This window comes from Culex pipiens, chromosome 2 (genome assembly GCF_016801865.2).
Source record: "Culex pipiens pallens isolate TS chromosome 2, TS_CPP_V2, whole genome shotgun sequence".
In the NCBI taxonomy this organism is placed as follows: Eukaryota; Metazoa; Arthropoda; class Insecta; order Diptera; family Culicidae; genus Culex; species Culex pipiens.
The window spans coordinates 96,624,663-96,747,708 of record NC_068938.1 but is presented as its reverse complement, the minus strand read 5'-3'; the positions used below and the strand labels follow the sequence as shown (position 1 = coordinate 96,747,708).

General features: G+C 36.7%; 1 protein-coding gene across 1 annotated transcript; it reads right to left on the bottom strand.

Annotated features, from left to right (window-relative positions):
- Positions 1 to 7,186: 7,186 nt before the first annotated feature.
- LOC120416612 (ras-GEF domain-containing family member 1B) lies at positions 7,187 to 94,406 on the bottom strand. The gene is made up of 12 exons (XM_039578411.2): positions 93,676 to 94,406; positions 76,668 to 76,836; positions 73,956 to 74,199; positions 71,561 to 71,668; positions 66,740 to 66,859; positions 66,320 to 66,516; positions 59,306 to 59,429; positions 58,869 to 59,147; positions 58,463 to 58,606; positions 39,702 to 39,976; positions 28,898 to 29,061; positions 7,187 to 9,143 (listed from the first exon to the last, which is right to left on the bottom strand). The coding sequence occupies exons 3-12, from the start codon at positions 74,118 to 74,120 to the stop codon at positions 9,073 to 9,075; spliced, it is 1,647 nt and encodes a 548-aa protein (XP_039434345.1). The 5' UTR covers positions 74,121 to 74,199; positions 76,668 to 76,836; positions 93,676 to 94,406; the 3' UTR covers positions 7,187 to 9,072.
- Between the last annotated feature and the right edge of the window lie 28,640 nt (positions 94,407 to 123,046).

The following is a 123,046-nucleotide window of genomic DNA, read 5'->3' as shown; positions in this document are numbered from 1 at the left end:
GAACATCCCCGGGGCCTGCGGCCACTCCATGTGGTGGCCACTACTGCCAAAATGTCAAATTTCATGTCCAGTATCAAAATCCCTAAAGGTTGATACCCGTATTGCCCCAACTCTTATGGTTTCGCAAATGTCCCCTTATTGGAACATCCCCGGGGCCTGCGGCCACTCCATGTGGTGGCCACTACTGCCAAAATGTCAAATTTCATGTCCAGTATCAAAATCCCTAAAGTTTGATACCCATATTGCCCCAACTCTTACGGTTCCGCAAATGTCCCCTTATCGGAACATCCCCGGGGCCTGCGGCCACTCCAGGTGGTGGCCACTACTGCCAAAATGTCAAATTTCATGTCCAGTATCAAAATCCCTAAAGGTTGATACCCGTATTGCCCCAACTCTTATGGTTTCGCAAATGTCCCCTTATCGGAACATCCCCGGGGCCTGCGGCCACTCCAGGTGGTGGCCACTACTGCCCCGGGGCCTGCGGCCACTCCATGTGGTGGCCACTACTGCCAAAATGTCAAATTTCATGTCCAGTATCAAAATCCCTAAAGGTTGATACCCGTATTGCCCCAACTCTTATGGTTTCGCAAATGTCCCCTTATCGGAACATCCCCGGGGCCTGCGGCCACTCCAGGTGGTGGCCACTACTGCCAAAATGTCAAATTTCATGTCCAGTATCAAAATCCCTAAAGGTTGATACCCGTATTGCCCCAACTCTTATGGTTTCGCAAATGTCCCCTTATCGGAACATCCCCGGGGCCTGCGGCCACTCCAGGTGGTGGCCACTACTGCCAAAATGTCAAATTTCATGTCCAGTATCAAAATCCCTAAAGGTTGATACCCGTATTGCCCCAACTCTTATGGTTTCGCAAATGTCCCCTTATCGGAACATCCCCGGGGCCTGCGGCCACTCCATGTGGTGGCCACTACTGCCAAAATGTCAAATTTCATGTCCAGTATCAAAATCCCTAAAGGTTGATACCCGTATTGCCCCAACTCTTATGGTTTCGCAAATGTCCCCTTATCGGAACATCCCCGGGGCCTGCGGCCACTCCAGGTGGTGGCCACTACTGCCAAAATGTCAAATTTCATGTCCAGTATCAAAATCCCTAAAGGTTGATACCCGTATTGCCCCAACTCTTATGGTTTCGCAAATGTCCCCTTATCGGAACATCCCCGGGGCCTGCGGCCACTCCAGGTGGTGGCCACTACTGCCAAAATGTCAAATTTCATGTCCAGTATCAAAATCCCTAAAGGTTGATACCCGTATTGCCCCAACTCTTATGGTTTCGCAAATGTCCCCTTATCGGAACATCCCCGGGGCCTGCGGCCACTCCAGGTGGTGGCCACTACTGCCAAAATGTCAAATTTCATGTCCAGTATCAAAATCCCTAAAGGTTGATACCCGTATTGCCCCAACTCTTATGGTTTCGCAAATGTCCCCTTATCGGAACATCCCCGGGGCCTGCGGCCACTCCAGGTGGTGGCCACTACTGCCCCGGGGCCTGCGGCCACTCCATGTGGTGGCCACTACTGCCAAAATGTCAAATTTCATGTCCAGTATCAAAATCCCTAAAGGTTGATACCCGTATTGCCCCAACTCTTATGGTTTCGCAAATGTCCCCTTATCGGAACATCCCCGGGGCCTGCGGCCACTCCAGGTGGTGGCCACTACTGCCAAAATGTCAAATTTCATGTCCAGTATCAAAATCCCTAAAGGTTGATACCCGTATTGCCCCAACTCTTATGGTTTCGCAAATGTCCCCTTATCGGAACATCCCCGGGGCCTGCGGCCACTCCAGGTGGTGGCCACTACTGCCAAAATGTCAAATTTCATGTCCAGTATCAAAATCCCTAAAGGTTGATACCCGTATTGCCCCAACTCTTATGGTTTCGCAAATGTCCCCTTATCGGAACATCCCCGGGGCCTGCGGCCACTCCATGTGGTGGCCACTACTGCCAAAATGTCAAATTTCATGTCCAGTATCAAAATCCCTAAAGGTTGATACCCGTATTGCCCCAACTCTTATGGTTTCGCAAATGTCCCCTTATTGGAACATCCCCGGGGCCTGCGGCCACTCCATGTGGTGGCCACTACTGCCAAAATGTCAAATTTCATGTCCAGTATCAAAATCCCTAAAGTTTGATACCCATATTGCCCCAACTCTTACGGTTCCGCAAATGTCCCCTTATCGGAACATCCCCGGGGCCTGCGGCCACTCCAGGTGGTGGCCACTACTGCCAAAATGTCAAATTTCATGTCCAGTATCAAAATCCCTAAAGGTTGATACCCGTATTGCCCCAACTCTTATGGTTTCGCAAATGTCCCCTTATCGGAACATCCCCGGGGCCTGCGGCCACTCCAGGTGGTGGCCACTACTGCCCCGGGGCCTGCGGCCACTCCATGTGGTGGCCACTACTGCCAAAATGTCAAATTTCATGTCCAGTATCAAAATCCCTAAAGGTTGATACCCGTATTGCCCCAACTCTTATGGTTTCGCAAATGTCCCCTTATCGGAACATCCCCGGGGCCTGCGGCCACTCCAGGTGGTGGCCACTACTGCCAAAATGTCAAATTTCATGTCCAGTATCAAAATCCCTAAAGGTTGATACCCGTATTGCCCCAACTCTTATGGTTTCGCAAATGTCCCCTTATCGGAACATCCCCGGGGCCTGCGGCCACTCCAGGTGGTGGCCACTACTGCCAAAATGTCAAATTTCATGTCCAGTATCAAAATCCCTAAAGGTTGATACCCGTATTGCCCCAACTCTTATGGTTTCGCAAATGTCCCCTTATCGGAACATCCCCGGGGCCTGCGGCCACTCCATGTGGTGGCCACTACTGCCAAAATGTCAAATTTCATGTCCAGTATCAAAATCCCTAAAGGTTGATACCCGTATTGCCCCAACTCTTATGGTTTCGCAAATGTCCCCTTATCGGAACATCCCCGGGGCCTGCGGCCACTCCAGGTGGTGGCCACTACTGCCAAAATGTCAAATTTCATGTCCAGTATCAAAATCCCTAAAGGTTGATACCCGTATTGCCCCAACTCTTATGGTTTCGCAAATGTCCCCTTATCGGAACATCCCCGGGGCCTGCGGCCACTCCAGGTGGTGGCCACTACTGCCAAAATGTCAAATTTCATGTCCAGTATCAAAATCCCTAAAGGTTGATACCCGTATTGCCCCAACTCTTATGGTTTCGCAAATGTCCCCTTATCGGAACATCCCCGGGGCCTGCGGCCACTCCAGGTGGTGGCCACTACTGCCAAAATGTCAAATTTCATGTCCAGTATCAAAATCCTTAAAGGTTGATACCCGTATTGCCCCAACTCTTATGGTTTCGCAAATGTCCCCTTATCGGAACATCCCCGGGGCCTGCGGCCACTCCAGGTGGTGGCCACTACTGCCAAAATGTCAAATTTTATGTCCAGTATCAAAATCCCTAAAGTTTGATATCCATATTGCCCCAACTCTTACGGTTCCGCAAATGTCCCCTTATCGGAACATCCCCGGGGCCTGCGGCCACTCCAGGTGGTGGCCACTACTGCCAAAATGTCAAATTTCATGTTCAGTATCAAAATCCCTAAAGTTTGATACCCATATTGCCCCAACTCTTATGGTTTCGCAAATGTCCCCTTATCGGAACATCCCCGGGGCCTGCGGCCACTCCAGGTGGTGGCCACTACTGCCAAAATGTCAAATTTCATGTCCAGTATCAAAATCCCTAAAGTTTGATACCCATTTTGCCCCAACTCTTATGGTTTCGCAAATGTCCCCTTATCGGAACATCCCCGGGGCCTGCGGCCACTCCAGGTGGTGGCCACTACTGCCAAAATGTCAAATTTCATGTCCAGTATCAAAATCCCTAAAGTTTGATACCCATATTGCTCCAACTCTTATGGTTCCGCAAATGTCCCCTTATCGGAACATCCCCGGGGCCTCCGGCCACTCCAGGTGGTGGCCACTACTGCCGAAATGTCAAATTTGTCAAAGAGAGAGCGAAGGGGTGAAAGCAGCTTTCTGCGTAGCTGTGGATTCCTTCACCCCTCGCGTCCTTCCTTGGTTCCGTCCCGCAAAATCTCTAGGCAACACGATGCACGGAATCTGGCCGCTTCCTCAACCCGGATGGGAAGGACAGGATGGATAGAGGATCACTAATGGAAGAATTTGCCGGGTGAGAGCAGCTACTTCGAGCTGTGAAATCCGTCACCGGTTTGGTGGAGCAGGGTGAAGGCAGCTCGCCGAGCTGTGAAATCCGTCACCCCGCGCGTCCTTCCTTGGTCCCGTCCCGCAAAATCTCCATGGCAACGTCGTCCGATCGTGGATTCCTCGTGGCTGGTTTCCTCCTCGGTACCGCATCAGCAACAACAGGAGCTCCTTCCAGGTCGGCGTCCAAAATTGATTTGACTTGATTTTGGAACGGCACCTCTTTTTATATCAAATCGTTTTGGCGTTTGGCGAAGCAGCAGCACAAAAGGAAAAAATCGCCAAATTGTGTCAAGGCCAAACGCAGACAAGGCTTTGGGGGCGGAGTCAAGAGAGAGAGTGTGCGCGTGTGTGTGTTGTGTGCATGCTTGCTTGCTGTGTGGAAGCAGTTTTATTAATTTAAACTCAGTTTTTAAGTGCTTCAACTAAATTTCATGGCCATTAATTAGGTATATTAAGAAAGCTTGAAATCTCCCCTTTCGTTTGGTGGGTACCACTTTTACGTGTGTTGAACAGGAGTTGAGATATTATTGTTGCAAATCTTGCAGTCGCGTTTAATTTCTTTTCGTTACATTTCGCTCCGCGAAATTTTGGATTGCTACCCTGTATAGAGCCCTAAGACGAAGTTCTTCGTCAAAAAACATGATTAAAAATGGATGTGATATTTACTTGCAAAAGTTACACCAAACCAAGAAACAAAAACTTTTACAACTATCTTTTAATCCCCCATTGCTGGTTCGTTTGCTTTGGTTCAATTTCTCCGTCAAATCTTCCGATTACATTGCTGTGTGCTTCGATTGGTTGTTGTTGCTTACTTTTCCTCATTTATAATTATTTGGTTACTTGTTATTCATACAGTTATGGTCTCAAATGTTTTAGTCCTTTCTTTATCGAATGGAAACCCAAAATAATAAACCCATCTTGTTGAGTCGGGATCAACATGTTCAAATAAGTTAAAATTTGCGTAAATTTACTGCTTTCTACGGATTTAGTTTCTATAAGGAACGGAAGTTCTTGAGCAGTTTTCAACGAAATTTGCAATGTTAGATATGTAACAGCGAATTTAATTAAACATTGTTTTTTTTTCTCTAGATTTAGGCCGCTGCAAATATTTGTTCCAGTCAACTCTAGTCTAGAACGAACAGGAAGCGGAGATAAGATTTTTTTTTGAAAAATATTTAATTTAAAAAAATCGAAAATATTTTAAAACAAAATTTTAACAACTCAAGATGCAAAATTAGGAATCTAAAACGACCAAACTTAAGAATTTAGAAAAGCTTAGAAAATTTCTCACAATTTTCATTCATGGCTATGTCGATTGGATTGCTTGTTGCTGAGATACAGTTTCTTCGAAATTATTTGAAATTGCAATATACCTACTTAATTTTTTTCGAAAAATGCCTTAAAATGCTTTCAACTTCAACAGTGCGCCTTATCAAAAAATGTGTAAAGTCACATTCGATTGCAAATTTAATTTTTCACATAAAAATGATTTTTGAAATTTAGTTTTACAATTTGTTTTTTCAAATAAAAGTAAACAGATTATTTGAACTTTTTTACCATTTTCATCTTACCACTTAAAGTTTAATTTTAACTGAAAATCTCCCTTTTTCGACCTTGTTTTTCAATAGTGTCCATTCCAATTTTTTTAAAGTAAAAATAGTATTTAATTTTTTTTCCATGCCCCATGGGATTCGAAAAGTAAAAAAAAGAGACTTTGAAGATTGGTTGCTGAAATACAAATAAACGAAAAAGAAGCAAGAAAATTGAAGTTTTTAAGTCTCAAATTTGTTAGTAATTTTCTAACGTAATTTGTGAAATGTTGTGATCTCTGCGAAAAAAAATTTGATAATGTTGGAATCAAGACTAATATTTCAAAAGGGTCAGTTATTCAATTCGGTAACTTGAATTCTTGATTTCAAAATTTCCAAAATATATTTTTCAAAAAGAACATAAAATTTCACAAATGTTTCATTTTTCAACATTGAAAATAGGATCATTTGTTGCTGAGATATTTTACAGCGTGACGTCACGAGCGCACACGCACACACATTTTCGCTGAGACACACGTGCAAAAAATGTAAACAGTACAGCCAAGCTGTCAAATTTCTAACCTAAAAATCGGGTCGGCGTAAAACCTAATAGCTTGTGAGATCTCTTCTTGTGTCTCGTGATTCCCAGCGATGTCATTCCCTCTCTCTCTATCACTCCTCCTTAATTTGAGGCATGAATACTCAGGCGGGATAATTGTAGTTGCTGAGAGCTGATATTTTGATATTTTAACAACCCTGGTTGTGAACAATAATATCGTTAATTTAAGCTTAAAAAATATAAAAATTTAAATTACAAGCCATGGTCTCAACATTTGAATGAAAAATTTGTTTTAAAATGCATTTTACACTTGTCCAGTTATTTTGCAACCATTAGTTTTCAAAATAAGCAAGTCTGGAGCAACATTTGAAAAGGGCGCATAAGCATTTTGACAGCTAGAACTATTTTGCAAATTCCGAGACAACAGATAACTTTTTAACAAAACCCGCAACGTTAGAAGGTAGCTGGGAAGGCCAGCTATTGTTTAACACATCGAGTTTTGTGAAAAATTTACCTGTTGGCTCGGAATTTGCGAAATAGTTCCAGCTGTCAAAATGCTTATGCGCCCTTTTCAAATGTTGCTCCTGAAGTATTGAATAGATTTTTTTTTTCGGCAAAAAAAAAACTTTTTGCGGTGCTGTTCATTGATCGATCCCAGACATGCTAATTATGATTTTAAATGCAGGAAAATGCATTTCTAATTGTTTTGAGTTGGTTAGACTTCTATTTCCCTTGAAATTCTGAAGATTTTTGAAAAAAAAAAATTTGCCCCCTGATTTTTCGGACCGATTTTGAAGGGGGGGGGGGGGGGTTGAAGGGGGAGGCGACATAAACTTTGAAAAATATTTACAACGGCCATATTGGAAAATATAACTTTCAAGGTCAATTCAATGGAAACTTTATATTGATTGTGTTCTGTTGGATCACTTTAATTGCAACATTTGAAAAAAAAAAAAACTGTCGCCTGATTTCTTGAAGCATTTTTAAAAAGGAGACGATGCTTAAAAAATATTTTAATCGGTCAAATAGGGTAAATAAAACCATTTTGAAAAAAAAAAACAGTTTTCACTTGTAAAAATCATACATTTAAATAATTTAAAAATGTTTTAGGGACTTTATTTACAAGGACCTAATTCCACAATGTATGATGTTGATGAACCTTACAAAAAATAAAAAATAAATCATATCACAACCTAGTCCAATGGTACCGTAAAACGGGGTGACTTTGATAGGTTTGCGATTTTTCCGCAAAATGAAGAGTACAATTAAATTACGTAATGAATGGTTAAGAAACAAACTGACCGTGTTAGAGAAGTGTTCAAAGTACCTCAAGCAGAACTTTTCATAAAATTTTGACAAGTTTAAAAAGTTAGTTAACTGTAGTTAAGAAAATGCTTTATCAATGAACATGATTTTTAATCGGAAAACGGAAGTATTTTCGGATTCTTTGGACAATTTTCCACTAGGAGAAGGTTAAAAAGTTTGTAAATAATAAATAATATGTGTTTTTGAAACACAATTAAAAAATTCTCCAAATTTATAGGCAATTTCAGTTTAACAAATTTCATGTAAAATGTGAAAACTTGTGATTCGTGCTTTGAAATCAGTATAAAATGCAATATCAATCGATAATTTTACAAACAAAACTAGTTTTAACAAATTTCAGGCAAAATTCCGACTTTTTAACAATTTTACCTAAAATTTATATGCATTTTGCTAAAAAGCTTATACACTTAGTTAACTAAATATAAACACTGATTTTTTCTTAAAAACTATATCAGCTTCTTTAGTGATGGTACATTTAGCGTACAAATAAAGTTTGAACATCTCAAATATGATTTTAACAAGAAAAACTATGACTATCAAAGTCACCCCGGAATTAAAACTAAGAATTTTTAACGTAACTATTTTTCTAAACATTATTGAAAAAACTTTTTTTCCGAAATAGTGCATGGACTTTGTGTAGTCTACCCCAGTACATATTTTAAAAATAACAATCTTGAGAAAAACCTTACCTGTTGGAAAATATTCTAAAAACAAATTGAAATCCTATCAAAGTCACCCCGGTTTACGGTATTTGAGCTTTGACAGAGTTTTTACTCCAATAAAACTAAAATTGCAAATTTCGTTGAAAATTGCTCAGCTTTAAGGAGCACGCTACCTGCTACACCCTTAAGTTACCAACAATCTGCCCATTTATTGTTATAAGCTAATCACATGAAAGTTGTTTTTTTGCATAGAATTCAAATTCCGAATAAAATTGTCCTAGTTTCGATTCAATTATGTTCGTTTCCTCCCCCACTTTCTACCCGAATTTGTCATCGTGCATCTCTGCCTTCAGGGGAAAATTCTTTTTTTTTTTCATTTCTCCCTCACCCTCCCTCGAGCACCATTTTTCTTGTGTTGTGCTGTTGATATTAAAATATTGACATATTAAAATTGTTCCTCGAATCAATTCAGCTGCCGGACTGTTGCTGGCCTCTGCTGGGAAGTTGTCCTTTTCCATGCTTCACCAGCTGGTGCTGCTGCTGTTGTGACCATAACGACGACCACCACCGACTTTTCGGAATGTGCCATCAGGAGCAGAACCAGAAGGAGCAGCAGCAGCATTATTGGCATCATCTCCGCCTGCCGATGGTGCAGGGTCGTATGCAAATAGAAGCAGCAGAAGTGGTCGTTGTCCATGGTGGTGATCTGCTCCAACTGGCTACAGCAGCAGCAGCAGGGCTGAATATTGTGGTGATAACTGCGATGATGTCGATGCTGATGCTGCTATGTAACGTCGTACAGCTCCTTCTCGGCGACGGTCGCACCCTCGCATTCGAACGATGCCAGCATGAGCTCTGTGAAGGGAGGGAGAGGAGAAAGAAATAGAGAGTAAAATATGGAAGGTTTTAGGAAAAAATATATTGGAAATCTCCTAAAATATAGGGTAAGAAAGGGCTTTCTTGTTTTGATTTTTAAATTAGAATATATTTATAAAAAGACTCATACAAATTTATAATACCTTGAAATACAAATATTAAATCTGAGTTCTACGATAGTCTTCTGAATAACTATTTTTGCAGTCATTATTTAATATGCTTTTTATAATAGTTTTCATAGGTCATCTATAAGTGATGATTGCCTAAATATAAAAAAAAACATCTTATTTCAATGCCAAAGATGAATGAAATTATTTCATCTTTTTCTCCTATGGCGTACAATACTACTGAAGTATAATTCGTTTCCTTCTAATTCGTCACAGTTGTGTGATTTTAGAGGAGACGCATTATATTTTACGTATAAACACTCGGTCGGACCATATTTTTTTCCTGTGAAAATTGGATTTTTTTAAATTATTTTCACACTTTTTGCGAAATTTCAGAGACAAGATTGTTTGAAAATTAAAGATTAAATGGAGAAATAATGCTTAGCTGAAAAGTCTTGCCCAAAAACCCGGAAATGTTGGGAATATATTGAAAATTAAAATGATTTTTTCCGTCTAATAATTTCCCGGGCAGACGGTAATAACAAAATCCATACCATTTCAATAACAAATACTGTTGAAATAACAGAAAGCACCAAACTCTCTTCGGGAAAGTTGTAGAGCACCTTCCAGAGCATCTGAATATGAATCTGGTTTTGATATCGCGTAAAACGTGATTTTTTTAAATATCATAATTCATAAAAAAGGTTTTTCCCATACAAATTTATATGGGAAATTTAATCGCTTTGCGCAAAGTGAGGACTAAACCAATCGTTCCCAAACTTTGGGGAGTTATTTAGGACTCCAAAAGGAACTGAAAAATTGCTGTGCTGGAAAATCGATTTTGTTATTACACCCTAATGACCCCTAAACTACTCTAAAGTGATTTATATTTTTTAAATCCATGTAGCTGCATTCATTCAAATTTGGCTAAAATGGGGTCGCAGATCTCGAATTTCATGTTAAAAGCAAGAAAATGAAAAAATGCGAAAAAATTGTTTTGTTCGTGATTCGATTATCCGAAGTCCCATACAAACCTTTGGATAATCGAGGCTTCGGATAATCGAGAAAAAGAAAAATGCATTTTAGATTGTTTTTAGTTGATTAGACTTCTATTTTCATTAAAAAAAAAATCAAAATATGTTTCATAGTTTATGGCACCCTTCATTCAAAACTGCTCCGAAAAATCATGGGGGAAAAAAATATGTTTCCATAAAACATGAAAATTCCAACGGAAATAGAAGTCTAATCAACTGAAAATAATCCAAAATGCCTTTTTCTGCATTGATAATCATATTTAGCATGTTTGGGCCTGTTTAAAAATATTGAGAACTTTTATGAAATTACAATGTACAGCAGCGCAAAAACTTTTTTTTCTCAATAAGCAGAAATTATAGAAACTTATGATTTCAAAATAAATGGACTGGTGTAAAATGCATTTTAAAACGCTTTTTTTCATTCAAATGTTGAAACCGTGGCCTGCAATTTCATTTTTTTGAACTTTTTGATTCCAAAAATACCATCAGAACAGCTTTTAAATTATTATATTATGCATAAAAAATGCAAAAAAAAGTTGCTAGGCAGGTATAACTTTAGTAAATCGGCTGTTTCCCTACGATTTTTCATAAAAATCAAATGCTTAATTTTTTTTTTTTTTTTTTTTTTTTTTTTTTTTTTTTTTTTTTTTTTTTGTTTTTTTTTTTTTTTTTTTTTTTTTTTTTTTTGGAGGGTGATCCAGTCCTGTCACGTCCGTCAGTAGTCTTGTCATACATTACAACTAGAATCAGATCTGCCAATGAATTAGTACACTTCGACCAAATAAACACTGACGCTGTATGGATCTGACTCTAGAATAAATGCACAGTTGTGTGTTATTCATAAGTCCAAAATGTTCAATTACACAGTCCAACAAGATTTTGTCTCTGAGACGAGTATATGGGTTCCTAGTAGAATTTTGCCTGCTGAATCCGAATCTGGGTCCAGAATTGCTCCAAATGGTCCCAATTTTGAGATACACCCGTTTAAAATGTTAGTTTAGGCCAAAATTAGCTACTTTGTTGACTATTTTACAAAAGAACTATTGAATAAACAACTAAACCAATACATGTACCTTAAAGTTCACGTTTTCCCCTTTCTGAAACACCCCTGGTTTTTAAAATTTGATTGTTTCTACGCATATTTATAGCCATTTTAAAATTTTATTTTCAGTTGGTTCTCATTCAAGTTTTTCCAACTTGCATGCAAGTCAAATTCTAATTTTAAAATGGCTATAAATATGCGTAGAAACAATCGAATTTTAAAAACCAGGGGTGTTTTAGAAAGGGGAAAACGTGAACTTTAAGATACATGTATTGGTTTAGTTGTTTATTCAATAGTTCTTTTGTAAAATAGTCGACAAAGTAGCTAATTTTGGCCTAAACTAACATTTCAAACGAGTGTATCTCAAAATTGGGACCACTTGGAGCAATTCTGGACCCGGATTCGGATTCAGCATGCAAAAATCTACTAGGAACACATATTCTCGTCTCAGAGACAAGAAACATTTGATTTTTTGTTGAACTGTGTTATTCATATAAGTCCAAATATTCATTTGTGGATAACTACCTAGCTTGAATTGAATACAAGATTTAAAGTAACCTATCCGAAAGCTACTCTTATCTCAAATCCCCGACATTTTAATTAATAGCCAAAAAAACGTTTCTAGTAAACCCTGTCTTGCTTCTTTTAAAAAAAGAAAAAAAAAATGAATAACAGTTCATATTTTACAAGTCGTGAATTGAAATAGAGACGACCATTTGATCGTCAGAATTCCAGTAGATCCTCGATTCGCAACAATGGTCGATACAATCATAATCCGATAACCGTTGGTTCAACAGATCAACGAACTTAGTCCGATATCATTTCACTATTGATTGATCGAGACTATACGGAAATTTTGACAAATCATAATTGTTTTTATGCTACTTGAATGAAAATCACCGATTCTGATAGAATTACTAAAATCACTGTTACTAATTTTGTCCCTAAATAACTAAAGGCAAAGTATTAACAGTTGATATTTATAGTTAAAATCCTAAATTCTACAAAAACTAAATTTTTAAAAACCCTCATCCTAACCTGACACCCACATTAAGATAGGGAAAAATCACATATGTAGCGGTTCATTGTACAAATGTGATATTTCCACTATCGGAGAACCTCCTTGTCTCGATGACAGCTTACCGGCCATCGATTAAGCCCTGAGACTGCGCCAAAGTGGGTTCTCGCAGCATGAAGTGGTGTCCATGTGTAAAAATGGAAGCTTCAGCAATATACTGAACACTTCGATTTTAATTCCACATCGAATCAAATCATACTCTTTGCCAAACAAGCATCAAACCTATGACACTCATTATGACAAAGCCCAGGGAAAAAAAAATCAAATGCTTAGTTAAAAAAAAACAATATCCTTGATTTTATTTATTGCTGTAAAATACTGGCTCACACACATTTCTAAATATAACAATAATTAATACCGTCATCAGGGGTGACATTGGGTCCGGGGGTGTGATTGGGTATTCAAAAATCCTGTAATTTGTATGACCCAATCTCACCCTCCAGATCCAAAATTTCAAAAAACCTAACAAATTGCTTATGTGTCCTTTTCTTTTGTTGCTCTTCTGTTACTCTCTTTTAATCACGTCTCGATCAAAAATTATAAACTCTCAAATAGGTTTATGCAAATAGTTTATGTCCCTTGACACTGTATTGAAAAATTGTGAAGTTTTGGAGCTTTAGTGTTGTTGAGAAGGATTTGTTGCCGCCAATTAAGCATAAACACCGCAGTTTTGTGGTTATCAGCTAAAAGCTACAAACATTTATTAGCATGTATTTTAAGTATAAATTAATGATCTTACAATCGGTTGTCCTGGTCCGACAATATCCCACCAAAATCGTCAAATTGCCAGATTGTGTTCCTTCATGTACTAGTTGTTTCCTTATGAACGGTACGCGCGAAAATAGCAAGCAAATTTAATAAAATAAAAGCGTTTGTTGCGGGTTTCCCTCTAATTCGTTTTGTCGCACAGAACAACAACCGTCAAGAACATACAATTGTAAAGTAAATCACGGACAATAACCTCACACACACGAGGGGTGTTTTTCGCACATCTTCGCAAAGTGGAATCGGCGCTTCTCGTCGCAACAAGTGTCTCCAGAAGAGTTGTTGCAAATAAGAAGAGGCAACTTTAGACTTGGTTGAAAATTAAGATGATTCACGATTGGTGTGTTTTATAAAATCAAACCTTTCAGTAATATTTTTGTTGGGCATGTCAATCCAAACAACTTTGACAAATTTTCGCTTTTTAGAGCAACAAAAGTGCTCAAAACATCTATATTTTTTATAAAGCCTAATCTTGAATTGAACTGTTTTTTGAGGGTTTGCACTGTAAATCGAATTTCCACTTGGTTTTTCGATCTGGAACACTGTACGAGGGGGTGTGAGAGGGCCAAACATCACGAAAAATGCAGTTTTTATAAAATATTTTTTTATTATTTAGCGGAAACATACCTTTCTGCGTTTCTCTTGAGGATTTTTGTAACATCCTAGGTTTTTTTTTCACAAAAATTTTGAACTAAAAAAACTCCTGGCATAACCTTTAAATCAAAAAGTTTCATAGAGGTGACGTGTTTTTTCTTCCAGTGCCCGTCAAATTTCCAACAATCTGTCTTTGACCACGCTTTGATACGACGCAACGGCTTCGAGATACAGGGAAAGCAAAATTAATTATAAAATACAACAATATTCAACAACAACTTCCCAAATATCATTCAAAAATGGCTTATAAATATAAGCGTAGGATAACATGTCTACAAAGTTTCATTGAAATTGGATAGGGTCGAATATAAAAGTACCTTAAAAATCTTGTTTTGGGCTGGAATTAAAAAAAATGAAGATGAGACTTGCGATAAGACTTCCCAACCTCCTTCGATTTTGACCAGAGCCAAGGGAAAAAAACTTTAAATACAATTTGTTTTAACCTAAAAAAACGTTTCGCGTTTTTATATTGAACTTAATTTTGATGTTTAAAACCAAGCTTAAATGTTTAAGTAAACTATTTTAACACCGAATTCAAAACCTTCACTCGATAAGAACGGTAAACAAATATGCACAAACCCAGCCCGGAAGAGGAAATATGAAAATTACGGTCGGGCAAAATGCCTCCGGAACGAACTGCCGGACCCTTTCGCCCTTTCCTGACCTCCATCGATGGCCATTGAAGAAAGAACTCGGGGGCGGCGTGCATTTAATATTTCATTCTTTGGTCGGGCCATTATGGACGCAGAAACGGCCGCTCGGTCAGTTGGCTGGGCAACGTAACCAGAATGGTATTTTTATTAACTTCCTACTTTGGGTGGAATTGTGTGGAAGTGTGAGAGGGTGTCGAAAAGATTATTGTGGGTGGTCAAGGAGTTGGGTCCAGAGATGTCTTAAGGGTTGGATTTTTGAACACTTTTGATAAAAATAAATGTTCTACCTGGTCACTGAAAGAGCCAGAATATTATATAATTCACTCAATAAATTGCAATTTTCTGAAAACTATTTTTTAGATCCTTGCTACTTCACTGAACCTAGAAACCGGCATCTTCCTAAGAATTTGGTTTCTGCTTGGGAAGACCACCTAGTCTTTAGTATTCACAATATATTTTTTCCCCCACAAATGGTCATGCTATCAGGAAATTGGACGGCACATAGCTGCTTCTACTTTCGCTCGGATTTATTGTATTGCATTTTGATTGGAAAAATAAGAGCTGAACGTGCGCACTCGTGCTAACTTTTGGAAAAGATCAGTACAATTTCCTGGAGTGCCTAAATTGGAATTCGACATGCTTCGGTGAATGAGAACACTCACTATAGGCCAACTATAAGCTGTATTTTCACGTGAGTGCATCGATCGGTATTTTATGCAAAGCTGTTTTTAACATAAATGCTACAATCAATTAGAATTTTTTCATTTCCTCCTCTGCTCCACGAAATCAAATGAATAAAACATGATATATACGATGCAGGGGAATGCAACAATAGTCAGCGAGCAGAGTGCAATGTTTAATTTAGTATGATAGGAAATTTTATTTATCTGATAGATGCTGAACGATCGATATCGGTAATATATACGTTTGGAATAAGGTTATTTATATGCTTTTAAGCCTGTTTTTACTGAATTGACACCATGACAAATGTATTACTGAAACGACCAAATTCACCCTTCATCCTTTCGATTTGAAACCTGTTGGGTGTGTTGGGCTGTCAAAACCACAAAAATTATGCAATTATTTGCATTTTCGACTTCCCACCAACAAGCACCAACACATAGCACATTCGAAAGGCAATAGCCATAACTAAGTCAGATCCAGAATGGAGAACCATTTCAGCTGTGAAACGAGGTCAGGTTTGGGCTTACTGACTCGAATGCACATTTGGCAACCTACTGCCAATACCAGCTGCAGAGTGTGACCACATGGGGTGAGCTGAACTCTACAGGTGCCTTGTAAAGTAAGGTTAGAGCATGTATCGCTGGGTGAAATTTTAATTAAAGTTCAATTTTGAAGAAAACCAACTGGTCTCCATTTTTCTTGAAATTCTTCACAAATGCCAAATACTTCCTTCTTCACAGTGCAGTAGCCAAATGGACCGAGCCTCAATAAAGTCCCCAATAAAGTCCAATCGAGTCGCAGTAGTGTTGGTTTAGTGCTTTTTGTCGTCCGTGCTCCGTGTGTTTACCTTAATGCTAGTGTTCAAACAGTTTTCTCGTTCCCAGCTTGGGTCCGTTCGGGTGTAGATCTTTGGAGAATCGCAGGTTATTAATATTGATATCAAAATAGTAGTTGATGTAACAAGTTGCAAAATGATGTTTTTTTCAGCACGAATCGAGTTTTGTTTGTTCAAAAAAATAAACGTACGTTTTCTCGGTTTAATTTGGCGTCCGTGCGAATGATCAGCTCAAAAATTAAAACGGTGACGAAAAAAATACTTTGCAATTCCTTTTTTTTAGACACTGAATACACCAAAATGGATAAAATTTTATAATTTTAATGGCTGACAGATATCAATCTACATATAGTATTGCAGGTTGAATCAGGTTACAAAATGGCCTTCCCAAGTAACATTTTAGGCTTTATCAAAGCTGTCACAACCGCTATAAAACCTATCAGCCAAAACCAACATTAAAACCCCTTAGTCGTAACACACTCCCCAGAACCTTGATAAACCCCACTTAAAACCCAAAAGGACCTCCGCAAAAGGTTGTTACGGCCTATTTATAAAACCTACATAGGAGTTCAAGGCTTTACAACTGAATCCTAACAACATCCGCAGGGCCTTGATAAAACCTTTTGTTAAAACCTAGTCAGGAGTTATGGAAAAATGATATTTCATACGTCTTCAAACGTCTTATGCCAAATAGGTTTTATTTTGGCAAAAAATAAGTCTTCGTCTTGCCAAATGAAATTACGGAGATGGTTGTCAAAAATGGCGATGATAAATAATAGATATTAGAGGTAATCCAAATAATTTGAAAGCTTATTTCTCACAATTGATGGCTCAAATTCAGCTGCGGTTGAAATTTTATTGATAAATGTCGGGGAGATAGAGCCAAAAAATTCAACTCGCTTCATCAAAAATCAATATTTTGTAATCATAGTGTTAAATGTTAAAAAATATTTTATTGCAATTCTTTGAAAAAAATGTTCAAAATATTTTTAAACATCTATCGCTATTTAAATCTTACCAGAAATTCAGCATAAATGTGTGTTTTCATCAAATTTAAATCAAATTTTTCAGTTTTCTATTTTTTCAATCAAGATGGCGGTCAATCATATTCAATCAGAGCACGCGTCTAGCGCCATATTTATGCACTGCTATTTGGCCGCGATAAATGCTCTTTAAGGAGCTTATGGTTTTAAGTGAGCTTTTTACATGCCTAATGGCACTTGACAGCTACAACACCCTAGGTTTTAACAAAGCATGCGATAAAACCGTTTGGCATGGCTTTGCCATCTGGTTTTCAAGCCTCTGTTAAAACTTTCATAAAACCTTATTGAAAGCCATTCGGCTTTTATTTCCACCCGGTTTTATGTCCGAGGCATAAAACCCTGTTAGAACCTATTAATTAGCTCTTGCTTGTTGGTTGCGGTGAATGCCCAAATAAAACTATTAGGCAATCAAGATGCTACAATAAACCCTTAATAAAACTTGGTGGCGGCTAGTTGGTTTAAAAATGTTACTTGGGTTGTCTTCGATATATTTCATTTTGAAGTTAAAAATGGGTGATGCTCTGAAGTAACCATTGGCGTTTGATGAATGCTAGAAAACCAGGAAATTTGATTTTTGGAAACTATTTGTTGGTGTTCAGATATTGAAAAATTATGGCATTGAATAGACCAATTATAAATTTTGAGATAGCGTGATTTTTTAACTTTGTAAGGTTATTTTCAGTGTAGAGACAACTCTTTAAAAAAATTAAAACTGTTTATTCAAAAACATATTTTTTTCAAAATAAGCATTCGCAATTTGACATTTCATAGCATTTTTTTTATTTGGAAGATACTTTGGAAGTCTCGATACAAATTTGAGAGCTATCTAGAGCGTCCAATTTCCCGTCCCGGGAAAAAAATTCCCGGGAATTCCCGGGATTTCCCGAAAAAATATATTTCCCGTTTCCCGGGAAATTTGTAAATTTCCCGGGAATTCCCGAACTTCAAGCGGAAGTATACATTTTCTTAAATTTTTGGAACTGTCTTTTGAAAATGCTCTGAAAAAATAATAAATGAACAAACTAAACATGATTTTGTTGAATTAAATGTATTGTTTGGTTTATATATAATTTATCATATTATCAGAAATTATGAGATCACAATTATTTCTGATAATATTAATTTTTGAAGCAACTGGGAAAAGATCTATTGCTTAATGAGTATTAAATTATTACAATCGGGTAAGCATTTAACAGATTGATGTTATTTCATCAAAACAATATTAACTCCTTACCTCCAAATTTAAATTGAGTTTTTTTTTACGTTTTTGTTTAACATGATCAAATGGAATTGGTTCAATTGGTTGAATACCTAATACTTAATAAATTACAATTTGAAGTAAAAGAATTTGGAACACTGGTTCAACTACAGGTGTAAGAGGGTTAAAGGTGAAAAAATAGTAGACTTTTTGTGGAATGATGTTAATTTATCGTATAATTTAAACCATGTTGCATAATAATACAAAAAAAATGATTGAAAAATTACTTTCTATTGTTTGTTCTCAAAAAATGCAAAAATATATTCAAAGCTTGCTTCAAATATTTTAAAACATTGGATTGTTTGGAGTAAAACTAACACTCTAAAGCTTTACCATTTGTTCAAGAGCTGAAACCAGTATTTGTCATGAAAAACATAATTTCTGCATGTTTTTTCTCATTTCAATAAACTAGTCACAGAGGCAAGTTTAAAATTTCTCATCAAAAAATATCAAAATACATTTTCTTGTAGTTGAATGATTTTTTTACATTCAGTCAAGCTGTTAATTGATCGTAACACTTATTTAAACCATTAATGTTGATGTCCTATACAATTCTGTTGCATAATATTAATTAAAACCAAGATCATAACAATTTTCAATAAATTTAAAATTTCCCGGGAATTCCCGGGATTTCCCGGGAAATTGGCTGAAAATTTCCTGTTTCCCGGGAAATTTGTAACCCCGGGAAATTGGACGCTCTAGAGCTATCCATAGAAAAGTGCTATGTAAATATTGAAAAATCTAAAGGGATTTTCTGATTGATTTGGTGTCTTCGGCAAAGTTGAAGTAATTTTTTTTAAATAACTTTTTATCACAAAAAATCGATGTAGGCAAACATTACCGCCTTCGATTTTTTTCATTTAATTGCATGTTTAAGTGAACAAAAAGAGTCAATTTTTAAACTATAAGGTTTGATTTCTAGTTTTTGGCCAAGTTATGAATATCAGAAGAGGATCAGCAAAACAAGAAGAAAGAACCACCAGCAGCAGAAGGAGGAAATTCGTACAAAGCCGCACCACCAAGCGGATCGGGGGAAGTCGCCATGATGTGGCGATTTTCATGAAAAATGGCCATTTCGACAGTGGTGGCCACAACTTGGAGTGGCCGGTGCTCTCAAAGCAGGTTCCCCAGGGCAAGGGGGGAATTTTACAGAATCATACGAGTTGTGGCAATATGGGTATCAAAATTCGAGGTTTCTGATACTGAACATGAAAATGGCCATTTTGACAGTAGTGGACAACCTGGAATGGCCGATGCCCTCAAGGCAGGTTCCCCAGGGCAAGGGGGGAACATTAACCGAAACATACGAGTTGTGGCAATATGGGTATCAAAATTCATAGTTTTGATATTGAACCTGCTAATGGCCATTTCGACAGTATTGGACACATCCTGGAGTTGCCGGTGCCCTCATGGAAAGTTCCTCTTGGGGAACATTTATGACAATTTTGCCGACAAATCTATAAAACAAAAAAATATTCTAAATTTCACTAGCAATCCAAAAACATCAACAATCTCATTAAAATTGTTTGGTCTATGTCTTTCAGTTATGTCTCTGACATACCATCTTGAACTTATTTTTATATTTTTTTTAATTCAAATTGCTTAACTCAAAAACGGTGCATTTTACTAAAAAATATGAAAAAGAATTTTTGATTATAATTAAATTTTCGATATTTTCCAAAACTACTTTTTTTTAATCAACATGGACATGAAGCTAAAGAATCGTTGTACACAGTCTTAATAAACAATAAGTAAAAATAATAAAATTCCGAAAAATATGATCAACGATTTATCTTTTTTATTATTAAAAAGGTACATAACGAAGTTGACTTTATAGCTGTCGGCCACCATTGCTAGTACCAACCACTAGTGTCTTCCTTTTTATGTACAAGGACTTCGCCGCCCTGGGCTCCTTAGTGTATGTAAGTATGGCACGGAGCGACGGCGCCGAATACCCATATTTACACAAATAATTTTAGAGCGCCCGCCACGGGATTCGAACCGGCGACCTCTGGATTGGAGTCCAGTGCGCGGTCCGATTGATCCACACGGGTGGCATTCATACATTTGTTAAATCATTTCCCAACCATTTTTTAGATCTTTTTTGATTAATGCACGAGCCCTAAATAATGCCTCATTTTATATCAAGTAAATTGTTTTTTTCGCAGACATTTTTGAAAGACTTCATCAATCTTTATGTTTTATAAGGGTCGTTCTCTGCCGACTTACACAAAATGGAAAAAGTTGCCCCGACTCCTCAAAGGTTTGCGTAAAAACATTGTACTTAGGGGTAATTCACGGGCTAATTACGAATCCGAGGTCCATTTAGCAATATCTTGTGAAGGAGGGGCGGTACGACCCCTTTCATTTTAGTTAATTCGAAAAAGACGTGTTTTTCGATAATTTGTTGCCTGAAATTGTGATGATTTGGAAATTTGGTGTCAATTTTGTCAAATTTTGTTCGAAATGAGAAAATGATTCTGCTCGGTTATTTCAGTTTTGAAAAGTACATTTAATTCCCATAAAATGACATGAGCCTTTTTTTTTACAGTTGAGTAACGAAAAATCGCAAAATATTTGAAACCATTTTTGTATTTTTTTTTCGATGAAAAATACGTTTTTCAGAATTTTGAGTACGCCATCAAATTTGGCATCCAATTTTACAAAAAAGTTCCTCTTATCATCACCAGTTAAGACTGAACATAATTCAAAAACGTGTCTTAGTAAAAATCCAGATAAATGAAAGGGGTTGTACCGTCCAACCGTTACGAGATATCGAAAAATGGACTTCGGTTTCGTGATTAGCGACCTTAAAACCCCTAAGGACAAAGTTTCACGTGAATCGAAGAGGGGCCGGGGCAACTGCTGTGTGAGTTGGCGGAGAATGACCCGTATGGATTTATTATGGGACCTCAAACCGGAACAAATGGAACAAACCTGGCAAAATTACGTTATCTACAGAGATTGGCTCAGAAATTGATTCTGATTTGTATATGCTTATGGCCTATTTAAAAAGTTCATATTTGGAGAGATTTTATACACAGTAAATAAAATCATGATAATATTACATCTAGTGATTATGACAGATTTGTTGTCAGAAAAAATGGCAATTTTTAGAAGAAAAAAAACCAAGCATTACAATGAATTGACAACGAAAGTCCAGAGAACTGCTCCCGTTCATTTTATCTGGGTTTTCAAGAACCGTAGCCTGTGCTGTTGTGTCAACTCGATGTCCGTCGAAGTTCCAAAAAGTAGTTGCAGCACACTGCCCTGGCCTACTACTCTGAGGCATCTCTGCTGGGAGGTTGTGTGTTGTGTGTCGGACCATTGTTTTGCCCGTCCTGATATTCGGGCACAAAATTGTGCACACACACACAAACAAACTATGTGCGATGCAGTTCGTGCGCAAACAGTGCAAATGAATGTTTTAAGAACAATAGCAAACATTTTGCAGTGCAGAGTGGGTGGAGGTCCTTTCCGCACACGGTGTATGAACGGTCGTGGTCCTGAAATCCGATTCTTGCGGATATTTCACGTGGTGAGTGGTGTGTGCGTGTAGGAGGCAGACCAATTGTTTACGCAAAGGATGAGCTGGAAGCATACCTGGAGTGGTTCAAAATTGACATTATTTCGTTGCCGCAGCAGAACTGAATCGTTAAAAATTGTACTTGACCAGAGATATCGATACATTTTAATTGAGTAAATCCGTTCAATTCCCTGCAATCGAAGACAACAAGTCAAATTTGAACCGCTCCAATACATGCTGTTTCCCGAGTGGAAAATTTGCGAAGTGTGTTTCTACTTGGAGATAATGTTTGGGGAGTTAGTGACACTAAGGTAGACCCTTATTTGGCCACAAATATTGAATTTATATTTTTAAAAGCTACTAATAATACCTCTCTTAAACTATTAAATTTACATTTTTTTTTAATTAAAAAGGAACAAGAGTTAAAAACCAAGATATGAGCACCAACCCCTAAACCAAATCATCGCAGCGTATCATCAGTCATCAGTTTGTGCTCCGTTCTCGGAATGACTAATTTTCTTCTAACGTCACACGGTGTCGCAGAGTCTTTGCCGTGTTGGATTTTGAGAGTGCACGTTGATGAATGATACAGGAGCCTCTTGTTAATTCAGCAAATGAGTTGAATTTCAATGAAAAAGCGTGAAAAGGGGTGACTGATTCGGGCGTGGCTCTGATTAGAAGGACACGTTAAACTGTGAACTTCGCTTTGCTTAAATAGAGCTGAATCAAAATTTCAACTCTGTTCTCGCCACAACTCGAACACTTTTATTTTAATGTTTGCTTCAATGTTTACCCGATGCCATGCAAAAATAAAGCATACATTATCTCTTCGAAAAAAAAAAACTCCACCCAAAAAGCACCACTCACGTGAGTAAATATTATTTTTACTTCGAACAACATAAACATCCACCGCCGATGAAGCTGTAAAATAAGCCCAAACAGTCGATATTTTCATGAAAATGCGGTTGCCGGAGGTCTTTAGGGTCGGCGTTGGATATAAAACATCGATTACAGAAACACAGAGTCGGGTTGCATTGTTGGCTTCAGTCAGTCGAGGTAAAATTCCCCCTCGTAACAGATGTGTGTATGTTTTCAGATTCTGTGGCAATTTTATATCCCCATGAAAAAATAAAATTTAAATGGGGAATTAGTTGAATTCAATGCATTTAATGCCGCAATTTTCGATGCAGGTATCTTCAACTGGTGGAAACGAGACACATTAATAAGGGAATTAATGTGATTATTTGAAGCTTTCCATCTCTGGAGTTTTTTTTAAAAGGTCCAATAAACCAAATTTTCCTTATTTTCAAAATATGTCTTTTTCGTAAAGATCATAAAATTTCACAAATGTTTTTTTGCCATTGAACCATTAGTTGCTGAGAAATGGGCATTAAAAATGTGGGAATGTTTGGATGACTTAAATTTTCTTGTTTCCTTTTCTTTTATTCACTGTATTTCAGGAACAAGAAGTCCAATCTTCAATGACTCTTATGCAATTTAGAGGAAATTTTCTGAACTTTTCGAAAAATATATTTTCAGGAATGGACAATCATGGGCATTATTAAAAAAATCGACTTTTATTTTTTTTTTTAGTTTGAATTCAACTTTAAGTGGCTATCTCTTGAAAACGGTGTTCTTTATCAAAAAATCTATAAAGTATTTTTCGATTGTCAAAAAACAAAAAGATCGTTTTTTTTCCTGATCCATTTTTTCTGAATAGTCCTCATCAATACCTACAACTTTGCCCATTACACCGAATCGATCAGCAAATTCCTTCAAAAGCTACAAGATTTTCAAATATATTTTTGTACCATTTGTGTATGGACAGCTGATGAAATTGTATGGAGCCTTGTATGGGTAAACCAATGACACAAAATGGCTTCTTTGATTGAAAATACGACGAGTGCTGAAAAATTCTATTTTTACAACGGGCAATTCTGAAAACCTCTTACGAATGGGATTTTTAGTCAAATCTCGGGTGAGTTTTCAAAAAGCCGTAAGAGCCATTGGTAAACAAAGCCCTTTTTGCATCGGTATTCGACCTACTTACGATAAACCAATTTCAAAAATGCTTGAGATTGTTCATTTACACGTCCTTCAAGTGCCCTAAACTAAAAACAAATGAAATATTGTTTCAATTTGAAGAAAAACGAAAATTAGTGTCGGAGGTCGTGGTGGCTCTTACGGATTTTTGAAAACTCACCCGAGAAATGTACATTAGCCTGTGATCAAAACATATGATCGAATTTGTAGCTGATATTACATTCCAAATGGGCGTCTTCACTGTTTTCGTGAAATTAGATTCCAGATTCGGATTAAGCGACCCAAATTACTGTAAGAAAGTAATGCTGGCCTTTTAGACATATCCTTGCAACGTCGTGTAATTAGTAGGCCTGTGAATTCTGGAATGTTTTGAAAATTGGCACTTTTTTTCTCACAAAAACTTAAATATCTTGTCTCTGGAGTATCAAAATTGCATTTTCTCTGAGAGAAAAATGTTCGAGAGCAACTCTCTACGAAATTAGCCGATTTCGACCATTTTAATAATTCGTATTATTTTATCTGTCTCAAACAATGTGGGGGACATTTTATGTAATTGGTTCACCCATACAAGTCTCCATACGATTTTGGCAGTTGTTCATACAAAAATGGTACGTAATATATTCGAAAATCTGTAACTTTTGAAGGATTTTTTTTATTGATTTGGCTCCAGCAAAGTAGTTGCAAGTTAAGAACTATTTGGAAAAAAGGGGTCACAACAAATTTTGCCGGATCTTAAATTAATTTTTTTTCCAATAAAATTCAATTCTCAAAAGTTATTTTTTTGCTGGAAAAATGAGTTTTTGGAAAAATTATAAATGTTTGATTGGCAAATCCATTGTTAGAATATCCAATTACATCAAAATGAACTATAGTACAAATCATAGTTGAAAGGTACCCCAAAACTCTATTAGGTTATAAAAATTACGATATTGTGAATTGATTATTTAGTAATAAAAACTAATTAAATTGAATTGAATAAATGTTTGTCAAAATTAGTTGACTTCAGTTTTAACGAAAAAATTAAATTTGCCATCGATTTTTTGATAAAATACACCGTTTTCAAAAGATAGATAATGTTTTATTTCAACTGAAAAAAATCCCGTTTTTGGATTTTTTTAAATAGTTTTCATAACTGTCCAATACTCAAAATATATTTTTTGAAAATTCAGGAAATTTCCAATAAAATTGCCTAAGCGACGTCTGATTCCTGAAACACATCGAAAAAAAGAAAAAGAAGTAGGATGATTGAAGTTTTCTAAGTCCAAAAATCCTTTTATTTTCATTTCCTATTAAATTATAAAAATTGTTCCTATTTTCAAAGATAAGGGTTTTATTGTATTCACAACTAACATTTGATGAGGGTCGTTTTTATTAAACGTGTGACGAATACGATATATTAGCAAAAGAAATTAATGACCTGTAACCTTTCCTTGGTACTAAAAAAAATCACACATTAGGTATCGGGGTCCTTTTCGACCCCAAACTTCAAAAAATCGCCAAATATCCGGTCCGGTCCAAATTCGGTTCTCTTGGTCTCAACTGAAAGCTTTGGATTTCCCCTTTTCGAAACCGACCTGGAAAACCGGATTTGGTCACTGTGGCAACCGGGAATCTGCGACAACCGAAAAAAGACTATGGAACAATTCATGGAACTTAGAAAACCCAATGTCTTGCGATAAAATAGAAAATAAATACTGATCCAACGATTTGAATGGCAAATGGAAGGAAAATATTTTAAGAAATAAATTATCAACTGTAGCACCAACGGGGTCAAAACTTACACGAAGCACCAAGGGAGATGCGCTGGAACTTTATTCGGTCCTGGGCTGGTAGTTCCAAATGTTTCATCAGAATTCCCACACTTCAGAATTTTGTAAGCTCTTCCAAATGTAAGTCATGAACTTGAAATTTTGAAATTTTTATTTTGAAAAGATCGGAAAATTTTACGAATGTTTAATTTTTTAATATTGAAAATAAGACCATAGATATTAACTTAAATTTCTATTTTTCTATTGAGCATGAGCATGAGAGACCACCCATGGTTGTCCTTCTCCGTTGCTGAACAGGACCGTAATAACAACAGGAACGTAATAACTAAAATTTCTATTTTTCTATTTTCCAAAAAAAAACAAATTTCAAAAATCCAAAAATACGGATTTTGGGAAATTATATTTACCAAAATCCGTACAACTTTGCCGAAGACACCAAATCGATCAGAAAATTCCTTCAAAAGTTACAGATTTTGGAATATTTTCGTACGATTTTTGTATGGACAAATGGCTTCCATGCAACCGGATAATTAAAACGTCGGGTAATCGAAACTTCAGATAATCCAAGCTTCTAATAATCTAGTAATACATTAAAAATCATACTGTGTGTTTCCAGAATGGAGCATTTCCATTCGAGCAGTTTTTGCTTTTTCTACAATGTATTTCTTATGGAGCGAACTGTCAAAAACTGCTCGACTGCGGGTGCTCCATTACAAAAAAAAAAATGTATAACTGGTTGCAACTAGAGAACCTTCAAAGAGAAATGACATGGCACTCAAACACAACAAAACTCGCTCTCCCGTCTCTTTCCCGCTCATGTGCTTCTAAACGAAGGAACTCAATTTTGACAAGTAATTCAAGCGCTGCACTGAGTGACGACGCTTCTCTCTCAGGTTCTCTAGTTGCAACCAATGCTTGAAAAGGGACTGCTCGATATTCGATAGAACTTTCTGTCAGCGATCATTTCTCAAAACGATATTTGATCGCTGACACACAACGCCTATCATGACCGTCATTGCTTGGCAACGGTCGAAGAACGTAAACACGAAGACGAAACGAACGAAAAATGCGCACCACTCAAGCTAGAGAACGTGAGTCATGACAGTCATTGCTTGGCGACGGTCGATGAACGTAAACACGAAGACGAAACGAATGAAAAATGAGCATCACTCAAGCAGCCGCCCGAACGAGACAACGTGCTCTTTCTCTTTCTCTCGTTTTTGTTTCTCTCTTCCTAGTGTATGCTGCGTGGTGACAGAAATCATATGATTGCTATCATTGGAGAGATGATCTGAATCTCGGTAGAATGTCAAACGACCGCTCTCTCTTCGATTTTTCTCCTGGAGGGAAGTCAATGATTGTGTGAGTGACTTTGCGAAGCACTCATTCCTTTGTGTGTGAAACGAACGGAAGTAGAATATAAAAATCAGGTTGTCGTGGTGAAGACGATTGGAGTGTTCTATCAGTTATCACAAACAAAGTCGAAATTTCGCAAGCCCTGGTTGCAACTGATATTAAGTTTCAAATTCCGATTCAAAAGCATGGTTCTCAATGGCACAAAAATGTATTTTTTTCGTCTCCTCTAGCATAATAATGGGCAAAAAAGCATGGGATGTTGAGAATTTAAATATTTCAATGAACAGTTAAGATGCAGACTTCAAATTAAATTTGAAGCACTGGCGGTACCAGGGTAGTAGGAAGACCTGAAAACCTCAATAACTTCACAGCATTTTCCTCAGAATGTGTGAAATTACTTATTGTTCTTTGGCACATTATTTAGAGAACATGCACTAATACTAATGGATGTTTGCCATCAGTCATTTCAAAGTACACTTTACTCCAGGGGATTAAATTTACGCGGCCCTTCGGCGCAACACTTTTAGTACTGCACTCGGCAGAAACAGCGCAAAGCCTCGTGTGGGCTCGGCAAACTCTATTATTTCCCATAATCGATTTTTGCGAAATTATAATCGGCTCGCGGTTCCTCGCGCGGACTGCGTGACCATTACCACCACCACCCTTAAAAGCTTTTCATTCACTCGCCATTTTGATGCATATTGCATGTCGTCGTGTCGTATTCCCCAAAGGGATGAAAGCTCGTATGCGTTGACTGCAATAAGCTCACATTTTGCAGCTGCACCTGGACTCTTTGAGCTACGACTGATGGTGGTGTGCTATCTAAGCACAATTTCGAAATGTTTTAAATTTAAACAGAGCAACCTTTTTTGATTAAATGGAAATAGTGGCAAGATTGCAAAACTTCGACGCAATGGCCGCTGTCTGGCGTGGCGTGGGCGTGATGCCACGATTCCGCAGGCCATTTATTCAAGTTTAAAATGCAATTAAAATTTCATTAAAATCCCTCTGCCTGCTTTTTACTGGCAAAAGCCCGCAACCACGACTCTCCCCTATACGGGAAAGGGGAGAGGAGCGTGGCTTTCGCGGTAAACTAACAGCATAATTTATGAGTGAGAATTATGAGGTAAAAAATATTTCCGCCATGTCCGGGCCCTGGAGTCACGTGGCGGGATTTATGATGCATCCCCCGGGGGAGAGGGAAACGTGAATTTTCCGTGTGATGTATGCAGAATAACAGATGTATGCACTTTGCATCACTCGCTGATGATTACGGTTCGACAGACACTGGAGAGCTCCGATGTGCACGGGAACATGCGAGCCCCGGTCTCAGGAGGTCATGCTGGCCGAAGGACGTGATCGAAGTGAGAATTATTGCGAACCTTTATGACTGTCCTGTACCTGGGTAAAAGACTACTTCCAAATTTGTTCTGATAAAACTGACCTCTTTAGGGTGACTCAATTTGAGAAAGAAAGAAATCATTCCAGTAGTACTTTTTAAAATCAATCTACTAAAAGTAGTCAAAAAAAATCAAAATCAAAGAAAAATTATTTGGAATCACTATAAATTACTATCAATAAAATTTACCTTTTCTTATCACTAAAAGAATAGAAACCCTACCAAAGTTCATCCCCACACAGAAAAAAAAAATGATGGTAATATTCATCAGGAAATGGTGACAGACTTTGTGGCAAAAAAATGATAAATTTTACCCCAGAAAATGATGAATTTTCATCAGGTTCACATTTTTACACATTTTTAATGTAATATTACTCAAAAAAAGAGGTAATATTCAACCTACCAAATTTTCAACATTCCAAAATTCAACTTTTTTTTTTCTGTGCATACCACACCCAAAACGTGAGTTCCCCGCCCCCAGTCTTACCTGTTTCGTTGAGCAGTCGGCAGGACTGCATGTGGTGACACAGGTGCCCGTACGCCCCGACGTCCGGCAGCGTCTGATTGACCTGGGACATGTGCCTGGTGAACGCGCCGACGACCGCGGCCAACCGGTCAAATGCGGACATATTTATGTGCCCGTTCGGGAGTCTGTGGAAGAAGGTGGGCGGGGGAGAGAGAGAGATATGTCAGAGGTTGAGTTGAAAAATGTCAAAAGTACATTCATCGGAAATGAATAATAATGTAATCAATGGATTGATTATCTCGCTGGAAGGGTGATGTTGTTGTTGCATGTGAGTGTTTACTGTTGGGGCAAAGGTTGGTGGACAATAATTACCTTTTTTTAATGTACCCAGGAAAACACAAGGTAAACAATATTTTGCTGAATTCTTTATTTATTGTGTTATTAATTTAATCGAAAGAGAATTTATCTCATTTTTCAATTGAATGCGCACTCAAAATTGCTCCAATTATCAAAATTGGCTGTTTCTCAACAACTAAAGCTCCAATATTCATCGTTTCTAAGGACAATTGCATAAGGAATTTTGTGAACCTTTCGATTTTTTTAGAAGTGGAAACTCTTGAAATTTGGTAGGGGAGAGTGGGGAGACTTGATCCCCGGGGAGACTTGATCCCAAGCCTGTATCTCGTCAGCATGTGGGTAAAACAATTAGCTTTGTTCTAGAAAGTTGTGCGAAATTGACTAAAACTCATTGTAGAAAACAAAGAAAAAAAATAAAAAAATGTTTAGATTGAGTTACATACATTTTTCGAAGAAGTGCTGCAAAAAACTTCCAAGAGATCTTTTTTCTTTGTTTTGATAAGTATAGAAAACACTCAAAAATTATTCAAAAAAATATTTGTTATACATAAATTGTTTGATAAACATATCAACTCCAAAACCCTTACGCATTTGACGTTAAATTTATCGTCATACTATTTTTACAATCAATTGTTTAAAAAATTGCGTTTAGGGAGACTTGATCCCTGCATTTTTACAGTCACTGGAATCAGCCTCAAGATTAAATAATTTGGCTGGGTTTTCGTACATAGTTTCCTTTAGTATAGTTGTACATAACTTACTGCAGTTTGAACCATTTTTCAAAAGTTTTGTAAACAAAAATTACCAGCCTTTGTAAACATGCTCAATTTTGGTTCAAAAAAAAAAAATTTAAGTTTTTAAATATTTTACATGCTAAACTTGTTATATTTTGAGCACAAACGTACAGGTTTAATGTGAAATTGCTGTAACTTATAGAAAATTAAAAGTTTGGATGAATAAGAAACATTTTGCTTAAGATTTCTTCAAAATGTTGAAAGGGGGATCAAATTACCCCCAACATTTTGAAAATGCCGGTTTAAAATATTTTTTTAAAACGCTTGGCATTATTCTAAGAGTTTATCTGATGAAATACCCTTATCAGCCAAACATAGTTGAATGTTTAAGCTTTCAATTCATGCAAAAAGATCATAGTTTTGTGAGAAGTTGACAGAGTTAGGTGCGATACAAAAAAAGGGGATCAAGTCTCCCCACTCTCCCCTACCCAAACATGTATAGGTCATCGCTTAAATTTTAAAGTTATCGCAGTTTTAGTAAAAAAAGTCGTTTTTTACCATTTTCGTCATTGTCCCGTTTTTGCGCGCGGCGTGTCTAAAAACACGGTTTTTATTTTCAAAAAATCGTATTCCGGAATATTCACCATTTTTTATATGTTTTGTAATTTTTTTTGAGGAATCCGATAAAAATATTTTCAGACATAGGCTGTTTGGTCCCGAGACCTTCAAAACAGCATTTTAAATTTTCATTCGACTTTTTCAAATGTTAGGATAGATATTTGAAACATCTAACTATTTTTCCTTAAAAGCCTATCTAATAACCTTTCGGTTGAAATGGTGCAAAAATATGATTTTTTGAAAAATGTTGTTTTTTGCGTAATTTTTTTTGAATCATGCTGTTTTTGTGGGGAATTGCTGTATATAGACGATTTTTTTTTGCGAAAATAAAGGTTTTGCGATGCAGTACATTGAAATTTCATAAAGATTCAAAATATTTTTAAACGTGCCCAAACATTCTAAATATGATCATTAATGCAGAAAATGCATTTTAGATGGTTTTCAGTGGATTAGACTTCTATTTCCATTCATTTTTTAAGGGGGTTGCGACATAAATTTTGAAAAATATTTGCAAGGGTCTAATTTTCACAAAACGTAGACTTTTCTAGAAAATACGTAGTTATGTGAAAGTTTAGAACATTTCAAAAACATATTATTACCCAAGTAACATCTTAGGCTTTATCAAAGCTGTCACAACCGCTATAAAACCTATCAGCCAAAACCAACATTAAAACCCTTAGTCGTAACAAACTCCCCAAAACCCCGATAAACCTTACTTAAAACCCAAAAGGACCTCCGCCGAAGGTTGTCACGGCCTTTTTATAAAACCTACATAGGAGTTCAAGGCTTTACAACTGAATCCTAACAACATCCTCAAAGCATTGATAAGACCTTTGTTAAAACCTAGTCAGGAGTTAAGGAAAAATGACATTTCATACGTCTTCAAACGTCTTATGCCAAAAAGGTTTTATTTTAGGAAAAAATAAGTATTTGTCTTGCCAAATGATAAAATGGCGATGATAAATAATAGATATTGGAGGTAATCAAAATAATTTGAAAGCTTATTTGTCGCAATTGGTGGCTCAAATTCAGCTGCGGTTGAAATTTTATTAATAACTGTAGGGGAGATAGAGCCAAAAAAATCAACTCGCTTCATAAAAAAACATTATTTTGTAATCATTGTTTTTAATGTTTAAAAATATTTGTTTGCAATTCTTTGAAAAAAATGTTGAAATTGTTTTTAAACATCCATCGCAATATTAATTATATCAGAAATTCAGCATAAATGAGTGTTTTCGTCAAATTTAAATCAAATTTCTCAGTTCTCTATTTTTTCAACCAAGATGGCGGTCAATCACATTCAATCAGAACACGCGTTTAGCGCCATATTTATGCACTGCTAATTGGCCGCGTTAAAAGCTTTTTCAGGAGCTTGTGGTTTTAAGTAAGCTTTTCGCATGCCTAATGGCACTTGACAGCTAAAACACCCTTGGTTTTAAAGAAGCATGCGATAAAACCGTTTGGCATGACATTGCCATTGGGTTTTCAAGACTCTCTTAAAACTTTCATAAAACCTTATTGAAAGCCATTTAGCTTTTATTGTCACTGCCTATTTATTTTTACGCAATGTCATTGTTATTGAAAAATTCTGGATCAAGATTTGAATGTTTTTTCTAAAACAAACAAGACCGGCCGATCGGGAATGATGCCTTTCAGAGCCTTAATCAAGATTTCAGTCAGAATGGATTCTACAGTGTGTAGAAATTTCATTTAAAATTGAAATTGATGTGGGCCATTCTCAGAAAATTCACACAGCAGTTGCCCCGACCGATCTTGAATTTCCGTGAAACTTTGCTCTAAGGGGTATATTTGGTTCCTGATCACGTGACGGTGGGCGTTACGTCCCTTTTCAATTTTCTAAATATTTTTTTTTAAACTACTCCATAAAATGTTCTAAAATTATCGTTCAATAAACTACTTTTGGACATGTCCTTAAAATTGAATAAATACTAGTTCAAATCAACACAGATTATAGCTTTTAAAATAAAAAAAAAGTCGACTTTACTTTTATTTTTACAGTTTCCAAGGCTCTCAATTTTACAGCACTGTTACTATCAACCCACACCTTCATCATATGAAGTGTACAAAATGCAATTTGCAGCGAGACGCAAGCTTGCACAAAATGCCAGCTGCAAACATTTCCCCAGAACATTCATGACTCTAAAAAACTAAAACTACTATGGGGGAAAAAAAAACTCCGGAAAATATAACGTACCCAACAACTAGTGTGATCCCTACAAACAATGAAGGCTGCGAAGGCGTCAGGTGGAAACTGTTCGGGCTGTTGTTTCAACTTTTGGCCTCCGGAAAATGCAGCACAGAGGATTACTGCCGGACCAGGTCCAAGGGACGCGCGCCAACACCCTCGGCAACACGACCCAGTAATTGCATCTGTGTGCGTGTGACTGTTTGTGTGCTGCGCAACCATCCGTTTTCGGCTATTTCGTCCACGTTGCATTTCCCCAAGGGCACCGGGCCACACCTGGGCTGATGGAGGCAACCCATGGTTGGTTGGCGGGTCATTCATGAACTATGAGTGCAGTTGATCTGAACCACTCTTAAAAAATATTCCAGTGTTGTTTATGGATGACCCCCAAGCACAAATCTCAAATGCAAACGCTGATGCAGCGACGTGTGTTCAATACAAAGCATGATGCCTGAAACCGTGGAAAGCCGTACGGTTCAACTGACGAAACCGCCCTCGGGATCCAGCAATCCTAATGAGTAACTTCCGTTCGACCAAAACCTCGGTGCGTTCAATCCAATCAGCACGAATTCGACGAAGTTAGGAGCAGCTGCTGCAGTGGCTTTTGATCAATGTTCAAAATTCAAATTAAAAAACGGCGAGATAAAGTTGATGAAGTTTCGTTAAACAGATTATTTGCAATTTGCAACACCTGCAGCTAACGAAATAATCAAGTTTTCAACACTAACGAAACATAAGTTTGGGGTCGTCGTCTTCACGCGTGCATTTCGGACGCCGTTTCGTGCAACTTTTTGAGATACCTTCAACAAAAACCATAAAAACCCCTGCAATGTTGCCACTCGTTATATATTTTAAACATTGTTTCGATCAAAATTTGCTACTTTGAAATAGTTTTAACCTGGGTGCAGAATAGTTGTCCGCAAAGCGGCCTCAATTTAGAACTGTCAAAGCGGAACCAATTTACTGTTCGCATAATTAAACCAAGAAGTGGCAAGTATTGTGATCGATCTATAATTTATTTAGTCAGGAATAAAAAAAAAAATCGACGGCTATTGAGGTATTCGAAGTCAAAACATCTTAATAAGAGGGTTGAAATCGAGATTGGCATAATTCGTCGCTAAAATTTTATAATCGCTATGTCTCACGAAAAACCTATGTTTATGACGCTCTTTTAAATGTTAGCGACGAATTATCAATAACTATGAATAGTACTTTCCAAATAATATTGGATAATCTTACTCCGATATTATCACTACACATAATCTCGGAACTCCCATTCGGTTGCTCTTCTGATTCACGAAATTCCACCCACTTTTGACACAATTTTTCATCACGTGGAAAACAAAAAAAGGCCTCTTTTGGCCGCCCATCGTTTAGTCTACGAAGAAAAAAGTGCGAAGCACTTAATTTTTCTACTATGGGGGAAAAAAAAACTCCGGTAAATATAACGCGCCCAACAACTAGTGTGATCCCTACAAACAATGAAGGCTGCGAAGGCGTCAGGTGGAAACTGTTCGGGCTGTTGTTTCAACTTTTGGCCTCCGGAAAATGCAGCACAGAGGATTACTGCCGGACCAGGTCCAAGGGACGCGCGCGCAAACACCCTCGGCAACACGACCCAGTAATTGCATCTGTGTGCGTGTGACTGTTTGTGTGCTGCGCAACCATCCGTTTTCGGCTATTTCGTCCACGTTGCATTTCCCCAAGGGCAACGGGCCACACCTGGGCTGATGAAGCAACCCATGGTTGGTTGGCGGGTCATTCATGAACTATGAGTGCAGTTGATCTGAACCCTCTTCAAAAATATTCTAGAGTGGTTTACGGATGACCCCAAAGCTCAAATCTCAAATGCAAACGCTGATGCAGCGACGTGTGTTCAATACAAAGCATGATGCCTGAAACCGTGGAAAGCCGTACGGTTCAACTGACGAAACCGCCCTCGGGATCCAGCAATCCTAATGAGTAACTTCCGTTCGACCAAAACCTCGGTGCGTTCAATCCAATCAGCACGAATTCGACGAAGTTAGGAGCAGCTGCTGCAGTGGCATTTGATCAATGATCAAAATTCAAATTAAAAATGGCGAGGAAAAGTTGATTAAGTTTCGTTAAACAGATTATTTGCAATTTGCAGCACTTGCAGTTAACGAAATAATCAAATTGTCAACACTGACGAAACATAAGTTTGGGGTCGTCGTTTTCGTGCGTGCATTTTGGACGCCGTTTCGTGCAACTATTTGAGATACCTTCAACAAAAACCATAAAAAATCGCTGCAATGTTGCCACTCGTTATATATTTTAAACATTGTTTCGATCAAAATTTGCTACTTTGAAATAGTTTTAACCTGGGTGCAGAATAGTTGTCCGCAAAGCGGCCTCAATTTAGAACTGTCAAAGCGGAACCAATTTACTGTTCGCATAATTAAACCAAGAAGTGGCAAGTATTGTGATCGATCTATAATTTATTTAGTCAGGAATAAAAAAAAAAATCGACGGCTATTGAGGTATTCGAAGTCAAAACATCTTAATAAGAGGGTTGAAATCGAGATTGGCATAATTCGTCGCTAAAATTTTATAATCGCTATGTCTCACGAAAAACCTATGTTTATGACGCTCTTTTAAATGTTAGCGACGAATTATCAATAACTATGAATAGTACTTTCCAAATAATATTGGATAATCTTACTCCGATATTATCACTACACATAATCTCGGAACTCCCATTCGGTTGCTCTTCTGATTCACGAAATTCCACCCACTTTTGACACAATTTTTCATCACGTGGAAAACAAAAAAAGGCCTCTTTTGGCCGCCCATCGTTTAGTCTACGAAGAAAAAAGTGCGAAGCACTTAATTTTTCATCGAAAACATCAACATCAACAGATCCAAAATGTTTTATAATAATTCACTTCAGCAGCAAAAAATATGTCACGCTTGAGCTTGAACATAGCCTTCTACTTTGTTTATGTTTACAGCTGTAGTGCAGTTGTATTAGTGGGGAGCAGTGGGGAGCTTTCGAAAATCACGTTACGCATTCTGTCTTTTCAGCACCCAGGTTTTAACTTTTTTACAAGAAAGGCATAGGATTTGCTTTTGAAAAAATATCTACGCAAAATTTAAAAGAAATCCGGTCTCGGGCTACACAAAACCTAGAACAAAACTCCAAGTAGGGGAATTATACCCTTTCTAATCAAACACCTACCTTCGTCATATGGAGAGTTTGATGCTCGATTAAAGCTCCAAAAGTACTATTTAGGCTGTAAACTTACCAGAAACAGCACCGCCTCGAGTAAGCACGCAAATGTATGCCACTTACTGGCCAAAAAGATCAAATTTAATGCATTTTTGATCATAATTTCTATTTTGTGAGACCATTTCTCATCATTTTGGTGGCACACACATCCACACGCAAGATCAGAGGTTAACTGCTTAACGAAAGTCGCCATCAATATCTTTTCACTTGCACTAACGATTTCAAAGCGCTTAAGATATAAAATTGCTTCCAACTACCGGCAACATGTTCTTTTGACCGTTACTTAGTCACTCACTTGAAAAAAAAAATCCCGAAACATGTAAATAATTAGCAAGCGCCATCAAAAAAACAAACGCGCTAAGTCTTTTGACGTTTCAATTTTGACCATCCATTCCAATCGAAGGCCGAAGAAAACCGATCGAGAAGCGAAGGCAAATAAAGAACAAAGGGTGGCCACCAACACCACCAGCAGCGTCTATTGGAGTGAGCCAGTGATGCCAGGAAACTTTCTCTATAAATGCTACTTTTCGTGAGTGTTCGCTCAAAATTTCATCAATTTTGGCAGCACGAAGCAGACCCAAACGAGCGTTGGAAGAAAAAAAGAACTAAGCTGAAAATAGAAAAATGGGCGTGGCCCAATGCACACGACTGATTAGAATGCGTTTTGAAATATTTTTTTAAAATGCTTGTAAAAGGAATAGCATAACTTTTAATAAAAGTGAAAATAAACAGAAATGTTCACAAAAAGTTGCTCTACTCGTTGGTGTACTTGGTTTTACTGAATTTCAAGGAACACTCCAGATTATCCAGCATCATTCAAACAAGACCGCTTATTAGGCTTAAAATGGGTTTATTTCCCCTACATTTCGACGTCGTCGTGCTATCTTGCCGCACCCGCCATTTCGACGTTCTGAGAAAAATGCGTTTTAATGTTTGACCTTGAATAAACAATAACGAAACACGTTTTGTTTGGCTGACCATTATGTGCATTGTCCCGAAGTTTGGTTGAAGTTGGTTGCTGGAGTCCCGAGTTATAATTACAAATGTTTACGGTAGTCTAACTTGTACGTGCGTCAAACGCGTTCTGACCTGAAATCCCTTTGGCCAGTTGTCGCACTTACATCAATTTTCAGAGAGTGACAAGATAGCACGACAAGATTGAAACTACTTTCATACGAAAAGTGACAAAAAATTTCAGAGATTTCTTGGTTTTCATTGAATATCTCAGAATTGAAATCGAATTTTGGGGATCTGTGAAGGTCAAAAGATGAGGCATTGTGAGCTGCACAAAATGGCGTTCTTAACTCAATTTGGCCCAAAATGCACGTACGACAAGTTAGCACGACGGCGACGATTTTGTAGATTTTGATGAGTTCTAAATAGGGAAACAACATGCAATTCCATATTTTTTTTTTATTTGGCTCAAACTTTAAGCGATCTTGCCAATGAAAGAAGCCATTTTGTGTCATTGGTTCACCCATACGAGACTCCCTACAATTTTGGCAGCTGTCCTTTTTTTCCTTGCCTATTTAATTACCAAATTTATTTTCTCAATATTTCATCACAGCCTATTTTTGGCCATTATGACCACCATCATGGATTTAAATAGCCTATATCACTTGAAAGCAGCTAATGATAACGTCTGATTACAGCTGGGTAGAGGTGGGCAAAACCGCTCTTTTTTAGGAGCCGCTCATTTTCGTTCGCTCATTAAAAAGAGCCACTCTTTTGAACGGCTCTTTCGCTCTTTTAAAAAAATTGGATGAAAAGTTTTTTTTTAAGAATCGTGTGATTTTAGAAGTTATTTTAAACTGGACTTTTATAAATTATTTGATAAAAAAGTTAAAACTGAAAACGAGAAGATGCCCTTGAAAACCATAGGTCTTGGTGGTCTCTATGTCAAGATTTCTACTCGAACCTAAACATCTAAACATCCTAAACATCATCTAGGATGTTGGACAAATTGATATAAATTTTAAAATTGCGTTTATTTCTGCAAGAATGGAACTAATGCTGATATTTATTTGGAGAAAATATTATGTGAACTCTTTTCTAAACTCTGATTTAATCGATAAAGTCTATAACGCTAAAGTTTAATCGGACAAAAGGATTTTTTTTCCATAATCTCTAAACTATTCAGTAGATTTTTGGTAATATTTTACAAATTATGCAATTTGAAATGCTCAAATTTGTATTCTGGTGTATTCCTTTTGGGATTAATTTTTATAAGGATTGAAATATTTTAAACAGCATTTTCAATTTCCAAAAACAAATTCAATACTACATGTTTTTTTTTTGTAAATTCATTAAATTATATTTATAAGAAAAATCATGACATCTTGAAACGGTTCTTTCAAAAGTCCAGAGTTTCGAAAAGAACCGCGTTTCTTTTTTTGTGAGCCACGGTTCGTTCGCTCTTTTTAGTGAACCGGCTCTTTGAGCGGCTCGCTCTTTTTTTGCCCACCTCTACAGCTGGGTAATTCTCCACTAACACACACAGCAGTAGGCCCGACCCCTCTTCGATTTGCGTGAAACTTTGTCCTAAGGGGTAACTTTTGTCCCTGATCACGAATCCGAGGTCCGTTTTTCGATATCGCGTGACGTATGGGCGGTACGACCCCTATCATTTTTGAACATGCGAAAAAAGAGGTGTTTTTCAATAATTTGCAGCCTGAAACGGCGATGAGATAGAAATTTGGTGTCAAAGGGACTTTTATGTAAAATTAGACGCCCGATTTGATGGTGTACTCAAAATTCCGAAGAAAAACGTATTTTCATCGAGAAAAACATAAAAAAAAAATAAAAACTCTGCCAGTTTCCGTTACTCAACTATAAAAACTTTTGAAACAAGTCATTTTAAGGTAAATTTAATGTACTTTTCGAATCTACATTGATCCAGAAGGGTCATTTTTTCATTTTGAATCATAATTTTTCATTTTAAAATTTCGTGTTTTTTCTCACCTGGCAGGGTTATTTTTTAGAGTGCAACAATGTTCTACAAAACTGTAGAGCAGACAGTTACAAAAATTTTGATATATAAACTTAAGGGGTTTGCTTGTAACCATCACGACTTATCGTGATTATACGAAAAAAAGTTTTGAAAAAGTTAGTCGGCGTCGATCATGGCCGTTCATCGTCACACGCGACAGACACGGACGAACAATGTTACACTCTAAAAAATAACCCTGCAAAGTTAGAAAAAAAACACGAAATTTTAAAATGAAAATTTTTGTTCTAAATGAAAAAATGACCCTTTTGGGTTAATGTAGATTCGAAAAGTACATTAAATTTCCCTTAAAATGACATGTTCCAAAATTGTGTACAGTTGAGTAACAGAAAATGGCAGAGTTTTTAAAACTTTAATTTTATCTAAAACAAATGTGAAAATTCCAATTTACAACCCTGGGAACCCACGTCAACTTAAGTGGTCCGTGTCCCAATGCTACATATTTTACTTCGGCCATGAACTTTTGGAAAGTTCACTTTTCCACGTACAGTAGGAAACTTTCCCACACGATGACGTTACTGCACACATCAGACCAACCGTCCGGAAAACCCCCCAGGAGAAGCAGCAGGATGCGGACAATATCGGTGCAACCCATGTCCCTCGGGGGGAGGTTTACTATAGATTCCACACTTCCACGCTCCACGCTCACTTACCGTACACAGCAGTCCTCCCGTGATTTAAGCGCCAGCTTGACGATGTCCACAAAAACCGGCACGACAACCCACTCGTTCGGCTTGGCCGACTTGGGCCCGGTGGCCAGCGATACCGTGGAAGATCCCGTTGACGATGGCTGTTGTTTCCGCTTCTTGTCCAACGTGGTCGAGCCGGGCCCGGTTGCCGTCTGTTTGCTCCACAAATTGCCACATCCTTCCGCGTGACGTTGCATACAATCCAATTGTTGGCTGGTCGTCGACGAAAGTTTGCTCCACTGGGGAAAAAAGGAAGAGTTGGGAGTCAAAAGCTTTTCGAGGACATTGGAACAGTTCTTTAGAAAATTATGGATATTTTCAAATATAATTATCAACTTTTTAATTCAATTTCCCTTACATTGTAAAATTATTCAACATATTTTTAGAAAGTGATGAACTACGAATGAAACTTTCAAAGAATGCAATTTCGCAGAGAATAGCTCAATTACATCCTGTCGGAGTTGAGTCCCGGCTTTGTCTTCGGTGCTCGCTCCGCTTGCTGGATGCATCAGTAAAGATAAAATTAATTAACGCTGGTGCCAGTTGCACCAAGAGCTGTTGTACAGCAAGTCCCATTCTCCATTATCCCGGGCTCAACGGTAATGAATTTACAAAACTTTTCCCAGGAAACAGAGCTGAAGCGTCCCCTTGACAGCTGATCCCGAGGCCCCAGGTGAAGTGGCCAAGCCCTCGTCAGAGCTTCAACTGTAGAGAGAAAGAGAGAGTCGAGCAGCAATTGAAATCAACCAATCAAATCGGATAAGTGGCCGGGTCGTTCATCGGTTCCGGCAGATTTCATGCCCGTTGGATGTTTGTTAGGAGAGCACTCCGGTTTTGAAGAGCGGAAAAAAAAGTTTCGCCCGGAAATCATATTTCATCCAATCGTTTCCGAGGATGCCAAGTGGGGGGCGCCACCATGCGGTGATGGAATGCAATAAATTTTCATTTCAGCACCCACTTGGAGTGTTACATCAATTCACGACGGAAGAGGGCGCTTGAAGTTTCAATTCAATAACTCAATAAAAAAAAGTAGGTTTATTTTGATTTTTTATCTCAAGTCTGTATTTATAATAACAAAAAAAAATGGTGAAGGAGCAATCGACCGCTGATTCAATTAAAATAAATCCTACACCTAAATGGTACAAATTCTTTAATTTTTACATCTGTTTGCAGTACTCGCCCATCAATTACTTGATGCTTGAAAAGTTTACCTTCTTTATTGCAACATCATCCCCCTATCAAAACATTTGTGTTTTCATCTATTTTTGTGTTGAATTTTCGTTTTAGTTTTGTTTCGCTCAACGTTTATGGGGTGTTATTAAGCTTAGTTTAAAACAGGGGTGCCCAACCTTTTGGCCCTGCGGGTCAGATCTTATTTTTCTGAGGCAGTGGCGGGCTGGAAAAAATATTTGATAAAAGTTAAAAAAGTAAACTAATTTTTTTGATTTTTTTTCATGATTGTCTTTTAAAGTAAATAAATAAAAGAACTAGTGTTGCAAATAAGATTCATATATCTTGATTTTAAGAATGAAAAAAAAAGATAACTTTCAACAATGTGTTCATTTGACTTATTTTAATTTTTGTTTGTTTAAAATTGTATAGTTATTGTTTTTGACGATTGCAATTAAATACCTTGATATAATTTTTTATAAAAAAAAACATTAAAATTTCAATGGTCGTTGCAATTTTTTTAAGTTTAATTTCCTCAACACTACAATATAAAAAAAATCAATGAGACATGATAAAATTTATTCAAACGAAATTTGGATTCGAATATCCTTTACAAAAAAAAAAACATTTTGTGTTGCTGTGCATCTTTATTCAATTATTTCATAATGATTTACAGTAAAAAAATTAAAAAGTGTGAAAAAAAAACTAATTTTTAATTAATTTTTCTTCGAAATTCAAAGTTTATGAAAAACTATATATTTTGCTCCCTAATTTCTTGACTCATTTTGAGACATTCTTTAATATTTTAAAAATATTTCCCGAGCAGACGGATATAACGAGTTAAAAACATTTTTTGATATTTGAAAATACTGGGCCAATATCATTGTATATTATTTATAACATGTTTTGTTATTCGTCGTTATGATTTTTTTGTTATTGAATTGTTATTGTAATAACAGAATAATAACATTTTGAGTTATTCTTCGAACAAATCTTAGTTTTTTTTTTGTAATTTTAACAACTAATCCGATCATCCCAAAAACAGTTGGAGTTATTTTTCCATTACAAAAATTGTTATTCCCAAGTTGTTTTGGCTTCCAACTAATATCAGACCAATAACAAATTTTGATGTGATAACATAAACTGTTATTAAACTCTTATGCAAAAATTGATTTTGGAAGAATTTTTCATAACACTTTTTGTTATTTTAACAGTATTTGTTATTGAAATGGCATGAATTTTGTTATTACCGTCTGCCCGGGTTGCGGCGATCTTTTTCAGTATGAATAATTTGCTTTTTAAGCTTTTTTTAATCTTTATCACTGAAAAGCTGTTTTGGAAAAATACATTAGTTTATGATTACTTAGGCCGTTGCAAATATTTTTTGAAGTTTATGTTCCTCGACTCTGACCAAAGTTGAGGGGAGGGGGAGGGGGGCAAGCGTAAACATGGTAAATATGATTATCAATGCAGAAAAATGCATTTTAGATTGTTTTCAGTTGATTAGACTTCTATTTTCATGGAAATTTAGAAGTTTTTTGGAAAAATATTTTTTTGCCCCTTGATTTTTCAGACCATAAACTTTGAAAAATATTTGCAACGGCCTTATTTATTTAAAAAATAGAAAAAAAGCAATTTGAAGTAAACACTGTTAAAACAGAAAGAAATTTTAATTTAGTGCCTTTTTATACATTTTTAAACAAAAATCCAAGTTTTTCATAAATCCCAATATATTACGAAATGGGTTATTTTGTTTTTCTGGCACCATTTTTCAGTTTAAAAATATCAATATAGAAATTATAAGAATCAAATTCAAACATGAGGAATGTTTGATTTGATGTGATAACCAACAGGGCCACAAGGTTGCCTAGAATTACAGTGGCTCAGACTTAAAGGAAGCATCTTCAAATTACTGCCGTATGAAGGGCCAAAAGGGGGTGGTTGGACGCGAACAAGCAAACTCACTCACGGTGAGAATCTCCTTCCGACAGAATTTTTCATTTTAAAATTCTGTTTTTCAAAAAATAACTTTTTTATTTTGACATTTTTTTAAGAATCGCCATAACGATTTGTTCATATATTACGTCCAGAGATTTCGGGATTTCAGACCCCCTTCCCCTCTGTCACGCACTTTTCCTATACCTTTAACATGGGCTGTCAAAAACCAAAGAACCCCCCAAAGTCATTTACCTGTATGGCCATTTTACCGAATTGACAGATTCCCGAATGGTTATTTACCAGATAATTCCATTTTCCCGAATGAAATTTACCTAAAGATATTAACTAAATTGTTTTTATGGTAAATATAAAGGCCTATTTTCACAAAAGTCAGATATAAATATTAAATTCTGCTAACGTGCGTTTATGTATGAAAAAAAAAAAACACACACAAAAATAACAGCAGAAGGCCATTTATTAACCACGCGGACATTTGAAGAGGGAGAGGAATTGAGATCATCCACGTTCCATACAAAAATTGTATGAACAGTTGTCGGCAAATGAAAAAAAAAATCCAACCCGGTATCCATCGGTAAGGATTGCACAGCAACGATATCTTTATGTGACGACCAGCGATGAAATAATCATCATCAAAAGAAAATCTTTGGATGTTCATCAAGAGAAAAAATCCGAAGGGAGCATGGCTCTCCTCTCTCGCGCACGAAAGATCGGTAAAAAGAATCTAAAAAAATCATCATCTTGATTATTCGGCGGAACATCTTTTTCACTACTACACATGAGCAGTTCTCTAGGATTTCGGTCATTCGATTTTTTTTTGTATTTTTTAATCCGACTGAAACTTTTTTGGTGCCTTCGGTATGCCCAAAGAAGCCATTTTGCATCATTAGTTTGTCCATATAATTTTCCATACAAATTTGGCAGCTGTCGATACAAAAATGATGTATGAAAACTCAAAAATCTGTATGTTTTGAAGGAATTTTTTGATCGATTTGGTGTCTTCGGCAAAGTTGTAGGTATGGATACGGACTACACTGGAAAAAAATAATACACGGTAAAAAAAATTTGGTGATTTTTTTATTTAACTTTTTAACACTAAAACTTGATTTGCAAAAAAACACTATTTTTATTTTATTTTTTTTTTGATATGTTTTAGAGGACATAAAATGCCAACTTTTCAGAAATTTCCAGGTTGTGCAAAAAATCATTGACCGAGTTATGAATTTTTTAATCAATACTGATTTTTTCAAAAAATCGAAATTTTGGTCGCAAAAATTTTTCAACTTCATTTTTCGATGTAAAATCAAATTTGCAATCAAAAAGTACTTTATTGAAATTTTGATAAAGTGCACCGTTTTCAAGTTATAGCTATTTTTATGTAACTTTTTTTCAAAATAGTCGCAGTTTTTCATTTTTTAAAATTAGTGCACATGTTTGCACACTTTTGAAAAAAAATATGTTTGAAAAGCTGAGAAAATTCTCTATATTTTGCTTCATCGGACTTTTTTGATACGACCTTTAGTTGCTGAGATATTGCCATGCAATGGTTTAAAAACAGGAAAATTGATGTTTTCTAAGTCTCACCCAAACAGCCCACCATTTTTCAATGTCGATATCTCAGCAACTAATGGTCCGATTTTCAATGTTAAAATATGAAACATTTGTGAAATTTTCCGATCTTTTCGAAAACAATATTTTCAAAATTCAAATCAAGACTAACATTTCAAAAAGGCCAAACATTGAATATTACGCCCTTTTAAAATTAAAAAGTTAAATAAAAAAATCACCAAATTTTTTTTACCGTGTATTATTTTTTTCCAGTGTAGTCCGTATCCATACCTACAACTTTGCCGAAGACACCTATGCGATCAAAAAATTCCTTCAAAAGATACAGATTTTTTAATTTTTATACATCATTTTTGTATGGACAGCTGCCAAATTTGTATGGAAAATTATATGGACAAACTAATGATGCAAAATGGCTTCTTTGGGCATACCGAAGGCACCAAAAAAGTTTCAGTCGGATTAAAAAATACAAATATTAAAATTGAAGAAAAAAGACCGATTTCGTAGAGAATTGCTCTACTACACTTGCAAGTGTAACGTCACACGTCGAAAAATAACCTGTCAAATTTTGTAGATGGGCAATGTGTGTAAACAGAGTTAAATAAATATTTTTGAGTGGTGCTGACAAGAAATTCACAAAAAATCATCAGCAGATTGATTTTCTTGGAGAATTTCGGGAGCGATTTTCTTTTGCGTGATTTGCTTCCTCTCTCTTCCGCGGGTGAAGAAAGTTTGCAAGAGAAAATGTTTTTTCGCGATTATTCCATCCCTGATTCCGTCACTGACGACTGAATGCAGGATTCAGTTTGCTGTAGAATTTGTTGAACTGAAAATAAGGTCTTTATCAATTAATTTTGATTTTATACTGTAAACTACCTTCTTTGCCATTAAATAAATTCGAATACTTTATCCGGCAAATTTGGTTTTCAAATAATTTTCCAGAGAAAATCTCTTTTTGAATTCCACTGACAAGTAGCCGGGACCTGGTCAGCTCCCCAACAACCTCCAGAGTGTATTAACGAAGATCATTCAAGTTTTATGATGTAGGACATATTTTTTCTGGAATGTGGGTTTCGGGAAAATGTCATAGATTTGTTTAGTTCAGGTGAACTATTAAATAATACATCAAATTACAACTTTATTGATTATTGTTAGGCTTAGTGATTTTTCACGCTCGAAAATAGGAAATTTCACGGGGACCTCAATTTCAAAACATCAAATTTCACGCAAATTTCGCGGAACGAGAAAAATGTTAAAATAACTCTGGAAATCTTTTGTTTAAATCACAGAAACTACTTATTATTTTTCAATAAAATAATCTTCACTAAATTTGAACGTGACACAAAAAAAATCTCATAATTTTCAAAAAAGTTTCCACCTGGTTTATGGACGAGCTCTATTTATATTTAAAAAAAAACAAAATGTAGGGCATGCGTATTATCATTTATTGAACTATTTTTTTTCATTTTTCGACTAATAAAGCAAAAAAGTTTTCGATGATTTGCTTCTGTTTTATCAGTTAACATTTTATTGAATTTCATATCAAAGCAAGATTCAACAATCTTGTCCAGCAAAAATGAGTAAAATGGATTGAATTTTCTGCGACATTCAGCCCATTCAATATATTATTTAAGGATTCATCCCTATTTTCAAAAACTAAAATAGGCAAAAATAATATAATTTGCAACGAAATCGAAATTTTTATTCAAAATCAGAACAGAAAACAATAAAAGATGGAAAATAAATCTGAAATGTTTTTAAATGGTGATTTCAGAGATAAAATAACAAAGCTTATTTCTTTTAATTTCTTTTGAAATTTTACATTTCAAATAAAATAGTAGTAAAATTTTTACTAAAGCGAAAAAAAATATTACTAAATTTTGTTAGTTCCTAAAAAACTGAAAAATCTAAACAATTCTTCAAATGGTTCATATCAAGCTTTTCAATTAAAATCTTATAAAATTTACTTAAATAGTGTTTATGGTTAAAATATTGATGTTATTTAAAGAAAAAAATTATAAATTTCAAAAATTCACACCTAGAGCGTCCAATTTCCCGGGGTTACAAATTTCCCGGGAAACGGGAAATTTTAAACCAATTTCCCGGGAAATCCCGGGAATTCCCGGGAAATTTAAATTTATTGAAAATTGTTTTGATCTTGGTTCTGCTGCAACTAAGTTGTTTAGAACAGCGTCTAAAAGGCTAAAACAAGTGTGAAGATCAATTAACAGCTTAACCGCATATAAAAAATTATAAAACTGCAAGAAAATTTTATTTTTTTCTTATTTTATAAGCTCCAATAGTACAATAAATCAAAAAATTATGTCATTTATTTTTTTATCAAGGTAATTGATAGTGAGTAGTGGAACAGCGTCTAATTTCGTTGTACCTCTTATGTTGGCAGGTCAGTACTTTGACGTTCAATTACAATTCATTGAAGGCGATTTCAACTGAAATAGAGTGATAAATAGCCCAATAAGAAGTGAGCAAGCAAGTTACTTTTAAAAGAATTGCAAAATTAGTTGTTTAAATAGGAAAAAAAAGCAAATTGGATGGAGTTAGGAGCGAGTTTTTAACCTGCAAAACCTACGAGAATTTCCCCTAAAATGAATCCATACTCCACAATCATACAAATTATTTTCTTACCTCTGTGACCAGTAAAAGAGAGCGTGGTTTAATACAAAAAGTTGGAAAAAAAACATGCAGAAATTATGTTTTTCATGACAAATAACTTTTCTAAAAAAAGTCATAATGGTTTCAGTTCTTGGACAAAATGGCAAAGCAAAAATCAAACTTCTCTTGTTTGTTTTACTTCAAACAACTCAATGTTTTCAAATATTTGGAATTAACATCATGTCACAATCAGTCTTACATTTTTTGATATTTAAGCTTCTAACACCCATTGTTACACCAGTGCTCCATTTTTCTTTTACTACGTATTGTAATTTCTTGTATTAATCTTCTCATTGAAAAGTGCCGGCGACAAAATTGGGCGAAAAGTTCACCGCCCGGAGATCGCGAGTTGGCGCGAGCGAATGAACACCGCGAAAAAAGATTCGGGGGTGCATTGGGGTTAAATGATCATTTCGTCATTCGGTTTAATTAAAAAATAATTATGTTTTCGTAAATATCGCTACTTTGATGCGATGTTATTCATTTTTACAGTAAATTAGGCATTGTTACATCAAATTTGACCTTTCAAACGCCCTAGAATGGCCAAATTTTAAAACATCAATGTTTGCCAATTTGACCGTTTTACCCCCAATTCCCCTTGTAGAACAAAAGAAAAGTTCATCCGCGGTCTGTCAGCAGCGCGCTGTTTTGTTTGCTGGATCAACATTTGGAAATGTCGAACGTTGAAGGAAATCGCTCAAAAAATGGAAATTAACCGATTTCAAATGTTATGGCCGCAAATGAAAGGTAAGGGTGGCTAATTTTTTATTCCGATCTGTAAAACTAGTTCTGGCGAGGGTTCTGGGCACTACGGCAATAGATTTTACCGGCGGGTTGCTTCCGGTTGAATTTGATTTGAGGAGAAGGTTTTTCAATCCACCAGGGGCTTATTCGGGGGCAACAGTTTCGGTAATCCGGAACTTCCGGTAAGTTTCATATTTGCAGTGTTTAGCATGAAAAACAAACTAAGACCAATCTTTCAAGTGTGCGCTCTTTTTGAGGAGGGGCGCAAACCGAAGAAGAGTGCAACTCGGGGGAGCGTTATTTCGGGGTTTGAGCGCAAATCGAAGGAGCGTTATTCCGGGGTTTTGGCGTAAAATGGGATTTTCTTTTTTAATTTTATTTACAATTAAACGAATCATTTATATAAGGGGTCATCCACAAAACACTGATAATGGGCCATCCTAAAATCTGGGTATCCAAGAACTCCCGGATGTCATGGCCTAGATAGCTACCTGATCAACGGAGGTCTATATAGGTGAATTAACCATCGGTGTAGCTTCAGATAGCTTTAGTGAACCACGATGGATACCCTTCGCCATGTTGGATTATTATGGGTCCTCCAGGAACTCCCGGGATTTATGACCTGATGATTTACCTGACTTCCGGGAGTTCCAACAATCCAGCATGGTGCAAAGTGTCCCTCCTGGTCCACTGAAGCTTCTTGAAGCGATACCGATGGTTGATATACCCATATAGTTTCGCGTTGATCAGGTAGATCATCAGGTCATCACTTCCTGGAATTCTTGGATGATCGATAACAACGTACCCCAGAGTATCTATCGTTGTTCACTACCTGAAGCCACACCGATGATCAATTCACCCATATAGACAATAGGGTCCTAAAGCCCTGAGTCAATTGTTATGTTCAACGGTAAAAAACAGATTAAAACCCATTTTTGATCATTTTTTTTATTTAAATGCAAAAAATAGGACAGGACAACATTTTTTTTGATGAATCAACTAAGGTCCGCTTAGAACGAGCTGTGATTTTTTTTTAAATTGATTTAAAATCGATTTTAAATCCTTCTCGGTCGTACAAAGTGTCATTGTACTCAGAAAAATAAGCTTTATCGTTGTGAACAATAATATCACAAATGTAAGCTTCACCTTTGGGCCCAATTGAAACAGAAACATATCAAACGAAATATTTGAAACCAAACCTGCACAACAACAAACAAACAGAAAAATGAGGCGTTAATTTGGATTCAACAAAGTATTTAATTCCTTTCGTTATTGCAAATCGACTTTTGATTGCATTTTCAGATTTGTATGAAACCTTGTCCATTGATGTTTTTTATGACCAAAATAGTTATTGTGCACTATTGCCTCATATTCTTCATACAAAATGGTGTCTGTCTATACAAGTTTTCGCAAATCTGTATCTTGAGATAAGATTTTCTGAATACCAACCATTGGCAAAGTTTTAAGTTATGACCAGGTTTGAATAAAAAACTTTTTTTAGTCTAAAAAAGCTTATAGTTACAAAGGTTAATACACCCATATAGACCCCCGTTGATTAGGTAGATCATCAGCATGGCTTTCTACCTAAGGTACTCGCGAGTGTGTAGTAGTGCGGTTGTCAAAATCGTTATCTCTGACTCTCTCACTCCACTGCCACTGACATTGTTTATGTTTTACTTTTCCTGGCACGGTCCATTGTTCGTTTGTTATTGTTTTGGTTTTAGTGGCACGGAGTCATGCACTCACACTAATGCAAAGCAGGATCGTGAGTACCTATGATATACAGCCTTGGATCATCAGGTCATAACTCCCGGGAGTTCCTGGAGGACCCATAATAATCCAACATGGCGAAGGGTATCCATCGTGGTTCACTGAAGCAAAATGAAGCTATACCGATGGTTAATTCACCCATATAGACCTCCGTTGATCTGGTTGATATCCAGGTCATAACATCAAGGAGTTCTTAGAAGACTTATAACAATCCAACGTACCCCAGTGTGTCCATCGTTGTTCACTGAAGCTACGCTCAAACCCCGATGGTTTGACACCAACTGTTGTCAGACGAACGGGGTCACTTTTTAGTTTGACACCCCTTTTACACGGAGTTCACGCACACTACCAAACGTGTGTTTTGATAGTGTGCGTGAGCGCCGTGTAAAAAGTGACAGTTCGTCACTTTTTAGTTAGACTTTGACCAACCAACGGGGTACAAACTAAAAAAGTGTCAAACGAAAAAGTGACCAACCATCGGGGGTTGAGTGTATACCGATGGTTAATTCACCCATATAGACCTCCGTTGATCAGGTAGCTATCTAGGCCATGACATCCGGGAGTTCTTGGATACCCAGATTTGAGGATGGCCCATTATCAGTGTTTTGTGGATGACCCCTTATATAAATGATTCATTTAATTGTAAATAAAATTAAAAAAGAAAATCCCATTTTACGCCAAAACCCCGGAATAACGCTCCTTCGATTTGCGCTCAAACCCCGAAATAACGCTCCCCCGAGTTGCACTCTTCTTCGGTTTGCGCCCCTCCTCAAAAAGAGCGCACACTTGAAAGATTGGTCTAAGTTTGTTTTTCATGCTAAACACTGCAAATATGAAACTTACCGGAAGTTCCGGATTACCGAAACTGTTGCCCCCGAATAAGCCCCTGGTGGATTGAAAAACCTTCTCCTCAAATCAAATTCAACCGGAAGCAACCCGCCGGTAAAATCTATTGCCGTAGTGCCCAGAACCCTCGCCAGAACTAGTTTTACAGATCGGAATAAAAAATTAGCCACCCTTACCTTTCATTTGCGGCCATAACATTTGAAATCGGTTAATTTCCATTTTTTGAGCGATTTCCTTCAACGTTCGACATTTCCAAATGTTGATCCAGCAAACAAAACAGCGCGCTGCTGACAGACCGCGGATGAACTTTTCTTTTGTTCTACAAGGGGAATTGGGGGTAACACGGTCAAATTGGCAAACATTGATGTTTTAAAATTTGGCCCTTCTAGTGCGTTTGAAAGGTCAAATTTGATGTAACAATGCCTAATTAACTGTAAAAATGAATTACATCGCATCAAAGTAGCGATATTTACGAAAACATAATTATTTTTAGATTAAACCGAATGACGAAATGATCATTTAACCCCAATGCACCCCCGAATCTTTTTTCGCGGTGTTCATTCGCTCGCGCCAACTCGCGATCTCCGGGCGGTGAACTTTTCGCCCAATTTTGTCGCCGGTACTTTTCAATGAGAAGATTAATATACCAAGTATTTAACGAATTGAAATAAATCTTCTTGCACAAAACTATTTAAAAAATGTTAAGATACCAATTTGATTTTCAACTCATTAGATCATGGTAAACAAAAACGTAAAAATTCTCAATTTAATATATTTTTTATGAAATAACTCCAAATATTCTTTAAGAAGCTAACTTAATTTTCCCATAGCTTCAAAAATTAATATTATCAAATATCAAAGTGTCTGATAATCTGATTAATTGTATATGAGCTATAAAATAAATTTAATTGAACAAAATCATCATCATTTATTTTTCTCTGAGCGTCTAAAAAAATGGTTCCAAAAAGTATAGAAAATGTGTACTTTTGCTTAAATTTCGGGAATTCCCGGGAAATTTACAAATTTCCCGGGAAACGGGAAATATGTTTTTTCGGGAAATCCCGGGAATTCCCGGGATTTTTTTTCCCGGGACGGGAAATTGGACGCTCTATTCACACCGTCTGTGAAATTATCAAAATTCACCAAACCTACATTAGTAATTGAACAAGGGTACTCACTCGCTTAATTCTACGGTAGTTCATTAAATTATTTTTATTCCTATTTGAGTTTGATAAAATATTTTGAAAAAAAAATCGTTACAGTTTCGCACAAACATAAAATTTCACGGGATTTCGCGGAAAAAGACAAATTTCGCGGATTTCACGCTGTCCGCGAAATCGTGAAATTTCACTAACCCTAATTATTGTGTTGTCAATCCTTTTTGATACGTTTTTTTGCTGTTTTTGTGAAAGATTTTTTTTTTAATTTTCTTCTGCGTTTTTATGTTGGTTCAAGCCATATTTTTTAACAAATCTTTTATTTTTACAAAAAACAAAGTGATCAACCTTTTGAAAATTTAATCGAGAGTTGATATCTGGATGGAACACTTTTAAATTCTAATAACTTCCTTTGGATTTTACCAATTGGGATGCTTCACCCTTCATTTTGTTGCATTTTTTAGCCCTTTCAGGTGATTTTTGAATTTAGGAATTTTATAGAAATTTGCCTTAAGAGCGAGTTTTTCACCAATGTGTAACAGGTCGTATAGAGGTGCTCTGATTTGGATGAAACTTTCTGCGTTTGTTTGTCTATACATGAGATTAGTGCGTCCATCCCGGGAATTCCCGGGACAAAATTCCCGGGATTTTTCCAAAACCGGGAATTCCCGAATCCCGGGATTTTTGATACAAAATTCCCGGGATTTTTTCTAAAACCGGGAATTTCCGAAGTTGAAAAAAATTAACAAATTTTGTTCTGGAAATGATGCAGTTTAGTTTACTGATCCGCAAAATGCTTTAGATATTTTCTTTGTTACCTAATAAATTTTAAATAAGACTGGATATTAAATTTACGTATATATTAATTTTTTTAAAGCTGAAAAAAAATTCTTCTTTTTTTTCAATTTTCAAACACATTTTAATGCTTTTCTGGTTATATCATAGAAATAAATAAATAAATTTAAAAAATGTATTTATAAGTAAGGCTACTAACTCTTGCTGAGCACAAATCCGTACACTTTGCCGATATGACCCCATGGTATAACAAAAACTGTTTAGGCATTGGAATTTGGGACTTAAAAATATAAAACGGTGTCGTATTTACAGCTTACAATTTTAACTTTGCAATCATAGTGCTTATGACTTGAACATTTAAAAACATACACAATGTAAACCGTGATTTGCTGATTCAAATCTTTATGTTTCTTCAATTTGTTTTCTTGAACATTTCTGAAGTTTAAAGTTGTAAGGATTAAGAAGCTTTTAAAGATGTTCTGAGTGTTTTCACAAAAATATTCGTTAATTCAAATTTACACAGTAGTAAAAAGAAGTAAATCTTTCCCAGTTCCTGAGGGGAACACCCTTGAAGAGTATCGGGGCCGGCATTTACAAAGCGGATTCAGTGGCAGTTTCATTCTCAACTTAATGTTAACATGTTAAGGTTAATGTTAACATTCCATAGGTCGCCTCCCTAAGGTGTCGTGATAAGGTCCAGTTTGTGACGATACACTACCTTCCCTTTACTAAGCAATCGAATCCAGAAGAGAAAAGATCACCAGTTGTGTTGGTCCGAGCCGGGATTTGAACCCCGATCTACCGCTTACTAGGCGGAAGCGTTACCACTAGGCTACGTGGCTCGGTCTACACAGTACACCATATTCTTTTTTTAAGTCACCTTTTTTTAAACGATTCTCGATTTACGCAACTTTTTTTAAGTCATGGCTTAAAATGAGAATGTCCATGACTTAAATTGAGAATATGACTTAAATTAAGAATCTTTGGGATTTCGTAATTTGTCGGAGAATTTTCATCATGTATCAATTGTATTTGGTTTAGTTATGTTATTAAAACATTTTATCATGGTTTTGGAACACCTGGGATGTTCTAGTCCATCCGAAACTTCCGGAAATTTTGTGCAGCAGGCTAACCGAAGAAACAAGTTGAAACTTCAAAATTTTGACAACGGATCCTACCCAGACTGCTTCAGTGAGTGCGGTAGGCTACAGTGCATTGTTGTAACGACTTATTGGGATGATCTGGGACATCCAAGGACTCCCTGGAGTTAAGATCTGAGGGTCTACCGCCGTAACAAGCAAGAGGTTGACGGTTTTTGACCTCGGGACATATCCGCATGGCTTCAGTGAGTACTTTGCTGATGTGTTGGGATGTCCTGGGTCATCCAAGGACTCCCTGGAGTTAAGATCTGTGGGTCTACCACCGTAACTAGCAAGAGGTCGACGGATTTTGACCCCGGAATATACCCGCATAGCTTCAGTGAGCATTATATACTACTTTACTGATGTTCTAGGATGTTCTAGGTCATCCACGGACTCCCTGATGTTAAGATCTGAGGGTCTACCGCCGTAACAAGCAAGAGGTCGACGGAGTTTGACCCCGAAATATACCCGCATAGCTTCAGTGAGCATTATATACTACTTTACTGATGTTCTAGGATGTTCTAGGTCATCCAAGGACTCCCTGATGTTAAGATCTGAGGGTCTACCGCCGTAACAAGCAAGAGGTTGACGGTTTTTGACCTCGGAACATATCCGCATGGCTTCAGTGAGTACGGTAGACTACTTTGCTGATGTGTTGGGATGTCCTGGGTCATCCAAGGACTCCCTGGAGTTAAGATCTGTGGGTCTACCACCGTAACTAGCAAGAGGTCGACGGATTTTGACCCCGGAATATACACGTATAGCTTCAGTGGGTATGGTAGACTACTTTGCTGATGTGTCGGGCTGACTTGAGTCATCCAAGGACTCCCTGGAGTTAAGATCTGAGGGTCTACCGCCGTTATGAGCCAGAGGTCGATGGGTTTTGACCCCGGGACTCACTCGCATAGCTTCAGTGATTATGATAGACTAATTTGCTGATGTGTTGAGATGTTCTGGGTCATCCAAGGACTCCCTGGATTTATGATAGACAACCAGATCTTAACTCCAGGGAGTCCTTGGATGACCCAAGTCAGCCTGACACATCAACAAAGTAGTCTGCCATACTCTCTGAAGCTATGCGGGTATGTCCCGAGGTCAAAATCCGTCGACCTCTTGCTTGTTACGGCGGTAGTCCCACAGATCTTAACACCAGGGAGTCCTTGGACGACCTAGAACATCCTAAAACATCAGTAAAGTAGTCTACCATACTCACTGAAGCTATGCGGGTATATTCCGGGGTCAAACTCCGTCGACCTCTGGCTTGTTACGGTGGTAGACCCACAGATCTTAACTCCAGGGAGTCCTTGGATAACTCAAGATAGCCCAGCAGATCAGCAAAGTAGTCTACAATGCTCACTGAAGCTATGCGGGTATATTCCGGGGTCAAAATCCGTCAACCTCCTGCTTGTTACGGTGGTAGACCCACAGATCTTAACTCCAGGGAGTCCTTGGATGACCCAGGACATCCCAACACATCAGCAAAGTAGTCTACCATACTCACTGAAGCTATGCGGATATGTTCCGGGGTCAAAATCCGTCGACCTCTTGCTTGTTACGGCGGTAGACCCACAGATCTTAACTCCAGGGAGTCCTTGGATGTCCCAGATCATCCCAATAAGTCGTTACAACAATGCACTGTAGCCTACCGCACTCACTGAAGCAGTCTGGGTAGGATCCGTTGTCAAAATTTTGAAGTTTCAACTTGTTTCTTCGGTTAGCCTGCTGCACAAAATTTCCGGAAGTTTCGGATGGACTAGAACATCCCAGGTGTTCCAAAACCATGCTAAAATGTTTTAATAACATAACTAAACCAAATACAATTGATACATGATGAAAATTCTCCGACAAATTACGAAATCCCAAAGATTCTTAATTTAAGTCATATTCTCAATTTAAGTCATGGACATTCTTTTTTTAAACGATTCTCGAATTAAACACCCCCATTTCGTTGTGTAAATTAAGAATATGGTGTACACAGTAGGCCGTCCCAAAAAAAATGAAAAGTTGTCATATCTTCGGTGCTCACCCCTAGAATGATAGATTAGGATGTCAGGAACAATGTTTTCATACAACAAAAAATTCCCAAAAATGGTTTACAATTCGCGCGCGGAGCTTGAATGAAAAAAGTGCATTTTTCGAGTATTTTTCAGAAATGCGCGTAACAATCATACTAAAGTCATTCAAATTTGGTCGCCTTGGGCTTCAAGTTATAGTTTAATGTCCCCTGAACAAATTCCTGTACAGACATAGTCCATAAAAGCTTGTGTTTGGGCATGGCAGGGCGTTTTAGGGAGAAAAATTTGTATTTTTTAGCCAAAAAATTTCAAAAATCACTCCCCAAAACGAACCAAAAAATTTTGCAGCCAAAACTAATGCATTCAGCTTATAGGAAATTTTACGGAGATCATTTTGCTTTTTTTAACATTCAATTTATGTCCACGCAAAGCCGAGATATTTGCATTTTAGTGAACAAAAAGTGACGAATTTTCAAAATTCTTGGCATATAAGCGTTTTTAGCATAAAACATTGGCTACTCTGATTACAAACGGGAAGGCATATATTTTTGGGACGGCCTATTACACAGGTTTTCACTAGCTTTAGATATCCTTTGGTTCTTTTATTGAATAAATATGTTTTGAAAGGAATATGAAAATAACAATTATGGAGTTTTTTAAAGGACAATTAACTTATTTTTATTTTTTGAAAATTATTCTTTTAAGATCAAACTGACTGAACTCGCGAAAAAAAAGAAAAAAAATCCGTTAAGTTAGTAGTAGTGCGTCCATCCCGGGAATTCCCGGGACAAAAATCCCGGGATTTTTTCAAAACCGGGAATTCCCGAATCCCGGGATTTTTCATAATTTGTCCCGGGAATTCCCGAAATTTAAAAAAAAAAACAAATTTTGGTCTGGAAATTCAGATTTGGTTGTGTAAATAGATGAACAGTTGATTACCTCATAATCGATAGTAATTTTAAAGCATTATAATTTGTATTCGACATATCGTCGCTTGTGTGCTATCTTGTGACACGTCATATCTTTTTACAGCAGACGTGTCACAAGATAACACACTAGTGACGATATATCAGCATTAATTTGGTTTACTAGGGAAAACCGTTAAAATTTTAGCTTACCGATCTGCAAAATGCCTAGCGCTTTAAATATTTCCTATTTGATTTTATATATTTTTAAAAGATTGAAATATCTACGTATCTTTATGATTTAAAATTTGGAAAAAAAATCAAATCAAATTATTTTTCATCAAACACCGGCATGTGGGGTAAATCAGGACAAATGGAACGAATAAAGACTACTATTTAGCCATTTTTATTGCATGATGTTTTGAATGACTTTGGTTTAAACAGGAATTTCCAAATTTATTGCTCTAAAATCTCCTTACCTATTCAGACTATATTCCTGTTTTTTCCTACATGGCGGAAGTAACTTAAAGATAATTTGTAAAATATGTCGAATTTTTAGATTGCTTTTCAAAACAACCAATGCGCCAAGAGTTTTCTATGTACATAGGTTCAAAGAAATGTTTCATGCTTTTCTGGTAATGTCATATAAAAAAGAAATATATTTATATAAGACTTATTAAAATTGAATCACATTGTAGTTCATTTAAAATCCAAAAGACAACAAAGAACAAAAAAAATCAATTGCATTTAAGCTATTTAAAAAGTGTCGTCCTTGTTTAGATTGAAGTGTAGTTTATCACCAATTAATATGATTAAGCTTATTCTATGATTTTGAGCTTGAAAAACATAACAAATATAATGAAAAAATAGATTTTATGACTGTTCAAAAAATTTCCCGGGATCCCGGGAATTCCCGGGATTTCAAAAATATTTTTCCCGTTTCCCGGGAAATTCAAAACCCGGGAAATTTGGACGCCCTTCATGAGATGAACTCATGCCAAATATGAGCCCTCTACGACAAAGGAAAGTGAACTAAAACGGGCATTGGAGTATGAGGTCCAAAAAACATGAAAAATCATAGAATTGCTCGCATTTCCGTAAAACTTGATCAATTCCAACTCTGTTAGCTGCATTCGAAAGGTCTTTTGAAGCACTTCAAAATGCGCCATAGACATCCAGGTTTGGTTAAACTTTTTCTCATAGCTTTTGCAAATAACTGTTAAAAATTGATTTTTTTAAACCTTAATAACTTTTTGCAACAGCCTACAATGATGAAGTTTTACGGAAATGCGAGCAATTTTAAGATTTTTTATGTTTTTTGGACCTCGAACTACGAAGCCAGCTTCACCCCACTTCCCTTAGTCGTAGAGGGCTCATATTTGTCGTGAGTTCATCTCATGTATAGACAAACAAACGCTGAAAGTTTCATCCAAATCGGAGCTCCTCGATACGACCTCTAGAACAAACCGAGCTAAATGTACAAATACTGCCTCTTAAGGTACAGACGTTTTTAAATCTTTAAACTTTGTGTTTCGATTCGCCCCACTTATCATTAACGATTTTGCCTTTTTCAAAAACCTCATGAGCTCATAGTTTGTGTTCCAGGGAACAAATTTTCCGAGGAGTGCGAAATGATACTACAGGAATGTTACAGAATGTATAACATCGCCGCTTAAAGTTTCAACTTTATCTTCAAGCTTCTATCAGCACTTGCCTCTACTGCAGAAAATAATGAGGTTTCTACATTTACATGATGCACTATGGTGCTAAATCTCGTGTTTTCAACTGAATGAAATACTGATTTTGATTTTGCAGTGTAAACCATCATCATCCATAAACAGCTTTCCAGGACATCTCATTTTCTTCCCCCGTCATTTGCGTCACAAGAGCTTTTTGTACCGCGGAAATGCACCACTCAACTTTACACTTCTCCCATTAATTTATTTTTATAACCCCCGGGGGGGGTAAGTCACTCTATATATTTACCGTGATTTGTAATCTCGCAATCGGTGGAATATCCAGCGACTCCAGGATGGTCGTTGCACTGTTGTAGTTCCCCACCAGCAGGCAGTACTGGGCGGCCCCACTCCAGAGCTCCACCGCCTCGTTCCGGTCCTGGATGTTTTGGCACTGAGGCGTGGGTGGGAAAGCGAGTAAAAATAATGAACGCATGAAAATTGCACGAGTAGACGCGTGTTGAGGTTTTGTCGTGGCCTAGGGCTTCGGTTTCCAGAGCAGGAAAATGGTTCAAAATTTATGGCGCATTGTGGTTTAATTAGTTGGTTCGGTCATTTTGAAATTTAATGCGTCAAAATGTGGGTTCGGCAGCGTGTGGTGAGTTGTGGGGATTTGATGCATGTTGCAACATTAGCTGAATTTCATTCATTCTCACCTTCAAAATCTCATTTGCCACCAGCAACCGTAACCGGGCGGACCACTCCAGGTAGCTTTCCAGGTTGCAGGTCTTCTTGCCGTCCAGGGTGGTGCCTCCAGTGGGACCGGGTCCCGAGCCCGGGGCTTTCGGCGTAAAGTCCTCTCGATTTGGGTCCTTCAGCAGGTTGGCATTGCACTGCACAAACTCTTCCGGTCCCACGTGTTTGGCCAGGTTCCGTTCGATGCGGCACAAAAGTTGCGCCAACTGGGACGCATTTGGCCATTTTATTGATTCAGTCTGAGTGCGAGGTTTTTTTTTGGGAGGGTATCAGAAAATGAAATATAAACACAAACAAGAGTCCATTAGATGAAGCGATCCGGGCTGTCGAGTGTATTGACATAGGGCCCGACCGGGTTCATTATTCGGCGCGTTTCCGAAACATGATTGATACGAACCTTATTGTCAACAGTTGATTGATAGCTTTTGAGTTCTTCCTCGTGTTTCTCAAGTTCGGTTAGACGAGCTAACAAGGCACACAGTAGTTCAGATACCACATCGGCTAATTTAGTATCTGCGCATCTGTAAGGATAAGTAGAGAGATAGAGTTTGGATTAGGGTCGAAAGGTAGCACCTTTCTGATTTCAGGGGAACATGGAACGATGATATGATCTCAGCGTGTTAGAATAGACTTAGGGTGCCTGCCAAGGTGTCTGCAATCCCTTTTTTCGTCAGCAAAAAATATTTTATTTGGACCTGGAGAAAATTTTATGTACACAAAAAAGAATTAATTTGAAACGTTTCCTATCAAACATCATGCGCCTCCATGAAATAATTCCAATGGATTTCATTGGAGGGAGCAGCTGCTCATTTCAGCAGCATGTTAATTTATTGATGACAATACAAGAGCTAAAACAATAGCTGTGAAAACTTCAAAATTACATTTCTTTAGTATAATATATGTTTAATTTAAAGTGATGTGTCATTAGTTCACCCATACAAGGCTCCATACAATTTCGGTAGCTGTCCATACAAAAATGTGTCTTCGGCGAAGTTGTGTTGTTTTCTGCCAATTTTTAATTTAATTTTTTTTTTCAAAAAAAAAAAAACAATTTCCCAAAATCCGCATGCTTTAATTTTTGGGTTTTTGTGTTGTAGGGGAAAAATTTGGAAAATAGAAATTTTATTCGAAAATTGTTATTAAGGCGTCATCCATAAAGTATGTCACGCTCTAGGGGGGGAGGGGGGGTCTGAGCAAGTGTGACATTGCGTGTTATAAGTATAGGAAAAGTGTGACAAAGGGGGGGAGGGGGGTAAATTTTGGCTGATTTTAGCGTGACGTACTTTATGGATGAAGCCTAACTTCAGTAAAATCCAATTAGCAGTCGAAAAGTACTTTATTGATTGAATATTTGACCGATTTGAAATGTTATTCTTGTTTACAAAATGTTATAATTAATATATGTAATTAAATTAATATAGAGCAATTCCAGCTCAAATCAGGATTTGTTTGGTACTTTTGTACCTGACCCTTTCCGATTTCAATGAAACTTTGTAGACATGTTATCCTAGGCCTATATAATCCTTTTTTGTGTATATTCAGTCACTTGTACTTGAAAATGACATCTGAGACGGGCGTAAGTTATTTAAATATTATTGTATTTTGTAATTTAAAAATCACTGCATCTCGAAGCCGTTGCATCGTATCAAAAAGTGGTCCAAGAAGAACTTGTAGGAAATTGGAGCTTTCTGAAGAAAATACACTGTAAGAAAAATACACGGCACTTTTATGAGATTTTTCAATTTTTAATTAAATTTTAAAGTGATGTCACGATTTTTTTTCGTTCAATTTTTTTTTAGGAAATTGCCGAAGATGATACAAAAGATTCACGAAAAATGCAGGATAGTATGTCTCTCGTAAGAAAAATTCAAAAACCATTTACTAAAACTGTTTTTTGAAAAGTGGTCTAAACGTGTTTTTTTTAACCAATGGTGGAACTCGATTCTTCAGACATTTTTTTCATAAAATTCTCTATATTGACCATTGTCCTTTGTCCAATCCTTGTCATAATATAGCGGTTTTAAAAATAAAAATGTTTAGAAATAGTTTTTTTTTGTGTTTTTTGCCAATTTCTGTATGACAGACTTGCTTTTTCAGTCTCGTAAATTTTTTTACCGGAAAGCTCGTCCAATTTCCCATCAGTTTGCCTTTGACAGCATTTCAATTGGATGTATGGGCTTACAAATATAAGCTTAATTATATTACTCATAACTGCTAATAGAATATTTTTTTTCAGTGTGGTAGAAACCTGGATAGTAAATAAGCTTACGTAAATATTAAAACGAGTCAAATTTAAAAGCTTTGTTTTATAATTAAAAATACAAATTTGAGGGAATTGATTTTTGGCAAAAAAAAGTTAATGAAACAATCGGTTATTTTTCCGTGTACCAATTATTATTTTGATAAGTCCTCATCAATACCTACAACATATCTGAAAAATATTATTTTGGAAATGTTTTAGATGACAAAAAATGCATCTTTCGAGCTATGGCACAAGTTGGTCACAATTTATAAGGCAGTGCTGCCAATTTTCTAAGAATAAATTATTAAAAAAAAACGTGAAAAAGTAAAAAAATCTTGGTTTTTTCAGATTTTTTTTTTGCTGTCAATCTTTAAAAAAAACATAATTTTTGAAATTCGTAAAAAGTCGAATAATTTCATGCTTTTTTTAATGTATGGTTAATAGTTTCAAAACTATAATTGATGAAGTCAAACTTTTTGAAGCAATCTATTCGTATACTATCGCTAAACAACGACCCAAATTTCAAGTAAATTGGTTACACCACCCAAGTTACCACAAGCACTTAATAGAAGTATTAATTCAGCACTAAATCAGCACTGGAATGTTTTGAAGTAGTAAATAAGCTTTGCGAATGCCTCAAAGTACCAAAACTTTGCAGCATTACAACTGGCATTAAATCACCATTTACGACCTTGAAAATGTGCTTCAAAGCATTTGATGTTTATCAACAAAGTAACCCATCGATACGGGAAACATTTCAGCCTGGCACGCTCTTATTGACTTTTATCCTTCTCCCGTCATACCGTTCCAGTAAGCGTGCGGGCTAAGGCGCAATTCCCCGAGTGTGCATCAGTTTTTTTTTTCGTGAACTGGGTTCAATTCCCGCTGATTGACGTCGATAAAGCAGTTTATTTTTGTTCGAGCTATCGGTGAAGTATTTAATTAGCATCACTGTGCGCCACTTGAAATATTTCTCAAGGGAAAAGTGCTGATTAAATGTTTTGAAGCATTATTTGCTGGTATTAAATGCCAATATAATGCTGATTTAATGCCGCTATTTAGTGCCTCGCGGTTACTTGGGCAGTTAAGAGATAAAATAGATAATGTAGACAAAATCTGAAAAGCACGTGCCACAAGTGTGTTTTGAAATTGAAAAATGCACTACGGGTCAAAAGTGTGCACAAAATTCCCATACAAACTAAAATATGCTAAAATCAATTGTTTAACCGACTTAATCAGTATATTTTCAAAAACATAAGATGGAATTGGTTTAAAAAAAATGTGTGGAAAACAATTTTTTTCCGCTTTTCCCAACAATTTGTATGACGTGTAACAAGATAGCACGTATAACGAAACGTCATCACTAAATCATTTTCGATCAAAGTAGTCGTTGTCACAACATAGCATACAATCGATGAAACTGCAAAATAGTAGGTTATGCAAAAAGTTGCAAAAATACGAGTCCTACACTTCTCATAGTTTACCGTTAAAAACTTTTCATTACAAGTGCTGAAATGTTCAATTGTATAATACGCTTTTGAGGATTGTGTCACGTTCTCCAGAAAACCATTCCCCAGAATTTACTGTTCCAGATACCTTGGTTAAAAAAAATCCAAAATTTCTAAATTTTTCGACGTTTTTAAATTTTTATTCCCTTTTTTGAATTTTGATTTTTTAAATTATTGATTGTTTTTTGAATTTTTAAATTCATATCAAAAATAGCATTTACGGCAAAAAATAAATAAATAAAAAGAAACTGCAATTTATTCGACATTTTTAGAATTTAACATGATTGAAAAAAGGGAACATTTCTTAGAATAATAGAACGATTTTCCATTTTCTATTATTTTATAAAGATTTGATGACAAAAAAAGAAAGAAGGAAAAATTTCTGGGCAAGGATAAAATAAATTTATCCAATTTTGAATTTTGCAAGATATTCTGAAAAAAATAACCGTTCTTTGAATTTACTTAGTGACTCAATTTCTAATATTTTTCGTGGAAGAAACTTTTCTGTGGAATGGTTTTCTGGGAAATGGTACATTCTGGGGAACGTGACACAATCGCTTTTGAATGCTGAAAAGTATTACATTCCTATTCTTTTATTTGGCCGTCTTGTCATTCGAGAATAACAAGAAAATTAAGTAGTTTTACAATGGAAACCAAAAGCTCGTTTTTAATGCATTCAATAACAACCTCCAAATATTTGCAGTGCCGGAAATTAGTTCAAAACATAAAAGTATCTCCGATAAAAATGTGCAATTTATCTTTGAAGTATTTTCAGATGGGGTCTCTAGCATGAATAATTAATAGGGGCAGGGGGGGCAGAATGGTCCGCCTAAGTAAAATGCACCAAAAACCATAGAAAAACATATAAATTTATGAATTCATATAGTGGGCTTATGCTTTGGGATGTTCCCTTCAATGTTGTATACTTGGTTGATGAAATTTTTTAGCTTAGAACTATTTTTGAGCCACTTTAAAAAAAAAAGTTTTTTCGACTGCTTTTCCAGGGTGCGGGGCAGAATGGACCACCCTGCGGGGCAGAATGGGCCACCTTAGAAAACAAGCCATTTTGTCTAATACAATGTTGAAGGGAGATAAGAAATGACTTAAGGGACCTTTCTAACATAGTTTCCATGAAGTTGGACAACTTTTATAAAAATAGTCACTTACTAAAACAAACATTTTTGAAAATAGTGTTCAAATGTTGAAATAAGACACTATTTTTACAAATAAGCATCAAAACAAGTAAAAAATCAACTAATGTTGTATTAAACGTGATTTGTGAAGCTACAAGGAGTGAAATAATCCATTTAGCTCAAATTTCGTAACTTTTGACGTAGACTTACGTCTTTGTCGAAGGTACTGCGGTGCCATTCCAAAAAACCCGGGCCGAAGGCCCTGGAATATTGCGTCAATCGCTTATATCTTCCTTCCCTCAAATCGAATCGGCACGATTTTGGTTCCGTTCGATTCGAAAATAATTCAGCAATTTGCTATTAAATTTTCAATGTTGGTAAAATAGTTTTACTATTGTAACAACTCAATGTTTTAAAAAATTTTCAAAATGCAGAGATTTTGCAAGCTAAATGAACGCTTCCCACTCACGGACGGGAAGGTCAAGTACCTATTTTGAGGGGAAAATCACACAAGCAGCGCGACCGGTACCGGTCGCGAAAAAGGAGGGGAAGTAGCGGGCCGAAAACATATATAAGAAACTGCGCCAGATTTCAGACCATCATTCACGTCTCAGACGTTTGACCGGCAGCAGCAGCAGGAAAGCTCAGCCCAGAGCAGCAGCAGCAGGAGAGAGGGACCAGAACTGCAAATGAAGCGCGCATTGCCTTCTCGTCGTCACCGTCAGCCAGTTGCCTCTCGATGGCCGGACCGTTTGGATCTTTCGTGGTAGGGGGTGAGGATTTCCCAACTCTTCGGAGTTGCCTCACTCCCCGTCCCTCGTCCCACCCGGGACGAGGCAGCAACAAGATGAGGCGCGCGCCTGCTGCCTTCTCGCCGAACAGTTGCCTCTCGTGGGTCGTTGTTGTGAAACAATCAGGAAGGGGGTGAGGACTTCCCAACTCTTCGGAGTTGCCTCACCCCCCGTCCCTCGTCCCACCCGTGATGAGTCGGTGAAATGCCTTTCAGGAACTAGTGTTGGTCTTCGGGGGTGACGGATTGCACAGCTTTCTGAGGCTGCTCCCCCCCAACCCCTCTCTCTCCCCCACATTATGCTACCAAACTTTCATTCGGTTCGCAAAAAAAATCGTTTTTCGTTCTTCTCTCCTCCATTCGATGTTTCCATTGTTTAAATAAGGCTTTCTAGTCAAAGATTTACCAACACATTCAAAGTATGGTTACATGGCAGTTGCGGTCTTGTTGGGGGGTCCATCTCCCATTTACGATCTTATTCCGTTAATGTATTTCAAGTATCTAGCTAATTCTTCAAAATTAAGATATGGAAAACTCTATGTCCACATCTCAAAACTTTACGTAGTCTACGCCATTCCGGTTATGTCTGTGACATAACTACTTTGACTTTTGATTGTTTTTATAAGGCAGGAAAAGGGTGGTCCATTCTGCCCCCAAGTGGAATTTAATTTAACACTTCCATCACCAAGCCTCCAAATGATTTGAAGGTTCCGTTGTTGTTTGTTTACCTTGGTAGTAAACTCTAGTAACATTATAAGCAGTGTTGCAAATGAGTGATAAAAAAGCTATCAATAGATTATCTCTGCACCAAAAATATCCGAGAGTATAGCGACCGTCACTATAGCTTGTGAGATTTCTTCTTGTGTCTCGTGATTCCCAGCGATGTCATTCTCTCTCTATCACTCCTCCCCTTTTCCTCGACTATGCGCTCTCACCGCTGAGTCTCTCAATACCTCCGAAAACTGCAATGAGAGAACGCGAGATGGTGATTAGGAGTCGACCACGCATGACGTCCCGTTAAACTGCGTTTGCGAAATTGGTTTTGTGGCGGCTTTTGTGGTTAAACGCTATTGCGATAGGATGATCGTGGAAGCGGGAATGAGAGAGAAAAGGAAAATGTCAATCGCGAGTAGGTAAACACGAAAAAGTGTTCGGCTATGTTCGGCGCTGAGAGTTACAATGAAGAGAGAAGAGCCGTTGTGTTTGAGGCATGAATATTCAGGTGGGATAATTGTAGTTGCTGAGAGCTGATATTTTGATATTTTAACAACCCTGATTATAAGCATTGAACAAACTTTTTCAAACAATCATACTTATCAGAAAGCTTATTTAGAAACCTCGAAATAAACAACATTTGCGTGGTTTTGTCAATTATTTACATTTTTGCTCATTATTCGAAAAATACAATGAATTCAAACGTCGTTTTCGGTATGGTGATGTTATTTGACGTCCTTTATAAGACCCTTGCCTTACAGTTGGTCTAAATCCATTCTAAAGCCCAAAACCAAGGGTGGCCCATTCTGCCCCCCTGGTCCATTCTGCCCCCCTGCCCTTAATATATTATCAGTATAAAAGTCTATGCCTCTAACATAACTTTCAGCTCATTTGGTATGGTTAGTGGAATACTTAAAAGGAAAAACGGTCATGTCGACCACTCGAAGATTAAACACAACCACAAAAATTTAATTTCAAGCCACCCTATCGGCCTTCCCCAAAAAGGCTCCCTTTTTCATCTTACCTAGCTACGATATGTTTAACGTGGTTCATCATCCGTTCGTCGCGAAAGTCGTACGGGAACTTTTTGGTCCAGACGGCCAGCAGCGGCACCAACCGACCGAGTGGTTCCGGCTCGGGCAGGGTCTCGAGCAGCTTTCCCAGCAGCTCGTGGGTGCGGATGAAAAACCTACACGACAGCAGGAACGAGAAAACGTACTCCTGCAGGAGGGGGTGGTAGAGCAGAGCAGACAAGAAGGACATAATTTAATTTCCGTTTGATGTTTCACAGCATAGTCACAGACAGTGGGACGTGGCATTTTGGAGTTGAGAAATTTATTAAAGTGCAAACAAAGAAATGATAACAATAAAAAAGGAACAAAAATAATAGATTTAATTAGAAAATATGTAGCAAAAAACAAGTTTAATTTTCTGTGAATCTTACCTGGTCTAGATCATCGGCGTTGGCCGGCATCAGCAGGTCGATGAGGGACTCGAGAGGTCCGGACACGATGTTGCCATTTCCGTACATAACCCCGCCCGTTCCGAGGGCCGTCGTCGGGTGCTGGAAAACGGCCGGAAAGCCGGAAAACAAGGACAAATATTGTAGACTGAGAGAGATAGAGCGTCGGACATAATTGGAGTGATGCAGAATCAAGTGGCTTATCTAGCATCGTCTAGGGAAGGCAGCATCACGGCTGTTAATTGAAATTTGATTTCCGCAAATGATACGATATGATTAGTTGACGTGTCGAGGGTGTGATACTCGCCAATGAGCTATGTTCATATTGGTTGTATGTCGAGTACGTCATATGGTAAAACAATGGTTAACTTAACTTTATTTAAAGCAAAAAATGTCATTAAAGTTCTACTTTCTGAAATTAACAATCATAGTGAACGAGTTTCTATCTACTTTGGATAACCTCAAATAAGTACTTTTTTAATTAGTGGTTCATCAGAATCAGTACCAACTATGAACCGAAACGACCAGAATTTCTTGTTAGAAACAAAAAGGCTTCAACGTAATCACTGCCTTCGAATCAAGTTTCAAACGATGCCTCTCTTCAGGAAATTGCAGTTTCAATTGTCAGCTACGCTTAAGCTGAACAAAAAGTCCGATGAACATTCTGGGAAGAAATGACGTGATTTAAGATAGAATGGTTCGAGTTTTTTTTTAACTGAAGCTAAATTTTGTTCATTCTTGGGAGAATTGCTCTGGATGCCATTTGTTGTTTCCGTTATTGAAAACGCTTTTCTTCCTTTACTTTGAAATGCCTTTAATGCTACCCACTTCCGAATCGTCGATGGATGGATTTCTTTTTTCTCAACCTCTCTCTCTGGCTAGAAAAATAATGTTTCTGGAAATGCTTTCGTTCGAGCCTCCAGATAATACCCGATGCTTACTCGTTTTATTGTGAAACTTTCGGAAAGGAATTTCTTTTGATCCGTTTTGGATCGATCATTTTTTCCTATTCTCTTTTATTATTTGAAATGCGACTCCAGATGTGATTGTACAGTATCGTTCCGAGAATAACTCAACATCAATACTGTTGAGATATGGATGGTTAGGGATGATGGAAATTTGACTCAAAAATCAATAATGTAGCTTCCCTGTGGGGATCAACTTCTAGCTATCAAGTTGCAACGTGTGCATAATTTGAATGACATTTTTTCGAATGGCACCTTAAACGAGTCCTTCATGAGAAAATTTCATCTAACTTAGTTTGACATTGACTTAAAATTTGTAATCCTTAAAGTTTCAGACCATAGTTGAAAAGTTCTGCATATCGTCAATTCTTCGTGTTTTTTTTTGTAATTAACATTAAACTTTGTCCATGCTTTCTTTTGTCAAATGAGCAATTCTCTACGAAATCGGTATTTTTTTCTTAATTTAAATTTTCGTATTTTTTAATCTGGCTGAAACTTTGTTGGTGCCTTCGGTATGCCCAAAGAAGCCATTTTGCATCATTAGTTTGTCTATATCCATACAAATTTGGCTGCTGTTCATACAAAAATGTTATATGAAAATTCAAAAATCTTTATCTTTTGAAGGATTTTGGTCGATTTGGTGTCTTCGGCAAAGTTGTTGGTATGGATAAGGACTACAGTGAAAAAAAAAAAAACTACACGGCAAAAAACTCTGGTGATTTTTAATTTTTTTTGTGATTTTTAATTTCACTTTTTGCCACTTTAACTCGATTTGGGACCATCCATAAACCACGTGGACACCTTAGGGGAGAGGGGGGGGGGGGGGGGTATGGCGATTGTCCACGCTCCATACAAAAAAGTTTATTTTTGTACGGACAATTGTCCACGAAGTAGGGGTGGGGGGATTGTTGATATTTCCAAAAAAGTGTCCACGTGGTTTATGGATGGTCCCTTTGCAAAAAAAACACTATTGAGCAGTTCCAGCCCAAAACAGGAATTTTTTAGGTGCTTTTTTCTCGACCCTCTCCGATTTCGATGAATGTTTGTAGACATGTTATCCTAGGCATATATAAGCCATTTTTTGTGTATATGGAACCAGTTACCACTCGATAATGACATTTGAGAAGGGCGTAAGTGTTTTAAATATTTTTGGTTTTCGTAATTTAAATATTGCTGTATCTCGAAGCCGTTGCATCGTATTCGGGCGTCCAATTTTCCCGGGTTTTGAATTTCCCGGGAAACGGGAAAAATATTTTATAAATCCCGGGAATTCCCGGGATCCCGGGAAATTTTTAAAACAGTCATAAAATCTATGTTATCGTTATATTTGTGATGTTTTCAATCTTAAAATCATAGAATTAGCTCAATACTATTAATTGGTGATAATCTACACTTCAATCGTAATAATGATAGCATTTTTTTTATGAAAGATTTAAAGAGATTTTTTGGTTCTTTTTTGTGCATTTTATTTTAAATGCACCAAAATGTCTAACCCATTGTGATTCAAATTAAATAAGTCCCTTATATTTTTTTTATTTTTTGATATAAAATTACTTGAAAAGCTTAAAAAATCTTTTAAATTGTCTAAATCAACAAAAAAAGACAACAAATAAAATGATAACAGTCAATTTAAAATTTTTAATAATTTTAGACTTTCATGTTTAATATAAAAAATATTTTACAAATTATCTTTAAGTCACTACCGCCAACTGGGTAAAATCGAGACTACAGTCTGAATAGGTACAGGAGATTTTAGAGCAATAAATTTGGAAATCGGTGTACTAATTGTTTTGTTCTGTTCCTATTTTAACTGGAATCAATAAAAAAATCAAAACATTATGCATATAAAAAATACTAAAAAGCTGTCCGATAAATTTATCCTGATTTGCCAAGATTTTGGTGAAAAATAATTTAAATTTTAAATATAAGTAGTCTTTTAAAAATATATATATAGTTAAATAGAAAATATTTAAAGCGCTTGGCATTTTGCGGATCTGTACACCCAGAACTGGGCATCGGCATACGCGAGGATAAAGAGCACGATTCGGTAGTAAAATGGTACTGTGTGCGGACGGAGAGGATAAATCCTGAAATTACGAAATTACCGAGAGTACTTTACTCATGGGTTCATCTTAAAAAAAAGTTCATCTATCAAAAAAAAGTACCGGTACCGAGATTAGAACCCAAGACTTTCGGCATATTGAACCGTGCCTTCGCCGTATAGGCCACCATGGTTCGGTGACTAAGTGGCGGTCATTTGTCCATATAAGCCACTCAATAGGATGAACTGTTCCAATGAACGAATGAACATGCGAGAGGACTTTACTCTCGCAAAATAGCACTTTCCATACGTTTCTTTTCGTGAGGACTATCCCCTCGTTCTTTAACTTTGGGTGTGAACTAAAATTTCAACAATTTTCCCTTTTAAGCGAAATGAATGCTGATATATGCTGAATAGTTTTTTTTTCGATTCCTAATTATTTAACAGTTTATCTATTTCATCAACAAAATTTGAATTTCCAGACCAAAGTCTGTTTTTTCCAATTTCGGAAAATCCCGGGACAAAATATAAAAAATCCCGGGATTCGGAGTTCCCGGTTTTGGTAAAATCCCGGGATTTTTGTCCCGGGATGGACGCACTACATCGTATCAAAAAGTGGTCAAAGACAAACTTGAAGGACATTTGACGGGCTTTCAAAAAAAAAAAATACACTGAATGAAAAAAACACTTCACTTTTATGAGATTTTTTGATTTTTAAGTTTGAAAGTCAAATTTGAAAGTGAGCCCACGATTTTTCGTTCGCTCAATTTTTTTTTGAAAATAACACTAATGGTCCCATTTCCAATTTCAGATTTTTTCGAAAAAAATACTTTTGATTTTTTTGAATCAAGACTAACATTTCAAAAGGGCGTAATATTGAATGTTTGTGCCTTTTAAAGTGTTAGTCGTGATTCAAAAAATTTGAAAACTTTTTTTCCGAAAAGATCAGAAATTTTCACGAATGTTTCATATTTTAACATTGAAAATCGGACCATTAGTTGCTGAGATATCAACATTAGAAAATGGTGGGTTGTTTGGGTTAGACTAAGAAAACATCAATTTTGCTGTTTTTAAATCTTTGCATGACAATATCTCAGCAACTAAGGGTCGTATTAACAAAGTTTAAAAAAGCAAAATACAGAGAATTTTCGATTTCGATTTTTTGAAAAAATCAGTATTGATTCAAAAATTCATAACTCAGCCAAAGATTTTTTTGCCCATTCTGGAAATTTCTGAAAATTGGCATTTGAATGTCCCCTAAAACATATCAGACAAATAAAATTAAAAAAAGTGTGTTTTTAAAAATCATATTTTAGTGACAAAAAGTAAAATAAAAAATCATAAAAAAAAATTTTACGTGTATGAACGTGTATGACAACTTTGCCGAAGACACCAAATCGATAAAAAAAATCCTTCAAGAGATACAGATTTTTGAATTTTTATATACCATTTTTGTATGGACAGCTGCCAAATTTGTATGGAAAAGTATATGGACAAACTAATTATGCAAAATGGCTTCTTTGGGCATACCAAAGGCACCAAAAAAGTTTAAGCCGGTTTAAAAAATACAAAAATTAAAATTAATAAAAAAAGACCGATTTCGTAGAGAATTGCTCAGAAATAAAAAACTAAAAAAAGCAAAATTGAAGAGTTAATAAAAAAACACTGTATGAAATTTTAAACAAATTCAAATATTTGTCGAACCAGCCTAAGCCCAAGATTTACAGCAAACCAAACGGCTCAGAGCAAAAACTGGGTCATTACTGGGCGATCAGATTAATGGGCGCAAATGCTTACCGTCAGCGTGGGCGTACTTTCGCAGCACACTTCCGGCTGTTCGGACGTTTTCAGCGATATCACGATAGTGTCGTCGGTGGTTTCGCACAGCAACGACGCTGATAGGGTCTGTGGGAAAATGAGAAGAGAGAGAAAAAAAAGACGTCAGTCATGATGGTTGGGTTCTGGTGGAAATGGTAAATGTTCAACGGTGCAGCTTTAATTCAGTCGCTGCTCTCTGTGAATGTAGTTTGCAGCTTCAGGAAAAGTTACAGTTAGTTACAGACACTGAAAAGTAGAGCAGTTCTCTAGGATTTCGGTCATTCGATTTTTTTTGTATTTTTTAATCCGACTGAAACTTTTTTGGTGGCTTCGGTATGCCCAAAGAAGCCATTTTGCATCATTAGTTTGTCCATATAATTTTCCATACAAATTTGGCAGCTATCCATACAAAAATGATGTTTGAAAATTCAAAAATCTGTATCTTTTGAAGGAATTTTTTGATCGATTTGGTGTCTTCGGCAAAGTTGTAGGTATGGATACGGACTACACTGGAAAAAAATGATGCACGGTAAAAAAATTTGGTGATTTTTTTATTTAACTTTTTATCACTAAAACTTGATTTGCAAAAAAACACTATTTTTATTTTTTTTTATTTTTTGGTATGTTTTAGAGGACATAAAATGCAAATAAAGACATAAATGAAAATAAAAAAAATTAAAAACAGTGTGTTTTTGCAAATTAAGTTTTAGTGATAAAAAGTTAAATAAAAAAATCACCAATTTTTTTTTACCGTGTATCATTTTTTTCCAGTGTAGTCCGTATCCATACCTACAACTTTGCCGAAGACACCAAATCGATAAAAAAATTCTTTCAAAAGATATAGATTTTTGAATTTTCAAACATCATTTTTGTATGGATAGCTGCCAAATTTGTATGGAAAATTATATGGACAAACTAATGATGCAAAATGGCTTCTTTGGGCATACCGAAGCCACCAAAAAAGTTTCAGTCGGATTAAAAAATACAAAAATTAAAATTGAAGAAAAAAGACCGATTTCGTAGAGAATTGCTCAGTAGCAACTTTATCTGGTGGAAATGAAGTTTCTCGGATTTGGGATGTTTTCGTCTGGTTGGCGGTAAAAAGTTTGCCTTGCTTATGAACAATTGTGCAAATAAGACATTTTCAGACTGAAATGAGTTTTCAACTATAGTTTGGGTCATGATATGCGTGTAGTTTCATGTAAAAGGTTGTTAGAATTTTTTACTTATCAAATATTCATCTCTGGAAAGAATATAAATAAGTTTGTAAAATTTTTGCATGCGTGTTTGTTCTTATATATTTTTTTAAATGTTAATTATGTACTAAAATTTTATAAGCAATCGTTTAATATTTGTGTTTTGGACATATCGAAACGTCGCAGGAAGTTATGCTAATGTTACAATTAATGTTATACAGTAAATGCATGCATTAGGGTAATTCTCCGCCAATTCACACAGCAGTTGCCCCGACCCCTCTTCGATTTGCGTAAAACTTTGTCCTAAGGGGTAACTTTTGTCCCTGATCACGAATCCGAGGTCCGTTTTTTGATATCTCGTGACGGAGGGGCGGTACGACCCCTTCCATTTTTGAACATGCGAAAAAAGAGGTGTTTTTCAATAATTTGCATCCTGAAATGGTGATGAGATAGAAATTTGTTGTCAAAGGGACTTTTATGTAAAATTAGACGCCCGATTTGATGGCGTACTCAGAATTCCGAAAAAACGTATTTTTCATCGAAAAAAACACTAAAAAAAATTTAAAAATTCTCCCATTTTCCGTTACTCGACTGTAAAATTTTTTGGAACATGTCATTTTATGGGAAATTTAATGTACTTTACGAATCTACATTGACCCAGAAGGGTCATTTTTTCATTTAGAACAAAATTTTTCATTTTAAAATTTCGTTTTTTTTCTAACTTTGCAGGGTTATTTTTTAGAGTGTAACAATGTTCTACAAAGTTGTAGAGCAGACAATAACAAAAATTTTGATATATAGACATAAGGAGTTTGCTTATAAACATCACGAGTTATCACGATTTTACGAAAAAAAGTTTTGAAAAAGTTGGTCGTCATCGATCATGGCCGTTCATGGTCACCCGCGACAGACACGGACGACCAAACAAAGAGAAACGCAAAAAGTAACTTTTTCAAAACTTTTTTTCGTAAAATTGCGATAACTCGTGATGTTTATAAGCAAACCCCTTATGTCTATATATCAAAATTTTTGTAAGAGATTTTTGTAGAGATGTGCGTCCAACTTGCACAGATTCCCCTCCAGAACTTCAAGCCCTGAGATCATCTCTCTGCGATAAGTCATATGAATTATTCATATGCGTGTGTATCTAGCTGGCAGCATCCCCTCCTCAGAATTACCTTTTTATCTTTGCCATTATCGTCGGACTCGTCGTCGTCGTCGGCCTTTTTGGCCTGGTTCCGGGCCTGGCTGTTACGAATGCGTTGCCTCCGGCTTAATCCTTGGCGGCACCGGGTGCCACATGCGACTGCTGATAATTTGCTTGCATAGTAGTACATAGCCATGCGTCAAGACGGTGGTGATGAAGCACATCCATAGGCAACTACAACAGTAAAAACAACGATGACACAGTCGCGGAACAGTAGTGTGGTTCAGGGCCCCTTGGAAATGCAAAAATGTCAGCTAGACCGTTGCATTGTTGATAAAATCATTGTTCTATGTCTCCTGAAGCTCCCCTGAAATTTTCAGCAAATTTGGTTCAGGTTTCGTCACAGCTCTTTAGCATTTAAGTTTGCATGGTATTTGCATGGGAAATCTTCAAGTTTTTAATTTTCTAAATGCAAAAAATCTTCTACCGAGCCAAAAGTTCTGAAACTTCAGATATATATCAAAAATACTATAGGGAACAATTTTGTAGAACACTTCAACTTAATCTGAGCAGAACTGACTTAGTTATAAGTGGATTAAGTGAAGGTGTGGAAGTTGTGTTTTGCAAAGGGCCTCTTTCGCCAAATTTTCACCTGATGGCTCACTTTGATCGATGGCAAATCGTTTGACAACTTGTTTGTTGTTGATGTCAGAAGAAAAAAAAAGGAACGGCGGTTTCAACTTCAGTGGAACAAATTAATCCGTTTTCTTCGTCTTTTCAGGTTAAATTTGAAGATAAGCTTTTGGCCAGCGAAGTTCCTGACTTGGACCTGATCTCTAGGAGAAGACGGATTCAAGGATTTTTTTCAGCAACTTATTCAGGGCTTCTATTTAGTGTGGGAGTTGATGTGTTCCGTGGTGGTTTATTGAGGTGCTGACCGACGTTCGCGCTCCGGCGATGTACGTGGGGCCAGCTCTACTCTGCCGTTTCCCCATTACTAGGAGGGGGAAAGCTGGGGGAGGTCTATTGGTTGATTGGTGGCTTGTAGTTGCACTTGCAATCTTCGTCACCGGTGCAGCGTTTCTTCCACATGAGGGATGCATTCTTTAGTGCCGCATATTCTAAGGGAAAGCCGACAATCGTTACATCTTTTTCTAAACCGGGCATGCCGAGAAGGGGGGCCTCATTAGCGATGGAGCCAGCAGACTGAGGGTTGTCATCCTTAATGGCTATGGCGCGGAGGATGCCGCACAGGACTTACACTGACTACGCTGACCAAACCGGATGCACGCACACTAACTTAATCACCTGGTCCCGCACTTCCATGTGTAACGAGCGTGAACTGTCCACTCGGACCCCTGGATAGTAAAGATTGACTAGATTTAGGATAGATTTGTGGGTAATCGTGTGCGGGGACCGGTGGTGCGATGATAAGCCTCTTGGCCTGGATTAAGTCCTAGTCGACCCAGATGGTATTTTTCGAGACGAGATTTGTCTGATCACGCCTTCTGTCGGGTGGGAAAAAAATGTCGGTCCTGGCCAAACCCAGAATTTAGGTCGTAAGCTCAGTCCAGGTGAGGAGTCCTTGGGAAACAAATCTGCCTGGATAGCGTCGTATTTGGCAGTTGGACTCGCAATCCAAAGGTCGTCAGTTCGAATCTCGGGGTGGATGGGCGCGAAATTTCAAAAGATGTTTGCCCTTATAAGTGGTAATGATGGTCTCTTATAAGTGGTCAGCGTAGTCAGTGTAAGTCCTGTGCGGCATTCTCCGCGCCATAGCCATTAAGGATGACAACCCTCAGTCTGCTGGCTCCATCGCTAATGAGGCCCCCTTCTTGGCATGCCCGGTTTAGAAAAAGATGTAACGATTGTCGGCTTTCCCTTAGAATATGCGGCACTAAAGAATGCATCCCTCATGTGGAAGAAACGCTGCACCGGTGACGAAGATTGCAAGTGCAACTACAAGCCACCAATCAACCAATAGACCTCCCCCTGCTTTCCCCCTCCTAGTAAGGGGGAAACGGCAGAGTAGAGCTGGCCCCACGTACATCGCCGGAGCGCGAACGTCGGTCAGCACCTCAATAAACCACCACGGAACACATCAACTCCCACACTAAATAGAAGCCCTGAATAAGTTGCTGAAAAAAATCCTTGAATCCGTCTTCTCCTAGAGATCAGGTCCAAGTCAGGAACTTCGCTGGCCAAAAGCTTATCTTCAAATTTAACCTGAAAAGACGAAGAAAACGGATTAATTTGTTCCACTGAAGTTGAAACCGCCGTTCCTTTTTTTTTCTTCTGACATCAACAACAAACAAGTTGTCAAACGATTTGCCATCGATCAAAGTGAGCCATCAGGTGAAAATTTGGCGAAAGAGGCCCTTTGCAAAACACAACTTCCACACCTTCACTTAATCCACTTATAACTAAGTCAGTTCTGCTCAGATTAAGTTGAAGTGTTCTACAAAATTGTTCCCTATAGTATTTTTGATATATATCTGAAGTTTCAGAACTTTTGGCTCGGTAGAAGATTTTTTGCATTTAGAAAATTAAAAACTTGAAGATTTCCCATGCAAATACCATGCAAACTTAAATGCTAAAGAGCTGTGACGAAACCTGAACCAAATTTGCTGAAAATTTCAGGGGAGCTTCAGGAGACATAGAGCAATGATTTTATCAACAATGCAACGGTCTAGCTGACATTTTTGCATTTCCAAGGGGCCCTGAACCACACTAGCGGAACAGTCGGCCAGGACCGTGCGGCATCGGCGGCACTGAATCAGGCAGCACTCTCCGGATTCAGACCCGGCATCTTCTCCTATCCTCAAGGGGCCTCGAGCCATGTGCGTGATGTCGTACACGTCGTGGAACAAGGAGACCTCGGGGCTTCTGCTGCATACCAGAACACCAGATTCCTGGGAAAAGGAAAATGAATGAATATATTATTAGATTTTTACTGGAATTTTCATCTTCGTGTACGTGTTATTACAGTTTCATGTGGTTATGTGTGTTGGATTTCTTGGTAAAAGGAGTCAATTACTGTGCTCACGTGCGAATAAGAATGATTTCAGAGAATCTGAATGAATAAAACATAGGATTTGAACATAATTGAGTTTCACCTTTTTGTGTGCATTCTGTACCACTGAAATTCGATTTGATTCCCGGAGTCACAAATATCAACATACAACCAGTTGAATCAATTTTTGAGCATTCGAAAAAAGACGTGTTTTACAATAATTTGCAGCCTGAAATGGTGATGGTTCGGCAATTTGGTGTCAAAGGGCCTTTTTATGTAAAGTTGGATGCCCAATTTTATAGCGTACAGTCATCCCTCATATGCGGAACAGTTTACAGATCGGCCAATGTTCAAAAATTCATAGCAAATCGATAATTATACTTAGTGATTCGCTTTTACCTTCATTTGAAAGTTTTTCTTGCGATCTTTCGAATGCTGTATCGAACAACTGCAAATTTTAACTTTTACATCAAGTTTTTGAAGAAAAACTTTGACCCTTGAAATCCACAAATTCGGAACACTTTTTTCTTACGGATGTAAACAAACTTTGGATCTTTCCAGGAGTACATATTTGTAACAAAATAATGACTTCACACACTGCAACCAGTGAAACTCAAGCTTAGTGATGTTTTATCCATGGTCTGATAACTTTTTTTTGTGAAAATATCAGTTAAATTCAGGTGTTCCAAAATTGTCAGACGCACAATTAAGTCCTACAATTATCGATCAGGCAATTTGGAGGCAGTATTTTGCTGCTCTAGTTAAAATTGTATTGAGCTGCAGTTTTTTGTTTAAAAAGTACTACTTTTACTAGTGAAATAGCAAGAAAATGTCCAAATAAAGGTCTTAAAAATAGTAGGGTCGAGAGAAAAGCTGCATTTGGCATGCTATTGACAAATTATCACGAAAGTGTTCCGAATTTGTGGGTTTTCCGAATATGTGGGATGACTTTACTCAGAATTCCGAAAAAAAACTATTTTTCATCGAAAAAAATACATAGATAGTTTCAAAAATTCTGCCATTTTCGTTACTTGAATGTAAAATGTTTTAGACATGGGTAATTCTCTACCAACTCACACGAAATCGGGAAAAGTTGCCCCGACCCCTCTTCGATTTGCGTGAAACTTCGTCCTAAGAGGTTACTTTTGTCCCTGATCAAAATCCGAAGGTCCGTTTTTTGATATCTCGTGACGGAGGGGCGGTACGACCCCTTTCATTTTTGAACATGCGAAAAAAGAGGTGTTTTTCAATAATTTGCAGCGTGAAACGGTGATGAGATAGAAATTTGGTGCCAAAGGGACTTTTATATAAAATTGTACGCCTGATTTGATGGCGTACTCAGAATTCCGAAAAAACGTATATTTCATCGAAAAAACACTAAAAAAGTTTTAAAAATTCTCCCTTTTTCCGTTACTCAACTGTAATTTTTTTTGGAACATGGGTCATTCCATCTCAACTGTGCACGAAAAAGTGCAAATTTGAAAATTACCCTCTCCGATCCTGCTCAAATTTGGCAGGGCTGTTGATACTATCGAAACATGCAAGAATCCCGAATTTCATCCAAATCGGACCACCCCCTCCATTTTTGTACCTCCCCAAAACATCGACTTTTTGGCGATTTTTGAGCAAAACCCCTATTTTCAAACGGCGATAGCTCAGGAACCACAAATCTTAGAAGGTAGGTCTTAGACTCAATTTTGAAGGAAATTGGACGTAGAATCCATTTCCGTGATCAAAATTTTGATTAATTTATTTTTTCTACCTGCATTGCGCAATTGAAAACTTTAAACGGCCGTATCTCAAAACACCCCATCTTATTTTTTTGATTTGGCCTCACCATCGTATTCCCCGTCCAATTTTTCATAAGAATCACTTATCGACAGAAATGAATATGTTTCGTTCCAGAGATATCGAATTTAAAAGTTTTGAGTAGTTGAGATTACCTACATCAGCTTCATTCGCCGCATCTGCTGGAAGCACACAGGCGGGCTGATCAATAACTGCTACCTGATCATTTATTGAAATAATAATTCATCATAAATAATCTATATCACTTTGAGCAAAAATTAACTGTATAACTGTAGGAAACAGGAGTTTAATCGCAAATGTTTATCTGCTCAAAAAAAATTAAGTGAATTTCTGTGCTAACTCACAGGACAGAGCAATAACGACACACAGTAAAGGATTACGACGGAGCGTGCAGGAAAATGCAATTGATCTTGTAAGTAACACTGAACAATAAGTGCACGATACATTATTGAGTAAAAAAATATGAATTAAAATTAATAAAATTTGTTGATACGTTGTATTCTAGTGAAGGACGATCACAAGGAGTAGGAAAAGGATTTCTGGAAAGTATAAAAATGAAAAATGTTAGAAAATTACAAAGTTTGATCTGCTGCGAAGCGGCTAATTCCGCAAATAAAGTTGCGATGATTTCGACACCGTCAGAACAACAATGTTTTTTTTTTCTTCTATCATTCTTGGATTCTTGGAACACAATACGGCTGCTGTCCACACGTATAAATATTTTGTTAATTAAATGTACCGTGACCAAAATCATCTTTTAATCAAATGGAGCTGGCTCACAATATAAAAATCGATTTAATATGATCAAACTTTTAAATCAGATTTTGGGTTTTTTGCTAAATCGTCAGTTGTGTGCTATCTTGTGACAACGACCATTTAGTACTATTCGAGAAAATCGATTTAAAAGTTTGACGATAAATATTTTCAAAATTATGAATGATAGAGTCAAACTTTTTGTAGCAATCGGTTCGTATACTATCGCTAAACAATCGCTCCAAGTTTGGTTAAACCAGTTAAAAGATACAATACATTATGTAAACAAAAATCTGAAAAGCAGTGTGCATACAAACTAAAATAAGCTTAAATCAATAGTTTAACCGACTTAATCAGTATGTTTTCAAAAACAAAACATTGCATTGCCTTTAGATGTGTATCAACATAAATTTGTGAAAAACAAGAGAAATTTTCCACATTTTCCAACAACATGTATGACGTGTCACAAGTGTGCACGATCATTTTGATGATAAATTGGTCTATGTCACAAGTGTGCATTACGATATCCGGGAAACGGAAGCGAGTTCCCAAAATCGGGTTAAAGCATCTTGTAGTGTTTGTTAAGTATAGCAAAACGTCTTCATTAACTCAGTTTCGACCAAAATGGCCTATGTCACAAGATAGCACACAGCTGACGAAATAGCACTATTTTGCTACCGCCCATGACAAAGGCCCTAGTCATGGCCTCGGGAGTACTCTAAAACGGTTAGCAACACGTAAAAAACGGTGCATTCAAAATAACCCAATAAATATTCCTTACACAAAAAAGATTGATCAAGGTATTAATATTTGCGTAAAATTATAAAAATAAAATTAATCATCTCTCAGAACACCAGGTAGCAGTTTTTAATCAGCCCGCCTGTGTGCTTCTAGCAGATGCGGCGAATGAAGCTGATGTAGGTAATCTCAACTACTCAAAACTTTTAAATTCGATATCTCTGGAACGAAACATATTCATTTCTGTCGATAAGTGATTCTTATGTAAAATTGGACGGGGAATACGATGGTGAGGTCAAATCAAAAAAATAGGATGGGGTGTTTTGAGATACGGCCGTTTAAAGTTTTCAATTGCGCAATACAGGTAGAAAAAATAAATTAATCAAAATTTTGATCACGGAAATGGATTCTACGTCCAATTTCCTTCAAAATTGAGTCTAAGACCGACCCTCTAAGATTTGTGGTTCCTGAGTTATCGTCGTTTGAAGATAGGGGTTTCGCTCAAAAATCGCCAAAAAGTCGATGTTTTGGGGAGGTACAAAAATGGAGGGGGTGGTCCGATTTGGATGAAATTCGGGATTCTTGCATGTTTTGATAGTATCAACAGCCCTGCCAAATTTGAGCAGGATCGGAGAGGGTAATTTTCAAATGCTGTTCCGCTTCAGATGGAATGACCCACATGTGATTTTATGGGAAATTTAATGTTGTTTTCGAATCTACATTGACCCAGAAGGGTCATTTTTTCACTAACAGTCCAATTGGACCATTAGTTGCTGAGATATCGACATTAGAAAACGGTGGGTTGTGTTGGTGAGACTTAAAAAACTTCAATTTTCGTGTTTTTTTCTTGAAGTGGCTGTATCTCAGCAACCTGAGGTCCAATCTTCTATGTCTCTCAGACAATTATATAGTAAATTTTCTGAACTTACCATGGGTGACCATTTCTAAAAAAAATATTTTTAGAAATGGTCACCCATGGTAACTATTTTTAAAAATCGAAAAACTGCAAATATTTCACTAAAATCAAACTTTCGGTGGCTATATCTTGAAAACAGAGCCCTTTATCAAAAAATCTGTAAAGTACTTATCGACCGGAAATTCAATTTTACATTAAAAAATTTCGTCAAATTTGTTTTTGCATGAAATTTCGATTTTTTCCAAAAATCACTATTTTTTAAAAATTCATAACTAGGCGGCAGATTTTTTGACCATGTTTCTCTATGGCTCAAAAGTTGTGGGTTTTCGTCCCCAAAAAACATTTCAAAAAGTCAAAGTAGTTATGTCACAGACATAACCGGAATGGCGTAGACTACGTAAAGTTTTGAGATGTGGACATAGAGTTTTCCATATATTAACTTTGAAGAATTAGCTAGATACTTGAAATACATTAACGGAATAAGATCGTAAATGGGAGATGGACCCCCCAACAAGACAGAACTTACACACTCCAGTCAACTCAATCGGACCGCGACTGCCATGTAACCATACTTTGAGTGTGTTGGTTAATCTTTGACTAGAAATTATTTAAATTATTTAAACAATGGAAACATCGAATGTAGAGGAGAAGAACGAAAAACGTTTTTTTCGCGAACCGAATGAAAGTTTGGTAGCATAATGTGGGGGAGAGAGAGGGGTTGGGGGGGAGCAGCCTCAGAAAGCTGTGCAATCCGTCACCCCCGAAGACCAACACTAGTTCCTGAAAGGTATTTCACCGACTCATCACGGGTGGGACGAGAGCACTAGCGTGCACAGGGTGGGGCAACTGCCCCACCATCCACATAAATTTGTTCTAAATTTGGTCAGGGGGTGTCCACAAATGACGTATTTTTCAAAACGTCCATATTATTGCCCCACCTTCCTCAAAGAGCTGGGCACGCTAGTGGACGAGAGACGGGGAGTGAGGCAACTCCGAAGAGTTGAGAAGTCTTCACCCCCTTTCTGATTGTTTCACAACAACGACCCACGAGAGGCAACTGTTCGGCGAGACGGCAGCAGGCGGCAGCTGCCTCGTCCCGGGTGGAACGAGGGACGGGGAGTGAGGCAACTCCGAAGAGTTGGGAAATGCTCACCCCCTACCACGAAAGATCCATCCGGCCATCGAGAGGCAACTGGCTGACGGTGACGGCGAGAAGGCGATGCGCGCTTCTTTTGCAGTTCTGGTCCCTCTCTCTCCTGCTGCTGCTGCTCTGGTCTCTCTCCTGCTGCTGCTGCTCTGGGCTGAGCTTTCCTGCTGCTGCTCCCGTTCCGACGTAAAAAAAAAAAAACGAAACTATTGGCACTACGCCCCCCGGGGCATGGCCTTCCTCTAACGTGGGATTTCTGCTCCAGCGCCTCTGACGAGACAGGAGAAACCGGGACCGACGTTTTACTTCACCATCCGATAGAAGCTCAGTGGATAAGGCGGGAATCGAACCCGCGTCTCATAGCATCATCGGGATCGGCAGCCGAAGCCGCTACCCCTGCGCCACGAGACCCGTTCCGACGTCTGAGACGTGAATGATGGTCTGAAATCTGGCGCAGTTTCTTATATATGTTTTCGGCCCGCTACTTCCCCTCCTTTTTCGCGACCGGTACCGGTCGCGCTGCTTGTGTGATTTTCCCCTCAAAATAGGTACTTGACCTTCCCGTCCGTGAGTGGGAAGCGCTCATTTTGCTTGCAAAATCTCTGCATTTTGAAAACATTTTAAAACATTGAGTTGTTACAATAGTAAAACTATTTTGCCAACATTGAAAATTTAATAGCAAATTGCTGAATAATTTTCGAATCGAATGGAACCAAAATCATGCCGATTCGATTTGAGGGAAGGAAGATATAAGCGATTGACGGATGACGCAATATTCCAGGGCCTTCGGCCCGGGTTTTTTGAAATGGCACCCCAGTACCTTCGACAAAGACGTAAGTCTACGTCAAAAATCTCGAAAATCAAAAAATACTTATTTTGGGAAATTGAGTTTTTGTGAAAAAAAGTTGATTAAAAAATCTACAATTTTTTTTCCATGTACCAATTTTTTTCTCAATAGTCCTCAACAATACATACAACTAGAGAGCCTAGAGCTTATTAGATAACGGCCATCTCAAAACAAAAGTACCAATCGAAGCACAAGAACTGTCAAACGGAGGTACCAATCGAGCAGAAGAAATTTCAGTTGGCGTTCAATCGATGGGAAGTATTGTAATTTTGGTGATTTATATTTTATTCGAAAAAGTGCAAAACACTAATTGAAAACAAAACAATTAAAATTTTCTTTTTCAATTAAAATTTTGATTTGATTCGTAAACTCATTATGTTGTTGCGTGTTAATGCCGCTCAAAAATGGTCAGTTTCGGGCGCTAATAACTTCTTGGGGAATTTTTTGTTGGAAATTTTTGCAAACGCAGCATCTTATTTTAGATTTACACCAACCATAAACTATGTTTAAACTCAGTTTGTTTTGGTTCAATTGACTGATCAAAAGAAAATCTGAAAAGAGTCACGCAGGTGCTTTGACAATTGCAGTGCTGCAAGCTATGTGCATGTAGTGGTGCCAGTTTCAGTATTTAAAGATGTCCGTTCTCTAATAAGCTCCAGGCTCTCTACCTACAACTTTGCCGAAGATGATCAGAAAATTCACTTAAAAGTTACAGCTGTTTGGATATTTACGTACCATTTTTGTATGGACAGCAGCCAACATTGTATGGAGACTTGTATGGGTGAACCAATGACACAAAATAGCTTATTTGGTCATAGGGAAGGCCCCCACAAAGTTTGAGCCAAATCAAGGAAAATTTAATGTACCTTTCGAATCTGCAATTACCCAAAAGGGTCATTTTTTAGAATTACCCCTTTTAAAAAAACATTACAATAATTTTACCATACTGCTAGTTGACTACTGAACAGCATTACTGTTTTCCTCTCTTGTTTGCTTGTATTGAATCATGCGAGTATTTATTGTGTGATGGGTACATTGTAACAGTTTTATGGTTTTATATTTGCTGCTTTCCTTTTTTGTTGCTTTTTCAAGTTGCCAAGCAATCAATCTGTCGGGGCCAAAAATATCATGTTCAAATGTGCGTTTTTTTCCTGTAACGAGTTTGAATTAATTTTGCCATTGCCTTTCCCTCCCCCACATTTACACCAGTCGTGATGACATTTTGCTCCCACGGTAATGTTAAACGGGAGTGTATTGGAGAGTTGTAAAATTGTGGGTGAGTTTTTTGCTAGAGTTTTATTTTCATTTCCACTTATGTGCTATGTAAAAAGTAAACAGATAGAACCGTTTGAAAATCTAGAAAACGAAGTTGACTGTATAGCTGTCGGCCACCATTGCTAGTACCAACCACTAGTGTCTTCCTTTTTTTATCTACAAGGACTTCACCGCCCTGGGCTCCTAAGTGTATGAAAGTATGGCACGGAGCGACGGCGCCGAATACCCATATTTACACAAAGAATTTTAGAGCGCCCGTCGTTGGATTCGAACCGGCGACCTCTGGATGGTGAGTCCAGTGCGCGGTCCGATTGATCCACACGGGCGGGACAAAAATCTAGGCTGGATTCATTAATCGAATTGCACACCATTATGCAATATCAAATAATTTATCCTTTTGGAACTTTTTGGTAACGGTTGAATGGGGTTGGAATTTGTAATTTATTTTCACATTAAAACATCTTGGATTGGAAATACAGTTTTCATGGTGTTAGCTATCATAATCTGTTCCTTTACTGAATTACACAGTACAGAAAACAAAACCTCACAAGCTTTAATCTAAATGAGGTTTTTGAGAAAAACAAAATGTACAATGAAAGTGTGTGTGCTATACATTGATAGAAAATAAATTACAAGAAGTTTATGTTCCTCCCACAAAAATGAAATTCATTGAATTAACTCCCAATTTTACCAAATATAAATTATATGAGGATTTACTAAATCATATTTTGAATCATATTACATTAATTTTAGCAATTTAATTATAATTTCGTAGTTAAAAAAAAGAAAAGTTCACTCTTAAAGCAAGTGCTCGTTTTTTCTGTTGATGTTTGTTATGTCGCACCTATGGAAAAATTACCTGAAAAGCAAATCATTAGATTATTTTATTGATTGTGAATAGACAGAGGTTAATGATTCCTGCCATCTATTTATGAGACTTTTTCCAAGCTTTCGCGAGTCCACTGTTGATGGAGAAAACTAGTACCCTTTCAAAGTTAGCATATATGTTCGAATGCGCGTTTTTTATCATTCTGACATATTTTGACATTGCTCGTAATGTTATTTACACGCACATATGCAAATAAGACATTTTGCTCCCGTGGCAATAAAACGGGGTTGGGTTGGAGGCTTAAAAAATTGGGTACGTTATTATCAATTTTTACACCATTCCATACTGAGATGTGTTATGAATTAATATGTTTTCGCTCGGAAATTTCCATCAACGGTTGAATGAGTGTGAAATTCGTTCATTACACACGCATGAATCATTTTGATTGGAAATAACTTTTATCGGTAACGGTAGCTGTGCTCGTTGTTATTGAGTTATTGCAGCATTACTCGACAAGAAATAAAAAAAATCCACAATCGGTTTCATCTGAATGAGGTTTTCCGAGTAACCAAAGTAGCTGGTAAATTGTTGTTCCAACAATCATTGATTAACTTATTTGCGGTTTATACATAAATCGTTGATGGGTAATAATTGGCTTCCCCAGAATGATAAGCTTGATCGTTTTTGGGTTTGCGTGGTTTTTCAAAAGGTTCACAGTTCACGTCGTCGTGCTATCTTGTCGCACCCGCCTTTTCGACGTTCCGAGAAAAACGCGTTTTAATGTTTGACCATGAATAAACACAAACGAAAGCACGCAATGTAAACAATAACAAACACGTTTTGTTTGGCTGACCATTCTGTGCATTGTCTCGAAGTTTGGTTGAAGTTGATTGCTGGAGTCCCGAGTTATAATTGAAAATGTTTACGGTAGTCTAACATGTACGTGCGTCAAACGCGTTCTGACCTGAAATCCCTTTGGCCAATTGTCGCACTTACATCAATTTTCAGGGAGTGACAAGATAGCACGACAAGATTTCAATCTATTTTCATATGTAAAGTGACAATAATGCACGGAGTTTTTTCGGTTTTTATTGAATATCTCAGGATTGAAATCGTATTTTGGGGATCTGTAAAGGTCAAAAGGTGAGGCATTGTGAGCTGCACAAAATGGCGTTCTTAACTCAATTTGGTCCAAAATGCACGTGCGACTAGCTAGCACGACGGCGACGATATGTTTGATTGAAGTTGTATGGTTTATTGGAAAAATTACCTCTGAATGATTATATTCTACCAAATATTCTGAGTAATTCTCGCTGAAAGTGGACCACTATTTACACAAGGTGCTCAAAAATCAAATGCAATGTACTTTTCCAATAGCCCCCACCAAGTTATGAAAGAAACCATGTTTGGTTGGTTGAATTTGTCCTCACCTCGGCGCCACGAAGCTAAAACATTTTTTTAAATTGGTAATTTTTTGACTTAGGCGCGCCTACAAAATTGCTAATAACTTTGCAAAACTTCAACGAACCCTTGATGTTTAGGGGTGTTTTGGAAAGGAAATAAGCAGAGCTTTCGAATGCACTTATCAGAAAAATACCGTTCCATACATTTTTTAGCCACAAAACACCAATGAATTTTTGAAAGTCATTTTTGAAGGCCGGCGCCCCGCTTTATCGAAAAACTGACAAATCCATTCGAAAGCTGAGACGATTTCACATAAAGGACCAATAAATCTAAGGTGTATGTTCCTCCTATCTTTTTTAATCTTATTTTGATTCTGCGAGCGCAGCGCTCCGTTCGCATTTCGGGCGCCCAAAATGTTGCAATTTGCTTGCCCCATTTTAAGGTTTTGTCAAAAAATATAGGTGCTCACTTTTTAAATGATAGTTTATTGTCCAAGGATCAAAATGCACTTTCGATAATTGACCAATATTTATGTTTTTGGGTTCTTCCAGGCAATTTAATGTCGAAAAATTGTTTTTTTTACTTTTTTTTGTAAAATGCTCACTTACAATTGGGTGGAATTTTTTTTCAGTAGAACTAATGAATGTAGCGTGTAGGAAATTTCACCACTAACATTTTTCTCTAAAAGAAAACGTAATTTCGATACTCCAGTGCCAAGATATTTAAGTTTTAGTGAAAAAAAAGTGCAACATTTACACATTTCTTAGAATTAACAAGCACGGCCTATTATTTACATGCGGCATATGTTTTAGAAGTCAGAGTATCGTTTCTTATAGTTATTTTGGTCGCTGAATTCGGATCTGGAATCAAATTTCAGATAAACAGTGAACAGTGATATTTTAGTCACGCTCAAATATTATTTGCGTGTATTCCCCATAGCCACTTAGGGATCGGCAGCCGAAGCCGCTAACCACCGCGCCACGAGGCCTCTCAAAACAATCAGAAGTTGAAAAAAAAACATTCTCCATAGAAAAATCCGTGAGTAAAATATCAATGAAAGGTGAGCGAAAGATGAAATATGACCGAATTCACTAGCGATTAAAATTACCGCAAATAACTTTTGGGCGTGGCTCCAAATTTAACTGTTTATCTGAAATTTGATTCCAGATCCGAATCCAGCGACCAAAATAACTATAAGCAACCATACTCTGGCCTCCAAAACATATGCCGCATGTTAATAACAGGCCGTGCTTGTTAATTCTGAGAAATTTGTAAAATTTGCATTTTTTTCTCACTAAAACTTAAATATCTTGGCACTGGAGTATCGAAATTACGTTTTCTTTTAGAGAAAAATGTTAGTGATGAAATTTTCTACACGCTACATTCATTAGTTCTGCTGAAAAAAAAATTCCACCCAATTGTAAGTAAGCATTTTACAAAAAAAAAAGTAAAAAAAAACATTTTTTCGACATTAAATTGCCTGGAAGAACCCAAAAACATAAATATTGGTCAATTATCGAAAGTGCATTTTGATCCTTGGACAATAAACTATCATTTAAAAAGTGAGCACCTATATTTTTTGACAAAACCTTAAAATGAGGCAAGCAAATTGCAACATTTTGGGTGCCCGAAATGCGAACGGAGCGCTGCGCTCGCAGAATCAAAATAAGATTAAAAAAGATAGGAGGAACATACACCTTAGATTTATTGGTTCTTTATGTGAAATCGTCTCAGCTTTCGAATGGATTTGTCAGTTTTTCGATAAAGCGGGGCGCCGGCTTTCAAAAATGACTTTTAAAAATTCATTGGTGTTTTGTGGCTAAAAAATGTATGGAACGGTATTTTTCTGACAAGTGCATTCGAAAGCTCTGCTTATTTCCTTTCCAAAACACCCCTAAACATCAAGGGTTCGTTGAAGTTTTGCAAAGTTATTAGCAATTTTGTAGGCGCGCCTAAGTCAAAAAATTACCAATTTAAAAAAATGTTTTAGCTTCGTGGCGCCGAGGTGAGGACAAATTCAACCAACCAAACATGGTTTCTTTCATAACTTGGTGGGGGCTATTGGAAAAGTACATTGCTTTTGATTTTTGAGCACCTTGTGTAAATAGTGGTCCACTTTCAGCGAGAATTACTCATATTTTAAATATAAGAATCTAAGAATCGAGATGCATGGGGCGAATTGGGACAGTGGATTTAATCATTTGTAGTTCTAGAACTAAAAAAGTGTAAATCAATTTCTATTTCAATTAATAGTGGAAAAGGGATATAATATATTAGGCACAAAGATTTGTACATAATTTGTGTGAGTTTGATCCGATAAAATAAATTGGTCAAATCAAATGGTCGGATCTAATAATCATTAATAATATTTTTATTTTAGACTATATTATTAACCCTCTATAACCCAACTCCGCCTTTAGGCGGACTTCTATAAAAAAAATCACCAAAAATCTATTTTTCAACCAATTTTTGATCTTTAAAAAGTATTGGAAAGAAGAACTCTTTAAATTTTAGACAAAAAATGGGTTGGAAGTTTGACTAATGTTGACTATGTTTAAAAAAAAAAAAATTGGGGTTAACTGTTTTTATGTGTTGCCGGGAACCGTGGTGTAGGGGTAAGCGTGATTGCCTCTCACCCAGTCGGCCTGGGTTCGATCCTAGACGGTCCCGGTGGCATTTTTCGAGACGAGATTTGTCTGATCACGCCTTCCGTCGGACGGGAAGTAAATGTTGGCCCCGGACTAACCTAGAGGTTAGATTGTTAGCTCAGTCCAGGTGTAGGAGTCGTCTCCCTGGGTCCTGTCTCGGTGGAGTCTCTGGTAGGCTGTTGGACTAACAATCCAAAGGTCGTCAGTTTAAATCCCGGGGTGGATGGAAGCTCAGGTGTAAAAAGAGGTTTGCAATTGCCTCAACAATCAAGCCTTCGGACACCTAGTTTCGAGTAGGAATCTCGCAATCGAGAACGCCAAGGCAATGCTGTAGAGCGAATAATTTGATTTTTTGATTTAGATTTTGTTTTTATGTGTTGTGTTTTTACTAACATTCCTATATTTTGAGTTTTCAAAAGAAGAAGCAAAATGTAATGCATAAACATAAGAGGTTTGCTTGTAACCATAGCGAGTTATCATGATTCTTAAAAAAAGTTTTTTTTTTAAAGTTACTTTTTACATTTCTCTTTGTTTAGGTCAACTTTTTCAAAACTATTTCTCTGCAACTCTTCTTCTTTGTAGAACATTGTTACAATCTAAAAAATAACCCCTGCAAAATTACAAAAAACACGAAATTAGAGCAACACATGTCTCATGGTGAGAAACATTGGAAAGTGATAAACATTGAATAAAGAAGTTGATTAGCGAAAAAATTGTGCACTGTATTCCGCCGGGGAATTGAACCCCGTTCTATCTCATACCGTGAGAACGCATCACCGATCTGCCAACGGAACCAAACCACCGTGCTGAGAGGCGACCTCTTAGAACGTGATCTGTTTCTACTGGGTAATCGTATGACATTTGTTCCATGTCTCCGACGCAACCATAACACCAATTCTTTCGCTCTTCTATTATGTCAATTTCTCTCTCTTTCCAGTGGCTCTCCGAGATCCTTGTGGATCAAGTATATTTTTAGAAGCATTTGTGTCGTTGTTCATTAGGGTCATTGGGTGAATACTGAACACCTCGACCCAAATGCGACGTATAAACGCGGTTGCCTACTTGAACAATGACAACATTTGAGTGGATTAAAGCCACCGGCTTATTTTCGCAGTAATTTTGAGTTTTGACCCAGAAGGAGTCGAAATTCTTAAATGAAAAAATGGGGGCAAAAAACGGAGGGTAAAAGAAACTTGACTTGAATTTACATTTTCTTTGCAAAACTTGTTAAAAAACTTGTAAACTATTCAGAATATATGCGTATTGCTTAAAGGGTTACATTCATATAGAAAATCACAAATTTTCATATTACAGAAAATTCCTTAAATCCTAAATAAATAGCACTGACGATATAGAAAATATGAAAAACATAAAAATATCTTTAACTTTTTTTAAAATCAACTTTTTGAAAATCGGCCTTCGTCATGCACACACCGGTTAAATGAGTATTCACCAAAATGTTAAGCCGATTTGGTCAAAGCAGGGTTGGTATATCGTGGCACCCGTTTTTTGAAACTGCTTTCTTCAAATAGCTATATCTTGGCAATGATTCAACCAAATGTATTCAAATTTGTGAAAACAAAGAGACGAGTTCTTTGTATTCACAGTAATGCATTCTGCTAAAACGCTCAATCAAACCATAAGTATTCAAATTTGTTTTGTTAATAGATGAAAATGTATATTTTAATGCCCTGCAAAAAGATTTAAAAAAAATTAATGGGTTCTCATACCAACCTATGACATTTTTGACGATTTACATGTGTGTAACCCCTTAACGGTGCACATCAACCAGAGCTTTTTGCACCAAGATTTTTGTTACACACATTTTGAGAACGAGAACTATCGATTTTTTATTCATTTCCTTAAATACTGTCACAAAGTTATTTACATCACAGTTTGACTATTCTTATTAGATTCAGATCAGATTTTTGCATTATTGGGTCCGTAAGTTTTACCAATTTGGTATAAAAAGAAAGCAACTTCATTGATTTTAATTAAACAAGCTGCTCACCCCCTCCCACCCCCCTTCAAAGTTGGCCCGAAAAATCGAGGGGCAAAAAATTTTTTTTTTCAAAAAACTTTAAAATTTCAATAGAAATTTAAGTGCAATCAGCTGAAATCAATTAAAAATCCCCTTCGTTTAGTATGATTTTTGGCATGTTTGGGTTGATTAAAAAATCACCTGAATTTTTCAAAATTTTCGATGTTTAGTATCGTAAAAAGTCTTTTTTCGTAAAAAATTTTGTTTTCGTGAAAACTTACATTTTTTGAAAACTATTGATTGCATAATCGGCCTAAAGCAGGGGTGACCAAAGTATGGCCCGTGGGCCAAACGTGGCCCGCAAGGTGATTTTTAGTGGCCCGCGGACTTATTTTGAAATATCATGTAAAATGGTCCTTCGACAACCTAAAGTGATTTGAAAAAAATAAAATTTATGTCATGTTTTGATTCTGAATATTTTGTTGAAAAATCCATCTTATTGAAAATTTAATGTGAAATAATTTAATTTCTTCAAAATTTTCATCAATCATTTTTAGAAATAAGTTATAAAACGTTCAAATTTGGCTAAAGTATAAAATTGAAAAAAATGGCGAAAATATATGTATCTCATACTTATTTAAAAGTTAGAATTCACTATTTTCATACAGGCTGTTGAGGTCCATGCATGATGATTATGATGCACTTAGAAACCTTCCCCATCGGGATTCGAACTCATGACATTTGGATTATGAATCTAATTGACAAACATTTGATTTAGGCAGACCAAAATGTATAAAAATTTTATTGAACTTGGCTGAATGATTATTGAAAAATCCTTTTTAACAATTTTTCAAAGTTTGTTTCACCGCTTTTGAAATATGTTTTGCAAATAATAAATAGAATTTAAATGAAAATACAAGTGCATTAAAATGAATACCATTTAATTTCATTATATTTGTGAAATCACGATTGTCTTCAGCCAAAAAAATGTTCAACCACCTCTCGACTTTGACCAAACAATGGTATCGTAAACCGGGGTTGCATTGATAAGATATCAATTTATTTTTGGAATATTTTCCAAGTGTTTTTCTCAAGGTTATTATTTTTAAAACATGTACTACGGTGGCCACACAAGGACCATATTTTTGAAAAAAAGTCTTTTCAATAGTACTTTATAAATAGCTGCATTGAAATTTGTATTTTATATTCCGGGGAGAACATAGTTTTAATTTTTAAAATCAGATTTATGGTGTAAAATTTTTATTTTTCCGTGAAATTTACCATCGCTAAGGTTGCTTATATCATTTTTAAGAAAAAAAAAACAATGTTTATAGTTAGTTAACTTTGTTTATAAGCTTTTTAATTTAACACATAGAAATTTTAGGTATTATTGTTAAAAAGTCACTTATTTTACCAAAGAATCCGAAAATGCATTCTGTTTTCAGATTCGAAGTCACGTTCATTGAGAAAATCATGGCACTTTGAGAATATTCAAATAATGCTATTCATCGACCTTCATCAACTATTTAAACTTTTCAAAATTTTATGAAAACTTCTTCTTGAAATACTTTGAACACTTCTCTATCATGGTCAGTATGATTCCATAGCATTCCGTACGTATTTAATTTGTACTCTTCATGTTGCGGAAAAATCTCAAACATATCAAATTAACACCCGGCTTTCAAAGTCACCCCGTTTTACGGTATATGAACTTGTTACTAAAATATAAACAGCGGTCTAACCTAATTTCAATGTTTTTTGAGACATGCAAATTGCAATAAAAACCGTATGGATAAAATTTATTGAAAGATTTTGGTTTGGCCCGCAAGCTCATGAGAGCTTCAAATTTGGCCTGCCACTCAAAAACTTTGAGCACCCCTGGCCTAAAGACTACATAAATAGAAAAAACATCCAAGCCATGGTATCAAAATTGCAATACAAAAAGTATTGAAACCATAAGTATTAAAACAATCAAAGTGAAATCGATTCTTTTATAAGAAAGGACACATTTCCAGATTGTAACAACAATATGGGCAGTTTAGATCATATGTTTTCATGATGTAATGTAATTCTGCATATGAAAAGAAAAAGTAATTTATTTGGACATCAGTTTTGACTTACTTAAGGTTCAGTTTATTCCATTCAATGCGCCAACAGTCAATAACTCGAGCTACATTGAAACATTCTAACAAAACTTGCAATTTTAATAAGTATTCAATTCTAGCACTAATCCAGAGCCATATACGGCATACATCATCTGGATGGTCATTTGCATACGATCTCACCACCCATCTCACTGCACGTGTCAGCACAATGTGGCTCACATGTGTAACTGTGTTTGTGTACGTGTGTGTGTGTAATTACGAGTCATAAATTAAATTTTCTCATTACCGCAAATTATATATCCTTAACGGGTGCTGCTTCTATGCTGTCCGGTGAATAATCCTCTGGCATTTTCCTCTCACGGGTTTTCACGCTTATTTACGTTCTCTTTTCTACCTTGTAGGTTATGTTTTCCAAAAGATTATCACATACATACGCCCTCACATGAGCACACCGGTTTGCTTCCTTTTTTCTATAAGCTAACTTGCGTTGAAACCATTCAAAAACGTGGCAGCATCGTCGCTCTTCGTCAAACGCTAATGAACAAATTTTCCTCTTCTCACACTGCGAATTTTCCTCGCGTTTCCGCCTGCATAAACTAGTTTTCCAACTCACTGGGTTTGTATCCACATCATTTCCTCGCACGCGGCACCACCCCCAAATTGGCCACGTTTAATGATTGATCACGTTGCATTCGTGGCTCGGCACTCCAGCGATGCACAAACAGATTCATCATCATTTTTGACACTCGGCCACTCACACTCGAATGAGCTCTTAATCCAGTGCAAACAAGCTGCCACAACTGCTAATCCTAGAGAGAGAGAGGGGTATCCAACTTAATCCTTGTGTTAATCCTCAACCGCCAAAATCCTGAAACTGCAGCGAGAGCGCTATTTCCCGGAAGTCACGATTGTCCGATAGTCCGGGGGAGTGTCCCACCACCAACTCTCAAACGGTTAAAATCACACTACGATTGACGACGGGCTTCGACCACATCCGTCCTGATTGACCGTTCGCGAGCAACTAACCGTTGGAGGGCGGTGGAATGTTTATGAGGCATTCTACAAATGAAGAAGGACGATACACCGTAACTGGTTCATTAGGGATATCATGAATGAAACTGCTCGAATTTCAATACTTTTGAGAGAACAAGGGTGTTCATATGTAACATTACAATTCATTTTGTAGAGATACAAATGAACTGTCTGGTACTCTTAGATATATTGAAATTCGAGCAGTTTCATTCAAAAACCTCGCAGTGAACTCTTCACGGTATATCATTCATCGTCCTTGCGCTGTGGCGTAATTCATCGGTCCATGAGAGTGAACGTTAGAAAAGTCTCTCCTCTCTGGTAAATGGTACAGCCAATTGTTGCATCTCTTCTCTTTGGGAAATTGTGTAGAGTTTCTCGACTATCCCACCACCTTTATAAGTTGACGTGATATTGTCGTATGTTTTGATGATTGACCTTGAATAAACTAAAATTAGAGTACACAATGTAAACAACTACAAGCTCCTTTTGTTTGGCTGACCATTCTGTGCATTGTTCTAAAGTATGGTGGAATTAGGTTGCCCGGAGTTCAGAATTTTAATCAAAAATGTTTGCAGTAGACGTTCATTCAAGAGTGACAAAACGGCCTGTGACTTAAATTACCTTTGTAATTTTTGAAAAAATCTCTTTTTACGGGTTAAATCCCATTTTAAATTCAACTGCAAAGCACCAGCTCCTGTTACGTCGAATCAAGCTCATATTTAAGATTTAGGCTCAGTATGCCCACCGGAACAAACCCCTGAATGCTCGCCAAAAAATCTTTTTTGTTACATCCTAATATACAGCCTTGTCACGTCAAACAGGAAGTCTCCCAATCAAAAGTGCTCCGATTAGGCTCAAATTTGGCATGGGAGTTCGTTGGTCAAAATAATAAGACCCGTATTTTTTTGTTTGGCGATTAGGGTGCTCGTATCCGAAATAGGGTGGTCCAAAAAATAGCATTTTTCGTCGATTGTCGCAAAAAGCATGTTTTTAACTTGGTTTTATGACGCACCGCGCGCAAAAATGGGAAAATGACAAAAACGGTTAAAAAATAACTTCTTTCACTAAAACTGCGAAAACATGAAATTTTCGGCGATGACCTGACATGTTAGGGTTCCAAATTTTTCGTAATTGAAAGATGCAAATTAATTAGATGCTGTTCCCCTATAATTCGTTTTTTTTGTTTATTTCAGCAACCTTTGTGCATGCATTCCTTATGTCAATTGAAGCCATGTTCACGGAAAAAAAGTGTGCGAGAAATCGTGAATTTCGATTCATGAATTCGTGAATAATTTTGTGCATGATTTCGTGATACCTTTCATGATTTCATGAATTTTATTCATGAAATCGTGCATAAAAATGCACGAATTTATGAATTTAATTCATGGCAAAAATATTTTTACGAATATTCATGAATTTTCCTTCATGAAATCATGCATATCACTATTCATGATTTCATGACTGATTTTCATGAAGTCATGACTAAACTTCATGAATTCATGAAAAATATTCATGATTTTACGATTATTTATGCATGCGTAAATTTTACGTCGTAAAATTTTATTCGCGAATTTATGAATCATGTTTTTCATGATTTCATGAAAGTTTACATGTTTTCATGAATAAAATGCATGAATTCGTGCATAACATTCATGGGTTTATGAATTTTTATCCATGTTTATGACGAGTGATCTTGATCAATCAAGAACAGTTTCGTTCGAACTGTCATGTTTGTTATTCGCTTGCCAGTTCAGCCGCGTGTTTATTTGCCACGAAGTCAATCGCGTTGTGACTTGTCGCGTCCTGTTGTGTTTGCCGGTGAAAGTGACCGTGATTTGCGGACCCGGGATTTGGAGGTGCTGTCCACCGGAACCGGGAAAAGATCTACGGCCGTTCCGTTGGAAATGGCAACGGAGCCAAGGGCTAGCAGGAAGAGGACCGAGCTGCAGTAGGAGGACCGAGTGGCAGTAGGAGAATCGAGCGCGGGAGGAGGACCAGGCGGCAGGAGGAGGACCGAGCGGCAAGAGTAGGACCGATTGGCAGGAGGAGGAACGAGCGCGGGAGGAGGACCAGGCGGCAGGAGGAGGGCCGAGCGGCAGGAGGAGTAACAAGGTAAGAGATAGAACAGTTCCCGGTTTGTTTCGATTGTCGAATCAAGGGGAACATGGTCCATAAGACAGTTCCCGTGTTTTATCTCCGCGTGTGACAGTTTCTTGGTCGTGGACTCGTAGGGATCTCGGTTTTCTGTCAATTGCCGGAGCATTCTACACGTGTGACAGACAGTTTGTTTTGGTTTTGGAAACGAAAAAATCCCGTTTTTTATCGGTTCTCGTGGATGCGCTGAGTGACATTTCGGTGCTTTGTTTTGAGCTAGGAATGGGGACATAGGTAAAGTATGTTAATAATTTTAATGATTTTAATATTGTAAGCATATTATTTTAAAGTATTTAACATATTTAAAGTATTTGAAGATAATAACGTATTTTAATAATTTTCAGCATTTCAATTTTCTTAGGTACTTTAATTTTGTAAAGACTTTTAAGTTTTTTGAAATATTATTATTTTTAGGTATGTTAAGTATGCTAATGAATTTAGGAATTTTTATTTTAACAGGTATGTTAATATTGTGACTTTTAAAAGTATCTAGGTATTTCAAGTATTTTAAATATTTCAAGTGTTTAGAGTTTGTTGAGTGTTGAAATAATTTTAAGCATTTAATTTTTTCCAGGTATTTTAATATTGTAGGTATTAAAAATATTTTAAGTATTTGAAATATTTATTTTTTAAGTATATTCATTTGTTCAGGTATTTTAATATTAAATGTTTTTAAAGTTTTCACGTATTTCAAGTATTTGAAATAATTGAAGTGTTTAAAGTTTGTTAAGCTTTTAAATAATTTTAAGCAATTATTTTTTTATATGTATTTTAATATTTCAAGAACTTGAATTATTTAAAGTATTTTTAAGTTTTTAACATATTTAAAGTATTTAAAGAATTTTAATAATTTTAAGTATTTTCAGTATTTAAAGTATTTTAAGTATTTTAAGTATTTTAAGTATTTTAAGTATTTTAAGTATTTTAAGTATTTTAAGTATTTTAAGAATTTTAAGTATTTTAAGCATGAGCATGAGCATGAGCATGAGCATGAGAGACCACCCATGGTTGTCCTTCTCCGTTGCTGAACAGGACCATAATATTCTATCATCACAACCGGTCATACGCTTCAACGATGATGATATTTCCCTTATCAACAGCATGCATGAATGCGCTGAAAAGATAAAACATCACGATCATCAAAACTAGAGCCGTTGCCAATAGGAAACAGTTGTTGGCCACCAACGGCGCCCGCCATGTCAGTTTGTAGATCTCGAGGGGAGGGGACGGGAATGTTAGTTAGCACAGGCTGCTACCAAGGGTGGGTTCTATACGATATCCACATCCCCGCGTGTGCCGGAACACTACTTCTACTTGGAGTTTTGTTAGTGGGAAAGGGTAATAGCCAGGATTCATCATAGAGGATGATGATGTGGCCCAATAATCAATGAATTTCGTTTAATAGAGTGATGTATTATGTATTCTCAAGGCAAACAATCGGATGATGCGGATGAGACTGTTCCCGGTTATTTGGTGTTGAGTTTAGCATAAAAGATTCAATCTTAGACAGCCGGCTGCGGAAAGATAGAATCCAAATTTTGTGTAATTAAAAGGTGAAATATTATACTCAGCGTAACATATTTACGTAGAGTTGACCATAGACTATTAATACTTTTAATTTTTATAAGATGAACGACCAATTAATGATTACTGATGACTGATAAGTTATGATGTTATCTGAAGGGCTTGAACAATCGCGTTGAAACAAGATTTGTCACCGTGCTGTACGAGCTAAAATGGTAAAAGATAATTTCGCGGGAAACAAATGATCGAATATAATTTATATTTTGCAAACGCAAATTAGAACGAATCGTACCATGAAACAATTGCATATCATAGAGCAATGAAACACGACTATGACGTGTATCAAAAACATGACTAACGAGAAAGACGATCGCGATTTTCGAACTTTACATTGAATTTATACTGATACATATTTTATTTTAAAAATAAAAACAAGCGATCGGCTGTTTGGGGATGCACCTCGCCTAGTTATCAATTGATTTATTTTTCGTGGAATGCGAAATGTGATTTAATAGAAGAAAGAATTTTAAACTCAAACAGCCGACCGAACAAAAAATCTACCATTTATCTATCAATATATTTTGAAGGATATAACAGCTAAATTAAAAAAGCAAACTGGAGTTCATACAGCAAAAAAACTAAATAAAACCTATCATTTAAATCTCGTTACGACGCGCTCTCGTGCTGAACTGGCTGGAATCTTCTCATTCTTTTCACTTTCCCCCCTCTTTTCCTTCGCGCCGAAACGAAACCAAAGCAACCAGCCAAAAAGCTGAACTCGTTGCGACGCGCTCTCGTGCTGAACTGGCTTGAACCTTCTAATTTTTCACTTTCCCCCCTCTTTTCCTTCGCACCGAAACGAAACCAAAGCAACCAGCCAAAAAGCTGAACTCGTTGCGACGCGCTCTCGTGCTGAACTGGCTGGAATCTTCTCATTCTTTTCACTTTCCCCCCTCTTTTCCTTCGCGCCGAAACGAAACCAAAGCAACCAGCCAAAAAGCTGAACTCGTTGCGACGCGCTCTCGTGCTGAACTGGCTTGAATCTTCTCATTCTTTTCACTTTCCCCCCCTCTTTTCCTTCGCGCCGAAACGAAACCAAAGCAACCAGCCAAAAAGCTGAACTCGTTGCGACGCGCTCTCGTGCTGAACTGGCTTGAACCTTCTAATTTTTCACTTTCCCCCCTCTTTTCCTTCGCACCGAAACGAAACCAAAGCAACCAGCCAAAAAGCTGAACTCGTTGCGACGCGCTCTCGTGCTGAACTGGCTGGAATCTTCTCATTCTTTTCACTTTCCCCCCTCTTTTCCTTCGCGCCGAAACGAAACCAAAGCAACCAGCCAAAAAGCTGAACTCGTTGCGACGCGCTCTCGTGCTGAACTCATTTTAAGAATTTTAAGTATTTTAAGTATTTTAAGTATTTTAAGTATTTTAAGTATTTTAAGTATTTTATGTATTTTAAGTATTTTAAGTACTTTAAGTATTTTAAGTATTTTAAGTATTTTAAGTATTTTAAGTATTTTAAGTATTTTAAGTATTTTAAGTATTTTAAGTATTTTAAGTATTTCAAGTATTTAAAGTATTTAAAGTATTTAAAGTATTTTAAGTATTTAAAGTATTTAAAGTATTTAAAGTATTTAAAGTATTTAAAGTATTTAAAGTATTTAAAGTATTTAAAGTATTTAAAGTATTAAAAGTATTAAAAGTATTTAAAGTATTTAAAGTATTTAAAGTATTTAAAGTATTTAAAGTATTTAAAGTATTTAAAGTATTTAAAGTATTTAAAGTATTTAAAGTATTTAAAGTATTTAAAGTATTTAAAGCATTTAAAGTATTTAAAGTATTTAAAGTATTTAAAGTATTTAAAGTATTTAAAGTATTTAAAGTATTTAAAGTATTTAAAGTATTAAAAGTATTTAAAGTATTAAAAGTATTTAAAGTATTAAAAGTATTTAAAGTATTTAAAGTATTTAAAGTATTTAAAGTATTTAAAGTATTTAAAGTATTTAAAGTATTTAAAGTATTTAAAGTATTTAAAGTATTTAAAGTATTTAAAGTATATAAAGTATTTAAAGTATTTAAAGTATTTAAAGTATTTAAAGTATTTAAAGTATTTAAAGTTTTTAATGTATTTAAAGTATTTAAAGTATTTAAAGTATTTAAAGTATTTAAAGTATTTAAAGTATTTAAAGTATTTAAAGTATTTAAAGTATTTAAAGTATTTAAAGTATTTAAAGTATTTAAAGTATTTAAAGTATTTAAAGTATTAAAAGTATTTAAAGTATTTAAAGTATTTAAAGTATTTAAAGTATTTAAAGTATTTAAAGTATTTAAAGTATAAAAAGTATTTAAAGTATTTAAAGTATTTAAAGTATTTAAAGTATTGAAAGTGTTTTAAGTATTTTAAGTATTTTAAGTATTTTAAGTATTTAAAGTATTTAAAGTATTTTAAGTATTTTAAGTATTTTAAGTATTTTAAGTATTTTAAGTATTTTAAGTATTTTAATTATTTGAAGTATTTGAAGTATTTAAAGTATTTAAAGTATTTAAAGTATTTAAAGTATTTAAAGTATTTAAAGTATTTAAAGTATTTAAAGTATTTAAAGTATTAAAAGTATTTAAAGTATTTAAAGTATTTAAAGTATTTAAAGTATTGAAAGTATTTAAAGTATTTAAAGTATTTAAAGTATTTAAAGTATTTAAAGTATTTAAAGTATTTAAAGTATTTAAAGTATTAAAAGTATTTAAAGTATTTAAAGTATTTAAAGTATTAAAAGTATTTAAAGTATTTAAAGTATTTAAAGTATTTAAATTATTTAAAGTTTTTTATATATTTCAAGTGTTTTAAGTATTTCAAGTAATTTAAGTATTTTAAGTTTTTAAGTATATTAAGTATTTTTAAGTATTTTCAGTATTTTAAGTATTTTAAGTATTTTAAGTATTTTAAGTATTTTAAGTATTTTAAGTATTTTAAGTATTTTAAGTATTTTAAGTATTTTAAGTATTTTAATTTTTTTAAGTATTTTAAGTATTTTAAGTATTTTAAGTATTTTATGTATTTTAAGTATTTTAAGTATTTTAAGTATTTTAAGTTTTTTAAGTTTTTTAAGTATTTTAAGTATTTTAAGTATTTTAAGTATTTGAAGTATTTGAAGTATTTGAAGTATTTGAAGTATTTTAAGTATTTTAAGTATTTTAAGTATTTTAAGTATTTTAAGTATTTTAAGTATTTTAAGTATTTTAAGTATTTTAAGTATTTTAATTTTTTTAAGTATTTGAGGTATTTGAAGTTTTTTAAGTATTTTAAGTATTTTAATTTTTTTAAGTATTTTAAGTATTTTAAGTATTTTAAGCATTTTAATTTTTTATGTTTTTTAAGAATTTTAAGTATTTTAAGTATTTTAAGCTTCTTAAGTATTTTAAGTGTTTTAAGTATTTGAAGTATTTGAAGTTTTTTTAAGTATTTTAAGTATTTTATGTATTTTAAGAATTTTAAGTATTTTAAGTATTTTAAGTTTCTTAAGTATTTTATGTATTTTAGGTATTTGAAGTATTTTAAGTATTTTCAGTATTTGAAGTATTTGAAATATTTGAAGTATTTGAAGTATTTTAAGTATTCTAAGTATTTTAAGTATTTTAAGAATTTGAAGTATTTGAAGTATTTGAAGTATTTTAAGTTTTTTAAGTATTTTAAATATTTTAAGTATTTTAAGTATTTTAAGTTTTTTAAGTATTTTAAGTATTTTAAGTATTTCAAGTATTTTAGGTGTTTGAAGTATTTTAGGTATTTTAATTATTTTAAGTATTTGAGTAGTATTTTAAGTATTCTAAGTATTTTAATTACTTTAAGTAAAGAGTTTAAAACTCTATAATAAAGTATGCAAAAAAAGTATTTTAGGTATTTCAAGTATTTTAAGTTTTATGAGCATTTTAATTATTTTATGTGTTTTGCGTTTTTCAAATATTTTGAGTTTGTGAAGTATTTAATTTATTTTGCGTATTTTAAATAGTTTGAGTTTTTGAAGTTTTTTAAGATTTTTAATTTGTTGAGTATTTTAAGAATTTCGGTGTTGTTTTTAATTTTCAATTCAACTCTCTATGACTCTATTTGCGTCAAATTAAAGTGTTTGATCATCTGCATTTACAAAAATAAATCCTTTTATTGTAATTAATCACTTTATTGTAATTGGAGTTATTAATGAGACAAAAAAATTATGGCTTTATTATACGAATTATCGATTATTCTATTTTAGTACATCAGACAATCGAGTCTGGACTAGGAAGTGTGTGAGCCTCCGCCGCGTTCGGTTCGGTGTCCCCCGCGTCCGTTTTGTTTTGTAAATTTTGAAGGGATTTTTCGGTGTTTTGATAAGTGTTTTAGTTTTGTCGGTTCTGTTTCTCACGGGGAGCCGGAAGATCTATCGGTTCAGGGTGGCCTCCGCCGTAAAAACCCGGATTTTTCGGTTCCGTTGGTGCAATTTGATCGGCGTCGTTGGTGCAATAGTGTTGGTGTTGGCAGGAAAAGTGCCGCAGTTTTCAGTGTGTGTGAACGCGGTTGGATGATGATTGTCGGCACAAGCAAAGCCGGTTGGCTGAGTGTCTGCGCGCGGAGGGCAGGAGAGCGAGAGAGTGAGCGACGACTTTGCTCTTCTGTGTGTTGTCCCTCAGATCAGGGCTTTGGTCGCGGATGACCTGTGTACGTGTGCGTGCCTGTGTGACCACGCGGCCGGAGTTTTCGCGTGAAGGTTTGGAGGGAGAGAGAGGTGCCATTGATGCTGCTGTGTGCATCGTCGTCATCATCATCATCATCATCAGCACAAACAGCGCGTGTAGGCTGTCGGTGTGTTGGTGCTGCTTGCTGTTGGAGTGCGCGGTGAGTTCGCTCCATGTTGAGCACACAGTATAGAAAGAGAGAAGATTATGGGAGTGTTCTTATATTACGTAACGCAATTAGGGGAGAGGGGGTCTGAGTTCCTGTTACGCTCCATACAACGATTTTGGTTTGCGTTACGTAATAAAAGAACGCTCCATATGCTGCATGTTCGACTCACAATAGAGGAGAAAATCGTGACGTCAGAAATGAACTCAAATCACTCAAAGTTCATTTTGTGAGTGACTTTAACATTTTGGAATAGTTTGACAGCTACCTCGTTCCCAGGTTTTCTGTGGGAGAGAAAAGGAGGCGAATACTTTATGAAAATCATACCTGTCAAAATTCCTAGCCTCAAAATTTTGTCGCGAGTTGCTTTTCTCCTCTATAGGAACGGAAACATGAACTTTTTAGGTTTATTTTATTTATTTTATTGTTGATTGGATATTTTTGACGTAACATAGTTTGGTTTATTTATTTTATTAGTTTAGTTTGGTATCAAATGACAGAAATTAGCCTGACTTAACGCGAATTTTGAAGTTAAAATGAGACCAACCAAAATTATTTTCACACAAGTTTCAATTATGTTTCACTCTTTCCACAGCCGGCTGTCTAAGACTGAATCGAATCAACAATATTTTAATACCTTGATAGAAACTTTCCCAACTGTTACAGTTTACACTAGCCGATTCTCACAGATGCCGACGCTTAAAACTTAGGGACGACTTTCCATTGTTATTGTATTCATTTGAAAATATTAAATATGCTGATTAATCCCATGACACAAAATAAATTTAATGTTAACTAAGTATGCTTTTTCAATCGGTCGTTTTAATTTTACTTCTAACTCTTACATTTAAATAAAACAAATAAATAAATAATTAAGATCTACTCCGCATCGCTGTAAGAGTTTAAAATCAAGATTCAAATGATGCGATAAATCATTTTTAACCTCGTATTTCGCTTAAACACATAAAAATTTAAAAGAAAATATAAACTTCTCTTTACTCTTACAGTTGGTAGCTTGAGTTTAACAGCAGACAAGTTAAAACTGTGTTTAATCAGCATTGCTTTCACCAGAGAAAATTGTTGGTTTTGTAATACTACAGTCAATTTAATCATGCACGGCTTCGTCGCGTTGCTTCTGCCGTGGTTTTAAATATGAAAAATATAAATCATGCATCTTTTACACTATACAGTCACAAGTATACGTTTAATACAAAAAAAACTAACTCTATTTGATTCACCCGCAATACCTTTCGGGGTATATCCTAGGGTTCTACCTCTCCTACTAACATTGAGTCCAAAACCTCCCTACAAACATCTATACCACTAAGGTGACGTAGGGGTCCCTGCGCACTTTAGATAGGTGTTTACTAACATTCCTTCATTTCCCCGAGGATAGCTTGGACCCGGCGTGGACCCCCTTATGCCCTGGGCTGTATTACACACTCATCAAAAGATGAAGACATGGTATCTCCCGTGTTGGATTATTGTTCCGGATGAGGGTCTAACACAACCAGACCAAACAGTGGGATAAGCGTTGTGGAGCCTTCCGGTGGTGGGGCGTCCTCCAAATGCTAATGCTAATGCTAATGCTAATCAGACAATCGAGTCTGGACTATACAAGAAATCTCTTTGGTCTTTTTGTATTTAATTTAAGTTTTCGTTGTATTTTTGTATAGTAACGATCGGTACCCAATTAACGTTTCCGAAATGCTCATGTCAAGTTTTTGAATGTTGGTTTTACTAAATTTATGATTGTATTTTTAATTTATTTAAAGCATTTTTGAACATCACATAATTGGGACCTTTGTAAATTCAGAATTCTTCCGCAGTGACCGGTAATCGGTTCCAAGGTGGCCAGATGGAGCCAGAGTACATTGGCATCACATAAAATGGCCAAAGATTTGAATTTCATGAATTTTGATATGTCACAAGACAGGGTTCCTTGCACATTCCGAAATGTCCCCAGTGACCACCGGTAACCGGTGACCGGTTCCAAAGTGGCCAAGTGGGGCCAGAGTGCATTGGCATCACATACAATGGCCACAGTTTTAAATTTCATGAATTTTGATATGTCACAAGACAGGGTTCCTTGCACATTCCGAAATGTCCCCAGTGACCACCGGTAACCGGTGACCGGTTCCAAAGTGGCCAGGTGGGGCCAGATTACATTGGCATCACATAAAATGGCCACAGTTTTAAATTTCATGAATTTTGATATGTCACAAGACAGGGTTCCTTGCACATTCCGAAATGTCCCCAGTGACCACCAGTAATCGGTGACCGGTTCCAAAGTGGCCAGGTGGGGCTAGATTACATTGGCATCACATAAAATGGCCAAAGATTTGAATTTCATGAATTTTGATATGTCACAAGACAGGGTTCCTTGCACATTCCGAAATGTCCCCAGTGACCACCGGTAATCGGTGACCGGTTCCAAAGTGGCCAGGTGGGGCCAGATTACATTGGCATCACATAAAATGGCCACAGTTTTAAATTTCATGAATTTTGATATGTCACAAGACAGGGTTCCTTGCACATTCCGAAATGTCCCCAGTGACCACCGGTAATCGGTGACCGGTTCCAAAGTGGCCAGGTGGGGCCAGATTACATTGGCATCACATAAAATGGCCAAAGATTTGAATTTCATGAATTTTGATATGTCACAAGACAGGGTTCCTTGCACATTCCGAAATGTCCCCAGTAACCACCGGTAACCGGTGACCGGTTCCAAAGTGGCCAAGTGGGGCCAGAGTGCATTGGCATCACATACAATGGGCACAGTTTTAAATTTAATGAATTTTGATATGTCACAAGACAGGGTTCCTTGCACATTCCGAAATGTCCCCAGTGACCACCGGTAACCGGTGACCGGTTCCAAAGTGGCCAGGTGGGGCCAGATTACATTGGCATCACATAAAATGGCCAAAGATTTGAATTTCATGAATTTTGATATGTCACAAGACAGGGTTCCTTGCACATTCCGAAATGTCCCCAGTGACCACCGGTAATCGGTGACCGGTTCCAAAGTGGCCAGGTGGGGCCAGATTACATTGGCATCACATAAAATGGCCACAGTTTTAAATTTCATGAATTTTTATATGTCACAAGACAGGGTTCCTTGCACATTCCGAAATGTCCCCAGTGACCACCGGTAATCGGTGACCGGTTCCAAAGTGGCCAGGTGGGGCCAGATTACATTGGCATCACATAAAATGGCCAAAGATTTGAATTTCATGAATTTTGATATGTCACAAGACAGGGTTCCTTGCACATTCCGAAATGTCCCCAGTGACCACCGGTAATCGGTGACCGGTTCCAAAGTGGCCAGGTGGGGCCAGATTACATTGGCATCACATAAAATGGCCACAGTTTTAAATTTCATGAATTTTGATATGTCACAAGACAGGGTTCCTTGCACATTCCGAAATGTCCCCAGTGACCACCGGTAACCGGTGACCGGTTCCAAAGTGGCCAGGTGGGGCCAGAGTACATTGGCATCACATAAAATGTCCTCCGTTTTTTTTTTTTAACAAAACAGGCTCCCTTGTCAATTCCGATATGTGCCCCCAGTGGCACGATATGGTAAATGTACAGAAAAAGTAATCCGGAAATTGTGAAAATCGTACCATGAAATCGTGAATATTACGAGTTTTACTTTACGATTATTTGAACTATGCATATAGGGCACGAATAAACCAGGAGCCGTGAATAAATATGCATGATTAGACATGCCCGAATGCACTCGTAAACGTGAATTAAATTCATGATTTCATAAAAAAAAATCACGAATTCATGAAATTTATGCATGATTTCATGAAGTTTATACATGATATCACGAATTTTATTTACGCCTGCCAAAAATAATCATAAAACATATTCCAGAACTCATGAATTTTGTGCACGAATTCATGCATAAAAATTTATGATTTCATGAATTTTATGCATGAAATCATGACTTTTTATTCACGAGGTATATTTTTTTGACCGTAATCATGCATTTTTAATCATGAAATCGTGAATATTTTTCACGACTGCATGCATCTATTTCATGAAATCATGAACATTATTCACGTTTACGAGTGAAATCGGTCATGGAAAGTCATGCATATTTATTCACGATTCCTGGATAATTCGTGCCCATTATGCATAGTTCAAAAATTCGTAAAGCAAAAATCGCGATATTCACGATTTCATGGTACGATTTGCATGATTTCCGGAACACTTTTTTTTCCGTGTTGCATCATTAGTTTTTCCATTCCATAGGCTTCATACAATTTTGCGGGCTGGTCATACAAAATGGGCATGTGAATATTCAAAAATCTCGATCGATTAGGTGTCTTGGGCGAAGTTGTAGGTTAGGATTTATCGACATAAACTGTGAAAAATATTTGCAACGGCCTTATGGTTTTTGGAAAGTATCGAAAAAAAAAATCCAAAAATCCTTTTTAGATGTATTGCATTTGGTACAAAAAGTGTTTTGTGTAAATTTTAGATAATATGCACTGATTTCGAGTTGTAAACATGAATAAATTTTCAGAAATAATGTCTTTCATATTTTTTTAAAAATGTGTCCATCCTCGTAAAATAAAAAAAAATGTTTGAAAAGCTAAAATAATTTTCTACACTTTTATTGTTTAGAAATTTTTGATCAGACATTTTGTTACAGGGACATGGCCTTATTAAAAATTGAAAACCGTGTGAAATATTTTCAACCCCTTGAAAAAATATTTTAGATATTTATAATCACAATTTACATTTCAAAAAGGCTTAAATAGAATTATTTCGTGCTTTTGAAATGTAAGTCATGATTCTTATAAACTCAAAATATTTTTTTTAGAAGGTTAAGAAAAGTTTACCTCATACACCTCCGTGTACGCACGAGAGCAAGCAGCAGTCAAGTGCTCAGTGCTCCATCGTTTTTTCGATTTTTTTCGCCGTAGTTTACCGTGATTAGCCGCAAGTTTGCTCCACCAGCATGCCAAGGGCCGGCCGTGGCCGTGGCAGTTCGAGTGCGGCCTCGAAAAACCCGCGAAGTTCGTCTACCGACCGTGTGCAAAAAGGTAAACAAAACAACGCCGTGTCACCATCGCGCAGAGGAGAGTGAGCGCAGAAGTAATCGACAAAAAGTTACTTCATCCCGGATATGTTCCAAGATCACCTGTGCGGACCCGTTCAGGTACTTCCGGTGCCACGACCAGTGGCACATCGACATCCGCCAACATTCCCATCAGGAACGAGTTCCAGATGCTGAGCGACGACGAAGAAAACAACAACAACAACACCGACGGTAGCAGCACTACCGACGACGACGACGACGATGATGGTCGTGCACGGAAAAAAGTGCCGACGTCAAAAAAGAACAATTCTCCAACGGAACGAAGACCACCTCCAATTTTTGTTTTGGACACGTTGGCGGACGATGTTGACGAGTTGCTGGAAGGCCTCGGATATTGTCTGAAAATCGGTAAGTCGGCAGTGCAAGTGATCACACTGAACAGAAAAGATTTCGACCTGGTGCTTGAAGAACTGAAGCGTAGCAACTTCAACTTCTACACATACGACCCAGAGAAGCCCCCTGTTAAGGTCGTCTTGCAGGGTTACCAAGACCGTCCGATCGCCGACCTGAAGCGACACCTCTCGAACGCCGGAATAAAGCCACGGGAGATAAAAGTGCTCTCGCGAAAGACAACAGTCACGGGTACTGCATACCCTGTACCTGTTGTACTTCGACCGCGGCACCGTCAAGATCCAAGATCTGCGGCGGACTAAGACGTTGGACGGTTTTTGGGTAAACTGGCGGTTTTACACCAAGAACCCGACGGACGTAGCGCAATTCGGGCACGGCTCGCGGAACTGCAACCTCCGGCCCCGCTGCGTGAAGTGCGGTGAGTCACACCTCTCGGAGGCGTGCGCACTGCCACGAAAGGCGGACTTGGGGGAAAACGCAGAACAAACTAAGCCGCGCGTAAAGTGCGCGAACTGTGACGGCAACCATACCGATAACTACCGCGGATGCGTCGCGCGCAAGGCCTACCTCGAGGAGCAGGAAGAGAGGAAGAAGAAAGCAGCAGCGTCCCACTCTCCTCAGCAAAGTACGAGCGCAGCCGTTCCTGCAGTTGGGCAGCGTACGGTTCCAGCGGACAACCAAGCGATTCCTCCTGGATGGGGGCGTTCGTTTGCCAGCGTGGTCGCTGCCGGTAGCGGCGATGTGGACCAGCAAGGAGTCACCGGGGAAGATTTCTTTACCCTGCCGGAGTTCTTTGCTCTCGCGGGGGAGATGATGACACGGTTTCGGAGCTGCCGTAACAAGGTGGAGAACGCCAAGGCAATGCTGTAAAGCGAATAATTTGATTTGATTTTTGATAAAAGTGCTACTTTGCATATCAAATTATTCAAGTGTATTACAGTTTCATTCCATACAACTTATTGTTCATAAGTATGAGCACTTTCTTCTTTAATTAGCAAATTTCCACAACGGTTGCGCTGCACAAATAATTATGCATGAGGAAAGTTACACAAGAGATTATAATGACAAATATTCAACAGCAATGTTTCACGGTTCACGGTGGGTAACGTTTCACAACAACCAGTGTATACTCAACAGCACACAGGATTCATTGATGTATGAAATATGCGCCATCGTCTTCACCGAGCCACTTGCAGAACTAGCAGCAACTTAAATTTGTTGGGCGCCTGCTAGTACATGTTTAGAGTCTGAAACTGGAAAGATTGTAGAACTGTCTTCAGAAATCAAGGTTCTTTGCTTACTCGATGTGTGTTTTCTTTTTATTTTTTAAAGCTATGGCCGTAGCTTAGGGACACCAATGCTTCTAGTACTCTTCAAGGAAAACAGGCAATCACATATTTAAATATTCATTATTTGCATATCGCAAAGATAAAGCACTAGAAGCAAGCAAAAGAAATTTAATAGCAGTTGGCCACCATTGCTAGTACCTACCAACCACTAGTGTCTTCCTTTTTTATCTACAAGGACTTCGCCGCCCTGGGCACCCAAGTGTATGAAAGTATGACACGGAGCGACGGCGCCGAAAACCCATATTTACACAAAGAAGTTGGATACATCCAACTCAAACGAATACACTTTCCTCCGATCCATTTCAAATTCCGCGGGGACAATAAAACGCCACCGTCATCAAACCAATATCTGCCTCGTCACACTTGCACGTCCGGAATGATCGGAGCCGCTGTCCGGCGGGGCAAAAAGATGGACAACACAGGCAGCAGGAGCGCATATCCGCGTTAATTGTCCGTCGTCGGTTTATTGGCGGTCGGTTCCGATGTCACGGATTCCCAAAAGGGGGATTTCATGACGATTGAGGCTCCGGGACTTTGGTCGTTTGAAATTGGTGCTAGCTGGGGTATGATACGACAATTTGCACAATCTGAGCAGTTTGTAGATGTTGGAAATGATGGACGGAAAATGTTTTTTTTTATAATTTCTTTTTTTTCTACAAAAGCAGCAAGTTCTCAAAATTTAGCTTGAAAAGTAAGCAAAATAAAAAACATCACGCAAAAACGCAGCTTAACTTCCAATTCATTGAAGGTTGTAGATAAAATCTATCGTCTCTAGCTTGAGTGCCGCTTTTTGTCTATATACTCAAAGCTCGTTTCAATCATGGAGGGTGTTTCGTGGAAATTGTCACGAGCCAGCTTGCAAACGTAGGATTATGAAGGGATCAATCCATTTATTGGAAAAAATACTGAGCTCTGCTCAAGATGATGGTGCTAGTCCACATGCGGTACCAGCTTTTGATTATGACGTTGCTGGAGGGAGCGAATGAGATTGATTTGGGAAGTCCTACTACGAAGGAGGGCCGCTGCTTGAAATATTTGATGGTTCTTCGTGGGTTTATTTTCTGATCAATTTGGTTTTGGTGGAAATTCTTCTGCGTTTCCGATTTTATGAAGACAACACAAAAAATGCATATTTTTGTATTATTGTCTTTTGAAATTATGCTGCAAAGGTTTTTTAAGAGTCTGTTTTATTGCAATTAGGTAAACTTGACTATCATATGACAAAAAAAAAAAAAAAAAAACCGGAATTATTAATTGCTACCGTATTATTAAACCTGTTGTTTCATTTGCACAGTGATCCGTTTGCTGAACCGAGTTTTTAATTACTAATGGTCACCAATAATTGGATTGCGGGGGAAAGTATTGATTGCAGAAACGTAGCCATGAACGCAGATGCTTTCAAATTAGCTGGCTAGTTTTATTATTATTTTTTAAATTGTGCCAAATTAATGTTAACATTAATTTTTCCCCCCAAGCTAGTAATTGACCCCAACAATTTTACGGACATCACATCGCTTATTGAAAACGAATCGTATTTCATTCGCTATCATACGCTAATAAATTATGATCGGGCGGGAAGGGGCCGGACCACGCGTTTATGATTGATGAATAAATTATCACCTGGATTAATTTGAATTTCCTGCCGCCGTTTATTTTGTTTGCGTAACGATTTAATTACACTCATAATTATAATTCCACACCCGGCCTGGAAAATTGCGTCAATAGAGTTAATCTGGTGGAAAAAAATCCCACCTTTTCAACTTAATAGTGTTGGATTGTTGATATGTATGCGAAGTAGTGATTAGGGTAATTATTTAACTAAGCTAATAAAAAGTTTCAATTTCTAAATGGTCACAATTGATACTGTGCAGAAATACACAAAAAGCTAAGTTTTTGCTAAACATGATATTTTTAAGCTTAAAAATTGTGCAAACCAAGCATAACCATAATTTGAATGACAAGAAAAAATCAAACCAAGTTCAAAGCTCATCTCCTGCTACCTAAACCGCTTCTTGTCCTATCGCTCACGCGGTCAATCTGATGGAAATCATCCTGCCATGGCGGGACCATTTCCGGCCATCCGTACACGCTCGGTTGATAATCCACCATGAAAAGAGCAGAAAAGCAAATTTAATCTCGTTTGGTGGCTTGATTCAGGCTTTTGTGTGGTCTGAAAGCCGCCCAGTGGGAGGCATCCCTTGGATCGGATCAGACCGTTATCGAACCAGACCACCAGAGGATGCTGGCAACCTTATTATAATGTAAAGCCCTCTTTTTCGCGTCATGTCAAAAGTAACCGTGAATTGTGGGCTCCTTGAGGTGGGTACCAGTTCCACTTTGGTGGCATCACTCAACGACGTCACTGTCAATCAAGTGGATAGGACGGCTGAAAGAGGTTGCGTTGTCTTGGAAAATTGTTTTCACGCATCGCTTTCATTGTAAATCGACATTAGTGGCTTTCGAGAAAGCACTTTTTTCACACTCAATTGAAAAATCCTTAAATTACTCACTCGGGAAGTCTATGAAAGTCGTTTTAAAAATAAAATCAAACACAATATGATGAAACAGAATTAAGTCCAAATATGCCCTTTTTCACTGAGTAGACAGAAACACGACAGAGACACAGCCGGATGGTTAGCATTCTAATAGCAAAAGAGAAGTGCAAATTCCCTGAGGTAGGATGAGGATCGTCACCTTTGTGCTTTTTCTTCACTGCAAATGGAAAAATCTGTCGGGGTTGAAAGTTGTCAAACGTGTCACAGGATGACAGAACCGAGGAGTTTTTCGTAGGGTGGTTCTAACTTAATCGTTGAATAAATTGACAAATTACCGAAAATCAGTTGTAAAAAATCAAACAATACAATATACCCATTTGAAATAGTTTTTTTTTTCGGTAAGTTGTGCCTGAGTTCTTTGGGTTTCCCTTTGTGATTGGGGTAAAAACTCAAAATTTATTGGGGAAAGTTTTTTTTATAAACAATGTATACTTACTACTTCCTGCTAATTTGACATGCAATTGTTCTAAACATTTCCTCTAGGGAGACTCGATCCCTTCATTTTTACAATCATTAACCACTCTCAAGTTTAATTGCTCGTTTCATTTTTTCGTTACGGATTCTTTTATCATTGTTAAAGATGAATTACCATTTTAATTTTTTTTGTATATAAAAATAGTCAGCGTTTGTAAACATACTCAAATTTGAGCTAAATATTAATATTTTGAGATTTAAAAAAATCCCATGTTAAAATGGATAAATTTAGAACACCATCGTTCAGGTTATATGTGAAATTGCTTTTACTACAGGGGTGCATTTTTACTATTAATATCCCCACGCTCAGTTAGATCTGTTAGGAATATTTAAAAAGCTATTTTTTGTGATTTTATAGCGAATTTAACTTCAGTGAGGAGGCAAAAACAATTTAAAATAAAAAAAATAAATAATTGATTGATACTTCAGTAGTTGATAGTAAATTGAACATTGTTGCAAAAATATTGCGAACGGAATGCCTGAAACATTCGACAGGAAAATTAATTGAATTTGAAAGCAGGAAACAACCAATCACCGCATGAAAACGATCAGAATACACATTTTGTCAACGTTGACAGCATCCGAGATTTAATTCATTAAAAAAACAGACGGTTTGCAATACTAGACACAATTCTATTTCTCAAAACTCTTTGTTTCCCAACTGCGTTGGAGTACTGAGTTTGATGAATTAATGAGAAAAAAATAACAATGTATCATTAACCGGGGTGACATTGATAGTATGATTTTTTTTTGCAAAATGAAAATCACGAATTAGAAACAAACTGAATGGTATGGTACGAAACTGAGCTCGGAAGAAAAGTGTTCAATGTACTGAAAAGTTTTTAAAGTTAGTTTATTTTAATTATAAAAATATTCGGATTTGAAATCGAACTGCATTTTCGGAATCTTCGGGCAAATTTACACTAAGAACAGTTTAAATTAGTTGTTGCTTTACAAGTGATATTGAAACAGAATTAAAAAAAATATATTTATACTTTTTTTATTCTTGCCACAATGTTTGTTTCGATTGCAATTTTTTTGATGTTTTATGAAAAATAATGATTCCAATGAATTTCAAACTTTATACACATTTTTTGAAAAGTAAATATTTTTTTTTCGTGAATTCTTCAAGCGAAACACTAAAAGTAATCTTACTAATGGGGTCATTCTCCGCCAGGTCACACGAAATCGGAAAAAGTTACTCAACCCCTCTTAGATTTTCATGAAACTTTGCTCTAAGGGGTAGTGTTGGTCCTTGATCACGAATCCGATCTCCATTATTCGATATCTCGTGACGGTGGGGTGTTGCGACTCCTTAAATTTTTCTGAATATTTACTAAGACACGTTTTTCAAAGATTTGTAGCTCAAAATCTTGATGAAATAGAAATTTAGTGTCAAAGGTTCGATTTGATGGTGTACTTAACATAAAAAAAATCGTATCCTTCTTCTAAAACCATTTTGAAAAAGTGATGATTATGACAGTTTTTTACTACACAGCTAAAAAGTAGTAATCCAGCTGCGTGTAAATGGCCTGGGTGTAAAAATAATATTGCATTATTTTATGAAAAATTTTGTGATTTTACACCCTGAAATATTTAGCCCATCAGTATGGGAAACCTATTTGACCGAAATGTCAAGCTCATATATGCGTTTATCCTTACAGCTTTTCATCGGTCTGATGGCCGAGTGGGCTAAGGGACCATCCATAAACCACGTGGACACTTTTTTGGTATTCTCAACCCCCCCCCCCCCCTTCGTGGACAATTGTTCATACAAAAAAAATCTTTTTTGTATGGAGCGTGGACAATCGCCAAACCCCCCCTCCCCCCCTAAATTGTCCACGTGGTTTATGGATGGTCCCTAAGGCGCCAGTCCATACTGTTGGTATGAATCCCGTAGGTTGCAACTTTTGTTTTTGTTTGCAACAAATGTACATGCAGTGTGTAATATTTAGTGTTTTTTTTGACGAAGGTGATGTGCATGCCATGCATGCGATTTTACCATCGGATTTTTTTGCTGTGTAGTTTTTCAATGTTTCAAGACTTGAAACTCAAACGTGTGCTTGTAAAAGTATTTTTTAGAAAAGTTCCGCAAATTTTGCATAAGAATGACTCCTCTAACGCTTTTGTGGCTCTTGAATTGCAAGAATGAGAGTGTCTTAGTAAAAATCCGGGAAAATGGAAGGAGTCGTGTCACCCTACCCTCACGATATATCGAAAAATGGAGCTCGGATTCGTGTTCAGTCAAAAGTTTGTTTAACTTTAATCCAAAGCTAGATATTAAAGCTCATTTTTATTTTCATCCACAAAGCACAAAGATCAACATAATCTGCCATATGAAGCCCCAACATTATTCGTGCCAAATAAATGGTCCAGGTCAAGTGTGTTGGAAACGTCTTGATAAATAATTCAACAAACACACACAGGTCAGTAAGCCTGCTGCTGCTGGTTATCTGGTCAACCAAACACCTTTGCTGTAACATGAATAAGCCGGTTTCTTAGTTTGAAGTAGCTTCTCATGGTTGTTGAGAAATTCTTGGACACGTTGCTTAGAGTACACTGCAAACGCCTTCATTCCGCAAGACTGACTGAATGTGGGTCAGAAGATTTCATAAGTTGCTAGTAGTTTTGTCCTCAATTTGTACCGGTTTGTGGTTAGCCATTCCTGGCGTTCCAACTGTGCTATGTGTGAGATAAGTGCCCTTTGAGAATCATTTGTCGTGAGTGGCAATAAAATTTCCTTTTGTTAAAATCATCCCTTTCATTCTCCTTGTTCAGAAAAGCAGATAAAACCACGATGTAAGAGTGCAATCCCCTGGACCACTTCTCTGAACAGAAGGAGAAAGCTTAGCTGCCGCAACAAAGCTGAAAACGTCGAGCAAATCCCAAATAAAAGAGCTAACTCAATACAAAGTGTGGGAAAACTTTGCCATTGCTCAATTCAATACCATTAGCAAACGCGCGCGTACCCCGTTTTGTGCAAGTTTCGGAGCCAAACTGCAGTTTTGCTTGTACCAAGTTGCGATGGAGAACATAAATTTTATTTCGCCACTTTTGTTAAGTTTGACACGAAACGAATTTGGTGCAGTTAGGGTTAGTTAGCTATTTATGGAGTTTCACTTATCACATTTTTTGTTTTAAAAATCCAGATAATTAACAGTTTAATTTTCATTAAAATTATATATTTTAGCTATTATATAAAAAAAAACTTTTATTGAACCACTTTTTCCACTTTGCCACTTTAAAAGCTACCTTAACCTTTTTGCTTTTTGCTTTTTGCTTTTTGCTTTTTGCTTTTTGCTTTTTGCTTTTTGCTTTTTGCTTTTTGCTTTTTGCTTTTTGCTTTTTGCTTTTTGCTTTTTGCTTTTTGCTTTTTTCGAGATCTTCACAATTCATAGAGATTTCTGAGGAATGGCCTTCATGGAAATGGTCTATTCTGGGGAATGGAATTCTCGAAAATGTGAGAATATTGAAGTGAAAAGCTGTTTGAAAGCAGTAGTTTTAAATAAATGTTTCCAATTTTCTTAGAATCCGTTTGGGATAAAAAAATATTTTTTTTTAATTCAAGACAACTGAAGCCTTATTCAGCTAGAGTTATTTTTTATGTGCTCACTTCACCAAGCAAGGTAAAATTACTTTTGACAAAGCGGGTAAAAGTTTTCACGGAGAAACCATTAAGCCGGGGGCGATACGAGAAGTTTGGAAAACTTTCTTCACCAACGCTCTGAGAACTTTTAAATGGAGCCAACATATTTTCGCTTCTTATACTTTTTTTCCTTGGAAAGTTGGCACCGTATGGAGTTCTGGAGTGACGAAGATTAATTGGAATTTGTCAACATTTTTTTCTTTATTTTAAGCTTTGTGAAATTTCATAATCTCAGTAACGAAAACTTCAATTTGATGATTCAAGAACTAAAATAGAAAATATTTTGAGCTTTTATTAGGTTACACCAAGACAATTTGCTCGTCAAGTAAATGGATTGTACCTAAGAGAAGCAACATTATGAAGCACGTGCCGTTGATTGACATTTTGTCAAATATGCTCTGAGTGCCCACCCCGGTAGAAGGCGCCTACAAAGACTTTCAAGAAGTGGAAAGTATTTCATTCCTTTTTATGCCACATCAACCAAATACGTGTTCTCTGGCTAATTTTTAAGAAAGAAACACAACGTTGCTGATTTGGCGAAATTTTGATAAATTTAGGTGTAGGTATTTAAATACAAATGTAAATAGTTTTTTAAGCTCAATCTTTTTTTTTGAAATCTCTTTCTTTTTTATTTTCTGTAAATTGAGAAATTTTCAAATTACTTATCCAAAAGTAATTCAAGTTAAGAATGTCAATTTTCACTATTGATTTATATCCTTATCAGTCAAAAAAATAATTTATTTCAAATAAATTTTACCTTTGCCTCATCAAGTTTCTCAAAAATCTTTCTTGACAATCATCACGCAAGAACAAATTTTCTCAGGGGAGAATAAAATTAGGTACTTTGCCGTCCCAGATGGAAAAGCGTACGTTCTGCTGCAGCTTCCCAAGGGGACAAATGTACCCACTTCTAGCTTTTCTCAATTTGGCTCACCTTTTCAACCAGAACGTATGCGGTTGAGTTGCAATTGAACTGCACTCGAAAACTTTGGGATTGACGATTTCTGCCACTTCTAGTTTTGGGCTTGGTTCCATTTTTCGGTGGCAGAAGTCGAGACTAGTTCGTTGTTGCCTTCAAGTGGCTTTTGTGGAACGAAGTTTTGACCAGAATTTTCGATTGCGTTCACTCAGGCAGGAATTATTTCGTTTGGTACAATGAAGGTTATAACACAAAGCACTGATTTCAGCGAAAGATTTACTCACGTCATTCAAGTAAATTTTTTCGGTAGTATCCATTAGGAATTCATAGGCAAAATACATTCAGATAAGTATCTTAATATGAAATCTCTGTGGTTACAGATTCCGGCAAGCTCTCAGTCAAATAAATCACATTATATTTATAGCTCTGATCTATAGAGATCTCGTGCAAAAACTATATGCTACCGCCTATGAATTCCAAAGAAAATTTATGGTTCATTTTCAGCACGCCATTTTTTATGTTTTCGTCGTTTTTTCTACTTCCCTTCTATGACAAAGAAGTCCAAATTTACAAGCAAATTATCAAAGCATGTTTACTAAGAAGGATTTTCTGCGAAAAATATTATCGTTTTATTTAAAGGTTAATAGTGGCAACTCAACTAGCTGTTTGATTACCGTAAACTGGGGTCAATCGGGACACATGGGCGAATTGGGACAGCAGTTTTAACCATGTTGGAGCACAATATTGTGATTTTTCTGGTTGGTTTCGGTTAGAACAGACTGAGACCAACAAAATGTGTACATCCATTTCCAAATTTAAAAGCTTTAAGTGCTCTAAAAACTGCTGTCCCTATTCAGACTGTAGTCCCGATTCGCCCCAGATTACAGTACTGATTTTCAATATATCATTAAATATACCGTCAGCAGAAGTGACTTTGGGTTTAGGGGGGGGCACACAAATTTACATGAATTTGTATGAAACAATCTCACTCCAAACCCTATTTCACCCTTGCTGACGGTACCCTTGTTTCGGGGATACTAATTTTAGGACAAAGACACCAGTCATGATCGTGATACGAGCAAAAGTCAACAGCTAAAAAAAGGAAAAAACATTTCCACCAGCGCAAGCAAATTGCACCGAAACGGTTTTTTTTACAGTCAATTAAACTCAAATTGAAACAAATACTCAAAACACACTGAATGGTGGTGGGGTGCTACCAATAGCAAGCTTTATAGTCTGTATTTAGTCGAGCTGGGAAAATTCCTTTTTTTCCGAATTGTCCCTTTGTCAGTTGGGGGACCAATTTGAGTAAAGTCTAAAGAACTGAATTAATTTGGAGGTTGAGTTGGGCTATGAAAAACCCAACAAGCATAATGGTTGGTTTTTTTCCATTAGGCCCACTCTTGCTTTCTCCCTCGATGAAGTTTCATTATCTTCTGAGAAAAGTTTTTCAAAGAACGAAAGGACAGGCTTGGAATGATTTACTGGTCCATCGTTAGGTAAGCTGATGACTCATCAGTGACGAGCTGTTAATTGGAATCGATTGTGTTATGTGGGATGATAAATAGACTTTTGAAAAGTTTCTCATCAACTTGGAGTGGAGGTGAGAAAAAAGCTTATTGTTGCAGTAACAAAATATAAGCAAATTGATTGATTTATTGTAGACATCGAGATAAAATCAGCTTTTCTTGCTTACGTCAAACACTTAGCTTTGGCCAGATTACCTTTATTTATCAAAATCAAAAGATATAAATCAAGGAATATAACATCATGATTCGAAATCCGGACACTTAGTAGCATATCATTTTCGTTATTTTCGCTGACAAAAAATCATGTAATAAGTTGGAAATGTAGAAATATCATAAGGATGTAGTATAAACAGTCAGTTTCAAGAAAATGCATGCAAAATATGTCTTTTCTAACAATTTTTCATCAGAATTTGAAAATTAAAATGGCTTGTTGTGCTTCGAATCCCAGACACTGATAAAAGCTGATTCGAAATCCGGACACTTTTGCTTCGAATTCCGGACACTCGTTTTTGCTAATGAATCGCACAAATTTGGACTGAAATGTTAGTGAATGGCATTCTTTAGGTCTCAAATAAGCTGTTAACATCAAAACAATCGATATTTTTTATACAAATTTGCTAGATTTTAAGGAAATCAAAACCATAAATTGCTGTTTTGCCATCCCGGTGCTTCGGACGCCTATGAAATATTTCACGCGAAATGTTTCGCATTTTTGGTAATCTTATAATTTTATTTTATTTAATTGTTTTGACGTTAACTACAGCGTTCAAACGAACTTTAAATGAAAGTTGATGTTAGAATTCATCAAATAACACAGTTTTTACATTCCTTATGTGAACTTATATCCAAATAATTGATAAAACAAGATGAAGTGTCCGGGTTTCGAAGCGTCCGGGAATTCGAATCATGACGTTATTACTCATAAAAAATATGATTTTTAGCATTTTATATGGCGAACATTCTTTCTAATTGTTCCCAAATAATTCTACTTACTATCATACTATCAACAACCCAACCAAACCCACAATATAATTTGAATTCCACGTTACATAGCTGGTGTTTGGGACAATCTTCCTGGAAGATGATTAATTTCCGCTTGTTTCCACGAGATTTTGCCCGAAATGTCATGGACAAGTCGACCTACTGACGACGGATTCTGGACCCCCTTCTCCGGAATGAAACTCCGTAGACATGCCATCATCGGAAGGTGATAAGGGCGATTTTTCACCTGCAAACAACTTTAACTTTCTAGTTCGTTCTTGTTTTTGGTGATTGTGGAAGAAGCTTCCATTAAATGGATTCGGAAGGTGGCTACCGAAGTCAAGTTTAATTCTTTCTATAAAGCGATGCCATTTTCGCATTTTCTATACTGTATGAATCCTTTGTACTTCTTCAAATCACTCTTTTCCCTTGAAACCAGCCATCCTTAAGCCTACTCCTCAACACATTGTTGAAATTTTTCCCTTATATTTACCCCCTTTTTTGCCTTTTCCCGCACTTTGTCGAATTTTGCAACAACTACTCAAATGACCAGCTTTTCACATACGTTCCCAATGAAGCGTAAAGCCGCAAACTTTAACCCGGGAAGAGAGGATAGACGGAGCAGAAAACTACATCTTTCTCTCGATGATTCCGGGATTTTGCTAATGCAAACAGTAGATTCAATAATGTTTAAAAGAAAAATTTTGCTTTGAAGAAAAAAATAAATTATGGTCTAAAAAAGATTTTGAAAAGAAAAATTAAACATTTTCAAAGAACGAAATAAGATTTAACACCATTTCACGGTTTCAATTATCTCCCATCTGGGAAATCCTTAACTGAATTTGAAGGGTGAAACTTATATGCAATTAGCTAGTCGCCCAATTTTTGCCTCTTTGCTTTGAAACACCACCAACGAAAACTTTTCTTTTAATGAGTGTAAGGCGATCCCTTAATTGAAGTGTTGTTGAGTCAAATTTAAAAATTCTTTTTGGATGCCTAATTTTGTTGTGCAAATTATCTAAAGGATATCATATTGCAATTTTTGTATTAAACAAGCTTTTCCCGGCAAACTTCGTCCTGCCCTTTTAAGGTTTCCTGACGTTTTTAGCTTGTTTGCTTATTCAGCCTCCTGTGATCAAAATTTGATTTTACGCAGTGTTTCCCATACATTCTGCAGATTTTCCGGAATCGATTACAGAGTGGCCAAAGTGTCAACTAATTAGCGTAAAAACCTTCCTTGGGCTTATACGAACCCAACGCACAGTGGGCGAAATGGAACCCAAAATCGGACTTAATTGGACGCGGCTGGTTCCCTGGTATGAAAAATAATGTTTCAAATGTAAAATAATCCGGGAAATCGATTGGTGATGGTTTCATCCACCGCACGAAACGGCAAAGGGTCCATTTTGCCCCAATTCCCCATGTTTTTACATTTTTTCTTGAAAATCGTTCTGTATTAAGAGCGGAGGCTTTATGCGGCCATCCAAAATACACTTAATTTATGTGAAAATGTCCCAGGAATCCAGTAAAAATAACCACTTGCACCGCAAAAATCATCCAGGGTCCATTTAACCCCAATTCCGCTATAAAAGCATTTTTGGCCGTTTTCAAATGTTAGGTCAGATTTCAAAAATCTGAAAATATTGTTATCATAAAGATCAGACAATTTAACATAATATTGACGATTTGCACGTGATAGTTTGAAACATTTATATTGATATAGAAATTAAACTAAATAAAAATATTGAAGAATCAGTTTTGAGCCAATTTTCCCAAACGCAGAATAAACTGCATTTTACATATTATTTTTTTCAACATAAATGTTTCAAACTATCTAGTGCAAATCGTCATTCATATATGAATATATATGTAAAATTGTCTGATCTTTACGATAAAAATATTTTCAGATTTTTAAAATCTGACCTAACATTTGAAAACGGCCAAAAATGCTTTTATAGCGGAATTGGGGTTAAATGGACCCTGGATGATTTTTGCGGTGCAAGTGGTTATTTTTACTGGATTCCTGGGACATTTTCACATAAGTTAAGTGCATTTTGGATGGCCGCATAAAGCCTCCGCTCTTAATACAGACCGATTTTCAAGAAAAAATGTAAAAAATGGGGAATTGGGGGCAAAATGGACCCTTTGCCGTTTCGTGCGGAGGATAAAACCATCACCAATCGATTTTCCGGGTTTTTTACATAAGAAACACTATTTTTCATACCAGGGAACCAGCCGCGTTCAATTAAGTCCGATTTTGGGTTCCATTTCACCCACTGTGCAACGCATCAAAGAGCGCTCCGATCCGACTTTCCATTATAAACTGATGCGCGTTCGAACAAAACCGTCGAAATTTTGTATATATATATAGATGTCAGTTCAATATACTCATGAGTAAGTGTTTTGGAAAACTTAATAAACTTTTGTAATTTTTTGGCAGCTATACATCGATGCCTCTGTGCACTCTTATGCTAACTACACAGAAAAAAAATGATGGTAATATTCAGCAGGAAATGGTGACAGATTTTGTGGCAAAAAAAAAAATGATTAATTTTACCCCAGAAAATGATGAATTTTCATCAGTTTTTGTTGAATATTCATCAGGTTCACATTTTTACACATTTTTTGTGTAATATTACTCAAAAAAAAGAGGTAATATTCAACCTACCAAATTTTCAACATTCCAAAATTCAACATTTTTTTTCTGTGTAGATGGGAAAACCAGACAGCTTGTTACAAGAAAGAGGCATCAACATTCCAAATTAAAAAATATTCATAAAGTAGGCCGAGAACTCAAACGTATTATTTTAATAAGGTTTTATTCATAATTAAAATCTAGCCAAAAAACGCAGTTAAATGCAGCTTAAATGTTTTAATTGCGAATGGTTGTAAGTGTCTATCTCGATGAGACAATCTCAATTTAAAAATTAAACAATTTTTACTGCTATTTTTTTCTCCCACAGGTCGCTTTGAAAGCCACAAAAGCAAGCGTTACCTCATAAAACTGAGCTACAAAAAAAGAAGCAAAAAAGGAAAACAAATGTTGATGTTTGTCTGGTGGGTTTCAACACTGTTAAATTTTAAAATCTGTCTGGCTGCTGGTAATGCATAGCAATGACACGGGGTAGAAGTCAGAAGGTAATAACGACCGG

Coding starts and splice junctions, on each gene's coding strand:
- LOC120416612 (XM_039578411.2), bottom strand. CDS start 74,120: ATGGCTATGTACTACTATGCAAGCAAATTATCAGCAGTCGCATGTGGC. Junction 66,517..66,739: donor ACGCCGATGATCTAGACCAG/GTAAGATTCACA, acceptor CCCCTCCTGCAG/GAGTACGTTTTCTCGTTCCT. Junction 58,607..58,868: donor TGGCAAATGAGATTTTGAAG/GTGAGAATGAAT, acceptor CCCACGCCTCAG/TGCCAAAACATCCAGGACCG.